The 144,179-nt window shown below is 42.5% G+C and overlaps 1 protein-coding gene across 6 annotated transcripts; it reads left to right on the top strand.

The window, feature by feature from the left end:
* The first annotated feature begins 13,550 nt into the window (after positions 1-13,550).
* LOC146026166 (activating transcription factor 7-interacting protein 1-like) lies at positions 13,551-99,498 on the top strand. 6 transcript variants are annotated; one of them, XM_083156587.1, is made up of 18 exons: positions 13,551-13,822; positions 63,955-64,179; positions 65,452-66,854; positions 70,946-71,035; positions 71,157-71,302; positions 72,885-73,019; positions 73,121-73,186; positions 77,563-77,637; positions 79,191-79,273; positions 82,999-83,084; positions 84,248-84,382; positions 84,821-85,420; positions 85,764-85,831; positions 88,635-88,704; positions 92,948-93,121; positions 94,616-94,807; positions 95,927-96,030; positions 97,631-99,498. In XM_083156587.1, the coding sequence occupies exons 3-18, from the start codon at positions 65,459-65,461 to the stop codon at positions 98,045-98,047; spliced, it is 3,837 nt and encodes a 1,278-aa protein (XP_083012713.1). In that variant the 5' UTR covers positions 13,551-13,822; positions 63,955-64,179; positions 65,452-65,458; the 3' UTR covers positions 98,048-99,498. The 6 variants fall into 6 exon arrangements, with proteins under 6 accessions (XP_083012713.1, XP_083012712.1, XP_083012716.1 ...); XM_083156586.1 differs by lacking the exon at positions 63,955-64,179; XM_083156589.1 differs by lacking the exons at positions 13,551-13,822; positions 63,955-64,179 and adding an exon at positions 42,755-42,938.
* Positions 99,499-144,179: the final 44,681 nt, after the last annotated feature.

A 144,179-nucleotide genomic window follows, 5' to 3' on the forward strand; every position in this document is an offset into this window, starting at 1 on the left:
TGTTTCCACAGGTCCAAGTACTGGTTTATGAGCGGGTGTGCTGATTGAGATATACAGTGCATGCTGCCATTGTCATTGCAGTGGGGCAAGGTCACTTTTAAGCATCCCACTGCTGGCAGCGCAGCACATGTTGCAGGATGGACCTGCTATTAGTGCAACAGCGGGATCTATTTCCCAACATTTCTATCAGTCCTGAGAGAGGCAGCTGCTGATCTACTTTTGTAAGAGAATGCCATAAATAGGTATTCCAAATGCTGCAATCTGCAGTCGACAGGGTGGGAAGGGGGGTGCCGCAGGACATCTAGTCTGAAGCCAGCAGGGGATGGAGAAGGGGACGGGAGTTGAGATGGGATTGAGCGTCACAGGCTGCCTGATCACTGCTGGCCACATTGATCTGGATGCAGATAATAAAGATCAGTCCCTTACTAGGAAGGAGGAGAAAAAGCTGCATCATTAGAAAATGCAGAAGCTAGTAGCATTGCTGGTAGTGAGCAGCTAACTTCCTGGTACAATCAGTGCGTAACCATCAGCCGTGCACCCCAAGAGCCGCTGCTAGCTGCTGGAAATCAATAGAAGAAGAGGCTTCTCCTCCTCCTCCCTCCCAGTAAATATACAGCTGGGGCAGCAGTAATTGGAGTAAAAAAATCAAGAGGGTTAAATGTGTATAGTGTAGCAGCTACAATTAAAGTATAGAAGCTGACTAGTCACAATATAAATAAAGGAGACGTATCAGAGAGTCTGTGTTCCGTCTAGCGTTTCAAAGGTGCTCTGTTCTGAACATGAATTTCCCAGACATGGTACACATTATGTTACACATTACATTGCCACAGTGTAACATAATGTGTACCATGTCTGGGAAATTCATGTTCAGAATAGAGCACCTTTGAAACGCTAGACGGAACACATAGACCATAGTCGGAACACATAGACTCTGTGATACGTCTCCTTTATATTGTGACTAGTCAGCGTCTATACTTTAACTGCGGGGGCCAGACACACAGTGATAACAGTGTTTATTTGAGACTCATTAGAGAACCACCACAGGATAATTCTGCTTAAGGTTCCTGTGAAGTCACATTAGTCACTGTTAACCCTCGTAGTAACATATCTCCAGGATAATTCATACAGTCCTAGCCCGCATTTCCTCTTAACTGACAGTCAGAAACCTATTAGTCCCTGCTGAGACTGAAACATTGCTTATTTACATTTCAAGAAACATATACTTTGTTGCCATATTGTAACAAAAGTGAATTATTCCTCGGGAATCTATATTTATGACAGAGCATCATTTAAACGCTGCAGTCGAAAAAATCATAGAGACCATTTAGTAGACACGGGAGCCCCCCACGTGCTGTTTTTAAAGACGCACTTACCTCACTTTGTTTGTCAATATTTGTATGGTTTTTTTGGTACTTGTTTCCTAGCACGGCCACAACGATCATGATCGTGGGCATCGTGAGGAAAAATCGGGGGCATCGCATGCACTAAAAAATCGGGTGCGATGGTACCGACGCGATTTCCCATAGGGAACAATGTTAAATGACTCAATTTACCCGCGATGCCCCCGATTTCCCATAGGAAACAATGTTAAATGGCTCAATTTACCCAAATCATCATAGGGAACAATGGTAAATGGGCCAGAAACCCCCAAAAACACCCCTGAACAGTGAAATGTCCCCCCAAAAGTAGTTTACGCCACCCCACGATCAATGCGAACCCGAAGCATGGCGAGCGCGTCCTCCGACCTTTTCATACCCCCACTATCCACGTCGGCGTGGAGTTGAGAATAGAATAGTGTGGCGAGCGCAGCGAGCCACCGAGCCCGAAGCGTGGCGAGCGGACGCGGATACCTGTGAAGCCCGCGAAGGGACGCGTTTACCTGTGAAGGTATCCGCGTCCCCTCGCCACGCTTCGGGCTTGGTGGCTCGCTGCGCTCGCCACACTATTCTATTCTCAACTCCACGCCGACGTGGATAGTGGGGGTATGAAAAGGTCGGAGGGCGCGTACCGCCGCCGCTCGCCACGCTTCGGGTTCGCGTTGATCGTGGGGTGGCGGAAACTACTTTTGGGGGGACATTTCACTGTTCAGGGGTGTTTTTGGGGGTTTCTGGCCCATTTACCATTGTTCCCTATGAGGATTTGGTGAAATTGAGGCATTTAACATTGTTTCCTATGGGAAATCGGGGGCATCGCGAGTAAATTGAGGCATTTAACATTGTTTCCTATGGGAAATCGGGGGCACCGCGTCTGGACCATTTAAGCCTTTTTTAGCTGCATACGACGCAACCGACGCGATTTTGACTTCTTTCAATGCATTTCAATGGGAAAATCGGGGGCATCGCGTCGGTCGCGTCGCAGACCACTAAAAATGACACCCGATGCCCGCGATTGTGGCCGTGCTAGGAAACAAGTACCTTTTTTTTATATTTCGCAGTTTTAAGTACATTTAAATAAAGGCTACATTTTATTCTGTATATAGCAGTATTCCCTAGTCACCTGCCGGCTGACTAATTTAGACGCGTACCCCGTCTTTATAGCAGTTTGCTGTATATTTGCTGTCTGGCCCCTGGAAGTGAACGCTTCTTGTTTACATGCTGTGCTGTAGTAGAGATCATGCAGCTAGTCAACGCCCACATGGGTGTTCCAGCTTTGGGAGTATAATCGCAAGAATGGCCATTATATCAATCGAACGTGCTTACACACTGCACTTTTGTTCTGATATGGGCCCGGCTGGTCGGATAAATATTAAACAGCAATGAACCTTCGACCGACCGAGTATGGACGGACAAGTCCGTTTATCGATCGTACAGAGGGAAGTGGGACAGCGTACACACCTATACAATCGAATGGCTGTTCGACCCAGAACAGCCCGACGATTGTATAGATTGTATAGCTGTGTACTCAGCTTAAGAATTGAGCGTGGAGATAAAGGTGCCCCACTTACTATAATGCATTTAGAGACCAATTATTGGTTGCCTGCTCCTTTAGATTTTATTTCATCTAACTTGTCTTCTGAAGTGAAAAAAACCTCTATCTAATCATTTTTTTGGTCAGTAGATGGAGAGGACTGGATTAGACAACATATCAATCGGTGTGTACCCAACTTTAAAGTATTTGTGATAGTTAATTAAGCAATTTAGATGATTCTGGGGGTGAGAAACATTTCAGGTAGAGTCATTTAGATTTGAGTAAACCTATGCTTCTGTAATGCCAGCAAATCATATATTTTCAGTTCTATACTTTGCAAAGAAATGTATGGTGTATTGCTGAAAATGTGATTATGGAGTTAAAATGTAGCACATGCATACACAACTCCAGATGTCAAAGACTGGAAACATGCCAAGTTACAATGGAATTAACACTATCCTATTCAAGAGATCGGCAGATTATAGGAGAGTATACAGCAACAGCTTAACAGTTTACAGTAATGGATCCCTAACTGTATGCTTAGGTACTCTGGGGTGCCTCGGGATGTTTGCAAGGGTGCCTCAGGTTGGGAGTCCATGACTAAAACAAATTATTTATTCTCAAAGTGATAGGGAAAAAAACAGTGCTGGTGGCTGCCAAACATAAAATGTATGGACAAATAGAACCACAGCTATGTTCCCCACCACATAACTGAACCTGAGGGTGACAGTTGAGCACAATTAACTTTATTTTTTTTCATTTATCCATAATAATTTGTTTGACTAGGGGTGCCTTGAACAAATGTTGATATTCTTGGGTGCCTTGGTCAAGAAAGTTTGGGAACCACTGGTTTAGGGTCTAATGAAATAAGGAGGAGAATTCACAGAATAAAATGGTTCCAGTGTCCCCAAGCTTTGCCTGATGTTTTGGATATTCCTATATATTCGCAGTCTTTGTCATGTCAAAAATACTTATTGCATTGCTTAACATTTTACTGCAGAACAGTGTTTCCCAACTATTCTGTTCAAGGCACAATTACAGTTCAGGTATTAAGGATAGCCATACTTGATTGCTTGACTTTTTTTGTGTGTCGGTGTTGTTAGTAGTCAGAAACCATACTTTATTTATATTCATGTATCATGGCATAGGACAGGTTTCACTATTTTGTTTGTTAATTGTCAGATTTTTAAGCTCTCAAGAGGAAGGCCCTTGTCCCGAAATTGCTTTTAATTTTCTTACTTAAACTATCTTGATGGCACCAAATCCTAGGGTTTTCTGCCATGCTGATACTTATTCCAGCTTCCTCTGATGATGCCGCTATTGTTATCTACCCTGTACTGGTGCTCATCTACTTTCCAGTGACATGTTGGAAAGTAAGGGAATTTTCTGGGAGAGCCCACGTCAAAAAAGACAAAATTGACCGAATGTTCAGCTTTATTGTAGAAAGTGTTAAGGATGCAAGCAAATTTCTAATTAAATTAAATAAAAAACCCCTAGTGTGTATGGGGCTTTACTAAATAGAAAAAAAATGCTCAATAGTTCCACACACACAGTGAGATGTGTGCTAAGCGCGATTTCAGCTATACAATATGTGCTATGCAATTTCAACTTTACACACTGTGCGGTACTTTCAGCGTAGCCCAACAGCTGCTTAGCGTAGTGACTCCGCGGCAGCCCAATGGCTGCCTAGCATATTTAGTGTAGTGACAGCCCAATGGCTGCCTAGTGTAATGACTCCGCGGCAGCCCGGCTCTGTCCCCGGAGAGGCGTTCCATCTGTCTGAGACGCAGGTGCGTCTCAGACTCTCCGGCGTCTCAGTAATTATTGCGGCAGGGTACGGCAACCCTGCCCGTGTCCGCTTCAGGGAGATTGGGTTAGGGGCTTTGGTAGCACGTGCGTTTCGTGCACAAAGGGGGTATCCAGGTGCAAGTACGTCTTATGCAGAATAAAGGCATTTGCCAGTGCTCTGTGTTACATACTGGCAAATGCCTTCTTTTCAAACCCCCAATATCTACGCCAGTCCGAAGCGTGGCTAAGGAACTCGTTACACGTCCCCCCAACCTGTTCATACCCCCACTATCCACGTCGGCGTGGAGTTGACTTTATAAAGTATGGCGAGTGTAGCGAGGGGACGAAGAATACATGTAACAATTCAGGCTCAGTGGCTCGCCACACTTTATAAAATCAACTCCACGCCGACGTGGATAGTGGGGGTATGAACAGGTCAGGGGGACACGTAACGCATCCGCTCGCCACGCTTCAGGCTGGCGTGGATAGTGGGGGTGTTTCAGGAACACATTCACACCTACATCTGAGACAGTAATGACGACATGTGTTAACAGGTAACTGGATTTTAATGAATAATAAAGAAAAAAAAACACTTAAAGTACAATAATATGAAATAATATGAAATAATATGAAAATAATAAAACAGTTATTCTTCAGCTTCTGCATTTACTGCGGCCTAAGTTGACGCAGTTGTGTCTGCATCTATGTCGTCTGCTTTGTCAGCCTTTGGGAGCAGAGTAAGGGCATGAAAACACTATGCTACTTCTGACAGGGACCCTGACTACGCTATGCAGCCGCGGGAACACTACGCTACTTCTGACTGACTACGCTAACTATGCTGGCCAAAAGAACACTACACTGATTCTAACTACATAACGGGCGCCATGCTATTACACAAGTACCCACTGTGCTATTTGAACTACATAAGATTTGAACTAGACTACAATGTCATTTAAATATGTAATGTACATATCGCATTCAATTCGAAGTAGACACGATGTGATGTAGTACAAAAATACCTGCCTGTACGTACTATTTCCTTATATGGGAGAGCTCATAGCAAGGCAAAATAAACACAGTGCACTTTGAACTAGACGCAAAGCGATTTGAACTAAAAATTTCAAATTGCATCATGTGTGGGCAACTAAGATGTGTATTAATAGTACTTACATGAAGGCCAGATATTTTAGAGTTATGGGCTGCATTAAATACTATTAAACTTTATGGCCCTCCTACCTTTTGACTGTCTGTAAATACTCTTTTTGCTGTATCACGGTCTCCTTTTGTAAAGTACAACCAAATATGCACTATATTCGAAACTGTTAATAAATAAATAATAAATGTCACAGAAGTCTACGTAAGATGGTCATGATAGTGAGAAGGTAGTAACAATTTTCTGAAAGGCCTCATTGGATTGTCAAGCAATTCATAGGTATGTACACACCTTGAAGCAATTGTTTTCAAATAAAAATGTAGCTTTGCAAATTAAGTTTATAAAAAATCTGGTGGAAAGAAATCTGGATTGTTGTATATTTTTCCACTCTTGTGAATCTAACTATCAAGTAAGTCAGAGTAACCATACACCTAAAGATTTAGGGGGAAATTTACTAAAGGAAATTTGTAAAAAAAATAGGGGTATTTGTATCCAGAAATACACTTATTTTTAACATTTACTATCCCGAAAATACGGCAATTCGTATTCGTATTGATAGCACATCAATACGAATTGCCGTATTTTCGGGATAGTAAATGTCAAAAATAAGTGTATTTCTTAATTCAAATACACCTATTTTTTTTACAAATTTGGTACTCTTTACCTAGAACGGCGCCCATCGGGGTGATCGCGGGATCGCGGGCAGTACATAAACGGCCGCGACGCGATGCCCGCGATTTTCCCATAGGGAACAATGTTAAAAAGCCAGATTGACCGCGATTTTGCATTCAATGCCTCAATGCCCGCGATTTTACCATAGGAATCAATGTTAAATGGGCTACAGAGCCCAAATAGGCTCAATTAACCCTTAAATGTCACCCCAATTTTTTTACGCCACCCCACGATCCACGCCAACCCGAAGCGTGGCGAGCGCAGCGAGCCCGCGAGGGGCGGCGGTACGCGTCCTCCGACCTTTTCATGCCCTACTATCCACGTCGGCGTGGAGTTGAGAATAGAATAGTGTGACGAGCGCAGCGAGCTACCGAGCCCAAAGCGTGGCGAGCGCAGCGAGCCCCGCGAGGGGACGCGGATACCTTCACAGTTATACGCGTCCCCTCGCGGACTTCACAGGTGTCCGTGGCGACGCCGACACCTGTGAAGCCCGCGAAGGGACGCGTTTACCTGTGAAGGTATCCGCGTCCGCTCGCCACGCTTCGGGCTCGGTGGCTCGCTGCGCTCGCCACACTATTCTATTCTCAACTCCACGCCGACGTGGATAGTAGGGCATGAAAAGGTCGGAGGACGCGTACCGCCGCCGCTCGCCACGCTTCGGGTTGGCGTGGATCGTGGGGTGGCGTAAAAAAATTGGGGTGACATTTAAGGGTTAATTGGGTCTATTTGGGCTCTGTAGCCCATTTAACATTGATTCCTATGGGAAAATCGCGGGCATTGAGGCATTTTACATTAAAATCGCGGTCAATTAGGCTTTTTAACATTGTTCCCTATGGGAAAATCGCGGTCATCGCGGGTACACGATTTTGATGTACCCGCGATTTACCCGCGATGCCCGCGATTTTTTACCCCCGACGCCCGCGATTCTGATCGCGGGCGCCGTTCTAGGTAAAGAGTACCACAAATTTCCCTTAGTAAATTTCCCCCTTATTGTCTAATCTGGCTAGTTGGAACTAAAATGAGGTAATTTGTGGCTGCAAATGACAATTGATCATTTACTTTACTTGTATCATGGGGGAAAGCGGTCCATGCCTATTGAAGGAACAATGTTTCTCTTATTATAGAGTGTTCACAGATCTCTACAAGAAGAACACAATCAATTGAATAATATACACACACTTCCCATTCCCTACACACACAAAAAAAAAAAAATTTTTATTAACCAGTTAAGAGGAAAAATCGGTACTTATGTATTATCTGGGCTCCCATGTTAAATGCACCCCATTTTTTCATACCCCTACTATCCAACTACGCATGGGGTTGATTTTATATAGTGTGGCGAGCGCAGCGAGCCACCGTGCCTGAAGCGTGGGGAGCGGACACGGTCTCATAAAAAAAACGGGAGTCCAGATATTACATAAGTACCGAAAAATCTTTTGTCTTCTATTCTTCATGCGAAATCGGTGACCGGGCTCCAAAACAATCCCCCCCCCCCCCCAAAGAAATAACCAACAACAAAAGATCTGTCATAGGAGAAAAATAAAAGAAAATCATGACCAGACAAAAATCTATATAACATAAGCAACCTGTGGAATACCTCAAATGTACAAGCATCTTTATGCTGAGACTTCTAGTTTTACAACAGACACATTGGGTGAGATTTAATAGGATGAGAGATTCAGAAAGTGAGAGATTTGGTGAGAAATATCCAGTTTTTTTAAAGCAGCAATCATTTACACAGCAAAAAAAGTTTGATTAATCACGGTAAATGACCTAAAAGATTTCTGGAGATTTCTTACCAAATCTCTCACTTTCTGAATCTCTCATCCTATTAAATTTCACCCATAATGCCTAAGGTAGTGTGTTTCCAATTTAATTGAACTACAACTAGTATAAATAAAAACAATGTTCAGGTGTTGTGGCAAGTGATAGCAGGAAGAAGTTGTCAGAAAAGAATACTTACATTTCTTGCAGATGCAAATATTAAGGTGTAAATCTACTAAGTTTCAAAGAAGCAGCGCTGGTGTTACAGTGAACAGATTGACCAGTTTTAAGGTGGAAAAATCAGTTTATATTACAGATTGAATTACAGATTGAATTAAAACATTACATACTAAGACTGACGTTCTATTGAAAATGGGATGTTGCTATGGGCAACCGATTAGATTCTGTTATCTTCTAGAAGGCGCTAAATAAGTAAAATCTGATTGGTTGCTATGGGCAACATCCCCTCTAAGTAAATTTACCACTCAATGTCTGTTTGGAGGAGTGACTAAGGATTGCTGCTCTTAAGGTGCCCACACACTAGAACGATTAATCGTCCGATTTCATTGTTTTTGCTCGTTTGGACGATTAATCGTTCTATTTTTTATACTTACCTTCCGATGCGCGTCCCCGTGTGTCTTCTGCGGTGTCGGCTCATCTTCCCTGCTGCAGGGAAGATATGCAAATCTTCTGACCAATTTCTGGTCATGTGTTGGGGGCATGGCTTGGACGCGGCATGTAAAGCCGGAAGCTGTGTTTCCCCGGCAGCTGACAGCCCGACACGTGCCAGAGCCGGCGGGGACCGAGCAGGAGAAGCGCCAGGTGAAGCGGCGTGTGCCCCGGCAAGAGAGGTAGCAGGGAAGGCAGTTGCGGGACCCGGCAGGAGACACAGCGGGGACTGAGCACAGGAGCACAGCAGGGCATAACTGGCGCACTGTGGGGGTCATATGTGTGGCACTGTGGGGGTCATATGTGTGGCACTGTGGGGGTCATATGTGTGGCACTGTGGGGGTCATATGTGTGGCACTGTGGGGGAATATGTGTGGCACTGTGGGGGCATATGTGTGGCACTGTGGAGAGCTCCAGAAATGGACATCATACAAAGCAGGTTCATTGTGACAGAGCAGAATGTGCACTGAGCTGTCAATACCTTCTACATAGCCCAGCCCATTATTATAATTTTTCTGAAATCTTAAGATAAATCATTTGTCAAAATGTACTCTTTTGAACAAAATCTTTTGTGTTGGGCAGATGGGGAGCTCAAGGAAAATCTTAAGATAAATCTTAAGGCCCCCATACACTATACGATTTGGGCACGATTTCACCCGATTCGGATGAATCGGGCCATGAAATCGGCCCAAATCGCATGGTTTGACAGCCCCCCCGATCCGATGCGCGGTCCCGTGCGCATCGGATCGGAGTCGGGCAGTCGGACCGGCTGCACATAAGATTTCCTAAATCTTATGTGCAGCCTCCGGGCGGGGGACGCCAGAGCCAGGCGGGGGGAGAGCGGGCAGCGTCAGCGGTGACAGACGCTGGGGAGGGCGATGCTGGAGAGCCGGGCTGGGGACACAGGCAGCAGCGGGCGGGGGTGGACGCCGGTGAACGGAGCTGGCCGGGCGCAGCATGACCGGGGACGGGGAGAACGCTGCAAGAAAAAAAAAAACCATTACAAATGAATTGGAAGCCAGTGATTGGCTGAGAGAGCTCTCTCAGCCAATCAGCAATTGGCTGAGAGAGCTCTCAGCCAATCACTGGCTTCCAATTCATTTGTAATGTTTTTTTTTTTTCTTGCAGCGTTCTCCCCGTCCCCGGTCATGCTGCGCCCGGCCAGCTCCGTTCACCGGCGTCCACCCCCGCCCGCTGCTGCCTGTGTCCCCAGCCCGGCTCTCCAGCGCCCCCCCACCGCCCGCTGCCTATTTGACAGCTACAATGCCCGGCTCCCCCCCCTGTTGCTCCCCAGTGTCCCTCACCCCGCTCTCCCCCTGCAGCTCCCCGGGAGTTTTATATGATAAATCGCATGGCGATTTATCATATGCACAACTTGGCACATCAAGTGCCTTATCATGATGGAAACCTCCCGGGGAGCTGCCGGGGAAATCGGGTCCGACTTGTCCCTAGGACAAGTCGGGCTAATGTATGGGGGGCCTTAAGATCACAGATCTTTCTAGTGTGTGGGCACCTTTACAGTAGATGGAACAAAAAAATAGATGCTTGGCACCAAGCAAGAAGTTTCAATGTATATAAACGCAACTGAGTTGTACCATTTGTTGTCAGCTTCATATACAGATATACATGAAATTAATGAAATAAAAACTACTTTGTCCCAATTGTTTGTTCTAAAGCTGGGTACACAAAGAGTTATCTGACCAATCTGTCTGGTGGTAATGAAAATCTGGCAATGTATGGGAGCAAAGGACAATCAACCATTTACTCCCAAATGCTGGAAAAATCGGTTATAGTAGTTTGATTTCACAAATGTATCCAAACAATCATTTCTATCTGTTTTCCAATATTTGGGAGCAAATGCTTGTCTGTCATTTGCTCCCACACATGCCAGATTTTTGTTACCACCAGACAGATAAATCTTTAGGTGTGTACACAGCATAAGAAGAAGTTTAATGTATGGGGCAAACTGGTGCAGCATGCACTGCTTCTAAAGAATCAGCAAAATATGATGTTGAACCCCCTTAGTGCTATATAATTCTTATGGTACCATTATCAGACTAAAGTTGACCAATGTTAGGTAAAACTCCCCATTGCTGAACCCTGGGTGTCAATGACAGCCTGTGGCAGGCATCACCTGGAACTGGTCCAGAGTTTCTCCAACTCTGTCATTACAGTCCGCATTGTAAGATTAACCATGCTTTAGCACAGGCGCTTAATTATAACTCAATTTAACTAGCTGGACTCAAGCATGAATATTCTGAAAACCTGGACTGTAACGACAGTTTAGGAAACCCTCAACTGCTTCAAGGTTTTTCACAGGTTGGATACGGGTTGCTGGGTAGTCTGTACGGGAACCTCGCATCGAGGAACCCGGATCACCTTCACCGATATGCCTAACGTAAGCATCCGGCAATATGCCGGGTGCTGACAGGGCATGATTTATTGCAAACGCTGGTTCGCTCCCGGTCCGGAACCAGGTCTAAATCCTTGAGGCAACACAGAATTTGCGAAGGTAAAGAGGTATAGGCTGCCTTTAGGACTGAGTTTGGAAACCTTGGATATAAACCTTTAGCATGAGCAAATCCAGCTTTGCGTTTAGAAAATCACAATAGGAGAGTTTTTAATGACAGCAGGAAAAATAATACAGTTTTTGTCCAATAACTATTTTTACTTCAAATACACTCATTTGGCATCACATGATTTGAATAATTACACAAATCCATTTTAGGGTAATTTACTAGTATTGCTCTAGTCTAAATAGTCAAAGTAAATTTGACAAGAATGTGTCTATTTAGCAAAATAATCAACTTTCTACCCTAAACAATTTACCAAAAGACCTGTATATCTCTAAAAACTTTAATAGAAATGTTCTTAATATTTCCCGTTAAACTAATAAATATAAAAATTATGAAAGGTGACATGGAGTTGTCATTAACCCTTTGAGTGCCAACATCTCTGTGAGAGATGTTCAAAATATCTGCTAAAAATGTCAGCACTGCTCACATTCGTTATATAAATTCAAATAACAAATGTGTAAAAAAAAAAAAAAAGATTTACCATATAAAGTAAACATTACAGGTCATTTTGATAAATAAAAAATGTTTGCTTGGCAACATTTTACACCTTTGACAAATTCACTTGGCACTCAAAGGGTTAATGCAGTAGTTCCCAAACACAGTCCTCAAGGTACCCTAGTGGTCCAGGTTTTTAGGACATCCAAGCTTAAGCACAGGTAACTTCATTACTACAGATGTGTCAACATACATCTATCCACTATGTGCTACACAGAATGAGTGAGCTCTGTGTGACTTAGTAACGCAGAGCCATGGCTATATCTGTATATGAAAGGCTCAAACTGACAATACTGTCAGCGACTCTATGTATGGTGTGGGGGTGGGTGAGGTTACTGACAGATATTGGTCAGTGTGTATGCACAATATATTGCTCTCCCGCAGCACCGCGGGAATCGCTCCAGTGTGTACCATACTTGCCTACCTGACCCTCTCCATGCGGGAGAAAATGCTCTGTTCCTGGACTACCCTGGTAATGTATGATTGCCATCACCTGTGGGGAGCTAGGTAATTGATAAGAAAGGTGTATCCCCACAGGTGATGGCAATCATACATTACCAGGGAAGTCCAGGAACAGAGCATTTTCTCCCGCATGGGGAGGGTCAGGTAGGCAAGTATGGTGTGTACTCAACAAATCCTTTCTGACAAAAGGTTAGATACAACTAATTTTCTTTGGTTGGATTATAAACTCATTCTCCTTAAAGCAACTTTAAATCAAGATAACTATGCAGTTTTGATTTTACCTCTCTCCAGCAGTGTTTGACAACTTGAGTCAGGAAATCTGGTAATGTTACCATTTTTCACCATTGTTGGCTCAAAACAGACTTTACGTCACTTATCAGGTAGGTTTAACCACTTCTGTCCTTCATACAACAGTCAAAACAGTTACCGGCATTTAAGGCTTTCTATAGTTTTGAAGTATATAATCAAATATTGTATTTGAAAATCATGCCAGTTTGTCACTAGCGATCTACAGTACCATCATATCAAATAATTCTATTAATTGGAAAAAAAAAATTGACAGGTTTTTTTTTTTTTTTACTTACCTTGTTTAAATAATCACCATAATTAAGCACTTTGTGTATATTTTGGTGTATTATTTAAATGCAAACCAACAGCAAAGTATACATTAAAAAATATTGCATACATTGTTACAATATATATATTTTATTATGTGAAAAGGTTTGTTACAAAAAAATATATACGAATTCAGTTTTAATGCACTAACAAAACCATAAGTTTAAAGGTGCTCACAACACCACACTAATCCACCAAAAATATATAGAACTAATGTCCTTTCTATCTCAGTTTTTAACACAATAATAAACAAATACTAGAACATAAGCACCAAAAAACAGCTAAATTGTGCATAAACCTCATGGCAACAAAAAACACCTAAATTGCTGTACAAGTAGTGCTGCCATCTCCTGCCAGGACCATGTGACAGGGCGGAGCAACTCACCTTTTTTTTTTACCCTGTTAGTCCATTAAATGTTAGTGTCTAACCATAATAACGAACTGGCAGGATAGAGAAACTGCTGCGTTGTTTACAGCCAATCGGGAGGGGCTTTCATTTTTTTTTCATGCGGTTATTTGCATAACGGCTGAGCACGTGATGTTGAGGATAGAAGTGGGCGGAGCAAGCGGCGGTCCGGTTTGAATGTCGGAGCGAGAGGCGCCAAGGGAGGAGGGCTTGTGGAACGGAGGCTGTGACAAGGTGCAGCGGATAAGCAAAATTACGTTACCGGTGCGCGCCTGCTCAGCTGAACGGAAACCAGCATCTCCCTGCAGTGCACAGGTAAACCTTTGACCGTTGTGATTCCCGGTTAAGTTGCGATATGTCGTGATGTATACGCGCTGCTTTTTTCCTCCCCTCGCTGTAGCTAAGATGGCGCCCGCAGTGTGTGTGAGGAGAAAATTGGTGAGCAGCGCCCCCTCCCTTTCACAGACGGTGGGCGGGGCTGTTGACGTCACGAACTGCCAGCGCTGCTGCTACAACTACTACCACCGCTGCTTTGTGCGGCTCGCTGCTGTGCGTGCGTTTCCTGGCAGCTGCCATTTTCTCGAAAAAAAAATTTGAACATTGTTTTAAGGTTGGGAGAAGTGGGAATTTTTCGATGTCAAGCTAATTGTGGTTTTCATGCCTCAGTTTTACAATAGGCAAATTGAAGCTGAATGTCATTATGAAAACAGTAGTTTATCATTATGGTTCATCTAGTAATCTAGCTATTAATTTCATTACACTATTCAGGTTAAACAATGTATAGCCAAAGTGTTTGACTCTGGGTTGAGGGACAAGGTGGGGGTAAGCTATTAATGCAGTGTGATTAAAGCGATTGTGTCCATACACATTAATAGTTTTGCCTAGTTCCCGTTAATAGTGTGTAGGAAATTTTGTGATGTAACTGTTATCGCTGAGAAAAACCGTGTCACATCACCAGCGATTAAAATTCCCCAGGAGTGTAAGAAATATAATGTCAGAATACATTATAATAAGATACATGGATTTTTTTTTTTTACATTTTTAAAAGATAACTAAAAATTTCTACTTAGTGCAGCTGTTGCTTAAATGGGCTTGAGATTATAATCACTAGTCTTGACACTGCGGCATATTTATTTACAGTTTCTTGTATAGCGCAACATATTACATTGCGCTTTACAATTGGAGACAACCGTGATTAAATAAACTGGGTAGAAACAAACCTACATAGATGTAGGAGGGCCCTGCTCGCAAGGTTACAATCTATTAATATGTCACCAATTCAGCACTCCGTCATTTTGTATTCACACCATTTGCTAATTTTGCAAACCATTGCTTGATATGTTTGGAATATAATTGTTTCTGCCAAAATTATGCTAGGCATACATAAATGTAATTACACTAATAATCATGTAATGCAGTGGTTCCCAAACTGTGTGCCTAAGCACCCTGGGGTGCCTCAGGACATTTGCAGGGGTGCCTTGGGTTGGTGGACCAGGATCAATTCATATTATTTATGGTCAATGTACCAATCAAAACCAGTGCTTGTGGCTGCCAATCATAATATATGTGGACAAACAGAAGCAAATCCTGTCCCTCCGCAGATAACTGACATATAAACACAATGCACTTAATTTAATATATTTTTTTCTGAATTTCTCGATAAGAAGCATTTGGCCTAGGGGTGCCTTGAAAATATTTTGATGCTCTAGGGCGCCGTGATTCAAAAAAGTTTGGGAACCCCTGATGTAATGTATAGCCAATCAGCGAAAACTCACCTCTTCAGGCAAGCTTATCAAATTTGAGAACCAGAAACCTTCATATAGCGCTCCTAGCCAATCACATCCCACACTTTACGTCCTCCTGGCCAAACTACTGCGTCATTGTGTAATAAAGCACACCAGGAACCTTTATTTACAGTTTCTTATATAGCGCACACATATTACGCAGCACTTTACAGTATAGTTGAACATTCACATCAGTCCCTGCCCCAGCGGAGCTTACAATCTATGTTCCCCACAACATGTACATGTGCACATAGACATTCTAGGGTTAATTTTTTTTGGGAAGCCAATTGACCTACCAGTATATTTTTGGATTGTGGGAGGAAACTGGAGTAAACCCACGCAAACACGGGGAGAATATACAAACTCCGCAAAGTTAGGCTCATTTCACACTGTCCGGCTCCTGCCGGGCGGCGGAACCCCGCACGGCTAAAAGCTGTGCCGCACACATTAGTTAATAATGGACACAAATGTGTCCATTCACACGGTACTGCTATGGCCCGGCCGCCCGGTGGCAGCTGGATCCCACCACTGGAAGGGACTGCTGCCGGTCAGTGGCCATCCCCACCATTGAAAACTTCTGTGTGTGGCACGGCTTCCTGGCTGGAGCAGGAGCGTGTAAAACGGCCCTTAGGGCCATGGTGGGTATTGAACCCATGACCTCAGCGCTGTGAGGCAGTAATGCTAACCATTACACCATTCGTGATGCCTTTGCATTCTGGTGGACTTTATGTAATAAAGAATATCTATCCTTTTGTATCAATGCCTATTTCCCTATCGACTGTAAACTTGCGAGCAGGGCCCTCGTACTTTTGACTGTCTGTAAATACCCAGTTTGTTGTATCACTGTCTCCTATTGTAAAGTGCGATTAAATATACTACGCTATATAAGAAACTGTTCATAAATAAATAATATAAGTATTCTAACATGCCCAATGTTTGGCCATCTTCATCTGGCAGTGTGTGCACTGCTATAGCCAGATGTTCCCTCACAAGGGAGGAACTGTAATATCGCCATACAAGGTGACATATTTTAGTGTATTACCATGACATCTGATTTTAGGCTGTCAGATAAAATGTCTGTTGTTTTGACAGACATTTTATCTACATAGAAACAGAATTTGACAGCAGAAAATAACCACTTGGCTCATCTAGTCTGTCCTAAACATGTATGTACATACTTAACTGGATACACACTATAAGATTATCTTTCCAATCTGACTAGCTGGAATGATATGATCATTTGTCCATTTTCCAGCTTTGAGTGTAAATGGTCGATTGCAATTTGTTTCTAGACACATTTCCAGATTCTTGTTCTAACCAGCCAGATTGGAAAGATAATCTTATGGTGTGTATGCAGTTTTACACACTCCGGTTCATTTTTTTTTTTGTTTTTGTTAGGCCCAATTTATGTTTGGTTGTGGGAGGAAACTCACACAAGTACAGGTATAATATACAAATTCCACACAGGGCCATAGGGCCTTATTCTAGTTCACGCTGACAAAATCCTTCTTAGATGGACAAAACCATGTGCACTGCAGGTGGGGCAGATGTTACTTGTGCAGAGAGAATTAGATTTGGGTGGGGTTTTACATCAAAGTGATATCTATATTGCAGTGTAAAAATAAAGCAGTCTGTATATACCCTGCACAGAAACAAAATAACTCTATCAAATCTAATTATCTATGCACATTTTACCTCTGCCCCCTGCAGTGCACATGGTTTTGTCCATCTAAGAAGGTTTTTGTCAGTGAACTAGAATAAGGCCCATCGTGAGAATCAAAACCATGAACTCAGTGTTGTGAGGCAGTAATGCTAACCATTAAATAATCCATGCTCTCATCTGACAGTGTATGCCATCATTGACCTGAGTGTCACTACTATTATTATTTTAGCACCACATGGTGTACACAGCGCTGTACAAGAGGTAAAGATAAAAACAAATGTAGTAAATGACATAAATGCAAACAGCAATTCAAAGCAAACGCTACATGGAAAAACCAGGGAGTGACAAGTATGTGGGAAAGGACGGAGCAACTCACAGTAGCAGGCAGTGGTGAGTCATAGGGAGAAGACACAACAGCCTTCGATGATCCTCATATCGATGAGCAGGCTGTTTCAGAATTGCTGAAGTAGGAAAATGAGACGATGTAGATCAGTGGTAGCCAACCCTAGCCCTCGAGAGCCACCAACAGTTCACATTTTCCAGACAACCTAGCTGCTGCACTCATTAATCCCTGACACATTTTAAAAGATACACAGATGGAGCTAATTAGCTCACTTGTGATTCTGTGAGGAGACCTGCAAAACATGCACTGTTGGTAGCTCTCGAGGACTAGGGTTGGCTACCCCAGATGTAGATCATATGCAGAGTTAGAGCCATGGTGGGGATAGAACCCATGACCTCATCGCTGTGAGGCAGTAATGCTAACCATTACACCATCCATACTATACCATTGTGAAATACCTCCCCTTGTACCATGTTTATTCAATTGGGTAAAGAGGGCGGATGGCGAGTAGATCAATATTTCTGAAGCGCCACCTTTTGTATTTGCATATATTGAAAAAACTGTGTCCTAGGCAGTTCAAAACGAGTCTGCAAATCCCTAAACGATATCAATCTTCCACCTTCACAGATGTCTCCTAACTATTAGGCCCACAGCAATCAATTTAGAGATATTCAAGTTTGGAATGAGAGTTTTTAGCATTCTTAAAGATATATTTAATGTTGGTAGAGTTAGTGAAGGTATTTTTGATTTAATTTTATCCCAAACTTTTAATGTCTCTGAAATAGTAGGTAAAAGCTGCGCCTTACTCGGTCTCATAGATTGTGGAACATATAAGTTCTTTTAAAGGGATCCCTCACAGTTATCATGTTCCATTTTTGCCCATCTGGGTAAGGGTGGAGTTTTAAACCATTCTTGCATTTGCGTTAAGACGCGTGCTTCCCTGTATCTATCTAAATTCGGAAGAGCCACTCCTCCCCTATGTTTTGGTAGTCATGCGTGATTTTGATAGCCTAGTTGGCTAGTTCTTCCAGATATAGCTCATCATCAGAGTCTGACATTTTGCCATGAGTTGGCGTGGTATTTCATATGGAATTGTCCCAAAAAGGTACATCACTTTTGGAAGTACCATCATTTTAAATACAGATAGTCTACCTAACCAAGAAACTTCAAATGCTAGCCATGATTTAGGGTGGAAATGTGTTTAATCATTTTAGGCCAATTTTGTTCAAATACTAGCTTTGAATTAGTAGGAATATTAATTCCCAGGTATTTAATAGCATTAGTCTTCCATTGTTAATGGTATACAGCCTTCAAAGCGGATATCTGTGTCTAATATGTTGATAGGTAAGGCTTCTGTTTTAGTTGTATTCAACTTGTAGTGTGATACCTCTGTACTCATCTAAAATCCCATGTAGCCTGGCTAAGGAATGATGTGGATCTGTCATAGAGTAATATATCGTCGGCAAAAAGACATCTTATTATCACTTTGTCCTATCTGTAGGCCTGGGAAGACTTGATCTGATCTTATTTTGTTGGCTAAGGGTTCAATAGAACAAATATTAAGGGGAGAGAGAGGACCCCCCTGACGAGTTCCATTCGTTATAGAGAATACTTAAAAAAATAAAAAAAAACATTACTGAAAACCCTTGCCGTAGGGGCACAATATAGGGCCATAATGGATGTCAAGATACGTTCTGCTAAACCACATTTTTCCAATACTGCCTGCATATATGACCAATTTAATCTATAAAATGCTTTATCTGCGTACAGAGAAAGCAACAAAAGTTCGGTTCCCAATGTCTCCCTACTGTCCAACACGTTGAATACTCTGGTGTTGTCTGAGGCCTGTCTGCCCAATACAAACCCCACTTTATCTGGATGGATCAGTCCTGGCAGTAGTGGGGATAACTGACGCTATTAATTTAGCGTATATCTTCCTATCTCCATTCAGGAGCGCTATTGGTCTATAATTATTACAAGATGTTGGGTCTTTCCCTTCTTTATGGAGTATCACAATTTGAGATTCCAACATTTCAGTGGGGAATACACCCTGATCCGAGACCGTTCCATAAAGCTCAAGTAGCTTTGCGGTTAGCAAATCCTCAAACACTAAATACAAATCATTACTAAATCAGTCTGGTCCTGGGGCATTCCCTTTTGGGAGAGATTTTACCAATCCCTTTACTTCAGCTAATGTCCAAGGCAAATTTAGCTTTGATAATTGGTCTGCAGGTACGGATGGGAGATTAAAGTTAGCTAAAAAAGACTATTATTTGCGTGGATGGTATTAAAAACTGCTGGATCTAATGCTAAATTATACAATTGTGAATAAAATGTAGCAAACTGTTGGGCTATCTTAGCTGGATCCATTATTTTTATATTTTTGGATGTATTAATATGGTTGATTCTATGTCTGGCTTGTTGTGTCCTAAGTCTGCGGGCTAACATTCGCCCTACTTTATATCCCATTAAATAAAATTTCTGACTTGTCTTATTTACCATGGCCTGCGCTTTTACCAGTAGATGTTTTTGAAGTTGACCTCTAGTCTCTAATAAATCTTTTCTCAATGCCCTAGTTGTGTTTCTCTGATTTTGTATTTCTAGTTCTTTAATTCTATCCTCTTAGTGTTCATTCTAGCACCCGCCATCTTTGAAAACCGATGCAGTTCCTCTTCCCTGCCTGGGGTGTGACTGTCTGCTTTAGTGCTTCTAGCACAGTGTGGTCTGTATATCAGCACTGATATGCAAACCAGACCTGTGCTAGAAACAACCACAGCAGACAGTGACACCCCAGGCAGGGAAGATGAACTGCATGGGTTTTCAAATATCGCGGGTGCTAGAATAAACAATATACTCTAGATCAGGGCTTGACAAATTTTTCTAAAATCTATGAGTCCGGAAAAAGTTTAGGAGCCAGACCAGGTAAATCGCCCACAATATTAAAGTGACTGAAAGCTTGTACAAAGTGTACTTGAACGCAGTATTAAACAGGACATGCATATAACAATTATGCAATAACAAAAATGGCCTTAGATATGCGTGGACCTTCCACATCATTCGATAGTCGGTGACCATCGACTGATGTGGGTGTTCCCCTGCAGCCTGCAAATGGATGTTCATGTTAAATTAATCCATTTGCAGCCTCTGTGACCATACGCAGCGTGCGATGGGGTTGGGCCTACCGGCATTCGGCATCGGTGGACTTGCAAGGCTGCAAATCTGCTGCCTTGTGAATTAACCAGAATATCCCCCCATAGTGCCCCTGATTCACATTGCATCACCACTGGGAACCGATGCTGGGCACAGAGATGGGGTGGTAGATATTGGGCATAAAACATTAGCACAGACGATCATGTCCTTGTGGCCATGCCCCCGTACAATGGCAGTATTTCAGGCATTGCACAGTAGGGGCAAGGCTACAGTGGCACAATTTGGTAGGGTTAGGCTGAGGAAAGCAAGGGAGGATTAGGGTTGGGGGGGGGGGGGCGGGGTGAAGGTAAATATACTTAAGTAACCAGTCAGGATTACCTGTGGGATCTCCTCTCACATATCAAGTGATTTTATTTGATCATTGACCCAATAATTACCTCCCTCACTATAAAACCATTACCTCCCATAGAAACATTAAACCCTTCACACCCCCCCCCCCCCATAATGATACCCCCTTCATAACTCCCCTTCTATTTATGAACTGCCCCTTTAACCCCTTCCCTTCCAACTCACCTGTTGCTGGGTCACAATTTGTCTGTTCTATATACTGGATGGGTCCCTGCCTTGTGGGGTTCATAAGCAGGTTTGGTGGCAGCACCATTGAAGGAGGAGGCCGGGGTCCCAGGGGTGTCCTCGCTATGATGGGGCAGAGGGAGCCTAGGATACCCCAGCAGCATTATTACAGCCACAGGGGGAGAGGGCGCTATACATTATACAAATGGACCTGGGGCCCGCACAACATGGAGCGAATGATGTGATGATATGTGGTCTTTCACCTAACCGCACATCACTCCTCCTGCACACAGTGCACAGTGTTGCCACTCTGTCATCTTTAGGGGATGGAGCTGAGCTGCCCCTGTTCCGATGCCTCTACATGTCCCCCTCTGCTGCTGGCGCTGATGACACTCATATACTGAGACTGACGTATCGGGACTCGGCAGCACCACACATTACTGTGGACATCACCAGAGCCGGAAGAGCGCGCGCGGTGTCACTCAGCAGCTGCCCCCGGACCACAGTCTCCTCCCCGGCTGCAATGATGCTGGAAACCGCAATATCCCGCAGCGATGTTCTGCTCTACCGTGGATCTTTGTTGTATTCTCTATGCTGAGTGGAGAGGAGGTGGCTTAGGCAGGAGCTGGAACACACTGCCGCTGCTTGCTATACTATCTCCTCAGCAGGTGGCAGGCCAGACAGGAAAATCTGGTCGCCGTGGCCTGGCGTTGCAGTCTGTCCACCTTTCCTTCTGAAGCGTCTGGGAGCTGGACTTCCATAAACGTGAGAGTGTAACCGCTCCGACTGATTTTCATGCTGTTATTCCTGCGGTGGCTAAGACCGCCCAGTGTGGTACGTGATTTTATCTATCTGTACGGAGAAAGTCAATTTTTAAGAAATAAATACTTTGATTTATTGCACTATGGAGCGCTCTTGTCTATTCTTCTAGAAATATATATATATATATAGATAGATAGAGAGAGATATATCTATCTATCTTTCATTCATTTATGCCGACACTCCAATTATATTCAATCCAGCTTGGTCTGTGCACTCCAAAATGTAAACCATATCTCTCCAATAACAGAGGCACACGAACTTTCAAATCTTTGCAATATCAAGTGTATTGATCAGGATGATAGCCCCAACAAATAAAGTTTAGTCAAACAAGATAACCCGCCCCCAACCGCACATTAAATAAGCACATTGATTACTCACCTGCCCTGTCGCCCGGCATCGGGAGCCGTCCGTCCGCGCACTGGAAGCGCGTCACTCTACCTCCTGTAGAGCGCCGGGAGCTATGTCTGGAACGCATCCCTTGCTTTCCAACAGGCAGGAAATGTGTCCTCCAGGCCAGATGTTACTGCCTCTACCCGCTGCCGCTGCTTTTGGACAGGGAATACTGAAAAATCAATACACATGGACATTGGTGGAACACAGTGCAATAGTCAATCCCCATATAATAAACTATATACATAGAAACAAATGACATCTATCAAATCATGCAGACATCCAAAACAAGGAAACAAAAAAAACTAAAAAAAATTACCATAAACAATAGTAAAAAATATTACATTTCCTAATCTCTACAGAAAAAGGCAAGTACGTCATATATATCACAGGTGTTGACATAGCGAACCTAGAGAAAGCCCCCCCACAACAGCTGTAAGACAAACTATTCTAGTTGATTTTGTCGTTGAGGCCACCTGGCCTGGTGGTCCCCAACCTCAAAATCCATTGTCTCCTTAATTAATAATTTTTGGCCCTATCTCCACGTGCGCTTAATGGGACCTGTTCAATCATAAAATATTTAAGAGATGACAATGGATGAACCAGCAGTTTGAAATGACGTGGAACCAGTTGGACCACGTCTTTGCCTTTCAAAGTGAGATCTATGGAGGACCGATGGGCTGCCATCCTCTCCTTGAACTTACTTGTGGTTTGTCCCATGTGCCAGAGGCCACAGGGGCAGATAATTGCATAAACCACATATTTTGATGAACACGTAAGGACAGATCTAAACTCATACTTTTTGGCACAATGAGGATGTTGAATTTCTTTACATTTGATCATATATTTACAAGTTGTGCATATACCACAGCTATAGCAACCTGGGGGATAGATATATATGTATGTATGTGTGTATGTATGTATGTATGTATGTATGTGTGTGTGTATATGTATGTATGTGTGTGTGTGTATATATATATATATATATATATATATATATATATATATATATATATATATATATATATATATATATATATATATATATATATATATAATGAGAGATCGAGATATATAGATAGCTAGCGGTACTACCTGTGAGTAGTCAGAAATATCTGCATGGACCAAACGATGACTTAGATTTCTTCCCTGGGTTTAAGCCAATAGTGGTCTATGATCTTTAAGGCCAATCATCTCATTATCTGTTTTGATGATGGGCCATAATGCCTTAGAGGCCCGCTGTACAATCGGGCTAGATAAAGAAAATTCATGGACCCAATGGAATCCTTTTATCTCCTTGTTTCTTTTAGGACACCAAAGAGTCAGGGTCCATATAAATCGCCTGTTTTCTCTGTGATAGAAGCAACTCTCGTTGATACCCCCTAGCCAGGAACCTCTCTACCATTTTATCTAATTCTCCTGGTCTCTCTCTATCACTGGTTAGTCGTGCCACCCTCCACATCTGTGAGAGGGGTAACCTCCGTTTAAGGGAAGGGTGGTGGTGGCTTGATGCCCGGAGGAGGGTTTTTCTATCCGTGCTTTTTGAAAAATTTGTTGAAATAACGCCCTCATGTATCTCAATGGACACATCAAGGAAAATGGCTTTAAATTCACTATATTCAAAAGAAAACTTGATGAAGGGACTCTTGATATATGTCCCGCATCATGTCCAGGAACCTCTTCTCCCCACCAGTCCAGATGAGGAACAAGTCCTCTATGTACTGAAGGTACAACATGACATGTCCACAGATGTCCTGGTTATTGAAGAAAAGGTCCTGTTCCTGAGCAAACATATATACATTTGCGTAGGAGGGGCAACAGAATACCCCATTACACACCCTCTGCGCTGAATGTAGTAGGCCCCATCAAACAAAGAAAAATTTGACACAAGGTCATCTCTAATAGTTAAAAAAAAACGGTTGTGATCAAATGTAGCTGGGTTAAGATGTTTCAACAAAAAATCTTTCATCGATCTTAAACCCCCTTCATGCGGGATTAATGTATACAGACTGCATAAATCAAGGCAGCACAATAAAGCACCAGTAGGGATGGTCCCAATCTCTTTCAATTTAAGAAGAAAGGTGTTGATGTCTTTGAGGAAGGTTTTCTCCAAGGGGAGAAACGGTAATTGAGATACTGGTTGCAGAAGAGAACCCTGGGCCAAAATAATGGGACAGATTAACAGGATTTTTATGAAGTTTTGGTAATGTATACAAAACTGGGACCACAGGATGCTGGACCTTTAGAATCTGCACCACTTTTTCAGGAAATAATTTTGCAGTTTTAGCTGCATCTAATACAGGGTCATGTAATCTTCTATATTCATAACCACCGTCGCCCTGCCCTTATCCGCAGGGCGGATGATTATGGACCTGTCCTTCTCCAGTGTTTGTAACGCACTTATCTCCTCTTTGGACATATTTGGTCTGATCTTGTATGGAGTTGCCAAGAACCAGTTCATGGAGTCCTCTATTAGTTTTGATTGAACTGTTCTGCAAGGCCCTCTTGACTATTTCTCTATCTCTCCCCTCGTTACGGGGATATTTTCCTCCCAATATTTGGAGTGTGGACCGGAATGTCCCATTCAGCCAGTAGTTTGGTACCTGCTGCTAAGTCAGAAATTACGTATGTTGCGCTCTCGTAGGATATGATTAGCTTAACTGGGAATCCCCACTTATAGCGAATCTCCTGGTCTCGTAAGAATGCAGTTACCGGGGCCAGCTGCCTCCTTTTAGCAACCGTAGCTGCCGAAAAATCGGGGAATAATTGTAATCCACCTAAGATGTCTGATGTACCTATATTTCGGACTACTTGAAGTAGTCTCTCTTTTGTAGTAAAGTGAACCTGTGTTATTGTATCCTGAAACACTTTTGGGTTTAGGTAAATGGAGTATTCTGTCCAGGAGAAATTCTTTATCCTCTACTTTAGGTAGGATCTTACGAAAGAGAGACATAACATAGCCCTCATTCTCTGAATTATAGACAGTCTGGAATACCTCTGATCTTTATATTGTTCCTACTAGAACGATCTTCCATATGTCACCTTAGTCGCTAATACTGCTCTTGTCGCTTGTTTTCCTGAGCCCTTTTTTAATTTATCTTGACATTTAATAAGTTCTTCCAACTTTCCCTCCAGTTGATCTTCTTGGCGTTCTAAGTCGTTAACCTCTGTCTTAACTTCACCTATCATGTCGGTAAGGTCATGAGTGAACTCCGTTTTAAACACTGTCAAGGCCTGGCATAGGGTTTTAACCGTAAGAGGGGCCCCAGAGTCCATATCCACCCCGGAGTCTGCCAATAGATTGGAGAGGCCCTGGGATTTATCCGTATTAGTAGGCAGTAACAGACTTATTGGATGAAGATGTATTTAAATTGCTAGATGAGACCCGAGGTGCCTTTTGACTCATAGATATCCCTGGTATGGGTTGATCTACTTTAGCTTTCTTCCCTGGCGCCTTAGTCGCTGGTTTTCCTTTTTCTTTTTCTCCCCTTCTTCCCTTCTCTTTAACCAACTTTCTTAGGGGCTTCTAAATGTCAGGAAAAATATTCAATTTTCTCTATGTAAGTATTATCTGCCTGGGCATGGGTGCTTGTCTACCCTTTTACTTTAGCATGTTATATCCAGTGCACTGAGGTGGAATCCATATAGTTGTTTGTCACGCTTTTAGTTTTCATAGGACAGGGTCACAATATAGGCTGAATTATATTGCAGGCTTTATTTGGGGTATTGACCATGTATCAAAGGCTATCAGTCATCCCCCACATTTTTCTTCTACGATCCCCATGGCAGCCATACACTGGGATATTCCCTTCCCCCACTAGAGCAGACAGGATTGATTTCTCTTGGGACCGCCCACCTTGGGTATAATAGACCCCTCCTTCACCTCTCCTGTATCTTTTTTTCCTGTCTCCGTTTTAGAGTAGACAGAGTAGGACAGTTTTATTTGTTTAAAGCAGGGTTACCTCGGCAGCATGGACAGCTGAATGGGGTGGCTCCCCGGGGAGAGGATGGTGCAGGAGACCAGTCTGACTCGTCTCTCTGCATGTACATACCTTGCCGTTTGCTTGGAACCGGGGTGGTAACTGGCGTCGCCCGACTGACACAGACTCCTACTGACTGGAGTTCATCCCGCAGCGTCAGCCCCGCTGGAAGCCGCGGCTGCACGCTACAGAAGCTAAGGCAGAAGGGGTGGAAGTGCCGGGAACGCGTCACTTCCGCCCACAGACGCCGGAGGTGCGTCTTGGAAATCAGTCCCCTGACAACTCCGGGCTGTATGTTCCGTTCCGCTTGGCCATCCTGAACACAGAGGGCTGTAGTGCAGGAGTTAAAAGGCGGAGAATGGCGTTCTCAGTGCCATTCAAACGTGTTTGCAGCATGGAGTACTACACTTACTGCTGTTTACCTTCCATGGAAGCGCCTTCTCCCCAGAAGCCAGATGATGCCCCAGTGAGGTAAGCCCTTTGATTTTGGGCATCAGTTGTTTATTTTTTAGTTAGATATTGAGTGTAGTTCTCTATCTTTTTAGTGTGCCTGTCTCTCCTGTGCATAAGAAAAGGACTGCAAAGAAGAAGTTCATAGAATCTGTGTGCATGACATGTGATCAAACGTTTGCTTCAGCACAGAAGAAAGCGGTGTGTGAATTATGTGAAATGGCACAATCTAAGGTGCCTAAAAAGTCAGAACATACGGAGGTCATTAAAGAGTTAATGTCCTGGATGAAACAAAACTTTGTCTCTAAATATGAATTTACTCAGAGTCAGTCCGTTAAAAGGTCTAGAGTACAGGCCGAATTTACTCCAGAGGAAGATTCCTCAGATGAATTTGAATGTGAGGATAAAGGCTCATCAGAGGAGTCAGGCGAGCTGGAGGATGTCAGGTCATTTAATTTGGAGCTGGTGGAAAGCATGTTAAAAAACATATACAAGGCTATGAATTATAAGGAGGCGGCATCCACCTCTGAGACTAAGGATCCCCTGTATTAAGACAGGGATAAAAAAGGAAGGACCTTTCCTGTAAACAAGGTTGTAAGAGATATGATAAATAAAGAATGGGCCACTATACCAGTGGAGGATGCTGCGGCAGTTAAAGATGCCATGGACAGAAAAATTGAGAATTCCTTGCGTAAGGTTCATTCAGCGTCCGCAGGCTCCCTGAAAACTAATGTGGCGATGGCGTCAGTAGCCAGGGCTGTTAGACTGTGGACCTCTAATCTTAGAACAGATGTGGAAGAGAAAGTATCGAAGCAGTATCTTCTCAGAAATCTAGACGTTATACAGAAGGCGACTTTCTATGTGAGGCTTCTCTTGATGGTGTTTCCTTTGCGGCTAAAGCAATGGCAGCAGGGGTAACGGGGCGTAGAGCTCTATGGCTAAAACCTTGGAATGCAGATGCTAATTCTAAAAATAAGCTGACCAACTTACCCTTTGAAGGAAAATTCTTATTTGGATCCAGACTTGATACAATGATACAGAGAATTTCAGGGGGAAAATCTGTCCGCTTACCCCAAGAGAAGAGAAATCGATTACATTTTCCTACTTCCACTAAGCAGGCATACAGAGATGCGAAGACGTATCGACCTGGGAAGACATATTACAAAAGAGGAAACCCTAATACCTCTAGACAGTCATTTCGACAGAATTTTCGTGGCAGATACCAACCAGATAAAGATTGGAGCCAGAAAGGAAAATTATGACTATCTACAGGAGAAGATGATTGGCGCCAGACTAATAAGATTTGCGGTAAATTGGGAAGAGATAATAAAGGACACCTGGGTGTTAAACATAATTCGACGGGGGTACTGCATCGAATTAGAGAAAACTCCCCTCCATCACAGATTTGTAAAATCAAGGAAACCAGGGATATCCGAAGAAAGGAAAGCACTGTTTTTGAAGATAGATCAACTCCTACAGACAGAAGCCATAGAAGTGGTGCCAGAGAAGGAACACAGAAAGGGCTTTTATTCGAACCTGTTTCTGGTAAAAAAAAAAAAAAATGGGACATACAGAACTATTCTGGACCTCAGAGAGCTGAATCTATACATAAAACATAAAATTCAAGATGGAGACCCTGAGTTCCATTGTGATGGGTATAAGAAGGGGAGATTACCTTGCGTCAATAGACTTAAAAGATGCGTATTATCACATGATAAGTCAGAAACACAGAAAATTCCTAAGGTTTTCGGTGGCCGACCAACATTTTCAATTTACCTGTCTTCCGTTTGGGCTGAAAACTTCTCCGAGAATCTTTACCAAGGTGTTTAGTTACAGTAATCGCAGCTCTGAGACGCCAAAAAATTCAAGTTTGGCCCTACTTAGACAACCTGTTGATTGCAGGAGAATCGCTAGTAGAAACAGAGGACAACGTGAGGAAGACGATAGATCTGCTACAATTTCTAGGTTGGATAATAAACATAGAAAAAAGCCAGATGATTCCGACACAAAGGATACAGTTCCTAGGTGCTATGATAGACACGAGGCTGTTTTCAATTTCCCTATCATCAGAAAGATGCAGGAAGATTCAAGAACTAATAAATATGCTATTACAAAAGAAGAGGTACCCTCTGATTGTGGCCACCCAGCTTCTAGGTATGATGGCGTCTTGCATCAAGATCATCCCTTGGGCCCAGTGGAGAATGAGGAAACTACAGTGGTTCCGGATTCCGTTACAGAAGAAGGGTTATGGCGATCATCACCTGATCTCGCTAAATCAGGAGGTAAAAAAAGACCTAAAATGGTGGCAACAGGGTCTGGAAGAAAAGAACACCAGTTTAAAGGACCCAGCATTTCAGATACTGACCACGGATGCCAGCCTGTTTGGTTGGGCGCCCATATAGAAGGGAAATCCATCCAGGGCACATGGAGAGAAGAAGCAAAGAACTCGTCAAACATGAGAGAATTGCAGGCGGTTTGGGAGGCCATATGTCATCTTAAAGAAGACATTTGCTATTCACATCTAAGAATAATGTCAGACAATAGCCCTTATTCTGGTCGGTGCGGATATATCCGCGTGCGTTCGGCCCGCCGATGTTTTGTGTCTGCGCATGTGCAGAGCCGTCTCTGCGCATGTGCGAGCGGGGCGTACGGCAAAATCCTGCATGATATGTGAACACTCCGAACAGGGGGTGGAGAGGGGCGTGAAGGGCTATTTGGGCTCATTACCATATGCATACGCCCCGCGTTTCATGGGCGTTCCCATGCAAACGCTGGGCGTACGTATGGTAATGCGGCCGTGGCGCACGTGTAGGGGGCGGACATATGACATCGCCGGATGTCAGCTGCCCGCCCAGATCCCTGCTTTTGCACGGAAAAATGTCCGTGTGGTCTGAGGTTGCGGGAGCTGGTGGAGCACTCGATCCTGCATTCGATGGTCTGTGACCATCGAATGATGGGGGAGGTTCCCTGAGATGGAGGAGGCGTATTCCATGAAAAATACACTTGCGGTCCGTTCGGCCAGCTTCTTACCGCGTATGGACGGAGTTGGCGATCCGTATGGAAGGCGGGGTTTCGCACGCACGGTCCTGGCCGCATAATCGGATCCGGCCGCACCGATCAGAATAAGGGCCAATATGACTGTAGTTTCCCATATAAATCATCAGGGAGGCACAAGAAGTGTGAAGCTGATGCATATGTCAGAGAAGATATTGAGCTGGGCGGAAGACAATCGAAGATCTTTGTCAGCAGTTTACATTCCAGGCAAGAGAAATACACTGGCAGATTTTCTGAGTCGAGAAGTAATATCTCCAGGAGAATGGGAGTTGAACACAGAAGTTTTCTCTCAAATAGAGAAGATATTCGGTACCCCAGAAGTAGACCTGATGGCCAGTTTTGGTAAACAGAAAGGTGAACAACTTTTTCTCAAAGTCAGTTCATCCGCAAGCTCTAGCTATAGACTCCCTTTCAGTGAGATGGAACTTCAGGCTGGGCTACGTATTCCCTCCCTTCCCGATGATAGGGAAAGTTCTAAAAAAACTGAGGGAAGATCAAGTAGAAGTAGTAGCAATACTACCCTACTGGCCGAGGAGGCCCTGGTTCGTCAATGTTCTAAAGATGGCAGTTCAGGAACCTTGGTCTCTGCCCAATAGAGCGGACCTGCTACATCAGGGTCCAGTTTATCATCCAGAGCCAACAAAGTTATCACTAAAGGCATGGAGATTGAACGGAGCATACTAAGGAGACATAATTTGTCATCCCAAGTGATGTATATGATGTTGAAGGCCAGAAAGAACATTTCTTTCCTAGCCTATTACAGGACATGGATCAAGTTTATTGAGTGGGGTCATTTCAGTGGTGACTTTTCTTCCATATAAACTAATAAAGTCATGCAGTTTCTCTATGAAGGCTTTCAAATTGGTCTGGCTCCAGCCACTATTAAATCTCAAATCTCGGCCCTAGGGGTACTATTAGATAGACCTTTGGCAGAGGAAAGACTGATAAAAAGGTTTAACAGAGCCATGAAGAGGATCCGGCCACCAGTCAAAGCTCTAGTGGCACCATGGGATTTGAACCTAATGCTAGCGGTCCTGGCTAAACACCCCTTTGAACCTTTAACAGAATGTCCTTTAAAATACTTAACCTGGAAGACGGTATTCTTGGTCGCGGTTACCTCGGCCAGAAAAGTAAGTGAGCTTCAAGCTCTGTGGATAGAGGAACCTTATCTCGTTGTCTTCCCGGACAGAGTGGTATTAAGGACACCTCCTGAATTTGTGCCAAAGGTGGTATCATCATTTCACCTCAATCAAGAAATTATTCTTCCTAGTTTCTACCCGAAACCTGAAAATGAGGAACAACAAAGCTGGCATACATTGGATCTGGTCCGGGTCATCTCCATATACCTGGAAAGAAGTAAGGACTTTAGATCAACTAAACATTTGTTTGTCATTCCGAATGGAGTCAGAAAAGGAAAGGAACCTGGGAAACCAACTATATCCAGATGGATAAGAGACGATTGTGGCAGCTTACAAGCAGGAAGGCAAGAAAGTACCTCCTATAGTACAGGCACATTCCACACGGGCAGTCTCTACATCATGGGCGAACAAGGCCAAAGCGTTGGTGACCGAAATCTGCAAAGCAGCTACCTGGTCGTCAGTACACACCTTTGTTAACCATTATGCACTTGACGTTTCTCTTGCCCACTTTGGGAAGCATGTTCTTCAGGAGGCGGTATCCGGTTAATACCTCCTAATGATAAATATATTTTCATGCATCATATTACCCTCCCGTTTATTGTCTTGGGTATGTCCCAGTGTATGGCTGCCATGGGGATCGTAGAAGAAAGAGTCGAATTATTATACTCAACGATAATTCCTTTTTCTTCCTAGAGATCCCATGGCAGCCACTGATTACCCTCCCTTGTATTCTGATGTGTTTTCTCTAGGGACCATGGTACGGAGACACTCAAAAGATACAGGAGAGGTGAAGGAGGGGTCTATTATACCCAAGGTGGGCGGTCCCAAGAGAAATCAATCCTGTCTGCTCTAGTGGGGGAAGGGAATATCCCAGTGTATGGCTGCCATGGGATCTCTAGGAAGAAAAAGGAATTATCGGTGAGTATAATTCGACTCTTTTATCCAAATTTACCAAGCCTTCCGTAATGTGCCCTTCCTCTCACCTCTGTTGTCCAGCTAGCCGCTCCTTGCCACACTCCCATCTGCGTGCGTCTCCCTTGCTGTGTGTAGCCCGTACTGGCTTCCCGTTCGTCGGTGGCTCTCTGCACAGATAAGGCAGCTCCCCTATCTATAATTGCTCCTACCAGAGGTCGCCTCCGGCATTTCTATTTCCAGTGTTGCTTCATGGGTGCTGCTTCACAGACCGGAGGGTGACATGCAGGCTTTAGTGGTCGCACGGGCAGTCTGCAGGGACGGACACGTCTGTCCCCTGACTCCGTTGCCTGTGTTCTACCCGGCGTCCCTGTCTCCAATGCTGCCTCGTGGATCCTGCGTCTCACACCGTCGCTGTGAGACTCCACCCAGGCCGCAACCCGCAAGGACAAACATCTGTCCCCCGGCTCCGCTGCCTGTGTACCAGATAAGGGAACGAGTCACCAGACTCTATGGAGCTTTCAGCCCGGCAGCAGGGTAGGGAAAACTGCTCCTTCCTTAGCTTCAGCTGGAGCTCCTTTGCTTGCGTCCTTCTCAGGTGCTGGTGACCGATAGCCTTTCTTAACTCCCAGGTCCTTAGCTTCCAGCTGTGTCCCTCCCCTGTCTGCCTGTTCTGCGTCTTCACTCATTTTCTGTCCGCGGCTCCTGGTTCGTTGGGCGCCCGGATCCGAGGTGACTGCGGCAGATCTATGGCAGAGGATCTCTCTCTCTCTCTCTCTCTCTCTCTCTCTCTCTCTCTCTCTCTCTCTCTCTCTCTCTCTCTCTCTCTCTCTCTCTCTCTCTCTCTCTCTCTCTCTCTCTCTCTCTCTCTCTCTCTCTCTCTCTCTCTCGTAGGCAGTACATGTGTTTAACAATGCGATTAATCGCCGAACAATCATGCATGCATCCCACTAGGCCATTAGGTCGACAGTGAAAAGGTCAACATGTTTTTTTTTCACTGTTTTTTTACCCAAATGTCAACATGGACACAGTTTAAAGTGAACTGCAGCCCCTCGCATCGCTCGCGATGCTTCGGGCACGGTGCCTCGCTGCGCTCGGCACACTATTATAATCTAACTCCACGCCGTAGTGTATGGTAGGGCATGAAATACCACCTGTCTGCACATGTCGGCTCAAAAAACAGTAAAAAAAACATGTCAACCTTTTCACTGTCGACCTAATGGCATGTTGAACTAATGAGTTGTTGAACTAATGGTGTCAACCTAATGGCTGTCTATCTTCTTGTTGTAGACAAATAGTCCGGATACCGATCCATGGATAGGGCCTGCAAAACAAAACGATTGGCCCTAAAAACAGTTTTTACTATGCTTTAGCAAGGTTTTTGCCTTTCTCTGGTTCAACTGGTGTTTGAGAATGAAAAAATCTAAAACTAAGAAAAAAAAAGTTGAAAACCAGAAAATATGAAAGTATTTCCCCCATAAGCATCGGTATCCGGACTATTTGTCTAACTGTTTTTAGGGCCAATCATTTTGTTTTGCAGGTCCTATCCCTGGATCAACATACTATTTTTTTTAAATGTTAATGTTCTACAGTGAGATTAGCTATTCACATCCGTTCTCCCCAAAGGAGAATCAGTCTAATGTTTCTACTGTTTTTACCAAACAGACAACTGCATATATAGAAAAGGACACTGCATTAATGTCTGAGAACAAATCGCTAAATCTTCAGAATACAGCCCTTTCTTGGTTCTCATCCTACCTAGTGTTAGCGGGGAGCTGCACCCTGCCCAATGTTTACAGTGCAAGAGGAGCCCTGCCCCTCTAGAAGCACCCTGCTAAAAGAGCCTGCCTCCGACCCTGCTGGTGTGCACAAGGAAGCCCAGCGCCGCTGTAGATGGTGATGCCAGACGCTTCCCTGGCAGTGCAGAGACTTGTGACTGCGTCCCGGGCACGCCCCTTTTGTGTCGTTGGCGGTCTGGGACTGCCCACAGCAGTGACGTCGAAGGGCCCGGTCTTCCTCTCTTATGCAGGCCCCCATGATGCAGCAGCGCTCCCTGCCCTTTGAGGTTCCTAGAAGGAACACTACTACCTATCTAATCACTCTTTCAGTGTTCTCTTCTCTGATTCTACCTCCTCTTTCCTACCTCTATCAGTTGGAGTACCTCCGAGCTCAGTCTTAGGTCCTCTGCTTTACTTAACCTATACCTCCTCTTGGCAAACTAATCAGCTCCTTTGGTTTTGAGTATCATCTGTACACTGATGATACTCCAATCTATCTTTCCACCCCTAAATTGACACCATTATTATTTATTTATTAACAGTTTCTTATATAGCGCACACAGATTCCGCAGCGCTTGCCCCCCGCGTGCCGCCTGCTCCCTGCTGCTGGGATTTCAGCGAGGACGGAGAGGACTCGCAGCACCCGGAAGCTGTACAGTGCTCCGGGGGGGGGGGGGGGTGCGGGCGCCCGCCGCAGTATCGGCCGCAACCCCCACCCTCCCGCCGTGCTGCAGTAAGTATTGTCCGCACCCTTCCCTCCGGGCGGGGCGGCGCGGGGGGGTGGTTTGCCTGTGGCGGGCGGGGGGCTTGCACCGGCCCTGTCTGCAAGGGTGGATAATATTACACCCACGCGGGGCCAGTCACGCAGGAATGATCCTGGACACCGAGCAGAAAAAGATTTTTCTTCCTCAGGAGAAGATGTGGGCAATTCAGTCTCTTGTCGGAAATTCTGGCCAAACCTCCGGTATCAATACACCAGTGTATCCAACTGCTGGGAAAAATTGTGCCTACCTTCGAGGCGATCCAGTTTGGTCGGTTTCACACCAGAGTATTCCAACTGGAATTGCTGTCCAAGTGGTCAGGGTCGTGTCTTCTGATGCACAAGAACATAGGGGGTTATTCTAGTTCACTCTTTCTGACAAAATCTTTCTTAGATGGACAAAACCATGTGCACTGCAGGGGGGCAGATGTAACATTTGCAGAGCGAATTAGATTTGGTGGTTTTACTTCAAAGTGAGATCTATATTGCAGTGTAGAAATAAAACAGTCAGTATTTACCCTGCACAGAAACAAAATAACTCACCCAAATCTAATTCTCTCTGCACATTTTACATCTGCCCCCTGCAGTGCACATGGTTTTTGTCCATCTAAGAAGGATTTTGTCAGAGTGAACTAGAATAAGGCCCATATTTCGGTCACATCAGACCAGACAATCGCTCCTGTGGTGGACACATGCTCAAAACCTGCTCGCAGGAAGGATATTCGGATTCAGGATTGGATCCTCCTAACAATGGACGCAAGTCTGTTAGGAATGGGGAGTGGAGATTCTTTTTAGGGCCGATTGACATTGTGGGAGTCAAAGCTCCACATCAATGTCCTGGAGTTGAGAGCTGTGTACTACACGATCCTGCAGGCTCAATCTCTCCTTCAAGGTCAACGGTTCAGGTGCAGTCCGACAATGCGACAACAGTGGCATATGTCAACCGCCAGGGCAGCACGAAGAGCAAGTCATGCATGAGAGACGCTTCCAAGATCCTGTCTTGGGCAGAGATGCATGTGATGGCGCGGTCAGCCATCTTTATCCCGGGGGAGGTGGACTTTCTCAGTCGCCATGCCCTCCACCCCGGAGAGTGGAGCCTAATTCCCCAAGTATTTGCGTCCATTGTGGAGTGATGGGGTTGTCCGGTCACTGCTTTAGCATGTACACATGGAAGCAAAGTCCATGGACACCTTATCTAATTTCTGCCAAGCCTTCATTGCACCGCAAGGAGTCCAATTGGAGCAATAACTCTGCATCTGAACTACATTAAAGAGACTGCACTGGATCTTTTAAACTCCTCACTGTTCCACTTGCAAATACTACCTGTGGATCTTCTTTTTCCTCTGCTCATTTGAACTTTGAAGTGTGTGTGGATTAAGCATGTCTGCTAAAGCAGGAAGCGATTTATTTGATCTGCTTGATACTGCTTTATATAATTCAATCTCTGATCAGATTGACCAAACTGCTTGTGTAGTTGTTAGGCTAAAATACAAATGGGATCATAAGAATGTGTCATTCTGAGGAGGTGGTGGTTTGCTGCCTATGTATGAAAATGTACCACACGCATCCAGTTATGAGGATCCCAGTGTCAATTGTGTATTGCTTGCAAAGCAATTCTAGGACCAGATGCTACAGCTATAAAAGTGGCTTGATTCATGTCTAATTGCTATCCCCTCCAGTATCCAATGGTACACACTTCACTCTCCAATGTCCCGGTTTCCACTGTACTGTATATCTGGGTGTTCCCGGGCTTGAAACAGTGTCTCCTATGGTGACATCAGCGTGCCAGAGCAGGAGGGACCAATAGTCAGCTTTTTGGAAATTCCTAGGTCAAAAATCCCAGACAAGAGCTGTAGCCCACCAGAGAACGACCCACCAAAAAACCCTTCTTGGGATCGGGGTAAAATCTCCATGTCCTTTTGCTAAGTTAAAAAAAAAAAAAATCCCAGGTAGTTTCCACTGGTAAAAATCCTGGGTTTGTGTGAAATGTCAGTGGGAAAGGGGTATTCTACAAACATGCAATGATTATTAGTGACACCAGCGAGAGGGATAGGGGAACAACCGAGCTAAAAAGTACATTAGTTGCTGCGGAGAATGAGATGCCACTTTACCCCACACCTCATTTCCGCGAAGTCCTTAGAAAAGGTCCACTTAACATTTTGAGCGCAAACATCTGTGAGAGATGTTCAAAATGCCTACATTAAGTCTAATGCATGCAATGCAGGAACAATTACATCTGACATGTATTTAACACTTGGGCGGTATTAAATGTTTCCCCTAAAGTCTATGATCGAAAACTGAATACATTTCGTCATTTTAAAGTGCACGCAATATCTTCTCACCTATTCAAAGTGTGTTTTATGGACTGTCTATAGGATTTCACTCTATTTGAGTTTTTTTGATTGCTTCACGGTTTTATGCCCCCTTACCTTCGAATCGAAAAACGTTTTACTAGTTTTCGTGTGGCTTAAATTGTCACCTATTCTATGTTTCTTTTTTTTTTTTTTTTTGCTGGTTTTTTTAATCGTAACGCGTAGATTTTCGCATTTTATTTTCGATACTTTTTTCTTGCGCAATCATAGTTCAATTGTAATAACATGAGCTTTTTTAGCATTTTTAATCAATACATTGATCTAATTTTTTTTTTAATAAGTAAATCCTTCTTGCTAGTCTGAAACTCATGGTTATTTTTTTTTTTGGATTATTTTGACGTTTTATTAATATGTACCCATGATGCTGTGTTGCATCATGTGATTTTTTTTTTTTTTTTTTTTTATCCCATGATTCAGTTCATCCCTCAGAGTATTCACTCCTATTCTGAGACTTCAGGGAGATCACAGCATTTGGCGAGTCTCACTTCCAAAATGAAACCGCTACGCACTTGTCTAAAATGACACCAAACCCTGCGCAACATGACCATATATAGCTTTGGGTGATGGCAGGAAAGCGATAAAGAAACTCCCACTCATTGCCTCATTGGTGTTTTTCAGCAAAGAGGCCTTACGCGTCTTCAAAACTTTCAATAGCGGGAAAATTATTCTATGCAATATTGTTTGGCTATGCGAATAATGAAAACTAACACGTATCGCAAATACATGTGCTTACGGGAAACATTGAATACCGCCCTGTATCTGCTCCCATGTATCTTTTATGAGCATGTACTGTAGGTTACTTTTTGAGCTTTAACTGCACATTTAACAGGGAATATTCTTCCATATGCACACACATTATATTCAAGTACTCCTGGTATGTTGGTTAACCCATGAATGCTGCGTGTCCTGTTTTGTGTCAATGATCCAGCCTTCCTTTACTGGGAATGCACATTTAGGGTGTGTGCATACTGATTATCTTTAATTATCTGAGTTTGCACACTGTGATTAAGGTATCTAAATGGTGACCTACTGCAAGTCATAAAAATCAGAGTTGCTATGCACACAGCTGTTGCTATGCACACAGCTGTGCTTTAGCTGCATATTGTATGTACACACTTTTACAGTGTATTCAATTGAACATGTACATTTCTGTTGGTATGGCGGAGTTCCCAGATTTGAGTTGAAGTTCTACTCTGAGAGAGAAGCTGAACCAACTGGAAGCTGCACACAGTAAAGCAATGAACTACAAACCATAAATAGAATGGATTGACTAGAGAACGTCTCTTGATGCCTTGCATGTGCAGTGTTTAATGTTCTGCATTACCTGCTGGGTGTGGTATGGGACTCCGACATTCAGGATCCCGACGTCGGGATCCCGACTGCCCGGAGTCAGACAGCATGGCGAGTGCAAAAAAGCCCCTTGCGGGCTCGCCACGCTGCGGGCACGGTGGCTCGCTACGCCCCCCACGAGGGAAAATAGCGGGTGGCCGTCAGTCACCCGGCTGCCGGCGTTTTGACTGTCGGGATGCCGACATCGGGTAAATGACTGTCGGGATCCCGACTGTCGGGAACCCATCCTGCACCCTACCTGCTGGTATTGCTTTTTTATCAACCAACTTTACAGACCAAAGTGTTTAAATTGCCAGTTAATAAAACAATGCTTTGTGTATTGTATGAAAATCTCTATCCTATAAAATATGCCTTTTTAAAAGTTATCTTTTATATATGAAAATTGGGTGGGTAGGGTGGGGGCTCAGTGCTTTTTGGGCTCCCATCTAAAGTGATGGGAGCTATGAATTTGTGGCTACTAGCTCTATTTGCCACTTACTGCATATTCCTGCCCGCCCCTTCCTGAGGAACAAGCTTCTACAGTAGGGAGTTTTGTAACCTTAACTGCTATTTGTATGAGTTCAGTTTTTCTATGTTTCATAGCTTGCTATGCTTCTGGCATGGTGACTCTCTGTACTTGGCATAGTATTATATTCCCCCTTCATGTCCACTGGGATGGTAAAGTACGAACAAGTTTTTTTTTTTAAATGAATAAAATCAATCAATAAAACTCATGTCTACTTTTTTCGTGTTGATCTTTTCCATTTCAATCTTTTGATTGGGTCGACCTTTTGAACATGTTGACCCAATGCATGTCAAGACCTTTTCATGTGTCAACCTTTTGACTGTGGAACAATAGTGGTCGACCTTTTGACTGTTAACCTAGACACGATCGACCTAGTGACAGCATCCCCTTAGCAGGTTGCATAGAGTGTAGTTTTAAGTGGCTAGACCATTGGCTCAAGAATGTGGCACTAGTGACCCACAAATACTGGGTTCTCAACAAGTGAAAAGCTCCTCACTTAAGGATAAGTCAACTGCATTTCTTAATGGAGTGATTGATTTGAGCTACATGGCAACCAAATGTGCTTTGATGCTGCATTATTAAGTTTTATTTATTAGGTGCCACAAGTGGTTTGACGTGCCATAGATTTGGCACATATTAGAACAATACAGGGGCACAGAACTTAACATAACAGTACTCAAAAACTAAAACTACCCAGGTAGCAATTAGCCCAACACTTCTAAGTACACCTTACAGCGGAGATCTGTGGAAGTAAAGACATTTTCCACTTGCCACTAGGGGCAGGTTGCCATTGGAAGAGCTGAGAAATTGAGTGAGAAGAGATGCGGGTATAGATTGTTGCTTAGCAGCTGTAACTGAAGTGTGAGAGAGGAAGGCTGCGAGAAAAGGCAGGAACAGAGCACTGCTCCAAGGAGCTTACAAAATAGTGGGAGGGAGAGACCGGTGACACAAGGTGTTATGTATGCAACGAGGCCTGAAGGCAGAAAGTAAGCATGGCAGGGGTGGCCAAGACATGTAGCAGTGGGGAGATAGAGCGGGCTTGGTACTAGGTTATACGGAAGGGTACATTATTGCACATATGTAATTGTGATTAAAGGTAATGGCAGTTGACCGCTATCTAGTTTATGGGTAGTAATAAGTGCCCCCCCCCCCCCCTTTTTTTTTTTTCTATTAAGCTGCAGTCATACTGAAAACCTGGTTGTGAGCTGCAGCATCTAAAGCAGTGGTTCCCAAACTGTGCCGTGGCACCCTGGGGTGCTGCGGAGCACATGCAGGGGTTGGTGGTCCAGGACCAATTAAAATTATTTATGGTCTATGTCCTAGTCAAAACCAGTACTTATGACTTCCATTCATAAAATATGTGGACAAGCAGAAGCAACTCCTGTCACCACCTAAATTAACATAAGGATTACATATAGACACAGTTTATTTGATTGAATATTTTTTTTCTATAGTCAGAAACTATTGTCCTAGGGGTGCCACAAATACATTTCTGATACTCTATTTTAGGGCAGCGGTTCTCAAACTGTGGATCCTGACCCCAAAGTGGTTCCCGACCTTCTCCGCGTGGGGATGCGACTCCATATTGCTGACTTGAAAAATCTTGAATGGTCATAATTTTGTGCCAACACAATGCTGCCATGATTGTGCTGTCTGCTGACTACACATGTGATGAGATTGCCTTCTGCAGTCACTTGCTGGGGTCCTGTAACTATTATGTTTATTGTGTGATGGGTTCCCAGAGCAAAATAGTTTGAGGGCCGCTGCTCTAGGGTGCCGTGACTTGAAGAAATGTGGAAACCACTGATACTGTGTATTCCAATCTGTTTATCTATACTGATCCTGCAGTTACTGTATTGTAGGTATTTGTGTCGAGCACTTTTTTTTAAGTGCTTGTGGAATAAGTTTTTTTTTAATTTTTGCTTTTTAATACGGTATTTTTTCATTTAAATCTTGTATGTGCTAAATAATTGAGCATAATAAAATAACATCATACTGGAAAACCTCTTATAAATAGATGTTTTGTGCATGTTCAGACTAAAGTCCACCTAAGAAAAATATTTTTAAATGACAAGATACCCTATTCTGAATCTGACCATTTTTTTTCCTGTGCCACCCCCAATTATTTAAAACCATTGCTTAAATATATTGTGGATAATTCTCAGCTTTATTATATACATAAAGGTGAATGACTTTTCAAACAGGAATTGGCTATCGCGTATAATGGCCTGTCCTTGTTGTGACCTTGAAATAAACCTTGCTAGTTTCATGCTGCAGATATGCATCCTCGTGCATGCAGTTAGAGCTGATGCAGGAACAGCACTGCAAGGGTGTTTTCACATCCTGTTCTCTGCACGCACAGAAAAAAAGCTTGTGCTAATGAAAAACATTGGGGGAAGGGTGGATGGAATGCTGGAGGGTGGAGCTGTATTTTTCCGTGGAGTCACCTCATACACACAAGGGCTGCTGTTAGCAAGCACCAGATCTTCAGTCATAATAAGTAGAGTCCTGCTGCAATAGATTGGCTCAGAATATTTCTTTCTTCCCAGTGGTGCAAATTGCTATGGCTTTTAAGTGCATGCATGTTACTTTGTGCAAAGGTTTGCTTGTTTTTCGTTTTTTTTTTTTTGTATATTTTTCTTTCACGCTTCCGCATGCATTAATTGCAAACCTTACTTTTTTTTTTTTTCAAGTATTTTTAATTTTACATTGAAGCGTGTACTAGAGAAAAAGTATACTTGCAGTAAATCCATAAATCATTTAGGAACTGTTGCAACAGGCCGATTTTTATCTGTTTTTCAACTAGTATCATAGACATGGAAATTGTGTAACAAACTGAACTGCCCAAAAACCTTATTAACGCTGACCTGGACTTAAACGTTAATACCGCATGCCATCAATTATTCATTGAATTCCATGTGCAACAACCTTCTGTCTACTACTTGCATTAAAATACATCTAGGTACTGATTCATTTGGTTTTATGCATAGGTCTGCCCCAGTATGAAGGGGTCATTGTTGCTTCTGTTAAAAACCATCTCTTTTGTTTAATTGTTTACAAAGGCACAGGGCATACCTACTGCCTCCGATTAGGTGGCTCTGGGCCATGATTATCTGCAGTGGGTTTGTTTTGTCTCTTTACCAAACCTAGCATAAAGCTGGCCATACACTATTGTTATGTATCACAGCAGTGCATGGCCATCCGATCCCACTAGCCACCCGGACCTTCCCAGAAGGCAGAATTGCATGCAACCCCTGTTCCCCGCCGCTGAGAGGGAATCAGAGTTGTACCTGATTGGATGTCATAAAAACCCGATTTGAGCTGGTTAGTCGGAAATTGGCCCAAATCGCTGTAGTGTATGGGGGCATTAAAACTAGTTAACGGTTAGCCCAACTGTCTATCCATGTAACTACACCTTCTACTACAGCAGACATGTCATAGTGAATGGAGTAAGGTTCAGAGCAAGCAGGATGCATTCCAGTAAACGGTCACCAATCAAAAGCCGTGTTTGCCCAAGTATCCGAATGGGGTTTTTTGCACCATTGTGCTGATGATTAAATGAAAAAAAAAGTGATTCCTGTTTTTATTTATTATGATCCATTGGTAATCCTAATACAATTTTTTGTTTTTCATTTTATAAAACCTGTTTATTTTGCGAACAGACTTGTTACTATACAGGGGGTAAAAAATTATCTTCCTCACTGTAATACAGTATTTCTGATTTTTTTAAATTATTTTATTCAAGGGTAGAGCTCATATTTAATAGTAAAAGGAAGCAAAAGAAAAGGCTTTTAGCCAGCAATGTTATGCGACTGTTTACTTCTAGAAGTCCTGCCTGCTTTCATGTATTGCTTATCGGTGCTAGATATCTTTTTAACTGCAGCTTTAACTTGGTTGCATGTAACACAGGTCTTGTGCCTGGAACACTGAATGTTCTCTTTTATTAATTGATATTAGCAGCTGAAAGGTTGTTTCTCATCCTTTTTAGTCTGCATTTGGGCCCATAAAGGAGCAATGCTGCCTGCTGTTATTATAGTGGCCTGTTTTTTATCTGTGAATGATTAGTTTTGTCTGTTGCTGCTGCTGTGTGATGGGGGGAGGTGCCTTTACTGAACACACATTTGCTGCAGTACTCTTAGTTGGCAAGCACAGAAAGCAGTACAAAGAGTTTAGACCTTACTAACTACAACTGTGCAGCTTTTATTCTTTTATTTCTGTTCTTTATGACGCTTTTTTTTTACAAAAATGTGTGCTTAAATTGTTTTGAATTACTAGTATTCCCTAAAAGCACATGTTGGCTTTTTTTTTTTTTTTAAAGCAAATTATATAGTAACTTGTATTTAATGTTTTTGGTGTCGCTGTGTGTTCGAAAGGGGAAGATTGCCACGCAGGCATTGTTTTGCGAGGTAAGAGATGTTTGTTTTGCCCTTTTTTATGTATCCATTTATAAGTATGTTCTTTGAGCTGTTACTGCTAAAACTTATGACACAATTCTCACAAGCTGTTTGGTTGGTGTTTGAACACACAGGATAGGTGATATAGATGGGGGAGTGGCAAACTGCATCACAGAGTGCCAAAGGAACCACACACATGGGACTTTTTATAACTGAATTTTTTTAAACTGTATATTTGACATCTAGTACTCATTTAGCACGCACATGCTTTGAAACCACTTTATAGGATTTTAATCTTTTAAAATTGTTGCGCATTTTGTGAGGGTGATTCAGAGGCGGATGCAGTAACAGATGTGTCTTTTTTTAATTTATTTTCTGAATTAGTAATGCCATAGTCTGTGTGAATCTTCAGATTTCCACCTGCTGTGGTGCAATTCCTCCAATGGGCCAACCACAGCTTGGGATATTGCACATGCATATATGGCAGGGGCAAAATGGGCACTGGTATCTGTGCACTTTATGCATTTCAAATCGCTACCTATCACGATAAATGCATAGTTTAGCTCTGCTGCATGCATTAGGCCATTGTGCCCTTTGCTTTTCTCTGTGTCCACCTCTAAATAAATCACCCCTGTGTTAACACTTTTAGTGCGAAGTGAATTTGTCAAAATAGGAGTGAAAATTGGCAAGCGAACATTTTTATTCATCATAATGACCTGTAAGGTTTACCTTATATGGGAAATATCTATTTTTACACACAAAAATGTGTTATTTTGAACAGGGCAGCCGAGAGGAATGCCGGGCCCCGGTAAAATTTGGGGGTGTGGTCTAAGTGTGGGAGGTGTGGCCACACCCCCAAGAAAACGCTAAAAACTCTAAACTCAGCAGCAGCACACACCTACAGCATGTGCTGTGCTGACAGAAGGCTCAGCATGAGCTCTCACGCTGTCAGTGAGACACTCATGCTGAGCCTGCTGTCAGCACAGCTCATGCTGTAGAAGTGTGTGCTGCTGTTGCTGTCCGGGAGTGGTCGGACCAGGGCCCCTGCCGGGCCCCTCCAGCAAGCCGTGGCCCGGGTAATTAGTACCCGCTCCCCCTCCCTCTCGGCTGCCCTGATTTTGAATCAAATTTTAAGCAGTCAATTTGAACATCTTGCACAAGAGATGTTGGTACTCAAAGGGTTAATGCTGTAGGGTGTGTGTGTGTATATGTATGTATGTATGTATGTGTGTATATATATATATGTATGTATGTATGTGTGTGTGTGTGTGTGTATGTATGTGTATATGTATATGTGTGTATATATATATATATATATATATATATATATATATATATATATATATATATATATATATATATATATATATATATATATATATATACACTTACTTACTTACTGCTGGACAAAGGAGGCGGCAGTCACGGATTTAGAAAACGGTAAACTTGTATTAAAAATACATGACAAAAAACGTGTCACAAAGGTGTCTTTGTGACACTTTTTTGTCATGTATTTTTAATACAAGTTTACCGTTTTCTTAATCCATGAGTGCCGCCTCCTTTGTTCAGCAGTTATCCATTTATCTTGTGGAAGGCACCACGGTCCATGTGGACACCAGCCAGAGTACCGACCTGCTATATATATATGTGTGTGTGTGTGTGTCCTTGGGGGTTTGGCACTCCCACAACACAATGCAATTGCTGTGGTGCCCAGAAGAAAACTGCATATAGAAAATCTGTGGTCTGGCACTCAGCGGGCTTCAATAACAGCAGTTACCGCAAACAGCTGATTTCGGGGGTACGCAGCCCCCTTTGTCAAGGTGAAAAAAATTTGGCACCTTGACAAAGGAGGCTGTGTACACCCAAAAAGTAGGTTTCATCTTTTGCACCCAGTAATGAGATTAAACCCATTAAAAAAATATATATATATTTGCACCAGCAACGCAGTCTCCGAGTGCCGCTGTTTTATAGAGTGTGTGTGTGTGTATACAAAAATGAGCCCTAGTAGGTACGTATGTACAGGTGGTATGAAATATAGACCCTAAGCTTTATTAGGGCAGGGACTGATGTGAATGGTCAATTATTCTCTGGAAAGAGCTGTTATTTATGTATGCGCTATATAGTAACTCGAGATGCTAATAAGGATTTTTCTATATGATACTGAATTGTCTAACGATTTAGTGTTCCTTCTAGGAACTAGGGCAGGGCGGGGGGGTCGGACTGGCACGCCGACGTCACTATTTTGGGCGTGCCCGGGCCGCCAACGTCACAAAAGGGGCGAGCCCGGGCCGCGTCGTGACGAAAAGGGGCGTGCCCGGCCGGCGGAATCACGCAGAGGAGTGGGCACAGCCGGCGGCGTCACTCAAAGGGGTGGGCGCGGCCGGCGGCGTCATGCACAGGGGGCGGACCCGGCCACCCGGAAGGCTGTACACTGCCGGGGAAGTGCCGGGCATCGCTATGTACAGCGGCGCCGGGCTTCCCCGGTCAAAACAGCGGGGACAAAGGCAGGCTGGTTTAGCGGGGCACTGCCAGAGGGGCAGGGCGCATTTTTCACTTTAAAAATAGGGCAGGGCGCAGCGCCCCGCTAAAACAGCCTAGCAGGAACACTACGATTTGATTAGGTTTAAAGCGGGATGCATTTAGCATTCCAGTGGTCAGGATGGTGGCCTTCTGGTTACTGTCGGGAGACCTGCACCGTAAATCCAACACCCATTGGAAAGCCGGTGCTGGAATCCCAACTGCCAGGATGCCGAGCTGAAATTAATTAGGGTCTGTTAGCGTTACACCAGGAAGGGGCATTAGGATTCTGACACTAGGTTGGGATTTAGGATTCGTCTGCAGGCATGGGGGAAGGAGACTAGGGCTAATCTGTGTGGGTGGAGAAAAATTAGAGTTAGGGCTAAGCGGTTCTGCAGAGGGTTTGGGTCAGTCTGTGGGTAGGGAGGACATCCGTAGAAAGTAAGTATACTTAACTCCCGCTGGTTATCCGTATGTGTCCTGTTTAAAACACCTCTAAATACATTGAACCTGTATTAAAGGCTATGTATATATTGTTTGTTTTATGTTTTGATTATTAGATTAGTTATGGATAGCTGTTACAGTGCACTCTACTGTTTAAGCTTGTGCATTGTCAAGTCAATTGAAAGGGTATTTTTTTCCCCTGTACCTTTCATGAATTGATTATAGGGGGAATTCAACTGTCTTGTGGTTTCCCAAAATGAATAAGCACCCACCGGATCTTTTAAATTGTACCATCTGTTGTGGCACACATGCCTTTTTAGTATCCGTTTATCCGCTTTGTGCTAACGTTAAGGTGCTCAAACTCCAATTTGATTACCCAATCCGCAGTGTTTGCAAACATTCCAGGTCACACTTTCATTGCTCGGTCAGATATGTCTAATTGTAGATGGGGTTAAAACCATTTTAATCTTCCCCATAGTGTGCTCTAAACTACACTGCTCAAAAAAATAAAGGGAACACTAACAGAACATATCCTAGATCTGAATGAATGAAATATTCGTATTAAATACTATATTTACATAGTTGAATGTGCTGACAACAAAATTATCATTGGAAATCAAATTTATTAACCCATAGAGGTCTGGATATGGAGTCACATTCACAAAATTAAAGTGGAAAAACACTACAGGCTGATCCAACTTTGATATTCTGTCCTTAAAACAAGTCAAAATGAGGCTCAGCAGTGTGTGTGGCCTTCACGTGCCTGTATGACCTCCCTACAATGCCTGGGAATGCTCCTGATGAGGTGGCAGATGGTCTCCTGAGGCATCTACTTCCAGACCTGGACTATAGAATCCGCCAACTCTGTGGTGCAACCTGGCATTGGTGGATAGAGCGAGACATGATGTCCCAGATGTGCTTAATTGGTTTCAGGTCTGGGGAACAGGCGAGCCAGTCCATAGCATCAATGCCTTTGTCTTGCAGGAACTGCTGACACACTCCAGCCACATGAGGTCTAGCATTGTCTTGCATTAGGAGGAACCCAGGGCCAACCGCTCCAGCATATGGTCTCACAAGGGGTCTGAGGATCTCATCTCGGTACCTAATGGCAGTCAGGCTACCTCTGGTGAGCACATGGAGGGCTGTGCGGTCCCCGAAAGAAATGCCACCCCAAACCATTACTGACCCACTGCCAAACCTGTCATGCTGAAGGATGTTGCAGGCAGCAGAACGTTCTCCTTGTCATCTCCAGTCAAGTCTGTCACATGCTCAGTGTGAACCTGCTTTCATCTGTGAAGAGCACAGGGCAACAGTGGCGAGTTTGACAACCATGGTGTTCTCTGGCAAATGCCAAACATCCTGCATGGTGTTGGGTTGTAAGCACAACCTCCACCTGTGGACGTCGGGCCCTCATACCACCCTCATGGAGTCTGTTTCTGACCGTTTGAGTAGACACATGCACATTTGTGGCCTGCTCCTGGTAGCGCCTCCATGCTCTGGACACTACGCTGACAGACACAGCAAACCTCCTTGCCACAGCTTGCATTGATGTGCCATCATGGATGGGCTGCACTACCTGAGCCACGTGTGGGTTGTAGACTTCTCATGCTACCACTAGAGGGAAAGCACCGCCAGCTGTCAAAAGTGACCAAAACATCAGCCAGAAAGCATAGCAGCTGAGAAGTGGTCTGTGGTCACCACCTGCAGAACAACTCATTTATTGGGGGTGTCTCACTAATTGCCTATAATTTCCACCTGTGGTCTATTCCATTTGCACAACAGCATGCAAAATTCATTGTCAGTGTTTCTTCCTAAGTGGACAGTTTGATTTCACAGTGTGTTTAACTAGGATTTACATTGTGTTGTTTAAGTGTTCCCTTTATTTTTTTGAGCAGTGTATTTTGCTAGATTCCATCTTTTGTATTTTGATATTTGTAATCTCCTTTTCAACACTTGGTGTTGGACTGATTATAAAACCCCAAAATACTTTATTTTTAATACTCAAATTTACAGTGTTAAACTGGTAATTTTTGTAAAGTAACTTGCAAATTTAGTTTTTTTAAATGAAATGTTTGATTGAAACTCGAAAATATTCATACAATATAAATGAAGCAAGCAAAGATATGTTGCCATGTATCGACCTATCCATTCATATTTTGTGCATTAAACAGAAACAAAGACCTCAGAATCACAATGTGTTGCAGTCCTACATACAGTTCAATTATGTTTCTGATATATTGATATAATCAATCACATATTATACATTAAACATAAATAGAAAACACAACAAAAAAATAAAATGATACAAGTTGAGTATCCCGTATCCGAATATCCGTTATCCGAATTATTCCGAAAACCATACATTCCAGAAAGTGAACCCAAAAATTTTTTTTTGCTAAAAACTTACTGGGGACATCTCTAACAGCACTACTGAGGGAATGATAAACTGGCACTATATAGGTGCAAGACAATGATTGCTTGGCATTTAAATTCAGTGCCTGAGATTGTACACAAACTTTGTTTCATGTTTTGAAACCTTGTTTTATGCACAAATAAAATATATTTGTGTTTATTTCATGTGTTTGATGTATATGTACAACATAAATGCAAGATACCTCAAGATACATCATTGAAATATTAAAATATTACGGAATAATCCATGATCCAAAATTCTCCTGGTCCCGAGCATTTTGGATAAGGGATACTCAACCTGTATCAATATTACAATGTGTCGCAGTAATACAAGCAGTTCCGTTATTATGTTTCTGAGAGAGAAAGCGTGACCCCAACCTTCTCCAAACATCTTAGATAAATCTATCACTCTTCAACATTAACCATAGGCTTCCCTGCCACTATCTGAAGGACATACCAATGGGTGTCCAATAGAATCATGAATTTTGTGTCTCTGGTCTACATGTAAGAAAAGAATATAGCTCTCCCAGGTGCACAAAAATCTCCACTCTTTTGCCCTTATCCAGGATCATCTCAATAATGTTGAAGACATGGAAGAGCTTTTCTTAAACATGTTAAGTGTCGATGGATCAGTAGCAATCCAACCCTGCAATATGGTTTTGTGAGCCACTGCACTAATAATCAAAAGCAATTTAGAGTAACCTTTTGCCACTCTCTGTCCCTCTGGAACAATGCCAAACCGTGCCCACCTATTATTCAAGGGGACAAAATTCATCAAATATTCCAGTGCACATTTGCATACTAACAGGCAGAACCTTCGTATGAAGGAACCGCTCCAGAAGTAATGATAGGGATCGGCTATTGCAGAGTAAAGGGGTGTACACACAGGGAGATTTTGACTAATGGACAATTTTGAGTAAGCTTTTTTGGGAGATTTTGACTAAGCGATTTTGTCTAAGCAAAGATAGTTTATGAGCTAGTCAAAATTTCCTTGCCTGCAAAGTCAATCTATGCTAAGCAATTTCTGCTAGACAATATTGACTAAGCAGGAGAAAAATAGGGAGATTTTGGCTAACCTTCTAGGAAATTTTGACTATCAATTCTAGTCAAAATCTCCTGTTTAAAAGTTCTCAGTGTGTACATCCGTTAACGGCGAGAGCAGGAAGCTGAGGGTATCATACCTGCTAGGAACTGTGTGTGGGGATAAAAATAAGCTTTGTGAAATATATTGAGGAACATTTCCTGGTATTGAAGTGCCGGGAGTAGTAATCTCGATTAATTTAAGGGTTTAAGATAAATCTTTACATGCTAAATTCAAGACAATACGGGTCCAACCATTCAAATAAGAGTAGTGGATCAAAATTGCTCATTTCGCTAGTGGTTCATATCTTAGGAGTGTGTCTAAAGTGTTGTTCCAGTCCACCTCTGAAAGGTTATTCGAGACAGTGATAATGCAGTTGCCGTGAGGAGAGCTGGTTATTCAGATAATTGAATAGCTCCCATTGGAGCAAAAAACAATTGAATTTCTCCCCTAGGATACTATTTAGCACAAGGTTCAGTTTGCATACAGTAGCAGTCCAGGAGGCATCCTTTTCACAGTTTAGCTCTTTTACCCCTTTCACATGGCAATTGCTGGGTCGCACTAGGGTTTTGGACATGGGAGCAACCCGGCATTTGCTATCCACAGCAACCCCGATTATTGTGTGGGGCGCACAATTTTTCAAAGCACACATTTTGAAAATGGTAAAGTGTACTCACATAGGCTGCTGCAATTTATAATGGTTGTATATAGGGTTACCAACTCATCCCTTTTAATTCGGGACACATTAATTACACAGGTTATGTGGCAGTTTAAAACCAGGTGAAATGGAGTCTTGAAGTGTGGCAGTTTAAAACCAGGTCAAAGCCATCCACAGAATCTGTGTAATTAATGTGTCACGAATTAAAGGGATGAGTTGGTAACCCTAGTTGTATCACAAAGAAAACGCAGCCCTAAATGAACCCTCCTTTCTTTTGCATAAGCAGGCACCACTGGTGTTCTGCTTTACAAGGGCTCTGGTGCATTAAACATGCATCTGAGTCTTCAATTTATACCTGAGAGCTGCCACCAATGCTTAAAAGTGTTTTTTACTAGAATACACCAAATCTCAAAACTGCTCTAGAATTATAATGCTGTATGTTCTGTATGCAGGCAGGGGGGTGCTGCGCTCACCTTCTGAGGTGCTCGCACAGCCGGTGTGGACTGGGAGCACTTCTAAGTATGACCTTAAATACAACCCTAGGTATGATATGAACTGATTGTGAGGACAATGAATATGGGTGATAAAGTTATTTATTAATAAACATATGGATAGAAATGACAAGTGGGGATGGGGTGATGAGCCGTGTAGCTTCCACTCCGTTGGAGTGGTGTCCGCTGACGGCCGGGGAGGGGGGGGGGGTGCAGGTAAGGAATGTCTCTGTCCTGCGGTGGGTGAAAAACGGGGGGAGGAGGAGAAAAAACAGTCCCGATTACTGTCCAGAATGCAATATGGTATGAAGATGTCACCGGAGGCTGGCGTCCCAGGACACTCACAGTGGTGCATACAACATACCTTAAAGCTGCCGCAGTAGAAGGGAGTGTTCAGGTGCTTGTAGCCGCAAATTCCCCAGGCGTCCTGCTGGGTGCAGGTGGGGACGCCGGTCGTATGTTCTGTAAGCCAAGCATGTCCAAACTATGGCCCTCCAGCTGTTGTGAAACTTCAAGTCCCACCATGCCGTGCCACAGTTTTGCTATTAGGGAATGCTAAAACTATGGCAAGGCATGCTGGGATGTGTAGTTTCACAACAGCTAGAGGGTCACAGTTTGGACATGCCTGCTGTAAGCTATCACACTGGATACATTTTAATCGGCAGGGAATCGCAATTGAATTTAACCGGCCTTTTGTTGCAGAGTATTAAGCCATTTCAGGAGTACATTCCTAACAGCATGGTTCTAGCCATGAGATATTGGCTATTTCATACACTCAGGAATGAAGTTGTTTATTAGGAAACTACTTCAATGAATGGACTTAAATATAGCACTAGCTGGTAACATTTTTTAACGGGGGAAAAAGTGGCAGTCATTTTGTGACTATAGAGAAATAAGAAACCTCGGTACTTATGTAGTATCTGGGCTGCCGATTTTGTGATTGTATGCCTTACCTTAAGGCATACAATCAGATGCGATGCGATTCGATGCGATTTTGCATAGGATTCAATGTTAAGAAGGTCCTGTTCATTTCCCCACTATCCAAGTGGGCATAGAGTTGATTTTATATAGTGTGGCGAGCGCAGCGAGCCACCAAGCCCGAAGCGTGGCGAGCGGACGCATATTTCTTAAAAAGTATTCTGTGTCCCCTCGCGGGGCTCGCCACGCTTCGGGCTCGCTACGCTCGCCACAGGTTTATATCCAACTCCATGCCCACTTGGATAGTGGGGAAAGGAATAGGACCCCTTTTTCCCATTGAATTCTATGTTAAAATGGACTCAGACCATTTTAACATTGAATCCTATGGAAAAATCTTGACCATCGCATCGCATACGATTTGGTCGCATGCGATGCGATGCGATCCGATTTCTAAATCGGACGCCCAGATACTACATAAGTACCGAAACCTCTGTACTATACTTTGTGGTGGAAAGTAGGGTGACATCCCGGAATTGGAGTATCCAATCCTTGGATTTCGGGATTAGACTGGTCAGACGCTTCCCGGCTTTTTCCGAATCCTGACCTTGGCGTGTGGCCTGCGAAGCTTTATATAAAGCTGGCCATACACTTTCAAGAATTGGGCCATTATTACCCAATTCAGACTGTAGGTCTAAACAGGACTACTTGTAAATTAAGCTGGGTACACACCTGTACAATACATATATCTGGACCACACATGCAAGTATGTGAGCCGCAGGCTATCCTATTAATTTAACAAATGTATCTGAACAATAGATTTTGTCTATTTTCCAGCATTTTGGGAGCGAATGGTTAGTTGTCAGTGGCTCACGTACATTACATTATACATTAACAGATTTGTGTTCCCACCAGACATTGGACAAATAAATCTGTAGGTGTGTACACAGCTTAAATGTGATTTGTACCTGACCCAATTCCAGTGGATCAGGCTGAGAAATTGGCCCAAATTGCATGTATATGACATCCGATTTGATACTCAGTCCGCGGGACTGCGCATAGGAGTGCGAGGTCAGACAGGCTTCACGTAAGATAAGTCCATAAAATAAGTCTTATGTGCAGCTGTCAGCAGCACATCGTGGGTGTTATTTAGCCCCCGAAATGTATAATTTCTGATACAGTCCGTATGTATGAGTCAGCATGGAATGTTTTGGTTCTTGCCATAGAGAACAGAGACTTCTTTACATCCACATACCAACAGGATACTTACCTCCATATTCCCATTACAGCTCAATATATTCAATTGCTCAGATTTTTTTTTAGCTGCATCATCCAGTTCAGTTCACCTAGAAATAAACTTGTGCTACTTTATTAACAGTTTCTGGTACTTGTGTAGTTTCATGGCGCCGTGCGTCTGAGTCCCCTTGTGGGGCTTTCTTCGCTCGCCCACGTTGTGGGCTTGGTGGCTCGCCACGCTATCTAAAATCAACTCCATGCCAACATGGATAGTGGGGGTATGAACTATCCACGTTGGCATGGAGTTAAGTGACTTTATTTTAGATAGTTTGCAGAGCGTAGAAACCGAAAGTAGCACGGCGCCGTGAAACTACACAAGTGCCCAGTTTCTTATATAGCACACACCTATTACAGAGAATATTTTGAACATTCACACCAGTCCCTGCCCCAGTAGCGCTTCAATCTATATTCCCTACCACATATACACTCAGGCACATTCATTCTAAGATTGATTTTGTTGGAAGCCAATTAACCTACCAGTATATTTTGGATTGTGGAAGGAACCAGTGTACCCGTAGTAAACCCACACAAGTATAGGGAGAGTATAAAAACTCTGCACAGTGCTTCAACTTTATGAAGAATTCCTCAATTCTTACCTTGTCTGGTTTATGCTGGCATGGGGAAATGTTTCTTGAAGAACCTTGATCTTCCGTCCCATCATATCTTTTATCTCTAAGAATTTTTTTTTTATCTACAACCGGAAGTCCTTTCTTTTGAGGGCATGTAACCGTCTCTGATACGGTCACAGATTAGATGTACTTTAATCTAGGAAACCAAATATTTCTGTTTTCAGATGCATTTTGAAGAACTGTGATGCTTCTATTCTGGGGCATACACACAAGGCGATTTTCAGGGAATTTTCAAAGCAAAATAACTAGATCGCTTAAAAAATGCCCCTGCATCGCTCAGTGTGAAGAGGTGATAGTGATGCGAAGCCCCACGCACCACTATCGCCTGGCAATTCAAATCCAGCCTGCTGGATAAATCTACTTAATCACTGATCAGGGCCAGTGTTCTCACTAGAGAACACTGGCCCTGGCAGATCGCTCAGCACATGTTGCTGTGCAGTGCTGAGCGTTCTACATTGCTCAGATTGCTCATCAACATCTCCCCAAGGTGTAGGCCCCTCTCCAAAGATTTTCTTCTGGATTGGTTATATAAGGACCTTTCACTCACCGTCTTGAAACTTGAAGTACTGTTGTTTTGAGGGTTTTCTGCACATCATCAAGTGATTTAGGCCTCCGTAAAATGATTTTTATAGCACCCTAAGATCTTAAAGAAGTTCTAATACCTGTTAATCTCTGCCACTTTTAATAATTTGTAAAAGGTGTCTCTCAAGTAACCCAACCTTAAAGTGATGTGTCTTGTACAAATACAATTGCTGTTCAAGTGGGAAATATGTTTTTAAGGAACTAACAAAATGGTATTGACTATTAACCCTGCTTTACTACATAAAGTAATTTTCGTTATATCGATCAGGAAATTATTCACTTATCTCTCTTCCCACAACTAACTTACAAGAAGGAAGAACGATGACATACTAGGGATCTGGTCCGGTTGATTTCTGTGCTATACGTTTTAGCTGACAAACAATGTCTAGGTCGAGAACATATTGTCGACATACACAATAAGTTAGAGGTCGACACATGAGAAGGTTGACATGAGTTGTTTGGGTGTTTTTGTTTTTTTTGTTAAACTTTTTCATACTTTACTATGGATTCCAGTTGGGAATGGTAAAGTGTTCAGTGAGATTCTTTTGAAGCATGCACAATACCAAAAAATCACTCTGCAAATAGACATTACTCAGAAACCTGGAATTTTCACTTCAGATGATAACCAATTGGTCTACCCTAAACAACTGTGGGAGCGGAAAAACACATTTTTATGATAGGAGCCAATCAATTTACCTTTATATTTTAAAAAGTTACATACTAGTTTAGGTTGAAAAAAGACTTTCGTCCATCAAGTTCAACCTTTTGTTTACCAGTTACAACCCTGAAGGGTGCTATTTCTGTTTCATGCTTTGTTATAGGTCATCAGAAAGCTTATGACTTTCTGATTAACAATAAAAGGACACTTAAAGGCCTATAATGGTCCATTAAAATTAAAAACTTTTGACAAACTGAAATTAATAAGAGACTCATCAGCAGAGCAGTCTGTGAAATACATACAAGAGCTTATTTAATCCAAAATCAGTTACTAGGACATGCACTTCGACTGGAGAGAAGGTTTAGTACACTTAGAAGGAAGGACTTTTTTACGGTCAGGGTAGTAAAATTATGGAACTCTTCCAGATTTGGTGGTGTCATCAGATATAACAACTGCATTTAAAATAAAAGCTTCAACAATAAAATACATTGGATAAAAACATTCAGGGCTCGTTTGATTAAACCCATCTTCGAACTAAGATCGTCCCTTAAGATGATGAGGTAGTGTGTAAACTTTGAAGATAATTGGTTAAAATGTTCGAGAGTTATCATGGAACACACACACCTATATAGGCAACAAATCAAAAACCGTGTATGCAGGTTACAGAAAACAAATCAAACCATTCAATACATATAATAAACAAAATGCCAACTAAATGTCTTTTGATAAAACCTGAGATTAAGGGACCATCAGAACTGAGGTAAGGAACAGCAAAATTAGATGGGAAAAGCTAAGAAAACATTACCAGAGGCCTCTGAGAGCGGACGATTTAAAGAGGTTCCAGTAGGACCATATTTTGTGAAAGGTGGTCAGTGTCAGGACTGCCTCCCTGCTAGTTCATGAGGTTCCCTATCAGCAGCAGTTGGGGCCAGAATGGAGTTATATATATCAGAGAGGTTACCTTTTCAACCTATTGAGAAAGTACAGAGGTGTTCAAGATGTTTACAGGAGTGGAAGTGAGTTAAAAATAATCTGAATCATTTGGTATTGGTACTAGCCATACATTGAGCAATGAGTTTTAAGGTGAACCAATGAAGGTGGAGAAAAGTTACCCTTCCCATGTATAAACCGGTTAATTTTTATTTTTGGAGAAAGAGGATGGTTTTAAAATAGATGACATTGGGGAGGGATGCTGGGCCATATCTTGGTATATACAAAGTCACACTTTGAGAGTGATTGCACAAGCCATGGCTGGCCTTCGTGCCCTCTACAGCAATACAATGCTGCCCGCCCTCCCCTCCTGAAGCATAGAGTTTTCAAGATCCACACATCTCCTACACCATGGTTCATTAAGCTGAGCTGCATGATGACTACTGTAAATCATGAAGGAAGGCTTTGTCTCCTGGTACTTAATCTATGACTTCATCTAAAACATATCTATGAGCTGTAAAGGGAATTAGCCTAGGTTGGATGTTTTTGGTGGTCTAATTTGGCTTTTCTAATCTTGAGGTTTATGAATGCCTCCTTTGATAAACACTCTATTTGCCTGTGAACTGTATGTTCTTTACCATGGAAAGGATTCTGTGATTATCTACCACTGGTGTTTTCCATAGAGGTTCAGCCCAATTTGTTATTGATTTGTCTTCATAACTGAGAGAAAATAGCCATGCAATACAATGTACATATTCTATTAAAGAATAATACATTTTGTGGGAAAATATAACCATGGCAATAATTTATTGCAATGCAAACTCTAAAACCAAAACAAGGCGAGAAATTTCCATGTATAATCCCTAGATCTCCATAAATTAAGTAATACCCCTTTCATACCAGCCTAAATTCCCGGGTTGGCCCCGGGAACAAGCCGGGACTAGCACTGGTGTGAAAGACTACTGGCCCAAAATCTCTGCACCAATGTGCCTGGATTTCAACCCTGCTAGCTAGCTGGGTATAAAAATATATAAAATTTAAAAGCTTGAATAATCACCTTGTGAAAGCAACATAACAGTATCACCCATACTGTCTATTTAAGTGTGACTGAGTATTGCTCTTTCATTTTAATCTTGGGAGAAAAACCTGAACAGGGAAGCAACAACAATTGGCTTTCCACCTGTAAGAGAATTGATGGTTAGTTTGGAAGGAGGTGGTCAAATTTTGGATTTTTTTCATATAATCTGACAATAGTACATTTATGAATGTACTTTAATCCAGATCCTGTTCTGCAAAATCAAAGATATTTGTGACTACTGTGATAATTGTTTAATGATTTAAAGCCTCTATAGGAGGAAGGGCTTGTGCATAAATTACACAAAGGCTAATGTAGCGTTTGAAAATTATTTTCAAGATCAGTTAAGTATGCATACCTTGCTTAAATAGAAGTAGGCTTGATATAGGGCCTACACACTAAGTGATTTCAGGGCATTTTCTGAGTGATCTGATTAGATCGCTTAGAAAATGCCCTTACTTCACTCCGTGTGTAGGGACCATAGCGATGCATGGCCCTGCCCATCGCTATCACCCAGCAATTAATATCCTGCATGCAGGATAAATCTAGTGAGATTACTGGTCAGGGCCAGTGTTCTCACTGGAGAACATTGGCTCTGACAGCTCTCTCGGCACACAGCACTGACAGTGATGTGTGCTAAGTGATCAAGGCAGCATGGCCCCGTCACTCCCTCCCTGCCAGCTGATGCCGGCACCCTGCTGGGTCCCGGCAGCCGCTAATATCAAATCGATAACAGCAGCTGCCAGATTGTAGAGTGTGTACACACCTTAAAGCTGATCATGCTACAATAGTAGCTGTTAGGCATAGTATTGATTCTGAATTGCTCAAAAATGTGCTTTGTGTACATGTTGATTAGATTAGCATCAATTAGGCACATCTGAAAATATCTTCTAACTTCACTACCAACTTCAAGACAAAAATAATGAGGAAACTAGGACCAAACACTGAATGGCTGGGCCCTACTCAGTTTATCTAGCCCATAAGTATGCAGAGGGTGGATTGGGAATCTACATGTAGCAGTTTGAGGAATGCATGAAACACATAGTTGCCCATTTCTGTGGGAATATGGTGGGGCTAAATGGCTGGATCACTTCAGCTCAGCCCCCCTCACAAATCATTGATATTTCCTTTTGGGGGCCATGGCATAATGATGAGTTAATTTAGCCCCGCCCCCTGAAGTGTCCTGCAGTGTTTCCTGTAAGAGTTTCTCCTGGAAAGGTGACCTACAACATATGAAAGCATTATGAAACTTGACTTGCCACCTATGTGGTGCTGTTAGCCAATTTGTGGACTAAAGTAGTATTCGTGAGATTGTACAGTAACTGTACAATTTAATAGTGGCGTACCTTCCGAATATTTTAGTCCTTTGTAGGTTTAGCACACATGGGTGCATGGGAGGGGTAACTGTGCAGATTTTTTTAAAAACCTGTGCCATATGGTTTTACCTATTAAATTCAGTCAGTGCTAAGAAAATGAACCATGGTGTTATGTATATGATTTTTTTTTTTTTTTTTTTAAATCAGCAGACAATCCTATATATAATAAACACCGAACACTGCTCCTCATCTTAATGGCCTGTTGGTGGCCACTAGATAGCGGCTGATGGAGCTCTGAACGGGCGCACACACACACACACGCACCCTTAAACACAGACACACCTCTGAGCCCTGATTCCGTTATTTGGACTGGCTGGCATTTTACTTTCACATCTGTATTGGACTAAGGTTTATGACAACATAAATGGTAACTGAACTGCTTTGTCAAGTTAAATATAGGATTCAATATATATGTATTAAGTTTATTTATTTTTTCCACTCTTTTGCACACCATTATAATATTTACCTTAGGCAGCGTCAAGTTGTGCCTGCAGCCTGCTTCCATTTTCACACCCATGTCAGATCTCCTGACATCACTTCTTTTTTCTCTCTCCCCATTCTATCTGTTGTTGCTAGGCAGTTTTCTCCATCCCCCTCCTTCTCTGTGCAGTCAGCTGTCTGCTGTGCTTCCTGATTGGTTTGCATAATATGAGGCTCAAAAACCAATAGCAGGTTCTATGCAAATTGTACAATCATTCAGTTGACATCAGACAGGGCTGCTATAGTTATTTGCCGGGAGAGCTGATCTTTGACGGCACCATGGCTGCAGGGGGCTCCCTTTCTGGTATGTGGATTGTTTATTTGTTAATTTGATAATATCTATGTACCTATTTTTTAATTTTTTTTTTAACTACATTTTAATCCTTTTTCTCTTTTGCAGGAGTCTTACAGCAACATTAATGTCCTCTAAGTACTCCTTTTAATCTAATCAAATGCTTTGGCCTATTTAGACATTTGCTTAAAGGAACAGTATCATACAAGTGTTTTTATATATATATATATATATATATATATATATATATATAGTACATTTCAGCTTCAAACCAATTTGCTATTTAAAAAAAAATAATATATATATATATATATATATATATATATATATATATATATATATATATATATATATATATATATATATATAGCAACTAATTTACCGCCAATACGTCTAATTGGACCTGTTTTGGTTCAAACAAATAATATCTGTTTGTGTATAATATATATTTGCTCTCCATTGTACAATGGTTTAGTATGACTTCCGAAATGGTGTTCTACAAATATACCCTATGGGTAATGTAATTTAACTGAAACGTAATTTATATGTGTGCCTTGTGGTTTTACAGTTTGTTATAGGACCAAAATGTTCCTCTCAGACACACCTTCACACTCAGGAATTCAAGAGAAAACCATAGAATACCAATATGATTGCGCAAATGGCTGGCAACAGGAGGAAAGGACACACTAGCTATTAAGCAAAAATCTCTGTAGCCAGAAACTGCTGGCAGGAATAAACTCCTCTTTCTTTTTCATATTTGAATCCAAATTATGGGATATAATAGTTTGTGTAAATGTGGCCAACATCAGCAGTGACCACATTTCCACCATACTCTTGGGAATGAATGTTGTGGCTTGAAACATCACACTCGCTTTGTGCCAAATATATATATATATATATATATATATATATATATATATATATATATATATATATATATATATATATATATATATATATATATATATGATTTGCCCACACATTTAGGGGGTATTCAATCTTTGTCGACCTCCCGCAGCCATCTACCGACGGGGGAGATGGCTGCGGGGCCCTATTCAATGCTGTCCTCCCCGACAGCATTGGACAGGGTTTCTCCGCAGAACGAGCCTGACATCACAAGCTGTTGGGCTCGTTCTGTCGAGAAAAGCCGGAAATAGGCGAGCTCCCGGCCGGAGCTCGTCTATTTCCGTCATCAACTCGCGGCCACGCCCCCTTCTCGCCGCTCGGCGGCCAGGACATTGAATCCCGACTGGCGAGCTGACCGAGAACGGGACAGGGGCAGGGGGTTTAAAGATGTAAGTGAAATCCAATGTGACATTAATTTGAAAAGACGTAATAAGACTTTTGTATTGGTATCGGATTTTAATAACTTTTTTTTGCTGAACACAAAAAGGAGGGGCCAAAGAGTAGAAATAGGGCACACCTATCTGGTAGTCTTATGAATACCGCCATTTAAAATAGGGCACACCTATGTAGTATGCTGGAAATTACTGAAGTTAATGAACTAAATGACTAGTAAATAGGCTATTCTGTTGAATGTATGAAAGGTATTTGTCCATATAGAGCCTAAATCAGACCAGAACGAATGGCAAAATTGTCAGGTCATCTGGGTTCAACAGATGAGTGTTGAGAGATTTCACAGAATAAGTTTATATAAACAAAACAAATAAACAAAAACACAGGCAAGATGGAATAGCCTCCCAGTTTGGCGGCTGTGTGGGATGCCGGCTGAGCTGATGAGTTTGTTTTTTAAAGGGGCAATGCTTTACAAGGCATAGTTTTGCCCAGTCAATGATTGTCCCTTTAAAAAAAAAAGTTAGTCTTGCCAGTATCCTGCACAGCCACCGAACTAAGGCTATATTACATCTGGCCACATAAGTTAATTCCAGATCATGTTACTGTATGTGTCCTCTCCTATGCCAACTCAACTGATTTTAGAGCTAGTGAGAGTCAGTTTAGTTGCTTTTATGATCAAGGGGAGTATTCAGGAATACAAAAAATGGTCAGCTGAGGCACTTACTGTATGTGTTAGAACGTATTGCATTAAGAGTACCTTCAAAAATTAAAATAAATTTATTTCCCTAACACAATTACAAATTGGGATATTAAAATACTTGGTTAAATATCTGGCCATTGATTTAACCAATTTGTCTGACCATTTTTTTTCTGTTTTCCATGTTTAAAAGCAAATGGTCAATTGTCACCTGTTCCCAAAAATGTCCAGATTTTCATTCCAACCAGTCAGATTAGAAAGCTAATCTTATAGTGTGTATGGGCCTTAAGTAAAGTCAGTCATATCTCAGATACTTTTTACGGTTATCACATTAAACATTTTATCGATGTCCAATTTATTTTGTTTGCAACATCTGGGCAGTGGCCACTGCTATTAGCTGTTTGTGCATTTGCTTTCAACTATACTATTGGGCCATAGACATGCCAGAAGGGATACATCCTTTTGGGCCACACTACCAGCATCCAACTACCACTGTTTCTGGCCAAGTTTACCTTGATTGTGTTATGTGGCACTTGCTTATGCAGTGGAATCAAATCATGCAGAAAATATTTTTTTTTATTGTATCATAAGCTAAGCATATGTTATGACGAACACTTCAATACATTTCATTTACCAAAAAAAAACTTCGATGGAAAGTTAACTAGGAATTTTACTACTAACTATACCAACTATAATTTTTCATTTTTGGGGTGAATTTAGTAAAGCTTCTTAAAATAAAGAGGTGATGTTACCCATATCAACCAATCAGATTCAGTCTTATAATTTTCAAGAATGCAATAGAGACATTGACCAATTTTGGCTGCTATCGGCAACATCACCTTCCTTGGTCTTGATAGGTTGTGTAATTTACTAAAACACCATCTAGTGGTTATGTTTAAAAGTGGCTAGCTTTTGATCGCTTGTGTCCAAACCTGCTCATCACAAACAAATGTGAAAATTTGGGTGGGTTATTTTATATATCAGTTCTACTTAGTATACAATAACAAAATAATATTTTTACATGCAAAAATATTTTTTTTTATTTACTCATGACTGTTCTACAAGCTTCCTGTGCAAATAAGCATTTCAAACCGGTTTCTCCTCCATGTGGAAAATGTGCCAAAGCATTACATATACAGTAGCACTTATAAAGGAACACATTTTAATGCAAACTGTTCTCCTAATACTCCACAATAATCAGTCAGATGGTAAAGCAACATTTCAACCAATTATGTCAGCTTGCAGTTATACGAAAGGGGCCTAAAATGCACAGTAATATGCCATATGTACAATATATGCCTAGATATTTGGTGCAATTTTTCAAATTAGTGAATACAGTACTTGTATTCTTTTATATGTAAATTACAGTAGTGTGCAAATTGGGGCAAAATAAGTTTTTGTATGCAATGTTTATTTTCTGAAGAGGTTTTGGGCTCACTAATTTGGTGTCCAATCAATTTTTTAAGCTGGTTCTGTCAATCAGTAGTGCAGTAAGTAAGAGTCCGATATTATTTATTTTTTTGTCAAGTTGACAGAATCCAGTTTTCATGGTTTTATGTAAAATTTGTTTATTCAGTTTGAATGTTATACAGGGAAAGACTCTAAAATTGTAGCACTATAAAAGTAATTGTTGGTTGTTTTTTACTAAGCTTGTCTTGAATCAGTATATGTAATGTTACAAGGCTGCTTTATCTTCACAGAAAAACAGATTTGTGTAATTGAAACAGAACAGTGGATTGTAAATGTAAAATTGTCCATAACTGGAGATGAATTGCAAGTAGTTGGTGGTGTACTGATAGATTCACTCAATAAACAATATCATTCTTTTGTAGGGCATATGGTGCATAAGATTCTGTCCAATCTTTTTGATTATTTGCTCCCATACATTTCCAGTTTTCATTAAAACCAAAAACTAGAACCAGAAAGATAGGACAGATCTTATACTATGTATTCAGTAAAGTCTTAAGAAGAAAATTTGCTTAACTGTTTGTGGTATTGGTATTTAAACTGAAATTAACTACCCATGCTCTGTAAAAGAATACATGTAATATCCACCTCATTTTGTTTCTTGAATAAGTTAAGTTATGTCAATTCGTATTATCCCCTTTTGTCCACACTTGAACGATATATTTATTAAGAAATGTATTTTGTAGAAAGTCCTACTACATAATGAAAAGTTAAAATATCTTCGGATGTATTTGAGCTTGTAAAGTTGAACTGCAGTGTTTTTACATGGGGCTGTAAGTAAAAGGGTGCTTTCAGACCTTTCACTTCTCAATCATTGGTGCTGGAAACACTCCCACAGTTGATGGTAATGGTTGTTCTACTCAGCAGCTCATATGAACAGACAGTGTTCAGCTTTGCAGACCTCTATGCCCCTCCCATTTGCTAGAAGAATTGAGGTATAATATCTACGACCGTAGGATACGGTGTGCGAAAAGCCTGACTTTTTGCATATTTCTACTTGCCATCTCAAGATGTGGTGAGCAGGAAAAAAATGTACAAAGTATTCGTGCTCAAATGGAGCAAAAATTGAATTGCTCCACTGGATGCAATGCACCTGAAGAACAACTGAATTCCCCCTTAGATTGTGCTGCCACCTAGCAGCACATACTGGCATTCCCAACCAGCCATGCAATTATTAGAGGATACCAAATCTCTCACTACTTTTTAATTTTATGTGTGTGTATATATATATATATATATATATATATATATATATATATATATATATATATATATATATATATACACACACACACATACACACACACACACACACACACACACACACACACACACACACCCTTGGCCCACTGTCATGCACATTGCACTTTATTTGTTGTGGTGAGATGGAATAAAATAATCTTCACTTCTAAGAAGACCGGTGAGTGTCCTCATCTTCTTTTGAGAGATATATATAATATATATATTTATATTCTATCTCTATATCAGCCTTAATATAAGGGCACGACCGTGATAGAATCTATATCTCTTCCTGAATAAAGTAGACAAGGATCTTACTAACGAGAATGCTATCATGGTTAATAATAATGTACTTTACCACTATAGCAACATAGTATCCTGATATAAGACTATATCAGTAAGAGACTGTCAATGTACTCTGTGTTGTAGTTTTTTTTTTTTTTTTTTTGCTATATTACAGACTAATGACACAAGTGTTCACAATTTTCTTTAGAACAAAGATGAAAAGATGACTGTATCTTGTTGGCTTGCACAGTTATGAACACTCCCTCTTTACAAGGCAGTCTGCTGCCTGCCTTCAGTCGTGTCTCTTTAATGCATCCATATTCAGTTGTTGCTACAGGGAGCTCTCTTGTGGATATGGCTGGAAATATTTCCCGTTTTGTTCAGGCATGGGCCATAGCTGAGCAATATGCCACAGAAATATTTGCATTTCAAGGTTTGTATATACAGATGATGTGGTGGTTTTATCACATTGTTGTTTGTGCTATTTCTGTTTACTATATTTGGATCTTCTTAGGGAAATATGCTTTTGATGCATTGACTGTCTATTCTATGCTTTTTCGGTAAAGAGCAAGTGACACTAGATCAATATGAATTAAATTGAATAATGGATAAGGAACATGAGTTTCTGTATTTTTGTGTGTTGCTTATTTATAAGATTTGCTAAGTCTGTGCTAACATTTATGCCTAAATCCGCTCTATTTGTTCATTAAGTCTGTACTATTGCTAGTATGTACATTTTTCTCATTTGTTTTTAGCCAATACTGAATATATTATTTATATTAATATTGTACCATATACCAAGTGTCCAGTTTCATTTATGCATTTTGTGTTGCTTTTTTATGTTTAAAGCAATGCTTGTTCTTTTTTTCAGTATGAGTATACCATGCTTTTTGTTCAGGCTTGTATAATAAGAAATGTCTTGTCTAAATGGATTGTTTTCATTTCTTGTTGGGAAATGTCCCTTCTACTGTAAATTACTATGAATATTAGAAGTTACATACCTAACTTATATTGAAGCTCCATGTGCCCTTCAAAAGTCAAGGAACACCTTTTAACATTGATAATATCCTTGTAATTTACAGTTGCAAGGTAGCTTATTCAATGCATTCTTGCATGTTTTCCCATTTTCTATTCTCTTTAAATGCTTGGCTTCATTATTTCAAAGCTTTGCTGTTTACTCCTTCATTGCCTTTTGATTCTATTCAAAATTATGTGAATAGTACTGGGAGGGAGCTCCCAGAACTATTTTTATCAGAATGCAACTACCGCCGACTAGTGGTTTTCTGCTTGCACCCATTCTAGCGTTTGAGCAGAAATCTGACAATATGAGGGTGGCGATGTTGTTTTGCACCCTAGCGTGGCGCAAACCGCATCGCCACAGGGCACTTTAGTCGTAAAAAGATGGTACTTGCGACTTAAAACCTGCAAGTACTGGCATTCTCCAACTTACCAGCACGCAGGTAATTAGAATAGACTCGGGAGCACCCTCATGTCACTATTGACACAGTTGAATAGTTTTTACATCATTGTGTTCCTGTGTGTTATATTTCATTTGCGCTACCTAAAAACTGGAAACCTATTTTTCAAATTAAATATATTTTTATTCCATGTATGGGCTGTTTTTTTGTTGTTTTTTTAAGCTCAGGCTTTGGGTGGTTGTTGTTGTTTGCTTGTTTAATTAATTTTATAATTATTTGTTTTAAAGGTTTAAGATGGACACTGCAGAAGAACCTCAAAAAAAAATATTTAAAGCCCGCAAAACAATGAAGGCAAGTGACCGCCAACAGTTGGAAGCTGTGCACAAAGCAAAAGAGGATCTGTTGAAACCTACAGAATTAAAGTTGGTCAATGGAATCCATGAAAATGGTGATTCAGATATGAACTTTGTCCACAATGATTCTGACCCAATGGAGGAGGAGAAAAAGGATTTGAATGGCATCGATATCAACAGTGACTCTCATGATTCTGTGGTGAAACTGTCTGATATTAAGGAAGGTTTAATAAATGATGACAAGACAAATGATTTGGAGTTGCCACTTGATTTTGAACCAACCGATAGTATTACATGTCAAGAAGATGCAAGCAAAATTCTAACTAGTGGGACTGCTGTCCAGGGTTGTTTAACAGACCATGAACAACAACTTGATGAAAAGCCTACTGTTGATGATGAAAGAGAGCAAGAAGACTTGCCTTTACCAGGAAATCTTTCTAGTGATACTGAATTTACAGAGCAACAAACTCTATCCAACATTTTTGAGGAAGACAAAAGTCCTGATGTTCTAGAGCCTATACAAGACATGGAAGATGAGAGTCCTGTGGAAGCTACTGTTGAGGAAGAGTTGGAACATGAACATGAAGATATGGACACGTTTTCCGAGAGTCCTATTGCTAAAGCAGAAAATGAAACAGAAGACCATATCTTTAAAGAGCCTGTTGATACAGAACCTGCAGATTCTGATAATATCGTAGAAAAGGACGAGATTCTGAATGAAGAACATCAGGAAAATGAAACGGATTTTGAAAATTTACAGGACAATGGAATAAAAAATGTTGAGTTTGCTGAAGAAAATAGTTTACCGCAGGATAACCTAGAGGTGAATGGACCAGATGAACCAAATATTTCACCAGATATGGCTGTCACAGAAGCAGAGTACCCTTCTGAGGAAAAAAGGGAAACCTCAGAGACTCGGTCACCACTGCAGGATGTTGGGGAAGAAGCCATATCAAGTAGTATGGAGGTTGACCAAAATGTGAAACCTGAAGAGAACATATCTTCTCCAGGAGAAACGCCTATTGACACTTCTGTTTCAGATCTGCAAACAGTTACTGGGTTAGAAAGTGAGGATACAATGGAAACTGATGAAATTATTCCTATTCTTGAAAAGTTGGCCCCAGTAGAGGATGAGCTTCCTTACTTTGCAAAACCAGATTTGCCCTCTGAAAGTATTGCTGATACAGTGGAAGAGAAAGCTGAACACAATACAACTTCTCCAAGCAAAAATGATATCAGTGAGACTCTACCAAGTGAAGCATTTTTAGTTCTATCTGAGGAGGAAGAACTGTCTGGTGAAAGTACTCCACTGAAAGAAAGCATCTCAAATGAACAAGGTACATTTCTATTGGGGAAGATTTAACTTAAATCTCAGAGTGGGTGTAGTATTTGCCCTATGGTGGTAATGAGCATGAGAGGTTAAAGCTTAATACAGAAGTAAGGGTTTCTTTTTCTAAAAAAAAAAAAAAAAGCCTTTTTAAGCATTTTGGTTTTGAGACCATGCATATTTATAGGTTTATGTCTGACGTTATGTAAAGTCTTGGGCCAGTCATTCTAATGCTGTGAACCAGTGATCACAAAAACCAAACAGAAATTGTGGGTCCCTTGGACCCCTCACTTGAAAAAAAACAAATTCTGGGTCAACAGCATAAAGCCGAATATCCCCTCCTCCCCCCTCCCCCAGAATTGCACATACAGAAGCCTCCTCCTCTCCCCCCACATGGCCTATACCCTGAGCCTATTTTTTTTTTTGTAAGCAAACGTAGATTTGGGCGCCCCTCACTGTGGATCAGTTGGAAGTATCTATTGGCCCACTCACACAAAGCAAGATACGCATATACTAGGAAATACATAATCTGGAAACAGGGAAAGGCCCGCTCCAAATATTTAGGGCATGGCCAAATAATAGTACCAGTTCACATAACACCACACAATAGCACCACTTGGCCACACTGCGCCAGGATTACGCACACAGTTATGCTCATTACACAACATGCCACACCATTATGCCCGTTACACAATATGTCTCACACCACAACGTTATGCCCAGTACATATACCACACGCACCGTAATGCCCCAGTACTCCTGCTTATACATACTGTATGATGCCTTCAGTAATGTCCCTCACACAATGCCCAAAGTAATGCCATTTACGAATAATTCCTCCACATGTGCCACTTAAATTAGCTTCAGTTCACTGCTGCTGCAGCTGATGAAGCCGCCAGACTGGGAATGGAGGAGTGCACAGCACATGCAAGAGAGCTCCAGAAGCAGGCCCTGGGGAGCAGAGCTCCAGCACAGAGCAGCGGGTGGCCCAGGGAGCAATGAGAGCTCCAGTGGCTGGTGGCCCGGGGAGGTGTGCTCCAGCAGCAGGCCGTGGGGAGTGGCCCGGGGATAAGAGCTGTGGCAGCAGCGGTGGGTACCCCGGGGAGCAGAGTTCTGACAGCAGGTTGTGGGGAGCAGCGTTGTTGTGTGGCTCTGCTATGCTCCAGATGAGGGCATAACACAGGACAGCAGCTGCAGCACTCTCCCCACATGGAACCACTGGAGGGAAAACTGTTATCAGTCCCGGGTCTGCAATTAGGGGTAAAATACACACTATAGTGCGTATTTGCGAACCCTGTGTACATACTATGCGATACTCAGCCAACATGGCTATACCTGTCAGACAAGGCCAAAAATTGTGCAGTGCCAGGGTCTTACGGACAGTTCAAACTAGTTGAATATGCTCTTGATATATTGCTATGTCGTTCAGAAAGTGCAGTGTGTACAGATCTTGGTTAAATGTTTTTGTAGTTTGCCGTATACATCTCTCCCTTACGGATGTGTTATATTTAAATCTGCTATGAAATGCCTTCCCTCTGCTTGTCAGCAAAAGGGAACAAATATTTTAGCAACACAGGGGAAAGGAGCGTGTGGCACACAATTTTCCATGGAAGGAACGCCTCAGCATGACTTTCACAGCAACCTGTAACACCAGATGTAGCTATTGAAGTGGCGGTAGTGATAGCAATGTGCCCTCAACTGTTCCAAATATTGGAGTCCCTTTTTTTCACCAGGCACCTGTAGCATCCCACTTCTCTTCACCTGTGACCACTTCTCTTCACCTGCGGTGTGCTTTACCATGTACAAGGAGTGGGCAATCATTTTCTGTATGTGCAGTGCGTGGGTGTAAGACGCAATCTCACTGGTTGTGAACTGTAATCTCTGAATACATTTCTTGTGAAATGGCAAGGCACAGAGCCATATATACGGGATGCGGTCGGAAACCCGACCGCCGCAATGCCGGCACTTTGACCCTCTGTGGGTGTCCACGACACCCAAAGAGGAAGAATAAAATAGTGTGCCGAGTGTAGCGAGCCCGTGGGGGGGGGGCACCCTCTTGTTGGCATTGCGGCGGTCGATATTCCGGTGTCAGTATTTCGACCGCCGGGATTCCGACTGCCGGCATATCATACCGGACCCACATATAAGCAGCACTACACAGACAAAAGAAGTTGTCATGTTCACTTCCTTCATAACGTCGTTACAGAGTTTAACAGAAGCCACTGGAGAACTATGATCTTCTACAAGAGTGATTTGCAACAGCAGAACCGTTTTCTCCAACTGCAAGATGCTCCTGGAAGGCAGCATCATCCCAAACCACTGTGGTTGAGTAGTTTGCTTAATCTTAATGTGGAAGACGGTTCCTGGGAATATGTTAAGGTGGAAGCCTGTGTGACTGTGATCCAGTTAGAGGAGATATGTGTCTAATCCAGATCCTTCAGATGTATATGCCACAAACAGCTTAGATTGGTTATCAATGCCTATTTTCCTATAGATTATAAGCTTGTGAGTAGGGCCTTTACTACCATTTTTACTGTAACTATCCAGTTTGGGGTATCCCTATTTACAATTGTAAAGTGCAATGGAGCTTGTTGCACTATATAAGAAAAAGTTAGTAAATAAATAAATCAATAATTGGGCATGATTTTTGCACACTGGGTGCCTCATCGGCTGACTCGGGAGCAAAAGAAGGCTCAGGGCACTTGGTATAGCAACAGGCTGATGCTGTTTGTTGGTGGCTACTCAAACTGAGGGTACATTTATTAAGCTCGGTGAAGTGATAAAGTGTCTGGTTTTTATCACCGGCCAATCAGCTCCTAACTGTGAAGTTACAGGCTTGGTTTGAAAAATGACAGGTAGGAGCTGATTGGCCAGTGATAAAAACCAGACACACTATCACTTCACCGGGCTTAATAAATTTCTACTCCTATGTCTGGAAATACATTAGAAGCCATAAATCCTGGATCTACAGTGTTAGCCTGCATACCAAATAACAATACTCAGTGGACCCCAATTAGAGGTATGCCACCACAGCTTGCTCTCCCCTGCATGCTGGTACTCAGAGAACCACAGTCGGTTCAGGGCATTAAAACGCCTGCTGACACCTGTAGTTCCACAAGTAAAACAAATATTGCAATAACCACAGAACACGCACACCTACAATCCCATGTTTAAATCCGCATAGAAGTATCTGTGAGAATCTTGTGGTTTGTGGTAAACCACAAGTTCAATTATGTGGTCTGACCTAATTAACCTTCTGGTTTACCACAAACCACATGAGCTCTGTGTGAATGACAGCTCAGCAGAGTTCAGCTAATCAGACAAGGGGGGGGGGGGGTTGTGTGGTCCCCCCCAATCCCCTAGGGATCCCCACCAAAGGCTGACATCTTGGGTGTAATGTCATGGCCGCAGGGACCACTATAAAGGTGCCCCCTGGCTGTGGCATTACCGCTAGGTGGTGGTTGCAAAAATATGGGAGAAACCTACATCTTTTTGTTTTCCATATTCTTTTAACCAAGAGCTCGGTGCTGATTCTTTAAATGCAGGGGAAAACTCTGCATTTTCTTTCCTCTATTTTAAGAACTAGCACCGGCTCAAAGATCCCCCAGGACTGGTTATGCTTACGAGGAGCGACGCAGTCTTCTCTTTTTTTTTTTTTATATTTTGCTCCGTTTAAATTTCCTTAAATTTTACACACATAAGTACTACAGGAATATTACTGATGTATGCTTCTGCAAACTCGGCAGCCAAAAGCATTTCACGGCAGAGTTTGCAAATACGAATAAAGGTAAATTATTGTGTTATAGTGGTGCCTATGGAAAGCCTTTTAAAGTTTATCCAATGGTCTTTTAACTCATACATGTATGTTCTGCTGTGATTTTCATTCAAATTTGAGCAAACGTAATCTTTGAAAAACTGGAATGTCGAATGGACACAAATGATAGTAAATTTTCCCCCTATAACTTGGCTCTTAAACAACAATACATGCTTTTCCGTATCCTAGAAATGTTCTGTGAGGCGCTATGGCCTATAGATGTTCTGTGAGGCACAATCTGTTGTGAAGCCGAGGATAATTTTGTTTTTTATTTTTCCATATTGTAGATACAAATGAAGTTTTTGAAGAACAAACAGTAGAGAAAGACAAAGAACAGAATAAACAGGAAAATGCAGAAGAGCCTCATGTAGAGAAAAGTAAGGTTACTTGTGTTCTCTTCACTTTAATTACTCTACGCCAATCTCGTTGTCTTTCCTATTCACATTAAACAGCCTATTTTACATTGTATTAAGGTTCACTGTATGTTTGCCTCCACAGGTGAGACTTCCCGCCGAAAGCGTTCTAAATCTGAGGATTTAGACAGCCAGAGCTCTAAACGGAGACGGTTTGAGGGTGAAGAATATGAAGCAGAGTTACAGGTTAAGATCACAGCAGGAGATGACTTAAACAAGAAACTGCAGAAAGTAAGTTTTGATAAGCTCTGAAATGTATGATTACAGTTCCCTTAATACATTTTAACACTAAATATTAAAGGTTAATTGGGCCCATACATCTACGGTGTATCTGGGCAATCCCTGACTGCTACACCTAGGGTATCGGGAATTTAAAAAATTCTTAAATTCCAATTTGCCCAATCTCAATGTGGACTTTAAATCATGCTAAATATCCCCTGATGGATTGCTGATCGCTGCCCGCTGATCAGAGGATCAATAGTGCAGGTGTATGGGCCCCTTACAATATCAGTATCAGGGCCATATTCAATTGATATTTGTCATCTCCCATCTAAATCGGTGGGAGATTGCATGGCAATATTCAATTGATGGGGTTTTTTTTGTGCTGATCACACTAATTAAGGTTTGGTTTAGCCATGCACAGCAAAGTGTCCCAATGGGGCCTCCAAAAGGTGACAATTCCGGGCATTTCAGCTCTGTACACCTGGGTGATAAACACAGGGTATCTGCCTCACTCTGCTCATGGCCCCCCATTGCGATCAAGCCTCCTGTACATGATTTCCCGCTCCCCTCTACCCAAACTATCACCTGCGTCCCCAGCTTTTCCTGATGGAAGCGTTCGAAGTCTGAGGATGTAGATGGCCAGATCTCCAAATGGAGGCGGTTTGAGGGTGAAGAATATGAAGCAGAGTTAGAGGTTAAGATCACAGCAGGTGATGACCTAAACAAGAACTTCTAGAAAGTAAGAGTTGATAGGCTCTGGAATAATGCATGATTTATGTATCACAATAAGATGTTTTAATACAAATATGAATATAGTGTATACGCTGGCAAGACATGCATATAGTTGAATCATTCATATGCAGTTGCCATAAAGTATTATTTTTAGACTTTCTCTTTGGGCAATTCACTTGTTTATGTCTCCCGACTAGACAGATGATTAGCCATGCCCAAATGAATGAGTGCCCAGTTCTACTTTGTGGTGGGTACATATCGAAAACTGTGATTATGTGAACGAAGTCACTCAATAGCTATTCAAATGTTTAGATAAAAGAGATGCGAGAATTAAATAATTTACCAGCAGACTTGGGGAAGCATACAGTGCTGCAGCTCAAAGATTGGGAGGACTGAATTGGTATAGTACACCTAAAAAGAGTTGATCACTAGTCTCATTCCTAGCTAGGTGCTGAAGAATACCGTGTATATATTCTGTTTTAACTCCCTACAAGCTTTATTACCATGTAGTTGCTGCCTTGTGAAATTGAGCGTTTTTTTAATAAAATGTTCAACTCCTATTCATGAGCACATTTCTACCAATACTGATGTTCTGACAAGCAGGGGCCTCTTTCTCACTTATAGGCCCCTTTTCATAAACCTTTTATGTAGTCTTATGCTTATACAATTTTGTTTCTACTGCACTTTGTGTCAAAGCATTATGTGTACCTTTCCATCCAGGGAAGGAATAAATGTGTATGTAATCTGGTGGCACTCAGGAACAAACATGGAAACTTCCTAGTCGCTTACAGTATGTGTGTATATATAATATGTGTATATGTAATTATTGTAATACAGAAACGATAATTCTTCTCCTCAGGTGATCCAGAAGCTGTTTGATGAAAAACTTAGTGCCTTGCAGTGTATAGACTTTGACAAAGCAATTGCTGAACTGAAAAGCAGAGTGGAGAAAATAGAGTGTAAAAAACATGAGACTGTTCTCCATTCTATGCAGGTAACATACCGTAGTGTCTGCTATATGTACAACATTCTCTATGTGCATCATGTCCACATTTTTTTTGTATGCAAATTACAGCCTTTATTTCCCATAATCAGGCTAAAATAACCCGGCTGACAAGACGCTTTGGGGCAGCAAAGGAAGACCTGAAAAAGAGACCAGAGGTAATGGTTAGTAGCATGTTACATTTTTGGGTATTTGCCAATTCTTTTTAAGCTCTAACCTGTATTGCACTAAACTTGGGAATACGAATGAAATAGGAGAAAAAAAGGGCAACTTACTGTGTGACTAGATATGTTCAACCTCGCCTAGGCTTAACTGTGGGAGAACCCACGTCCCATTACAAATTTATTGTGTGTAAGCTGCCACAATGATTTGCCGCAGAAAGAATGGGTGGGTGTTGCAGTCGTACCATGCATTCACTCCGTGCGAGTCTGCTATCGCCGGATGTTGCATGGGAGCAGGGTTATCAAGCTGAGTGATATTTTGAGGCTAGATGTATGAAGACAAATCTGTGTGTGTATGTATTATGCATTTGTCTACTAAAGTGCATGTGCTGAAAGTGCAAACACAAGTTCAACTATTGGTTATGGCTGTTAAATCAGTTTACATATACACCATTTTTAAATAGATATATATAGATAGATATTTTATTTATTTTCTCATTTTAATCCGAGGACAAGGGTGGAAACATCCGCTGATCATTTAAGGTGCATACACACTGGGCATGTTGACCCAGATAGAGGTGCAGTGTGAAAGCACCAAACTGAATAATGGGTGACCCGGCTTTAGTGTGAAAGGGTCAGAGCCGGGATCAAAATCCCAGGTTGAACTCAGTTTAGCAATGGGAAAGTGGTTATACAGGTACTGTAATTGGCTATTTAACATTATTCGTCTAAATGTACCTACTGAAACAATTAAACTCTTTTTGGCTTTTTATATGTATTTCTTGCTACATAAGAGTCTAAATTTCAAGCACTTTCCTATAGGTCTCCAATGCTAATATCTCAAGCACAGCTTGGCGCTACACACCATGGTTCTTATTCTTATTGACTTGCAAATGCTGCATCCACGCCCGCAAATGCTGCATCCACTGCAGACATACAAATGGATGTTTTTCATAAACATCCATTCGCAGCCTTGCATGTGGGAACAAAATCATTCGATGTGTCACTGACCATCGAATGATTTTGCAAGCCCTCGTAGATCTGAGGCACCTCGGTGGTGTCTCAGATCTGCAGGAACCCTGGTGCGGGAAGTGGGTGGGAAGCTGACATCCTCGGCCCACTCCTCTGCACCCGCGTCATCGGGGAATCACCATGAGCACTCCTAGCGTGTTCATGGAAATGCCCATGAAACATTGGGTGTTCCCCTTGGCGTATATACCCTGGCCTTCCCCCCACACCCTCCTCCTGAACTGCTGTGTGCAAGCTAGATTATTTGCCATGGCTGCTCACACACAGCGGCTGCACATGCGCATAAATGACTATGAAAAATCAATTCCATGCGAGTACACGCAGAGGAGCGTGGAAATTAGAGTAGCCCCCTATGTCCTTTTTGTAGCTTAATGTGAGGTATGGGTTTAAATGTTGAGGCCCACATACACTTGTCTGACTTGTGGCTCAGACAAGTCGGTCCTGATTTCTCCCGGAGTCCTCCCATCCGATTTGGCACTTGATGTGCCATTTATTTAAAAACTAAAATTTATCGCGTGTAAAAGGACTCCCGGGGGAATTGGAGGGAAATTGGATGCGATACATCACAGTTGCTATTCAGCACCGGCAAAAAGAGGGAAAATGGCCACATGCTAAAAAATTGGGGTAAGCCACTGCTAATATCTGAAAATGTGTGTGTGCTGAGAATTGTTGGTACTTGTTTCCTAGCACGGCGCCCATCGCATACCATTACATAAGGTATGCGATGCTATAATCGGGTAAATGAGCCGGATTGTACAATTAAATATCGCACAGCATCGCAAGCGATGCGATTTTTAATTGTACAACCCTGATGGGTGCTTACAATGTTAAATGCACCCCCATTGTCCATGCCACCCCCACTATCAACGCCAACCCAAAGCGTGGCGAGCGCAGCGGCACGCGTCCTCCAACCTTTTCATACCCCAACTATTCACGTCGGCGTGGTGTTGATTTTAGATAGTGTGGCGAGCGGACACAGAATACATGTTAAGTCATCTGCGTCCCCTCGCGGGGCTCACCACGCTTCGGGCTCGGTGGCACGTCGGCATGGAGTTGATTTTCTAAAGTGTAGCGAGCACAGCGAGGGGACATGGATTATTTTACATGTATTCCGTGTCCCCTCGCGGGGCTCGCCACGCTTCGGGCTCGGTTTATAAACTCAACTCCGACGTGGATAGTGGGGTATGAGAAGGTCGGGGGGAAGCGCTCGCCACTTTTTGGGCTGGTGTGGATAGTGGGGGTTTCAAATGGAGGCATTTGGCAGTATGTAACATGGAGCACTGGCAAATGCCTCCTTTATTGTGCATAAGACGCACTTGTGTCCGCACCCCCTCTTTGTGCAGGAGACGCACGCGTTACCGAACCCCTAACCCTGTCGGCAGGGTTGCTGTAACCTTCCGCAATAGTTACTCAGACATAGAAGCGTATCAGATGCATCTGTGTCTCAGATGCTCCTGCATCTCAGACAGATGGAGCGCGTCTCTGCCAGCGCCCGCATGAGCCGTTGCCCGCTGTGTGAGTGGCGCTCACTAGGCTTGCCAGGGACGCCAGGAACAGAGATGCAGTTCCCGGCAACAATACGGTGAGTAGCTGCCTCACGGGGTCACTACGCTAGGCAGCCGTTGGGCTACGCTGATAACGTAGCTTAGGCTGGCGCCGCGAAACTACGCAAGTAAGGTAGCCATTGGGCTACGCTAATAACGTAGCTTCAAACGTAGCGTAAGCTGCCACCGTGAAACTATACAAGTACCGAAAGGTCAACGTCCATGAAACAGGTAAAGTACCTGGAAGTCTTTCTAGACACTGATCTTTTGGTATTGATATTCACTACGGTAAAAAGAATGAAGTAAATACGGTAGCTTTTTTTTCCGCTGTGATAAAAAAAAAAGTGACTAAATTGTATGAAGGCGATGGGTCTTATGTCGTCAGCACTAAACACTGTACCTTGGTCCAGAGTGGTCTTCAGAGGTGCTTCCTAACCCTGTGGGACATGGACAGCAAAGATTTAACACAAAAAAATTACCTTGTCAGAAAACGCTAAGTTGGTCCTACGATGGTGGTTGAACAATGACAGGATAATGTGAGGAAGAATATTCAGTGTCCCAGAAGATGATAGAGACTACATATGCCAGCTCTTTAGGCTGGGAGGCTACCTGCAGGCAAGAACTGCTGCAAGGTACCTGGCGAAACACTTTTCAGAAGATCCATTCAAACCTAAAGGAAATGAGAGTGGTCTATTTAGCTTGATGAAGGTTTCAGAAGAAACTAAAAAAACAGCTGATCATAATGTCTGAAACAAGGCGGTAGTTTCTTACACAAATCAACAAGGAGCCTCAGTATAATGACGGAGGCAAAATATCTACTGGAAAAGGCAAAACAAAATTTGACCTATTTATGCAGTTTTTATAGCAGGGAATGAAAACAACACGGCAGACTTTCTGAGCAGAGTGGGAACTAAACAATAAGGTTTTCAGAAATATCAAGCAAAAATGAGGAATGGCCACAATACACAACAAGAAGGTACAAACATTTTTTCAAGTTACCGAGACCCCCAAGTGGCATAATTGATGCTCTTTCAGACATATTAGAAACTAGCATGGCATATGTATTTCCTCTGATTCCAAGAGTATTGAGGAAGAGAAGGAAAAAGCTACTGTAATAGCGATACCTCCATACTGGCCAGGAATGGCCTGGTTCCTGGGTCGACAGACCCTGGAAATTGCCAGCAGCTCTGACCTTCTTCTAAAACAAGGAAATTTGTGTGAACCTCAACCAAAGTCATGGAACCTGAGGCCATGGCTGTTATCAGAAATCTAGAAAAAATTCTATTAAGTGCGTAATCGCAACCCTGCTTAAAGCCAGGAAATCTTTGACTTCTGCCACTTTATTATAGAATTTGGAAAAAAATGTCTGCTGGTCCAATGATGGTAAGAGCAACCTAAATGGACTGATTCCCAAGATTCTTGACTTCTTCTTATGGACTTAGATTTATCTTTCAGTTCCCTGAAAGTGCAAATCTCTGCACTAGGTACAATATTGGACACATTGCCAGTAACAAATATGTAATGAAGTTTGTTCAGACATCAAAGAAAGGAAGACAAGTGTTTCTCTTGGCTTTAGCACAATTGAACTTACTTTGGTATTCAGTGTCCTGACCGAACCAATGTTTCAACCCTTGCATGATGTTTGTTTCAAATTTTCTAACTTGGAATGTAGTATTTTTGGTGGCCATCACATCAGCGAGAACAGTGTCAGAACTGTAGGCCCTGTGGGTGGAGCAGCCATTTCTCAACTTTTTTAAGGACAAGGTGGTAATGCGGACAAATCTGCTGTTTCCTCCCAAGGTTGTATCCAGTTTTCATATAAATGAAGAGATTACCTGTCCATCATTCTGTGTGAACTGTAAAAACGAGAAGGAGGTAAAATAAGTTGGATCTTGTAAGAGCTCGTAAGCTTTATGTCAAAAGATCAGCAGCTTTTAGAAAATCTAAGAAGTTATTTGTGCTTATGGAAGGCAAAACCAAAGGTGGTGGTGCATCGAAAGCTACAATCGCAAGGTGGATAAAATCCTGCATTATAGAGACCTAGAAGATTAAAGAAGTAGAACCACCCAAGGGCCTAAAAGCAAACTCTACATGCGCTATGGCAACATCATGGGCAGAGAGAATCTGTCTCCATTGATGAATTATGTAAGGCCGCAGGAATTTAGGTACTTACGTTAGTTACTTTCTTTAAGTATTCTAGAGAAAATGTACACAAGACACAACATTCGACAGAAAAGTCCTTTGTGCTCTTAATTTAAAAAAATATACTTGGTTTAAACTGTGATTAAACTGCTTGGGTATAACCCAGAAGTCTGTGCTGCCATAGGAAAAGGAAAATTACAGATTAGTACAGTTTTTAATATGGTATTCTTTTACTACTCCATGACAGTTTGTTAATTTGGTTATATCTGTACTAATGGAATTTGTTTTATTTGAGCTGGTAAAGTGGAAGACACAGGAGGCAGTGGCAGTGGCCATTATATGCAGTCAGTGTCTTTTCTCTTTCCTGTCTGCTGCCCAATGGGGTGAACATACCCTGAAGTCTGTGCTGCAATATCTGAAAGGCGGGTACTGTGCACAGCTTTACCTAGGTTTACCCTTTCCTATGGGCACTTTTTCACATTCATTGGCAGTGGCCCCAAATTAAAAGTAGAGAATATAATGTTTGTTTCTACCAGAGAAACTAATTTCATATAAATCCGGAGTTCTCTGTATGTATTTTTATGTGTAAAGGTCCATACACACAAGGCGATTATGCCCAGCGTGTATGGACAGTGATGACCGCTGTCCATACACGCTGGGCGGGTTTGAGCAGCTTTCAGCTCAAAATCGCCAGTGTGTATGGGCCTTAAGTTTTTCTTCTGCTTGCTCTTCTTTACTCTTCTTTACTCTACTTTTGTAATTTTGCTCTGTAATTTTATGAACAGGGAATCTGGTTTGCAAGCATGTGAGAATAGTTTCAGAATATTTTGGAAACCCCCCCCCACACACACACACACAAATATGGCAATAAATACTTATTGTTTAAATTTTGGAATCTTTGCCTAAATATTCATACTGTGTGAGAGTGTGAGAGATTTTGATGCCACAGCTTTCTAGTAAATTGCAGATGAAGATGCATGCAGCTAAAAATAAAATCTACAATAATATGAATATTAAGTTTATTTTAAATATGTTTAAGGAAACTGTAAGGAAGTGCATTAGAAAATCTAGCATTTTATACACACCACATGGATGAAGAAACTCATTTTAATATTATTCGGCTGGGATTTAAATGGAATTTTCAGTGTAGTGAAAGTCTGACTGCTTTAAGTCGTAAAAAGTTAGTAAATTAGAATAATTGACAAATTTGTGAAGGTATATTTATACAAGAGCTGATTTATCATCAGTGTTCTAAAATTGTAACTCTGCTTTCTGTATTTGAATAGAATACCACAGTGACCCAGCCAGCATCACCGGGGAAGTCTGCAGCAAGTGATTCTGCTCCAAGTGCAAGCTCTGTGACCTACAGGTGAGCTGGAATGCAGCTTTGCAATCATTTCCTACTCTATAAAATGAAATGTGTTGTACATATACCTTCACAAAGCGCATGTGAAGGTATATTTATAGTACCATTTCTCATGAATCTTTGGGGTACTTGTTTCCTAGCACGGCGCCACCGATTTTAATTGTATGCAATCGGGTTGCAAAAATCGGGCCCATCGCATGCAACCAAATCGCATGCGATGCGATCGACCCGACCGACCCATTTTTTACATTGGAACCAATGTTAAATGGTCCCTGAGACCTGATTTTACATTGGCCCCAATGTTAAATGCCCCCCCCCCCCGACCCCATTTTTCATTGTATGCCCCCCCCCCATTGTTAGCGACCATGATCAACGTGAACCTGAAGCGCAGCGAGCCCGCGAGGGGCGGCGGTACGCGTCCTCCGACCTTTTCATACCCCCACTATCCACATCGGCGTGGAGTTGACTTTATATAATGTGGCAAGCCCAAAGCGTGGCGAGCGGACGCGCATTACTTCACAGGTATTGCGCATCCCCTCGCGGGGCTCGCCACACTATATAAATTCAACTTCACACCGACGTGGATAGTGGGGGTATGAAAAGGTCGGAGGACGCGTACCGCCACCCCTCGTGGGCTCGCTGCGCTCGCCACGCTTCGGGTTGGCGTTCATAGTGGGGTGGCATTAACAATGGGGGGGCATTTGGGCAATTACCCATCAGGGTGGGTATACAATAAAAAATTGGGTATGGGGGGGGCCATTTAACATTAATTCCTATGTAAAATCGGGTCCATTGCATTGGTCGCATTGTATGCCATTATAATGGCATACAAATACAATGGACCCGATTTTACATAGGAAATTAACATTACATACAATGCTTACAATGTAAAATCGCATTGGTCGCATCGCATGCCATTATAATGGCATGCGATGGACCCGGTTTTACATTTGTCGGTAAACCTCAAAAAAAGCCCGAAATCATTGGGTTGGTCGGGTCCCATCACATACCTTAAGTTAAGGTATGCGATGGGACCCGATGGGCGCCGTGCTAGGAAACCAGTACCATCTTTGGTTATATATTTAAAGTGAATAACTTTTCATATATTGGTAGCAAATATCATGATGCCCAACCCTTGTTCCACACCCAACCTTCCCCAAACATTTTTTGAAGTTATTGGTTCATGTTAAGTTTGTGGTACAATTTTTTAAATGGTAAAGGTTATGGCTCAGTGTATGGACGTAAACCAGTGTATAGGCAGAGTGGCTAGGGTGGTCGACCAGGGAATACCACTCTGTGGAGTGGACTTTAACCGGTTATGGACACTTAAAGAGACTCCTGGTTTTCTGACTTGCAATCAGTGAAGCGTTTCAATTGTTTTAACAGCATTTGCTCACTTCTAAAGTGGCCAGGAAACAATTATTTTTGGCAGTTCAAAAATACACAGGGTTTTGCATGTAAAAGCCTTTTCTTATGTGCAAAATGCCAGGTATATTGAAGTTACAGTATGCCTGGCACTTGCACCCAGTCGCAAAACCCTATGTAAATTGGATTTCTGTCCACATCCCAGGAGCGTGAGCAGAAATCAACAAGTGCAGTTGAATGAAAATCGTCTGCATATAGATGTGTCCTACGTACGTCCATCCACAAATCGGGCCAAATAGCCCTGTTAGACATGCCACAGACACACCATTTTGTTCATAATTTTCATTGTATTCACTTCACTAATCCAATTTATAGGTACACCAGTCACTGGCATTTTATACAGTAACTATGTGCAACTGTGATGCTAATTTGCTCCATACAGTATTGAGCTTAATCTGTGAATGTATACCCACCTCCATTTCATTAAAAGTACTAATCCAAAGTGTTTAGCAATCTCTATACAACTACACAAGTATGTTGTTCTCCATTTGCTACCGATGATGGAGCATCTATGCCGAATCACAAGAATGTTGGAGTACTACTATAACAATTGCCGGTACTTGTATGTTGGGTGCCCACTATAGTTAGTACGCTCATACCCCCACTATCCATGTCGGCATGGAGTTGATTTTATATAGTGTGGCGAGTGCAGCGAGCCACCACGATTGAAGCGTGGCGAAATGCACGTTAACCAGACACACTTAGTGTGTGAAATATCCCCATGTCCCCTTCCCCCCTGAAATGTATTTTGATTGATGTATAGGGCGTTATGGTATCCACTCGCAGAGAGCGCATCTGATAGGAGTTGTGGAGTCAGACCCTGACCACGCTCTCCCAAGACTCCGTTGTGATCACATTACGCCAGTGCACATATAAGCACCCGGCCGGTGCGTCCCTCTCTGCAAGCACAGTGTGTGTAACGGAGCGTGACACGGGTCTGCGAGAGTGAGTCACAGCCTTGCTACTGACTGTGATCTCCCCGCAGGCACCGTCGCGCTGTCAGCACAGCTGGGAACGGCGGCACACACACTAGCCACAATCCCTGGAATAAAGGAACTCTCAAACGGCGATATTATCAATAGCCGATTTGTTCCGACAAACAGTTATGACAGGCACACTCTGATGTGGGACATAGCGCATGATTCAAGCGCAACTCACTAAACCTGTCATTTGTCAGATGTAAAAACTGTGCTACACACTACGCAATATTGGTGGGGATATCAGACAGCATTTTCTTTATGTGAATGGACCCATCTGATATATGAACCCTACTGCCTCAAATGATATCTGCCCATCTGTTTGAACGATCTGTGATGCAAACGAATACTGACTGAATAAAAGTTACAAAATTGACAAAGTAAAAATTGTAACAGATCTGTTCATATTGAGTGGATACACACTATAAAGATACACAGTAACACGCACCTAATCAAACACAATTATAGGGAACTGGACATTGGGGTTCATTGTGAGAGGATACATATCCCCTCGTTTTTTTAAATTATTCTGTTTTTCTTTACCTCTATGGTAATTGTTTTTATATGTCGCAGTCTTAAACAACACAAATAAAGGTTACATTTTATGAATTATTCTTGTTCTATTGGTGCACCACGCACATAACAGTCTTTCTTCTTCTCCTTAAATCAAGAACATAAATATACCCTATCATTATTAAAATGGCCATATTCCGGTGGCTGCTTCAGGTTATATTGTACATGTATTCTTGTGCACACCTCAAAACAACTCTTTTTTCTTGTTTGCAATAACTATACTCCAGCATATTCTGCAGATGTAGAGAAGAGAAAGAAATTGGGCAATATTTGGTGGCTCAAAACTGCCCAATAGAGTTGGGGCACACAAACCATTTTTAAATGACAAAATAATTATTTGTAACCTCTAAATTTAAGGACTGCATAAAGGTTTTTTGCAGTTGACTTAAATGGCAAAGGGCTTCTCTGACTGTGTAGTTAGCTCCATACTCATGGATTGCAGGTTTTGGACAAAAATTATAAGTATTTAAGAGCCCTATCTCCTGATGTGAGAAGAAAATATTTCCAACCTGTTCTTTTTAGTTAGCCTGTTTTAATATTACTCCTCCGGGGGGTGTAGAGGTGGCAATTTCAATACAAAGTTAAATTGCCTGCAATAATGTCTGAACCTCTACAGCCCAATCCATTTGGACTCAACATGTTTTATCTGAACTCTAAAAATCACTTTGTCCCCCTTGCTAACGCTATTGAAACTGTTGTTAATGTTTGATATACTAATACTTGCTAACGTAATATCCATACACTCTTCCACAGGGCTGTTGGTACCGTGAGACAGATGTTAGAATCAAAAAGAAATGTAGGAGAAACTACTACCCCAAACGTGCAGCCCTCACCTGCTGGTAAGACACTTCAGATAAGATTTGGTTCATCAATGGCACAACTACAAGTGCGTCTCGGGTCTCCGTGTTATAGGTTTAGACACACTGTTCCCAGACACACAGGGGTATGCAAAAATGTAACCAAAAAATCGGGCGCACTTTAAATCTATCTGCTACAAAATTAAGAGTTTAAAATACACACATTAATAAATGTTCCTCCAATTATCACTTGCTGCTCTCAATTGGGGACTTCTGTGAACCCCAAAAGAACAACCAGATTAATACAAATTATAGAAAGAGATAGGAGAGCGTACTAGTGATACTATGACTAATAATCAATTTATTCATGATACACAATTAGTGGTCACAGTATTAGACAATTAGTAATATAAAAGGTTACATAAAACCAATAGACAGGTCAATAATATCCTTTCTGGGACAATGGTAATTTAGAGATTATTTATATTTGATGTTTCTACCTCAGGTTGTCTCCTCAAAAAAATGTAATCCAAATATGATAATCTCTAATGTAAGGAAAATAGACCTCTCAAGGATCAATAAGGAGCGGCAATGTATGGAGGCTGCCATTCACGTAACTGATTGTATTAATTAGCTGCCTCAATATGTCCACAAACAGTTTATCAATACAGTCAGCAAGTGACACTCCACATAAAGATGAAGCCAGCTATTCAAGTGTACGTTTGTAATAGTTACCGGCTCAATTTGCCCGGAGATTGCACTTAATGCTCCTTATTGATCCTTGAGATGTCTATTTTCCTTACATTAGAGATTATCATTTTTGGATTACAATTTTTTGAGGAGACAACCTGAGGTAGAAACATCAAATATAAATAATCTCTAAATTACCATTGTCCCAGAAAGGATATTATTGACCTGTCTATTGGTTTTATGTAACCTTTTATATGACTAATTGTCTAATACTGTGACCACTAATTGTGTATCTTATGAATACATTGATTATTAGTCATTATAGTATCACTAGTGCGCTCTCTTATTATCTCTTTCATAATTTGTATTAATCTGCTGGTAAGACATTGTTTTTTTTTTATTTAGAAATCTATTTGCGAATTAAAAAGCTGCTTCATTTTTGTATTCGCTTTTGCTGTTTCATGACCATTATGCGAATTTCATTAACATCTGCTCTTCGTATTTTAATATTTTAGCTCCACCTTCTATCCCAAGCTCTTCTAATATAACAATCCGCACATCAAACACCACACAGGTGCCTGTTAACCAATCACCTGTTAATACTCTTCAAACCAGGGCCTTGCCTGACTGGAAACTAATTCAGCAGAAAAGTAAGTTGGGCTTATGGATAAGTAATGTTTTTTTTGTTTTTGTTTTTTTAACAGCTACAACATTCAAAGATAATTGACATTGTAATAGTTTACAAGCTAGACCATACTGTACTTCTTGCTTTTACTTTGATCTGTATTTTACACCATTAGGGGTAAATCCTATATTCTCCGATGCCACTGGTCATCATCGTGGTATCCAATTTGTCCATTTTTTATCGTCTGAAAATGTCCCCGATACCATGTGTTATTGCAAGTCCCAGCAGGTGCTTATCAGGGATTTTGCTTGGCTTGTCCCAGCCAAACCTATTAGTTGTGGTGAATCTCTGCCACTAATGGAATATCCCCCTTAATATTTCAAGTATTAAAACAACTTAAAATACTTTATTTACTATATTCTTTATTTTATAAACCGGTTTTCTTTTTATTTTGTTTATACAGTTAATGCTTCAAGTATTGGGACATCTCAAAATACTTTAACCAGTCAATCCAAACCTATTGCACCGGTTACTTCTGCTTCAATTATGACTCCAGTTCTATCTACACCTAGTACTGCAACAGTTGTTGGAAACAACCAGGTGCCTACAAGCAGCGGCCAGCCAACTCTGTCATCCATGCCTTTTATTCTACAAGTTGCAATGCCCTCCCAGTCACAACTCCTACAAGGCCCAACCGGGACACTGGTGACGAATAAGCAATCTGGCAATGTTGAGTTCATTCCAATGCAAAATCAGTCCATGGTTGGCAGTCTCTCAAAGACTCCAGTGTCAATACCTGTAACCAAAGCAATCAATAGCCCTTTAATGACCAGCCCAGGCATCCAGCGGAATTCCCCTGCCAGTTCCATTGCTTCCACACTGACTGTCCAGGCTATTCCTACACCTCATTCAGTTACTTTATCATCCAGAACCTCACTGCCCACTGTTGGAACATCTGGTACATACAGTCAAGCAAGTAATCGGAACACAGCTCAGTTAAAATCACCAGTATCTGTATTTAACAATTCATCCTCGTCTGAATCTCCTTCTGGAGGTAGATCAGGTAGGTAGTTTTATTTCTCAATATTGATGGTCTTAAAAAAAATTAGTTTTGAATATTCATTGTATGGTGGGAATTATGTATTCTAATTATTTTATATCTATAGCAGTCTCCTAAATCAATTTTTTACCCACTGAATGTGCTAATTAAGATATGAACTAGTTTTAAATTAAAATATAAAACCAGTCATTGTATAAAAGATTAGTAATGGTGCTCACAATAGAGACCAATGTGTGTCTGTTAATCCCACCACAGTCTGTTCTTATTAATTGAACTACACATGCATTTCTCTTACCTGGATTATTTCTTCTGTATTTCAATGTAGCATATTGTTCTTAATTTGCAGAACTACAAATCAACCGGACACAGACAGCAGATATTACTGCAAGCAAGCGCAATGAGAGCAGTACATCGGTATGATTTTTAAATCTATTTTGTCTTCAGAATTGGAGGACACTGCCTGTAAAGTAAAGAAGTGTTTGACCTTATTGTCTGGTTGTCATAAACCAAAGCCATTGCTGTCTGGTCAAAAGATTGATTAGATAGAAATTGCAAAGCTATCTTGAAATATTGTTTTCTCTTTGGCTGGGGCTGCATTTAGATTCACTATAACTTCAGTCTGGGGGGTTTGGGTGTTCCTGATCCTATTCAATTTAGTAGAGCAGCAATGTTCAGATATATTAGACTGGCTATGGGGCAGATCCGTATTTACTAACTTCAATCTGGAGCTCACCACATTACATCCCTATTCGTCTGCTGTGCTCTTGCATACACCCCAACATAGGCTTCCCTTAGAGGTTACAAAACATACATATTTAACCTGGTGTTATTCACATGGAAAAATAAAGAGAAGACCTGAGTAGTCTATGCACAATACATTATTGGGCAACCCGTGCTTTCCCCCAGGCCTTGAAAACACACATTTTCTTGAATGGAGAGACCAGGTTATTGCAGCCATTAGTGATGTCTTTGATCCTGGTGGAAAAAAATATATTGTCATTTTCAGAACTACAGTTGAAAAATGTCATCCCTAATAGAGAATATTTTATGTATTTACAAGTCAGACACTTCATACAATCCCAGACCTCGCCAATGTTGGATGTGTCTGTTACAGATCCTCTTCAGATTCTAATGGCACTCACTAAAAATTGCCCATTCCATCTCAAATATTATCATACTACATTTAGAGTTTCTGAAATAGACAAACAATGGGAAAGGATGACTTCTGTGGAAAAGGAACATACCCTCTTTAGATTCAAGTGATAATTTTCTTAGTAATATTTCGAACATAAATAACATAAGTATCTTCATTCTGCCTCCCTACAAGAAACACATTTTAAATTTCTTCATAGGGCATACATTGCGCCTAATCAGAGAGCACATATGGTTCCAGAAGATTCTGGCTGTTGTCTTAAATGTAATATAAGTAAGGCAGATTTGTTTCATAATTTCTGGACATGCAACAAGGTCTCAAGATTTTGGCATAAAGTGGTAAAAATATATAAATCAAACATTTGGGATTAAAGTCAGAAAATAACCTAACGCATGTTTATTTCTTGACTTTGAGGATTGGCTCCTTGGCCTGGAAAAAAAAAAGAATCACTTCGGTGATTTCCATCATTTTAGTAATAGCCAAAAAGCAAATCCTCATACACTGGATAAAAAAAAAAGATGCTAATCTTGTATTTTGAACGAAGAGCAACCTTGCCAGATGTGGAGCAGGGGGTGCAAAAATTTGCTAAGAAATGGGAGAGATTCATTGACAGTTTGGATAGAGATACACAGACATTCATCAGCCGCCAGACTATTAACTAACCAGCCCCGCTCCAGCCACATAACTCCTATTCTCTACGCCCTTCACTGGCTACCTGTAAAATGGTGAATCGTTATCAAGATTGGCTTACTCACTTTGAAGGCCCTACATGAACAGGGTCCAAGGTACCTGCAGCTGCTGATCCCTTACTATCCTACTCGATTACTACGATCCACTGAAGGACTACTAACAGTACCCATAATCTCCCAGAATTCATCTGGGGGTCAAGCTTTCAACTTTGCTGCTCCAACTCTGTGGAACTCTCTTCCTTGCACAGTGCGAGAAGCCCCCACTGTAGAATCCTTTAAAAATAGACTAAAGACGTACTTATTTACTCAAGCATTTCACTGACATCCACTGTTAAGCTTGTTTTGTATTTCAAGCTGTAAAGACAATGGTTAAGCACTTTGAGTCCTATTGGGAGAAAAGCGCTATATAAATATCATTATTATTATTATTATTATTATTATTATTATCTATAAATAAATATATATATCTATAAACTTTTTGAATAGACTTCATGGTTTTCCTTTAGACAATTATCAAGTGCCCCTTAAGGAGACTAGACTCCTCTTTCCTTTATTTTCTTAAAATGTATATTGGCTTATATAAAAATAAGTATAATAAGTACAGACCCTAAACACCTAAAATCTTTCAAAATGTTGGCTTGTCATTCCCCCAACCTCATATTTCCTTCCCCCTTTTTTCCCTTTGTGTTTGATGTAGTCTAGAAATGATACTTAATATATCTCTCTGTATCTGAAATGAAACTTTAAATATATTTGTATTTTCAATGTCAACTGAATGTACTCTTTCCTAATTTCTAATCTTCGTGAAAAAAACTAATATTTTTCCCAAAAAAAAACTTCCGTCTGGGCTAATAAGGCTGATGTAACTTGGTCAGAACAAAGCTTTCTGAATGCCTGAACTCTGGCAGACATGGGTCACAATTAACAACAATTTACAATTAACAACAATTTATGGTCAAATAGGTGATGCAGCCTCTATGGTCGGTATCCAGATAACTTCATTTTGTGGCCTTATTGAATATTATTTAATTACTGTTAATGCTAATAAATTGAAGGGTCCCAGGCTTTGTTATTTTGTCCTTCAGGAAGACCAAGATAGTATTGTTCTACAGGGCAGGGAATATATACTGTAGCATTGGCATAAAGATTGAGATTGCACATTGTTACAGTTCACATTTTGATGAAAATTAAAGCCAATAAGGCATCCACATTTCTCGGTTTATTAGGCAGATTGTGTTTGTAGAGAGGCATCTAAGGATACATGTGATCCTCTTTGAATACCAGTTTTTTCAGAAATATTTCAATTGATATTTTTGACCTATTGCGTTACACCTACACCCCTTATTTACCGGTTTCCTTTACCTGTTTTATTCAGGGTGGAAAAGCTTCAGCTGGAGTTATTGATCTTACAATGGATGATGAAGTTGTGGTTCTGTCTTCACAAGGTGAGCAATCATTTTCTGGACTTGTTTTATGGATTAAACTTTAGACCACAGGTCTTCAACCTGTGGCCCACCAGATGTTGTGGAACTACATGTCCCAGCATGCCCTGATGTTTTTTGGCATGCTCTTAAAGGAAAAAAATGTGGCAATGCATGTTGGAACATGTAGTTTCACAACATCTGGAGGGCCACAGGTTGAAGACCAATGCTTTAGACTGTACTGTCTTGGAGCTATATGTTATATTACAGTTTAAAAAACATATCATTCTATTTTGAAATCACCCTAATCTATATATATTAAAAGGACAAATAAATCTAACATGGAATGATTATTTTAGTCTCAAGTCTGTGCAAAATGGCACACATTTTTAGTTTGCTTCTCCTCCCTGTGTACATCGAGCTTTCACTGAGACAGATGTACTAAGCTGAAAAAGTGATAGAATGGAGAGCGAGAAACTACCAGACAAGTTATAGGCGGTGTTTGAAAAATGACAGGAACTGATTGGCTGGTGGTTCCTCGCTCTCCATTCTATCACTTTTCAAGCTTCGTACGTCTGCCCCAAATTGTGACAGGTAAATTGGCCCAGTCCTGGATCACAAAATACAAAAGGAGTTAGGGGTCCCCATATTTCGGCAACCAGCATCGGGCTCAAACAGCCAGCGGTGTCATGCCACAGCCAGGGTACACTTTTTTTACAAAACCGCCCCCTGCCAAAACATGATAACCCTGGCTGGCCAGCCCAGACAGGGTCCCTGGAGGAGTGGGGTCCCCCCCCTCCAGGGGAAGCTCGGCATGTCCCTGGAGGAGTGGGGGCCCCCCCTCCAGTGAAAGGATGTCCCAGCCGCCCCTGGGCTTTGGGTGGCGGGCTGATGGGAATCAAAAGTTTAAAAATAAGTCTTGAGGAATGAGGGCTCGGCAAGTGGAGGCAATTGGAGCTCATATAGTTGCTTACATTTTTTCCAGTACAGGAATTTCAAACCCAATATATTCAATTGCTTCCAGATGTTTTCCAAAAATTCTGCAAATTCCAGCCTACTGTAGGTGTTGGACTGTAAGCCTTCTAAGGGGGTAATTCAATTCAGACTTTTCTATTCAATTTCAACCAATTTTGGACGGTTTTTAGTCCTGTTTTGACTATTCATTAGTTATTCTTTTTATTCTTAATAACATGACTAAAACATAGTTGAAAACTACGGTTTTGAACAACAAGTGGATTATTGCGTGATCTGCCGATCCACATGTTTTCAGACCATGCCTTCATTGATGAGCAAAGGGAGCAGTGACCATTTTATTAATCAAATAATGCTAGTGGTACTGCAGTATCTGTGCTGGTACTTGTGAGTTATCCGGACGCCCGATTTCAAAATCGGGTCGGATCGGGCACATCGCATCGCATCGCATGCGACCATCGGATGCGATGCGATGCGATGCGATGACCCGATTTTTCCATAGGAATCAATGTTAAAATGGACTGAGTCCATTTTAACATGGAATTCAATGGGAAAAAGGGGTCCTTTTCATACCCCTACTATCCAAGTGGGCATGGAGTTGGATATAAACCTGTGGCGAGCGTAGCGAGCCACCGAGCCCGAAGCGTGGCGAGCGTAGCGAGCCCCGCGAGGGGACACGGAATACCGTCCCCTCGCTGGGCTCGCTTCGCTCGCCACGCTTCGGGCTCGGTGGCTCGCTACGCTCGCCACAGGTTTATATCCAACTCCATGCCCACTTGGATAGTAGGGGTATGAAAAGGACCCCTTTTTCCATAGGAATCATTTTAACATTGATTCCTATGGAAAAATCGGGTCATCGCATCCGATGGTCGCATGCGATGCGATGCGATGCGATATCGCATCGCATCGTATCTGATTGTATGCCTTAACTTAAGGCATACAATCAAAAAATCGTGCGTCCAGATAACTCACAAGTACCTCTGTGCTCTTATAGGTTCCAGACGTCAGGAAACATCACCTCTTATTCTTCACATCCTGTATGTCCCAGTCCATATCTCACCTTAATGCTCCTCCTTCACCTGTTTCCATGAGTTCCTCAGAACCACTGCACCATGAGTGCCTCTGCTCCTCCCTTAAGCTATGCACCTATGACCTTCTTCCCCATATGTGCCACAAACCCCCCTCTCCATGAGTGCATGTGCACCTATCTGCTCCTCTACCCATATGTGCCTCTGCACCCTGCCTGGCCAAGCGTGCCTCTGCCCCCTGCATCATCATGAGTGTCTGTGTATACTACCTTCCATTGTGCACCTATCATCTTCCCTTCCCTCAGGTGCTTCTGCACCCTGCCCTGCAAGCGTTGCTGCACACTTAGCATGGCTACACCTGTACATACATACACATTGTGCAAAAACCTATACATTACACACCGCACACATTTGTACATAGCACATATACATTGCACATACTGTAATACACTGTAGTGTTCATTCTAGCACCCTGCACCTTTCAAAATCTGTGCAGTTCCTCTTTCATGTCTGGGGTGTCTCTCTGCTGTGGTTCTTCCAGCACATTCTGATCTGTATTACAGAGACTAAACTGCTGGAAGCACTTCAGTAGAAAGCTGCAGGGTGCTAGAATGAACTTACATATGCACACACAAACACCTATATATTTTACACACAGCACACCACACACACACATTGCAGGGACATACATAGTACACCATACACATTGCACACCACCTACACATTGCAGGGGCATACAAAGCACATTACACATACCTAGTTGCCTTTCTGTAACTCTGCTTCAGTGACTATCCCTACTGTGCCTTTGCCCTATCCCCAAACCAAATGGCTCCTGATCAGAGGCATGGATATCTATGATGAAATAGAGCGGAGCCCTTACTATTTTAGTAAAGAAAGAAAAGAAAAAATGGTTCAGTGTGGGAATGATTGAAGGTGCTTGCATGGCCGACCGGTGTGAGAGTATACACACGTCCATAGTAAATTAGTCTGTTGTGTCAACACTTGTCTCCTTTGTTTTTGAGGAGCGCCTTTAATTTTTTTTTTTACATATATCTATATCCAATAAAACATTATATAACTAGTCCAGCGGTTCTCAATCTATTTTACTCTGGGACCCCGTCAGGCAATAAAAATTAACCAGCAAGTTACCACGGAATGATCGCACACATGTATGGTCAGCAGGCCACATACATGGCAATATTGTGGAGGCACAAAATGATGCAAGGGGCAGTATTCAATGAGGCTGATTCACCATGTTCTACGGCGAATGTGTGCTATTTTCGTGCACTAAAGTGAATCTTTTTACTGAAAAACTGATTTGTCCTATTCAACATGCACTATTCGCCGATGGCGAACAGTGACTGATGGACAATTCGCCGTCTGATAGTCGCTGTAATTCGCTTTGGTTTTTCAATGTGATTTGCCATGACTGTATTCAATGATGGCTAATTGCTTTCTATGCGATTTTCGCCATGTGTCACCATGTAGCAATCGCCATCTTTTTATGGTGAACTGAACTGTGATCTTTTAAAATAAAGGTTTTTATTTTATTATTTGGTGTAAAAAAAATCAGTATATTTTTTTTCTGTGAAGGGGCATGCTATTTTTTTCATGTACTTACTGCACATGAATATATATTTATTTACTTTATTATTATTTTTTTTGCCTGTGTCCCCGGGAGCCCTGCTTCTGCCCAACAGTGTCCGGGGCAGGCAGGGAGGCTTCCATCTCCCTGCCTGTCGCCATCACCCGGCTCCCTACGGTGTTCATTGCAGGGGTTAAAATTCGCCGTCAGGTGCAGCGAGCCCCCACGGCATTGAATACAGCGAAAGAGAGGGCTGGCAGCGAATGCTCCAGCCCTCCAGAACACAGCGACTGTGCAGCGAATCCTAAACAGGATTCGCTGCACATCGCCATTAATCACATTGAATACTGCCCAAGGAGTCCAAAGTAACAGACAATTCAATTGATTTTTTTTAAACTCCTTGGATCACTGGCTGAGTGATTAGTCATCAGCCGGATGATAACCAACATGGAGTCACAACCCCATGCAGAGATGATAGCAACCCATTTTGGGGTCAGGACCCACAGTTTGAGAACCACTGAACTAGTCCAATACTGGATGATTTCCATTTGTTGGCACAAAAGGGTCTTTTTTTTTTTTGTTGTTGTTGTTTTTTTTATGTGAAGTTATTTATATACAAATGCAATTTCTGCCTTGCAAGTTAAAATTTTTATATTTTTTTATTACTATGTTTTCATGACAGACGCCAGAAGGACTAACCCTGCCGCTGTATCAGGAATGGTTCAGTCATCACAACTAGTAGCTCGTCCAGCACAGTCTTCTCAGCCTGCACAGTCTTCACAGGCAACTACTCTGCAGACATCTTCTGCACCTGCAGGACTTACCTCTCAGGCCACAATACATGTCTTGCCCACAGGTACAGTAACACAATATTGGCGACATCCAGGCAATATTCTACTCTTCAATGAAAAAAAAATTAAGTTTAAATTTAAAATTTGTTTTGAAATGTAATTTGTATACGTACCTATTTCAGTAAGTTGACACTGTTGTAGATGGGCATTTAGATCCTGTGCATTGACAACCTGAAGCTTATTTTAGGTAGGCTAGCAGCATTATAGATTGATACTTGATTGCATTTAGTATCAAGATGTCAAATGTGTATAGTGTGTTCCTGACTGCTACGCGGTTGCGGTACACTTATACTGTTTCCAACTCATGTTGGCCTTCTGCTTGTGTGGACATTCCATATGTAGACCTAGTGGCTGTTGACGTATAGCGGTTGACCTAATGACGGTCGGCCCTATGACCTATACCCTAATAAGCCGTAAAATTTGGTTTATTGCTAGATGTAAAATCCCGTCAAGGCCTAATAAATTTGAATTGTTAATGTTCGAAACCTTGAACAACCACATTTAATGCTTTCTAATGCATAGCAATGTTTTATATTAATATAATAAGCAGGATGTTTTCATTTAAAAGATATTAATGCAAAAAAAAACTGTGATTTACACCAACACTGATTGGATGCTGTAGGATGGCCACATGGTGCAATGCGCACAGTGCTTTTTGGACTAGATCGCATCTAGTTCAGAACGCATGCAATGTGCTAAAGCAGTGTGCGTTATGAACTTGATGCGATCTAGTCCAAAAAAAGTCTGTGCAGCACATACTTTTTATGCCATGTGATGTGCGCGGGAGCCCAAATTGGACCGTGTGTTGGCATTTTAAGGAATTCTGTGTGAAGCTGGACCAACAATCTGATGAAGTCTGAATGATGAAAGGCATAGGGTAGTGGCCTGGCACATTTTGTGGTCTGACATGCAGAGACCTCCTTGTTCATGCTGTTTGATGTTATGTCTTACCACATCCATTGCTATGCAAGTTATGACCTGTTTTTAAAATACACTGCTTTTAAATCTGTCTCTTAATGTGCTGTGAGGCACACCCTTTGTCTTTTCAATGTTAAGAGATCTTTAAACAAATACAATGCGTTTGCGTACTGACTTTGGTAATTGACTTTCTGTGTTCAGTAGAAGTGATAGAAAGTGATGATGTCCAATAGACATCCTTCACGACAGATGGATGAGTGCATTAATTGCAACATTCTTAAGAAGCCTACATCCATCAGCTTTTGTTTACCATATTGACGGGATTTTGTGGTTCCAAGGGCATATATTTGTTTAGGTGCAACCATTCTTTGAGAGTAATCCTATCTAATTATTACTAAAGTGTACAGAATGGTTTGCTTTTTATTCATTGCATAATATAGTATAGTCACTGCAGTATATGGCCATGTGAGCTTATGTTCTTCGAGAACCCATGCATTTTTAGTTATATCTGTTTTATATACAATGAGTTTAAAAAAAAAGGCAAAACCATTAATGTCTAATGTTTCACTTGATTATTCCAGCTCAAACAACTGTTAATATAACGCAGCGACCAGGAACTCAAGTAACACCAAGGGCTTCAGCTCCTCGAGCCCCAAACAACCCGCACATGGTTTACACATCAACAGCCCTCCCCACTGTACCTGTGCAGACACCTGTACGCAACACTGTCATGCAAAGTCAGAACCTACGGCAGATCAGTCCACAAACTGGAGGTAAGGCTGTATAAACAACCTCACATGCAGTGGGGAATTCGAAGTACTTTCCAATAAAATATAATGTGTGCAAAAATGTGTGGTTTAAAGTGTTCTACATTGTACACACTGCAATCATGTTTTTGTTTGTTTACATTATAGTACATTTATTTGTTTGATTTTTTTTTTTCCCCTTTACTTTTCACCCTTTTAATCCGTTCATTACAGTTTAACCTCAACCACTTTCACACAGAAACATCCCTAAATCCTGACTTTTACCCATCATTTGAATGACAATTATATAATATTTTATAATAGGTCAATCATTTATAAATGGTAATTTGCTGATGTACACTGGTATTTTTTCTGTTTGAAAGGGTCAACCTGGGTCAAAATTGTGAAGACCCAGCAATAATGACCTGGGTTGACCCTGTCCCACAAGAAAAGGAACAGAACGGAAAATTAGCAGGTAGAAATTCTTGACCCGATTGATTTTAGTTTTTTTGTGTAAATAGTTTGCAGCTCAGACCTATTGTAGTAACTGTATCCAGCTGTGCCAGATCTAAAATCTAATAAAGCAGACGTAATGTTAAGTGAAACTAGATGGCAACATAGATGTACCAACCATTGGAGCCAACATTTCGAAATGGTTGATTTGTACATTTAGAAGGTACAGCAATATCTCAGCATGTGCTCCACATTTATAATGTTGACGTTAATGTGACACATCAGCCCATGGCTGCACTATGATAATGTGTCATAACACTATTTGCTACCCACTGATTTAAGCCAACATATTGTGTTTTTTAGGCCCCTTCCCTACTTGCTGTGCCAACATATTGCTTATTTGTTTTTAGGTCCCTTCCCTGCTTGCTGAGCAGGCTACCATTAGGCACAACATTAACATGGGTGTGACTGTAGCACCCAATGCATAATCCCCAATAACTGCATCTTTTTGGGTCTCATTGTAAAGCCCCGGCTGAGTTCATTATAGTCTGTAAATACTGCATCTAATTGGATACTGGTCTTAGTGCACTGAAGCATGAGGTGTAGCTGCTGAATTTGGTGGGGTTGGTGGGAAGTGTCTTCCAGTAACTATATTACATGTTTTAATTTTTCTACTGTCTATGAAATGTTTAGGAGTACCTGTAAGAATGCCACAAGCCACAGCTTATCTTGTAAATAATGGGATGCCTATAAGTACTACGGGACCTCAACTCACAGTTCATCACCGACCACCTCAAGTAAGTGCACATATAAATCTTTAGTCCTTTCTTTTGCAGACCTGTTAGTTAATATAAAAGCAACTGTGCAGTTTTCCACTTTATTTTTATGCCGTCATATTGGGGACACTACCTCCTGGGGGGGGGGGCTTGTGCAGAGGAACCAGGAAAATATTTTTACTAACATTTATTAAGTAATTTAGAGATTAGGCAGAAAGCCATAGAATTTATGTGAAGCTGTTATGGATATGGTTTAATTTTTCAGCTAGATCCATGGCCGTCTGTATAACCTCAAGAATTCTATGATGCAATAATTCATTGACTGACGGAAGTCTGTAAAGTTACACTCAGGATTCCCAAGATTTCTTTACGTACATCTTCCAGACAGTAGTTCAGAGATGTGAAGTGTTACAGACCTGGCACACAGTAGAGGTTCTTTTGGAATATTACGACCGTTCTTTTGCCGTTCATATAGAAAGAATAGAAAACAATGACTGCAGAACTATCCCCATAGTAGGGGTAAACTATTGCTGGAACATGGGCAAGTTTGATTCAAGACAAATGGGTCAATGGTGTAATTCTGCAAGGCTATCATATATAATATCTGCAGTGTCCCAAAGGAAACCGGTTTGTGACATCAACACTAGCAATAGAAGATATACAGATCAAGGCTCTATGGAACAATTAATAGCATCCCAAGCCTATAAAACCATTACCACTAACACAAAGAGAGGATTTTACACTAGCCCAGTGGTTCCCAAACTTTTTCGAATCATGGTACTTTAGAATATCAGAATTTTTTTTTTCTTTGCACCCCTAGGCCAAAAGTGACTCCGTGGCAGCACAACAGCTGCCTAGCGCAATTAGCGGTGTGACTCCGCAGCAGTCCGGCTCTGTCCCTGGTGTCCACGGCAAGCCTAGTGAGCGCCTCACACAGCGCTGGTAACCACCAGATCCCCAGTGCTGGCGGACGCCAGCAGAGAAGGGATCATGCGGGCGCTGGCGGAGAGGCCCTCCAGCTGTCTGAGACGCAGGTGTGTCTCAGACGCTCCTGCATCTTAGTTATTTATGGAGGCAGGGTATGGCAACCCAGCCCCTGTCCGCTTCAGGGAGAGCCTCCCGTTTAAATCTTTGGTATCCACGCCAGCCTGAAGCGTCCCCCCAACCTGTTCATAACCCCACTATCCATGTCTGCGTGGAGTTGATTTTAGAAAGTGTGGCGAGCGCACACGGATCATTTACATGTATTCTGCTGCGCTCAACACACTTTCTAAAAACAACTCCACGCCGACATGGATAGTGGGGGTATGAACAGGTCGGGGGACGCGTAACGCATCCGCTCACCACGCTTCGGGCTGGCGTGGTGAGTGGGGGTATTTCAGGAACTCATATCTCACATGGACGCTGGCCACGGGAACACTACGTACTTCTGACGGGGACGCTGACTACACTTACTACAAACTTCTGACTGACTATGCTAACTACTTTGGCCGCGCGATCACTTCGCTGATTCTGACAGGGCCGCTACGCTAACTACGTAACTGGCGCCGTGCTATTACACAAGTACCAACAATACAAATTGAATTAAAATCTATTTCTTATAATGCTTCTTCTCTCATAGGAACCAGCAAGACCAATCCATCCAGCACCACTTCCTGAGGCTCCTCAACCTCAGCGCCTTCCACCTGAAGCTGCTTCAACTTCTGCTCCTCAGAAACCTCACCTGAAACTGGCCAGAGTGCAAAGCCAGAATGGAATTGTTCTCTCTTGGAGTGTATTAGAAGTAGATCGCAGCTGTGCCGTTGTAGACAGCTATCATCTGTATGCTTATCACGAAGATCCGACTGCAACATCTCCTTCACAGTGGAAAAAGATTGGGGAAGTGAAAGCACTACCTCTTCCCATGGCATGTACTCTAACACAATTTGTCTCGGGCAGTAAATACTACTTTGCTGTTCGAGCGAAAGACATATATGGACGCTTTGGACCTTTCTGTGATCCACAATCAACAGATGTTATTTCTACTCAGAGCAGTTAGGAAATCTGAGAAGAGTATTTATACTACTTTATGTTGTGGTTCTCTAGCCAGGACCTCATGCATGAAATCGAATTTAGAGGAGCTACTGAGTTTTCTTAATGGAGACCATGTACAGCACTTGTCAGGTGGCACAAAATGGGTAACATTTCTCAGAAGTTTTTTTTCTTTTTGTAAATCACTGATTTTCTGCAGAATGTGAATTGAGCGGTTTTTCCCCTTTTACACTAATTTTTGAAAGTTTCCCTTAAATGCAGATAATTGTTTAGGTGATGTAAATATTATGTAAAATTATCTTAAACAGCGGAAACTACTTATATTTGGTTATTGTAGATTTTAGAAAGGACAAGTATTACAGAGGTATTCAGTGTTTCATGGTTTGTTCATTCATGAAGACAAAACATGTATTTTGTCCCCCTGGCTGGAGACTTTGACACCTATCAGTTATTTTTGGTGGTTAGTAATGATTAACCAGCTGTTTTCTTGTGGTTTATTCTGCTCCCTACCATCATCTTTTATACTTATCTGTGAGTTATCTAGTCTTTTTTTTTTTTTTTTTTTTTTTTGTGCCTTAACATGAATAGGAATGATTTTCTATATTTGGTCTGTAGGTTCTTCCCCTTTTTGATGTAGTAAATTTGCCCATACCCAGGCGCCAAAGATAAATTTTAAACTTCAGTGTTTTTAAGTTTTTATTCCTGCTGCTTTGTTTATTTTGCTTTCCCCATCACACTATTGACTTTTTTTTTTTTTTTTTTTACAAATTACACTCTTGAATAAAATTTTAGTTCAGGAACTGTGCAGCCTTTTGTCTAGCACAGCAGTCCTCTACTTACAGTTTACATTGTTATGATCTTTGAACATTTGTTTTAAAAAAAAAATAAATTATTTAGTTGCATTGATTGTATATCTATCAGTTTTTAAAACTTTACTGCCTCCATAAAATGTAAATTATATTTGGATATAAATGCATGATGACATTAGTACAATATTTCTTCACAATTTTTTTTCTTTTCTTTTTGAGGCAGTGTATTTTTGTATTAGTATAGATTTTCCCCAGCTGCAAAATACATTTCGACAAACTTTCAATATAGGAAGACTAGTTTTGTTAGTATAATAACTCAATTTATATATCTGTTTTTGTGTAATGCAAACCCCATTGTATATTTTGGATGTGTGCTGATATAATTTTTATTAATTATTTTTCTAAGCAAATACATTTGTTATTGCAAATGCAGTACATGGGCGGTTATTTAGGATGGCGCTTGGTTACGACTATCCAGAAACTTGACATTTAGGATTTTAGCAGCTGGAATTTATTCTATAATTTCTAAATTTACACTCCACCTCCTAATTTAGTGATCCTCAATTCTGAGCATGTAAGCGCTGGGCATTGAGATGTAACACTGAGAGAAATATTGTTACATTGTAAATAAATATTTTTTACAAACTTGCATTTTTGTTGGATATTTTTGTTTATTACATAATTGCTGCTGAAAAACTAGACCGTTCATCTTGTGTCAAGTGTTAGAATAGTTACACCATCTGAGATTTGTGTACATAATCACTTAGGGGCAGCCCCCACTCCGTCGCTCAGCCAGTCCCGACTCCCCACCCCTGGAACGCCGGGGTTTCTCTTCCGCCTCCCCTGCCCCACCATTCACACCAGTGACCAGGTGGCAGGATCGGGGGGGGGGGGGAGGTAGGTGATCAGGCACCTAACTCCTGAGAAGCCCTAAACTTTTCTGAGCGGGGCCTACCGCCTGCTCACCCCTGGCACACACCTATTAATTAGTGGCATATCCGGAAATTTCTCAGGAAAGGCAGCGCAGCTCAGCCCGAGAAATTTCCTGGCATATGCACTGTTTTACTAGGGAATTCCTATAGTGATCATGGTAACGGACGATCACTAGTGAAACATGTTTGATATGCAAGAAAATAAGGTGATTATGTGGCAGACTGTTTTAGTGATTCACATTATAGTTCTGTTTAAAACCATGAGGCAAGATTTAGTCCTGTAATGTCTAATCACACCTCTGTGTGATGCTAGAGCCCATATATTTCCTTTGTTGCCTAGAAACTACCAGTTTTTGTTTTCATTCCAATGTTATATAGGACAAAACACCCAAGACCATGATATATCATTGTAACATACACGGGAAACTGGTAATAAAAATGCCACGCTTCTGCAGTGTGTTCTATAGGTTTTCACAACTTGTCTTTGGAACTGATTCAGAGTTGTTCTCCATGTCTGTTTTGTACACAGTGGAAATTGTGGGTTTTTTGCCACTGCCTGTATAAGTCGCGCCACACATGTGTCATGAAGGTGGCTGTGGGGAAGATTTAAGGTCCATACACACTGGTCGACTATGCCCAGCGTGTATGGACAGCGATGATGCCAATAATCACTGCGGGGAAAGCCGCTCGGTGCATACACACTGAGCGACTTTCCCCCTGCCCGGCGCTGACTGAGGGGGGGGGGAACGGCGTAGCATAGCGGAGCGCTATGCAAAGCCGTCCTGAAAGCCACTCATCTGCTGGTATAACCAGCAGATGAACGGCTTTCCTGGCAATGATGCGGGAGCACGCAGCAGCGCTCACCGCTCATCGCTGGGTCATACACACTGGGCGGCTTTGAGCTGAAAGTCACTCAAACTGGGTGTTTTGAGCGACTTGAAGCTCAGTCGCCCAGTGTGTATGGGCCTTTAGAGGGGTATTCAATGATTCCCATTATTTCAGATTTTCGGAAATAATGGTACATTTTGGGTTGTTTCTGAAAATCAGAAAAAAATGTAAGATTAAACAGAAGGATTGCGAGATCCATCTATTCTGTGAAAATGCTGCTATTTTGCAGTACCAGAAGATTAAATCCCCCCATATGTGCAAAGTGATTGACAGTATAGAATCTTTACTTCCATGTTACCTCTCACAAACTCGGGTGTTTCTGTGATCTGGCACAGCTTGCGATCTGTACACCGTTACAATGGCTCTGTCTTCTAGCAGCCATGATGCATGACAATAGGGTTGATGCATTCAGGTCATAATATAAAAAACAAACGCAAAACAGTCACATTTTCATTTCTATAGGTTGGTTACCTATTTACAGTCTGTTGCTGCTTATTGTGATTACAGTGCCAGTAGTTGGACCTTTTTTATTTTTCACTCCATAGGAGATACAGGCTGACTTTGTATAGGGTTGGAGTTTGGTCCTGGCACCAAACTGATTAAACCTTTAGCCTCTGGTTAGCCCAGGTTCCTTCTCCCCCTATGCCCTGCCTCCACCCTAGATAGGCAGTGTTTCATTTGGTGCGGCAGGAGCCAGTGCACCTTTTATAACAGGCTGCTTCAGGCAGCCCTATTTTATTTCTTTGATTTATATCTGTTCTTTTCACGGAGTATGCAGTGCTGGGCATCCATAGGATGCCTGCGATGCTGCTTCTACACCCCGGAGCTGGTGGCAGCATTTATCTTTGTTTCATGGTACTGCAAAAAGTCTAGCGCTCCCACTACTGCATGTTATTGTCAAACAAAATAGTGCTACAATCACTATAAAACAATATAGAAATACAGAAAGTGATTACAAAATCCTGCGCAGATTGTTCCAAACTTTCAAATCCTCTTCTGTTAAAGGGATCTTTTCATCCTGTCAGAATCCTCAAGAATTATTCTACGATTTACCATGCAAAAAAGTGGTAAAATATAATCAACTTTTCGTAATTATGTATATAAATATATAATCATCCCGCTATTTCAGTGGTTCTAAAACTGTGTGTCCTGACCTGCTCAGCATGGGGTTGCGACTCCATGTTGCTGACCATCAGGCTGATGACTTTTCTGGAAAATCTGTTGAGTTGTCTGTTACATTAGACTCCTCCAATCATTTTGAGCCTCCACGATGCTGCTGTGATATGTATGTGCCGTCTGCTGACTACACATGTGATGTGATGACCTTCTGCAGTAACTTACTGGGGTCATGTAATTATTTTTATTGTCTGATGGGGTCCCAGAGCAAAATAGTTTGAGGTTCCCTGCTCTATTTGATGCTAACATGTAGCTTACATGGAGACCATGCAGCGAAATCTCATAAAGGTTTCATTCACACGTATCCGATAGATTGGAAGTCTTGAAAATCACCAAATTACACCTCAGTGAAAAATACACATAGCAAGATTATATGTATCTTACATGACAAGAAATAAGACGAATACCAAAAAGGTATCTTTAAACCATTTGAGGTAAAATTAATGCCAATCACGATTATAGATTAACAAATGATGCTCACACACGTACATGAACATTATCTTATGCAGGCACATCAGGGTTTCTTTAGTATCCTTTTCTCCAGGCATGTCCAAACTATGGCCCTCCAGCTGTTGTGAAACTACAAGTCCCATCATGCTTTGCCACAGTTTTGCCATTAGGGAATGCTAAAACTTTGGAAAGGCATGCTGGGATGTGTAGTTTCACAACAGCTGGAGGGCCACAGTTTAGACATGCCTGCTTTACTCCAACCATATAGGAAACCGAAGAAGAAAGGGCTCCAATGGTGCAGTATAACAAACTTATTAAAACTGATACATTATAAAATGAAAAAAGGGGAAAGCCCCGTACCAAAAATCAGGCAGAGTCTTATTTCCAGCAGCCAAGATGTTAGTAGAATGGAACCCGGGTGTTGGGCTGTAGTAATCCTCTGCCTTCAAAGTGGTTATTGGTTTACAAATCTCACTCCTCCAATGTACTATGGCTGGGTGTGTGGCCTCGACCAGGAACCACGCACTCAGGGTGCCACAGCGATGTGCCAGGGATGTGGTTAGTTTAGAGCAGGCATGTCCAACGTTGGCCCTCCAGATGTTTTGAAACTACACATCCCAGCATGCTGTGCCACAGTTTTGCTATTACAGAATGCTAAAACTATTGCAAAGCATGCTGGGATGTGTAGTTTTAAAAACACCTGGAGGGCCAACGTTGGACATGCCTGGTTTACACAGGGAGCCACCAGCAGCTGGCAGCTCCAGTGCAAGGGGACCCCCGGGCTGCGCCGGAAAATGGATGTCCGGGTTGCTTGCACCCCTGTTGGACCACCAGGGATACAATTGCTAGCAGTGGGAACATCATGGTAGGGGTCCCCGACACTGTGCTGGCACTGCGGGCAGCTATATTCCCTTGAGGATCTTTGTCAGCAAGGGAAGGTAGGCTCTACCAGCTAGCTCCTACCCTGTCATGTGGCACACACCCTCACAGAGGCTTCTCACCACAGGTTCTCTCCCTGGCTCAGGACACGGAACATCCATTGTTTCCTGGTACAGACTCCTGCAGCATTTACCAGAGAGCTTGGGCTGCTGTTCCCTGTATGCCTCACCTCCATTAACCCCATCAGTGGTGTTTTTTTTTTTCTTAGGTAGCGCTCCCCACTGAGTTTAAAAAAAACACCACTCTGTCTCCCGGGGCCGGGTAGTGCCGCTGTGCACTATTTCAGCCACTGCCTGGAAGGGAGGCGCAGCCGGAGCCGGGTATCACTGAACCGGAGTTCAGCTATCAGCTCAGTGGCGCTAAGCAGCAGCAATCCTGAGAATTTTCCAGGTTTGCCAGTCTGGGCACTGAAGCATAGCCCGGAAAATTCTCAGGATTACCACTGATGGGGTTAAAAGGTCGGGTCATACCAGATTGCTCCTACCAGTAAAACAACCTGGTTAGTTGGGCCTACTGTTCTTTAACCTTTTCTTACATTGCAATGCGGCCCCTGTTACCACACTTGCTGTTCTTGTGTGAGGAGGTTTCTGCCTAAAGCTGTGTACACACGGGGGCGATAGGGGCTGAAATCGCTGGAAATATGGTCACTGGCGACCATATTGCCAGTGATTGGAGTGCGCAACAGCGATAAATCGCAGGGTGCGCGCTCCCGTTTTTAGCCCCCTTATGATCTCTGGTCGCAGGAGCTTGCTCCTGCGACCAGCTGATTACCTCTGCTGCTCCCCCGGCAGAGGTTCCCTTTCATCAGCGACCATCTCTGGTCGCTGATGAAAAGGAGAAACTGAGCAATATATTGCTCAGCCATATATTGCTAGCAATATATGGCTGAGCACTATATCTCCCCCGTGTGTACAGGGCTTTAGACATAATGGGGCAGATGTATTAAGCCGGGCGAAGAGATAAACTGGAGATAAAGTGGAAGGAGATAATGCACCAGCCAATCAATTCCCAACTGTCAGATTTTGAACACAGCTGATTGGCTGGTGGTTTATCTCCTTCCACTTTATCTCCAGTTTATCTCTTCGCCCGGCTTAATACATCTGCCCCTATGTCCTCTACAGGCAGAGCATAAAAGGAGGCAGGAGCTCCGGTACTGCTTTGCAGTACATAATAGAATAATAGAATAGAATAGAATCTTTATTATCATAAAACGTCCACATACAATGAACATTAGACGAAAATAAGTTGTAAACAATACAAATACAGAAACAATAAAAAAGAGGTACACTTGACTACAGGATTGTGCATAGATCATAAATAACCCTAAACATTTAAAATATTTAAAGTGTTTAAAGTGCGGATTGCTACTGGAAAAAAACTCTCCCTATATCGTTTGGTTTTACATAAAACTGAACGGTATCGTTTATTTGATGGAAGTAAGGAGAAGAGATCACTATTTGGGTGGGTGGGATCCCTCAGGATACTATTAGTCTTAGAGAAAAGTCGCTTTTTAAAAATATCTTGTAAACTTGGTAAGACTACCCCAATCGTTTTACCTGCAGTTGACACCACCCTCTGTAAAGACTTACGGTCAGCTGCCGAACAGGGACCAAACCATGCCACAGAACCGTAAGTGAGGACACTCTTAATCACACATGAGTAAAAGCTCACCAGAGTTCTCTCACTCATGCCAGCCAGGCGCAGTTTCCTAAGAAAAAACATACGCTGGTGGGCCTTTTTGACGGTAATATTGATGTGAGTGCTCCATGAAAGGTCCTTAGATATATTTACACCCAAAAATTTAAAAGAATCAACAGTCTCCACCTGTTGACCATTTAAAACCAGTGGGCAATATGTAGTCTTGTGTAATTTTCTAAAATCCACGATCATTTCTTTTGTCTTGCTCACGTTCAGGATCAAACAATTCTCACTGCTCCATGACTCCAATTTGGACACTTCCATCCTGTACTTTGACTCATCATCATGAGAGATGAGACCTAGAATGGCAATATCGTCCGCAAATTTAATAATTTGAACAGAATCGGAGCTGGTAGTACAATCATAAGTAAATAATGAATACAACAGGGGGCTCAAAACACACCCCTGAGGGACACCTGTATTAACTATCAATTCGCCAGATACCTGGTTCTTCACCCTAACGACCTGAGGCCTGTTAGATAAAAAGTCCAGAATCCAGCCACACATGGGCCCACTTAATCCGATACTGGAAAGTTTGCCCACTAATGTGGATGGAACTACGGTATTAAAGGCCGAACTATAATCTACAAACAAGATCCGGGCAGAGGATCCCTTTGAATCAAGATGAGCAGAAATCTTATGAACTAACATAAGCACTGCATCATCCGTGGATCTATTAGCCTTGTAGGCAAACTGAAAGGAGTCAAAGCCAGGAGGAATGCTTTCCTTAACGTGAGCAAGAACTAATCTCTCAAAAGCCTTCATAATTAAAGAGGTTAAGGCGATCGGCCGGTAGTCATTCAGACTATCAACTTTCCCTTTTTTAGGAACCGGCGTAATAACTGTAGATTTAAAACACTTAGGCACATAACAGGCACTAAGAGACAAGTTAAAAATAAAAGTAAAAATCCCAGCAAGCTGCTCCGCACATTTTTGCAAGACCTTCCCTTGTATCCCATCAGGGCCTGCAGCCTTTCCTACTTTTGTCCTGGAGAGACACTTTCTAACAGACTCTTCATCTAGTTGTAGGAAGGCCCTATCCTCACAATATCTCTCCAGTGGGGGTGAAGACATGATTTGTTTATCAAAATGGGCATAAAAGGTGTTCAGATCATCCACTAAAGCAACATCGACACTAGAGTTTTTGTTTGCCTTATAGTCAGTAATATGCTGAATGCCTTTCCAAAGGCATTTAGCATCATTATTTTGGGAAACCATGCGTTCTAATTTTACGGAAAAAGCCTTTTTTGCTCTGACAATTCCCTTTTTCAAACTTAACCGGGCAGCTCTAAAGGTCGATGAATCACCAGATCTGAAAGCTTTGTCCCTCGCCACTAAAAGGGAACGGACTTCCCCATTTATCCAGGGTTTGTGCTGCGGGTTTGTCCCCTCAGGATCATATGAAGGATTGTGTGCTCATTGCATTGCTGCGCAGCAGGAGCTCCCTGCTTCAGTCTCTTCTCTGGAGCTACCTTCCTTACACAGGTCATGGCTAAGCTAGTAGACTGTCTATCGACTAATCCTCCACAGGAGTCCATAGTACCAGCAGCCCCTCCTGCTCAGATAAATTTAGCACCCCCTATACTGGACCTCACTTGGGTGAGTTCCTTATCTGCATCAGTGCAGGGTCTGCAGCAACTCTTACACCAAAATTCTGTGGGGTTTGTTACAAAGAGGGGGTCCATGTCTCGGTTATCTGTCCCTCAGATTCAGAGCCTGGGTTTTACTTTGAGGAGACAGGGTCTGTATCTTCTGTGGTGGAGGTTTCCCTCCACCACAGATTACATGAACTCCTGATTACATGAACTCCTGCATATATGTGGGGGCTCTGGTTAACGCTGTAAAGGAAGTCTTGACTATGGAGGATACAGAACATGCACCAAAATCTAAGGTGCCTGTGTTAAAGTGGGTTACTGCGGTTGCAGCCAGGAGGACACTGTGGCTCCGATCTTGGAAGGTGGATTTCGAATCTAAGCAAGCCCTAGAGGTGCTGCTATGTGAGGAGTCAGTGCTTTTTAGTCTAGAGTGGGACAAAATTGTGGCAACTAGCAGTTTCAAAAACTGATTTTCTGCCCTCCACATTAACTCCTAGGCCACATAACCCTACCATTAGGCCCCAAGGTAAAGCCCGTGGTCAAAGCTTCTCATGGTCCTAACCACAGGTGGCTAGGCCTAACAAAAGCCGACAAATCCTCAGTATGTACAGGAAGAGTTTAAAACTGCACTAAAGTATCAGACGCGTGGCAGAAGTCACAATGTAAAAAAATTATCTCTTATGCATCTTTTTTAAAGGACCTTTGAAACCGCTGAATAAGCTGCGAAAGCTGTTCCATACAGATTTTGGATTGATCACCCGGTTTCCTAGCACGGCGCCCGTCGTGGTAGATCGCATACCTTAAGGTAACTTAAGGTATGCGATGGATGCGATTTTCTGTCAATTAAGTGTTTTAATTGCTGGCAAGGAGAACATCGCGTCCATCGCGTCCATCGCATGCCATTATAATGGCATGCGATGCGATCAATGCGATTTTACATAGGCTCAATGTTAAATTAGCTTTCAATGATAAAATCGCGTTGATCGCGATCATAGAATGTCATTATAATGGCATGCGATGCGATCAACGCAATCAACACGATTTTACATAGGTAACAATGGGAAATGGGCCCAATTTTTGATTGTATATGCACCAACATGGGTTTTAAGTATGTGAAGTGTCCCCCCATTGTTAATGCCACCCCACTATTGACGCCAACCCGAAGTGTGGCGAGCGCAGAGAGCCTGCGAGGAGCGGCGGTACGCGTCCTCCGACCTTTTCATACCCCCACTATCCACGTCGGCGTGGAGTTGATTTTATAAAGTGTGGCGAGCGCAGCCGTATACCTGTGAAGTTATGCGCGGGGCTCGCTGCGCTCGCCACACTTTATAAAATCAACTCCACGCCGACGTGGATAGTGGGGGTATGAAAAGGTCGGAGGACGCGTACCGCCGCCCCTCGCGGGCTCGCTTCGGGTTGGTGTTCATTGTGGGGTGGCATGAACAATGGGGGGCCTTTTCACCAATGAGGGGGGGTATGCAATTAAAATTGGGGTTTCGGAGGCTTTTTACATTGGGACCAATGTAAAATTGGGTCTCAGGGACCATTTTACATTGATTCCAATGTAAAAATCGCGACCATCACATGCGATGCGATCGATGCAATTTTTTAGGTCCCGATGCTTAAGATAAAAATCGCTGGCGTCGTGCTAGGAAACAAGTACCGATCACCCTCATTACCCATCTAAGGATCCTCTAATATCTATGGGAGTACCATCCGTACCAATTTAACCAGGTGGAATGCCTTCCTCCTAAAACTTGAACACCACCTCCTTAAAGGCCTGATTATTGAATCATTAAAGTGGAAGAGTTCTCCCCCTGGACCACACACCTACCATTGTGGGGAATAAAGCACGGATATACCTTGTTCTGGTGGCTATGGAGGGTGACTATTGATCTCTTACAAATATTTTAATACGAGTACACACCAGCAGCCCAATTATTTTTATTTTCTGTTACATCTCTTCTTCTTCTTTTTTTTTTTACTTCAATAGTTTTTATTGAAAAGTTTTCACATTATGCAACACGGGGGAAACAGAAGGGGAAAAAAGGGGGGGGGGGGGGGGACAGTCACCGTAAACGTAACAGTTTCTATACAGTATAACATGGCATAAGACAACATAATCCCATACATGAATTACAGCTCCAGTAGCTAGGAGAGACAAAGTAATACTGTATATATACTAAGGAGGTTGGTCTGGTGAGGGATCACTCAAAGACTTTTCTTTATAAGATCAGCACCCTCACCAACTGTAGAGAATACTCTCCAGGGGTTCCAATGGGCAGAGGAGGCATGTGAGGAAAGGTGAGTGGGGGAATAGTATGTCTCCATTAAAAAGTGTGAATTAATTTTATGCACAACTTTGAGATAGGGGGCGGCTCTGCTTGTTTCCAACATTGTGCAAGATCGGCCCGGGCTGCAATGCAGATCTGGCCTAAAGCATAGTGTAGGTGGGAGGGAACTGAGTTGGGGAAACCATTTAAGAGCGCTATGAGAGGCGAAGGCAAGAGGGATAGGACTGTGTTAATAAGTTAAAAGATTGCTTTACAAAATGAAGTGATATTAGGACAGTACCAAAAGACGTGGAACTGATGATCGACCTCTCCACATAAGCGCCAACAGAATTTCGAGCAGGAGGGCCAGATCGTATGTAGTCAGTCTGGTGTGAGATATAACCTGTGTAATAATTTGATAGGCATTTCGGAGTGGTTTAAGCACCTGGACATTGAGGAGGTAAAGATTTTCTTCCACAGGGGTTCCTGCAGCGCATGTCCAATATCTGTTTCCCATCGGGTTTGAGCTCTGGATTTAGGGGATGGGATCAGGTCTATGACTATACCTGTTGACTATACATGCCGAATTGGGAGATGGTACTACAGAGGTGATGGAAAGGCTATTCCACCAGTGGCTAATTTGATAGTATTGTAGTCTATCTGTATCTGGTAGAGAGAAGCATTGCCGTAGCTCTGAGCAAGAGCGGGAGACAGGGCCGCTCAACAAGTCACCAAGTGTGTTAATTCCCCTTTTGATCCATTTAGTCAGGTTGAAATTGGGAATAATATAAGCTACAGTGTGTAGGGAAATAAAGAGCAAGTTATGAAATTTGTTAGTGAGGGTGTGGGTCAGCTTGTCCCATACAGCTAGGAAGCACGGGTGGCTGGGAGTACATATACACGAGAGGGAAAAGTATGTCCTGGCGTGGTGCACCTATATGGACTTACACGAGTAAAAGTTAACTTTTATTAACATAGTTTAAGATAGCGAAATATAAAAACACACAAGACAAAACAACATAAATATGGTGTGTTTAAAAAACGGCGGCTCACAATTTTATTGACTGTTTCTAAATAACTGTTATCAGGTAGTTCCCGCTGACACTTGTATGGTTATCAAAAATATTATTTAATATAGTTGTGTCTTAATCGGTTGTCGTCCACAGTGTAGAGGTGCATAGAGCTGTATTAAGTATCTAATGGTTTGCTGGTCCTATTATATTTAAGGTTTCACTGATTAACTGTATTAGAGGCATAAGACCTGCTAATTGTATCCTGGGCTGTATATAGGTAAAATTTGAGCAGTTTTGTAGCAGTGTGTCACTACACGAGATTGCTACTTTTACCATTTGTAATGGATCACTTCTGTAAATAGTCGACACGGGTGTGACACTGATGCGTACTACCCCTTTAAGGTTTTTTGTCAAACCACTGGCCTGAACACGTTATGCAGTGGAGCATCACCATCGGCGCAGATCGGTGATCATCGACCTGCAAGGTATCAGGACTAATGTGTTAATAATTTGGAATTCTCGAGTGTGGTCTGGCAACAGTGTTTCAAGGCTGTATCCAGTATTGTCAATGGTATGATACGGTTGTAAAGGCAGATAGCTCACACTCGAATATCCTCAAATGTCGCACACTAATATTTCCCAATATAATCATGATAGTGATAATCCTGTTGGTGACCCCTGTAAATACTTACCTGCCAGGACATACTTGTCCCTCTCGTGTATATGTACATTCTATTATGTCTAGTGGTAGCACACCCTCTGTGAATTAGATTTGAGGAATATACCTGGAGGAGGGGGGGGGGTAACGAATCGCAGAGAGAGGATTGCCAGTTATAGTGGTATAAGGAGTGTAGAGTGCCAAAAGAGTGGTCTAGATTGATGGAGAGGGTGTCAGTCTTGGTTGTGTTCAATTTATAATATGACACTGAGGAATATGCATTTCAAATGTTATATAGATGGGGAAGGGTCTCTACCGGTTTTGAAACTAGCAAAAGAACATCATCCGCAAACATGCAGAGCTTATGGGGTGATGGTCCTATCGAAAGTCCCGGGAAGAGTGGATCATCAGTCCTCTCGGATCTTAGCCGCTAATGGTTTGATCGCTAACACAAAAATAAGGGGAGAGAGGGGGCAGCCCTGGCGAGTCCCATTGCGGATTGAGAAGGGATTGATAGGAAGCAGGGTTCGCAAATGCGCATATTTTACCCCAAATCAAAGACCAGGGACTCACTTTTTTAAAAGAGGTGTGTCCCCCGGGAACGCGTCCAAATTGGCCACCTGGCTCCGGAGATCAGCAGCAGCAGTGTGACCCGCGGGTGCCGGGAGGGCAGCAGCAGTACTGTAGCCATCCTGTACCAAGTGACAGCAGCATATTGCGACGTTGCTGACATCTGTGTGATGGCGTGGGCCTGTCAGCGCCTCTCACTGCCGCCACGCACCTCCCTTGAGCCCCGTTCTCTTATCAGCACCGGGGCTTGGGTCACCTGCTGCCCGCCGCTGCACACCACCTGCCACATCCCGCTCTGCTGGCATACTACTCATTTCAGATGCTTGCTGGAGGCACCAACTCTTCCAAGTGAGTGAAGAAGAGCCTGGAGCAATGACACAGAGGAGAACCTGCTGGCCAGACTGGATAAGTGAGTCTGCACTCCTGTCTGCTGTAGTATATGCAGCACTTGTGTTTTTATAACTAAGGGTCCCAGGGGAAGGCTGGGTGCCCCCTTACAGAGATGGTGCAATATATATTACAGAATGTATGAGTGCTGGGGCATTCCGATTTGTGGCATGTTTTAGAATGGGTAGAACGGTGTGGCATAATGCGTAATGGGCATAATAGTGTGTGGCATAATGCATAATAGGCATAACGGTGTGTGGTGTAATGGGCATTATAGTATGTGTTATCCTGGCGCAGTGTGTCCAAGTGGCTATAGCTGGCAATAAGTGGCACTAATGTGTGGTGTAATGTGAATTAGTACTATTATGTGGCCACGCCCCTTCCCCTACAAAGCCAAGCAGTGAATTTTTTGACTGTCCCTATTTAGAGATTCAATTTTTTTCTACTATATGTCTATCTTGCTTTATGTTAGTGGGCCAGTTTTTACTCCCCCTCCGACCCACAATAGCCACAGTGAGAGGCGCCCACATCGATGTTTGCTCACCAGAAAAAAATAGACTCTGGCCCACCCTCTGCTCAGGGTATATGCTAGGTGAAGGAGAGGAGGCTTCTGTATGTGCAATGCTGGGGGGGGGGGGGAGAGGAGGCTTTATTCTGTTGGGACCCAGAAAAGGTCAGGTTGGACCCCAATTTTTGCAAGTGAGGGGTCCCAGGGACCCACATTTTTGGGGGGTTTTCACGATCACTGGGAAGCCATTACTGTAAACACGTGCTGATGGGAAGCTATATAGAGCAAGAATGGAGGAGAGTATCTGATCTCGCAGGCCGAATCTCAGTAAAATTAAGACTATCTGCATACATTTAGTGCAGATCTGCCCTATATAGTCTATGCAGCCAAGACTTTCTGCATGAGATCCAGATGAGATTTTGACTATATAGTCAAAATCTCATCTGGATCTCATGCAGATTGTACAAGTATGTGCACACCATAAGACCTCGCGCATATAAGCCCAGTTGAAGGCCTTCTCCACATCTAAAGTTAACAGAAGAAGGCCCTGGTCCTTTGAAAGGGAGTCCACGAGATCAAAAACCCTTTGTGTGTTATCGGAGGCTTGTCTCCCAGGGACAAATCCCACTTGGTCAGGATGAATTAATAAGGGGAGGAAAACATTTAAACGTGAGGCGATGAGTTTAGTATAAATTTTAATGTCGCCATATATTAAGGAGATTGGTCGGTAGTTTTGGGATAGGGAAGGGTATTTTCCAGGTTTGGGTATAGTGACAATTTGGTCTTCCAACATTTCCTTGGGGATAGTGCCACAGGAAGTAATGTCCGTATGGGGGCTAGTAGGTCGTGGAAGGAAGTATAAAAGTTGTTGATGAAGCCATCAGGGCCGGGTGCCTTATTCTTGGGGAGGGATTTAATAGTTGAGTAAATTTCCATCTCTTTTTTTGCAAGTGCATGTGACGGGCGTCATACGCCCTTACTTCCTGGAGATAGGGTGGGAGTGAGGCGTCACTGTGCTCTGCCGAATGCGTCCCGAGTCATGTGACCAGCACATGACGGGTCCGCTGCCGGGCAACAGTGTGATTGCATCCAAGTATGCCAGTGTGGCTCTTAGCGATCACGTTACCGATACCGGCAATCGGTGCATGGCGGCAGGGTCCCCACAGCATCCTAGACCTCTCTGGAGCGCAACCATATGTCGTCGTCCCCTACATCCAACCAGTAAAATACAGGTATTCCTTTTATTATCCTACTTCCGGGTCACCTGACTATTAGGGATTATATATCCCATTTGAAAAAAGTGTTTATCTTTGCTCAAAACAAATATTGTGAATAATATACTACCTCCTATATGAATAAAGTATATAATTAGTATTAGATACAGACGTTTCTCATAGCATTTTAGCTTTTTCATTGTGAAGCACACTCAGGTGTATCTCTTAGACAATTAGCCCCTAGGTATAAATATGAGCCTGGAGCTCACAGTTGCATAACTGCTCCTGAAGAAGCCGGAGTTTGAGATCCGGGGAAACGCGTTGAGCTTTGAAAATTGATAAAGCCAATTCTTGGCGAAACGCATTGGTGGACTAAGAGGGTGTCTACATCCAGTTCTGGACTCTACCACTCACCACTGTTCTGACCCAGACCAGTCTCCTCTCCAAATATTTCACTAATATCAGGGACACCAATTGGGATCCCCAGCAAGGGCCTATCCAGGATCTATCCCGGACGGAGGGTATTAATTTCAAGTAGGAGAGCACTACTCCACAAATAACACCTACCACGGGTACTCTGGACACATTGGTCACCTATAACCCAGTCATCTACCAGGAGACAATATAGGAACGGACTCACCCACCAGTGGTTTCATTAAATACGGTACCGTATGAACTGGACTATTCTTGTCAGTACCCCTCTTTTACATACATTTTTTTTATTATTCTCTATTTTTATTTACATTTTTCATGTAATCATGTCATGTTCTATGTTTTTATAATTAAATATTTGTATTTTCTCACTCCATTGGCACACATTCTATTATTACCATTCAATTGTTAGCGCAGTGTACCCCCTTGTGTTTCTTTTGTACCCATAAGGAGGTTGACTACCTCCTATCCACACTGCTGCTTGGCAAAACACCCCATATCCACGGCGCCCCCTAAACGAGTCGGTAACCAGTTACCCACTCTCCCCCCAGCCAGTTTCAAAACTATACCTGCGTTTATGTGACCCACATTTTTGCATACTGCAATGACCTTTGCACCACTACAACATAATGTTTAATGAACACCCCTTCAATTTATATAACTGTCACAGTTGTGTACCCATTATTTAATCTACATCTAATATTTTTCATAAAAATTACACATAATAAATAAATTAATGTAATTTGTGAGTATTCAAATATTGTGTCATGCAATGCTGTGACTTCCATATACCACATTTCCATACATATGTGGCCCAGTACGTGTCTGTACTTGATCACTTATCTATGATAGCATTGCAAAACACAATTTCTGAATTGGACTCAAATGTGTGCCTATGTGTACATGCGTTTGCCAAACCAGTATCTGCTGTTACCAGTCTTTACATTCATGCATTAATTGTGACGGTCATATTTATGCACATCACACAGTAAGCTAACCCATTATTCTGAAAACACACACACACACACACACACACACACACCACCACACGTTCAGCAACATGTATTCATTACCCGTCACTTTATACCACACAAAAAAATGCAATCACACGTGTATACAGTATGTCCCGATTTCCCTTACACAGTACACAAACGTATTTGAACAAAACAAAGACAACTTCTAACTTATCATAGACTTTTATTTGTACAAAAAAATAATAATTCAACAGGTTGGACAGGTTGTCCACCTCCTGTGCTGCTACCAGCAAGTATTGCCTCAGTCTGCCCAGCGTCCCTTGCACGGCCAGGTGAACTTGGTCAGGTAATCTGTTGGCATGGGAAATGGGGTTTAACATTAGTGTTGTTAAAGTTGTGTGTGTGCAAGATAATGGTTGTTGTGTCATGTTGTGCACATAGGGGCCCATTTATGATGATTGCATTTACAATGCAATCTGGGTGGAATTTTTCCACCCAGGATTGCATTGTAAAATGTAATCATTTCATAGGGATGTATTTATTTTATTTATTTATTAACAGTTTCTTATATAGCGCAGCATATTCCGTTGCGCTTTACAAAGGGGACAGTGATACAACAAAACAGGGTATTTACAGACAGTCAAAATGTAGGAGGGCCCTGCTCGCAAGCTTACAATCTATAGATGTATCATCCCTGACAGTGTAGGGACAGGGCTCCAGAAGGAGCCTGTCCCTGCGTAGCGCAGACCCAGAAGCTGGGGGGGGTGCTCATGTGTGGTTATGAGCTGACCCCACTGCCCCACTGGCAGTTCAATCCCATACCTTACAATGCCCTATTGCCATTTCAGAATGGGCCAGGGATATGAAGCTGGCCTCACCAATGTTGATACATCGGCCTGCTTTGCAAACCCCATAGAAACCTATGGGGGGTGCTGGCGCCGGCGGTGAAGGGGGATTTCAGCAGGGATCATAGATTCGTGCTGTGGAGCCACATTGATACATTATGGGCTCACTTAATATTTGTGGCTAAACCCCAAAAACCGGTGTTTCCTGGGTTTTAGCCACAAATATAGCGTGATAAATGGCCACCATAGTAGCTTACATGTGGCATGTGCACTACATACCAAATACATGACTTCAAGTACATGAGGAATATTGTGTACTTACCACTCTCCCCATCTTGTGATCCCATTCCTGCAGGCTGGGTGGTGGGGGAGGGTAGGTAGGTGCTGGGAGAGGGGATGGGCTGGGTGGTGGAGGGTAGGTAGGTGCTGGGAGAGGGGATTGGCTGGGGGAGGGTAGGTGGGTGGTGAAGGCAGGGAGTGAGTAGGGGATTGGGAGTGGGAAGGGGATTGGAAGTGGGTTTCCTGGTCCAGGCCTGCCGCCGTTCCACTCTGGATCTTTGTAGTGCTGTGTATATTTTGTCCAATTGTAGAATTTGTGTTGTCGGAGGAATCCATGGAGATTGGAAAAATAAAAAACATACATTATAATTTTACTGCTGAAGTTATAAAACAATACACAGAACTCTTTTAAAACAACAATACAGAGGTTAGGTGAAAATGTTGTTGAAAAAAAAAAATCCAACACACTCACTCCTAAGCACTCCTACCCACTCCTAAGCACTCCTACCCACTCCTTCCCACTCCTACCCACTCCTACCCACTCACACTTGTACGAATCTCACACTCATAAAAACAATTGGCCTAACATGGGCAAATAAGAACAAACGCATGCACACATTTGCAACAAACAGAGAATATGTGTTCGATGCAAAAATACTCACAGCAGCTAATTCTGCACCTCAGGTGCTCTAGCAGGTCCGGCTGCCGCCTCCGCAAGTGCTGCTCCAATTGGGCAATGGTCCGACGCACGCCCGTGTGGGTGAAAATATGGTTCCGGGCCGCAAGTTAGGCCCAGCGATTGTCTCGGTTTCAGACATAGGGGCCTGCACGCCCCTGCCTCTGCTCCATTATTCCCAAAGGGACAGGAGCTCCCTCTGGGTAAAGGGTGCAGCCCAGACATATTGGCAATATCGCATTAAATAATGTGCCATAATAATGCAGGGACATACAGTATATTAATAATGGTGTTCTCGGATTGGTTTTAACATTCTTATTTGGTATTAACTTTATTGATAATAGTTCAATTAACAGTATGTATGCAACATTTCTCTCACCGAGGCAATCAGAACGGATCGCAATACTTACTCTATGCATGTATGCATATGCGTCTATTTACATAAATATACCCAAATACACATACAATATGTGCATGTCTCCTGCCTACATGATTTTATTGTTTAGACTGCTGATCATACCTGCCTGACTGTATACCCACTAAACTAGTAGTTTGGACATTTGTACAATCTTAACCACCATATATTCCTTCCTTCAACAAACACACAAAACACATACCAACATGACTGTTACAGTAGAATACACATACAAATCAACTCACCTGACATGGCGTCAATAATCTATATAGAGAAATGACAATATCAACTCACCTGACATGGCGTCAATAATCTATATAGAGAAATGACAAAATAAATATGTTCGAAAATTGTCAAAACATGCAAAACATCATCCAGTTCACACATAACTGGGCCCCAAAACCATTACACCACAATCAGTATGTAGCATACAGGTGCATTGTTCTTCAATGACAAAGAATCTGTGATGTGACCTTTTTAACACATTTTGGAATTGCTTCTGTATTTATAACGTAATCAAGTAGTTTAAGAGATGATATCGTATGTTGTCTATTCACACAGATAGAGTGCCACCACAGAGTCCCGCAGATGGTATCCCCGGATGCTTTCAGGGGTGCGGGATGGGCGCAGGGCAACGTCTTGTGGCTCAGATGTTGTTACTTTCGACTCGGGAAAGGGAACATGATGCCTCACAGCGATGTTGTGCAGGAAGCAACACCCCCCACAATCCTTGCCACCATTTCTGGGGAATATTGCAGGTCACCACCAGTCTGGTGGAGCACACGAAAACGTCCCTTTAACAGGCCAATAGTGAGCTCCACCAATTGCCATGTGGCAACATGCGCCCCATTGTATATCTCCTGTGGTATATGGAAAGAAATGAGATTTGAGACCGCGCTCGCTAAAAGGACATGCAACAGGTGTACTTAAAACATTTATTTTAGAAAAAATACATATATATAAGACTGTTAATAAAATAAATAAAAAGATTGGGGGGTATCACAAGTAAAATAGAGAGCAGGGATATTCACCCACAGTCCAGTCGTGGTATTATCCTGTGTCCGTTTCTATATTACCTCCAGGTAATTGTCCTGTATAGGAATGCCAGTCGTACGGTGGGTACTGGAGGAATATTGGTCTCCAGACCAGGGAGCTCCTGATGTTTGGAGGTGCTCTACCTGGTGGGCTGGATGTTATTGCCGCTTGAATTTCCTTATAGGAGAGATGTTGATCTCCTAAACAGGGAGCTCCTGATGGTATGGGGTGCTCTACCTGGTGGGCTTGATGTTTTTGCCACTTGGTTCAAGGAAGGAGGTAGGTTCTGGAGGTTGGTCCGGTTTCAGGATTTGAGTGTGTGGAACGTCTGTAGATTAGGGGTGTCCCTGCTCCTCTTCACTAACGCGTTTCGCTAAAAGCTTTGTCAAGGTGATACTTGTGATGTTGTGATGTTCACTAGCAGGGTTTATATACCCTCAATGGGAGGGGAAAGACAATTTGCATCTGTTGCACGTTAGTTGAAAACACTATTGTGATCAAACCATTATATGTTACTTTTTAAGTTGTTAGGAATAGGAGACAAAACTAAACCTTCTTGTGCTTACTGATTCTTAAAACGAGTATTATATAGCGTATAAAATAAAAAAGAACATAACTTACTGAAGAGATCCGTTTCCAGATATCCGGTGCCATCACTTCCGGATTGGTGAACCGCATATGCGTTCCACCAATGTTATATGTAGGATGTCAGTATGCGGGCGGTTTATGCCCTTATTAAAAATGGCCGGATCTGTACTTCCGGGTTTGTTGCGGCATAACTGGCTGTTTCTCCGGGTGTTACTAATAGTACAGATCCTCTGTAGCCGGGGAATTAGTGCCTATGCAGCAATGGTTCCTATATTGAATTTGATTGCGCTTTTTAGTAGTTCTTATTCGTGGGGCGCATATGCGGCTTTACAATGGCACATAGACTAATGACAATACATCAAATATATTGATCTGTGTCTATAGGGGTGTTTAGTATAAGCATTTCATCATAATAGATGGGTATAATAATTTATAAACATATGTATACATGAGCGGAGATATACGAGTATTAATTAAGATCAAATAACAAATACATGGAACAAAAGTAAGTTATAAAGTAAAACAATATATATTTAATATCAAATTATAGGCAATATTAAATAATGATAAATAGTACACAATAATTTAACCCCTTCCCGCCGCAGCCTGTTTTTGCCTTCCTGACAGAGCCCTTTTTTTCAAATCTGACATGTATCACTTAAGTGGGGATAACTTTTTTTTGCTTTTACTTATCCCAGTGATTTTGAGATTGTTTTCTCGTGACACATTGTACTTCAAGTTAGTGGTAAATTTGGGTCGATACAGTCTGTGTTTTTTTGTGAAAAATACCAAAATGTCGTAAAAAAATGGAAAATTTAGCAATTTTCAAAATGTTAAATTTTCTGCTTGTGAGACAAATAATCATACCACTCAAAATAGTTAATAACTAACATAGACCATATGTCTACTTTATGTTTCCATCATTATTACAACCTCCTTTTAATTTTTTTGGACACTAGGAGGCTTAAAATATGAATAGCAAATTCTCAAATTTTCAAGAAAATTTCAAACACTGATTTTTTTAGGGACCAGTTCAGTTCTGATGTGACTTTGAGGGACTTGTATGTGAGACACCCCCATAAATGATGCCATTTCAAAAACTGCACCCCTCACAGTATTCAAAACAGCATTTTGGAAGTTTGTTAACCCTTTAGGTGTTTCACAGGAATTAAAACAAAGTGTAGGTGAAATTTCAAAATTTCATTTTTTTAGCAGATTTTCAATTTTAATACATTTTTCTAAGGAACACAGTAGATTTTACTAGAGAAATGTGACTAAAAATTGATTCCCCCAATTCTATTGTTTTCATAAATATCCTATATGTGGCCCTAGTGTGCACGTTGACCAAACCACAGGCTTCATAATAGAAGGAGCACCTACTTGATTTTGGAGCCTCCTTTTTATGAGGCACCATGTAGGTTTCTAGGCACCATAAGATGCTAAAATTTAGGAACCCCCCCCACAAGTGACCCCATTTTGCAAACTACACCCCTCAGGGAATTCATCTAGGGCTATAGTGTACATTTCAAACCCCCAGGGGTTTCACCAATTGTGGTACAACTGGGCAGTGAAAATGAAAAATTAAATTTTTTACACAAAAATGCAGTTCTGGCTCAAAAATTTTCATTTTCACAAGGAATGAATGAGACAAAGCACCCCAAAATCTGTGCCCCAATTTCTCCCGAGTACAGCAATGCCTCACATGTGACCAAAAAATACCATTTGGGTGCATGGCAGGACTCAGAAGGGAAGGAGTGATATTTGGATTTTGCAGCACAGATTCTGGTGGAATGTTGGTGGGTGCTATGTCGCATTAGCAAGACCCCCGAAGCACCAATACAGTGGAACCCCCCACAAGTGACCCCATTTTGCAAACTACACCCCTCAGGGAATTCAACTAGGGGTATAGTGTACATTTCAAACCCCCAGGGGTTTCACCAATTTTGATACAACTGGGCTGTGCAAATGAAAAATTAAATTTTTTACACAAAAATGCAGTTCTGGCTCAAAAATTTTCATTTTCACAAGGAATGAAGGAGACAAAGCACCCCAAAATCTGTGCCCCAATTTCTCCCGAGTACGGCAATGCCTCACATGTGACCAAAAAATACCATTTGGGTGCATGGCAGGACTCAGAAGGGAAGGAGTGATATTTGGATTTTGCAGCACAGATTCTGGTGGAATGTTGGTGGGTGCTATGTCGCATTAGCAAGACCCCCGAAGCACCAATACAGTGGAACCCCCCCACAAGTGACCCCATTTTGCAAACTACACCCCTCAGGGAATTCAACTAGGGGTATAGTGTACATTTCAAACCCCCAGGGGTTTCACCAATTTTGATACAACTGGGCTGTGCAAATGAAAAATTAAATTTTTTACACAAAAATGCAGTTCTGGCTCAAAATTTTTCATTTTCACAAGGAATGAAGGAGACAAAGCACCCCAAAATCTGTGCCCCAATTTCTCCCGAGTACGGCAATGCCTCATGTGTGACCAAAAAATGGCAGGACTCAGAAGGGAAGGAGTGATATTTGGATTTTGCAGCACAGATTCTTGTGGAATGTTGGTGGGTGCTATGTCGCATTAGCAAGACCCCCGAAGCACCAATACAGTGGAACCCCCCCACAAGTGACCCCATTTTGCAAACTACACCCCTCAGGGAATTCAACTAGGGGTATAGTGTACATTTCAAACCCCCAGGGGTTTCACCAATTTTGATACAACTGGGCTGTGCAAATGAAAAATTAAATTTTTTACACAAAAATGCAGTTCTGGCTCAAAATTTTTCATTTTCATAAGGTATGAAGGAGAAAAAGCACCCCAAAATCTGTGCCCCAATTTCTCCCGAGTATGGCAATACCTCATATGTGACCAAAAAATACCAGTTGGGTGCATGGCAGGACTCAGAAGGGAAGGAGTGATTTTTGGATTTTGCAGCTCAGATTCTGGTGGAATGAATGGTGGGTGCTATGTGGCATTAGCAAGACCCCCGAAGCACGGTGAAATGATGAACCTAATAATCCATAGATGTGTGGTATATTTTAAAACACTCCTTTATACATAGGCCGGGTTTGTCGGGGCAAGTTTCACAGTGGAAAATAGTATCCTTTCTTATTCCCTTTTTATAGCAAACTTTGCACCTTTTTTGTGTCCTGCCCTTTTTTGCAGTGGAGGGGATTTCGTTAGGAAAATGCTGCCCTGGTACAATACGGGGGCCAGTACTAGAAGTACTGGGGCCCTCTGCGTGCTGGTTCCCAAATATTAGGCCCTTTATGACTTCCTCTTGAAAGTGCATAAATGTCCCCCTCTGGCTGGTAGAACGGAATAGCACGTAAGCGTTATACAGTGCCATCTGGATGATATACACGGCCAGCTTCTTGTACCAGATTTTTGTTTTCCGCAGGGCACTGTACGGCTTCAGTACCTGATCTGAAAGATCCACTCCGCCCATGTACTTATTGTAATCTAGGATACAATTAGGTTTTGAGGTGTGGGTACTGGTACCTCGTACAGGGACGGAGGTGGTACTGTCTCCAGGAATTGTTGTCAGTATAAGGACATCCCTCTTGTCCTTATATTTGACCAACAACATATTTTCGGTGGATTGTGCCCTGCTTTCACCCCTTCTCAGTACTTGGGCAATGTGCGTTTTTGGGAGGCCTCTTTGGTTCTTGCGCACAGTACCGCAAGCTGCTGTACCTCTTGAACCAAGGGCCTTAAACAGGGGGATGCTAGTGTAAAAGTTATCTGCTCTTCGGGGGCGTCTTTGAGGGGGTCCCTCATCACTAGAGGAGGAAGAGGAGGTTAAGACGAATCCTTCAAATTCCCCGCTTGCATCACTGGCTGTGTCAGAGTCAGAGGCAAGCATGGCATATGCCTCCTCCGCTGAATACATTCTTCTGGATGACTGGGATGACATTTGGGATGCCATTTTTATTTTTGTGTTTCTGTAAGTGTAATGTTTCAACACGTGTATAGTGTAGGGGGGGTACAAACTTTATTTCAACACGGGGGGTATGTAGTGTGTATGTAGTGCAGAAAAAAAAATACTTTATACAGGAATTTGATCCCAATAAAAAAAAAAAAAAATTATATCAACCCTGTGCCAAAAATGCTGTTCAGTGATGTACGTCACTGATCAGCGCTCAGCGGCCACAGGACACCCACAAAAGCAACGTGGGTGTAAAAACAAAACCCCACTGCACTCTCCAAAAAAAAAAAACTGCAGATCAGTGATGCAGTGATGCAACACTGATTAGCAGTGAGGGGCAGCAGGCACACAACTGTGGGTGCAACCTGACAGGGTATATATAAAAAAAAAAACCTGCACCCCCAAAAAGTTGCTGATCAGTTAATTTATACTGATCAGCACAAAAGGGGGGGGCAGCAGGGGGGGCAGCAGTCAGTTGCACAGGCAGCACAACCTTTGGTGCAACTGACAGGTATATATATAAAAAAAAAAAACCTGCACCCCCAAAAAGTTGCTGATCAGCACAGATATACTGATCAGCACAAAAGGGGGGGCAGCAGACACAAAATATAGCACTCTCTGTCACTATCTCTCACTATCTCTCACTATCTGTCACTCTATGACACTGCAGCAGCAGCACACAGGAAGTCACAAGATCCAGGAAGCATCCAGCTGCTGGCAGCACGCTACCAGCGGTGATCAGGTAAGTATCAGGCAAGGATCAGGTCAGTATCACGACAGATTGGCACGGTGACCGCTCTGCACGCAATTCCAGACCGGAATAGCGTCTGCAGCGCAGTCACCATTAGTTTAAATCACGCGCCATGGCTGTGATTGGTCCGTCGGTCCGACGGACCAATCACAGCCTTGGGGGCAGGTGGGGTGAGGTGTGGTCATCACCGGTAACCCCCTCACGCCCCCTCACACCCGGCGGTGATTGATCCCTGTGTTACCGAGCGTCTGATTCGCGTCTGATTCGCCGGTAACACAGGAAAACGCTGCGATTGGCTGTTCACATTGAACAGCCAATCGCAGCGATCGCCGACGGGGGGGAGGCATCGCCGCCCCCCCTGGGCATGCTGGGACATGTCTGCTGTCAGGGACAGCAGACATCGTCCCTCTGTCACCGCGTCCCTAGACGCGGTGACAGTTTAAAGTCATGACGTATATATACGTCATGTGTCGGGAAGTACATCCCGGCCATGACGTATATATACGTCAAATGTCGGGAAGGGGTTAATAGCTGTGGTTTTATAGAAAAAAGATGACACTATGTAGTCCCTGAAGTCGACATATATAGAGAGAGTCTTATTTTTTCAGATTTATATTTCCATTATCTGGTGAGGAGATACATGAATATTTATATATCTATATTCTAATAAGCACAATGTTAAACCCATTTAACGTTCAAAACTGCATAATGAGAACTTTATTATGGTGGTTGTGGAATAGTGTATTTTTGGCAAAGAGTGGAACTCTTCAGATATTTCTCCATTCTAGGGGTTGTCAGACTGGGGCTATGTGGATGGGAACAATAGGGAGAGGGAGGTGGAAGGGTGAGGGAACCTGGAAAGATGACAGGAAAGGTTCGGTGGATATTGAGAGGATTTATAATTAATTTTACAATTTATTAATTAATTTTTATATATATATTCTCCACTAAAGATAATGGAGGGAGACATTTATATAGCAGAGAAGGATAGGTCCACATATTTGTTCTCCATGGCCTATTCATATAATGTTTAAATCACTGTATTTAGTTCCACAGCTTCGTTTAGCCCCCTGGATGTATGGAATCCATTTTGAACATCCAGTCCCAGTCTGACAACCCCTAGAATGGAGAAATATCTGAAGAGTTCCACTCTTTGCCAAAAATACACTATTCCACAACCACCATAATAAAGTTCTCATTATGCAGTTTTGAACGTTAAATGGGTTTAACATTGTGCTTATTAGAATATAGATATATAAATATTCATGTATCTCCTCACCAGATAATGGAAATATAAATCTGAAAAAATAAGACTCTCTCTATATATGTCGACTTCAGGGACTACATAGTGTCATCTTTTTTCTATAAAACCACAGCTATTAAATTATTGTGTACTATTTATCATTATTTAATATTGCCTATAATTTGATATTAAATATATATTGTTTTACTTTATGTCTTACTTTTGTTCCATGTATTTGTTATTTGATCTTAATTAATACTCGTATATCGCCGCTCATGTATACATATGTTTATAAATTATTATACCCATCTATTATGATGAAATGCTTATACTAAACACCCCTATAGACACATTTCAATATATTTGATGTACTGTCATTAGTCTATGTGCCATTGTAAAGCCGCATATGCGCCCCACGAATAAGAACTACTAAAAAGCGCAATCAAATTCAATATAGGAACCATTGCTGCATAGGCACTAATTCCCCGGCTACAGAGGATCTGTACTATTAGTAACACCCGGAGAAACAGCCAGTTATGCCGCAACAAACCCGGAAGTACAGATCCGGCCATTTTTAATAAGGGCATAAACCGCCCGCATACTGACATCCTACATATACTGTAACATTGGTGGAACGAATATGCGGTTCACCAATCCGGAAGTGATGGCACCGGATATCCGGAAACGGATCTCTTCAGTAAGTTATGTTCTTTTTGATTTTATACGCTATATAATACTCGTTTTAAGAATCAGTAAGCACAAGAAGGTTTAGTTTTGTCTCCTATTCCTAACAACTTAAAAAGTAACGTATAATGGTTTGATCACAATAGTGTTTTCAACTAACGTGCAACAGGTGCAAATTGTCTTTCCCCTCCCATTGAGGGTATATAAACCCTGCTAGTGAACATCACAGGTATCACCTTGACAAAGCTTTTATCGAAACGCGTTGGTGAAGAGGAGCAGGGACACCCCTAATCTACAGACGTTCCACACACTCAAATCCTGAAACCGGACCAACCTCCAGAACCTACCTCCTTCCTTGAACCAAGTGGCAAAACCATCAAGCCCACCAGGTAGAGCACCCCATACCATCAGGAGCTTCCTGGTTAGGAGATCAACATCTCTCCTATAAGGAAATTCAAGCGGCAATAACATCCAGCCCACCAGGTAGAGCACCCCCAAACATCAGGAGCTCCCTGGTCTGGAGACCAATATTCCTCCAGTACCCACCGTACGACTGGCATTCCTATACAGGACAATTACCTGGAGGTAATATAGGAACGGACACAGGATAATACCACGACTGGACTGTGGGTGAATATCCCTGCTCTCTATTTTACTTGTGATACCCCCCAATCTTTTTATTTAATTTTATTTACAGTCTTATATATATGTATTTTTCTAAAATAAATGTTTTAAGTACACCTGTTGCATGTCCTTTTAGCGAGCGCGGTCTCAAATCCCATTTCTTTCCATATACCATTTTCCTTGGGTCAGACTTCCCAAGTCCTAAGACCGCAGCTCCAGCAAAACAACTCCACTCAGGCGCCCCTCGGGCCACTGTTAGTGACCCACCTTTCTTCCTATATCTCCTGTGGGCCTGGTGTTGGGGAACTGTAAGTAGTAAGCAGCCAGGGCATGCAGGGGTAACCAAAGTCACCCAGAATCCACCCATCACAGCCTTCCAGCTCTTGCAGTCTTTGCCAGATCCCGATTTGTCAGATAACATGAGAGCCATGGGCACTTCTGGGAAAGTTGGAATTAAAGGCAAGAATTTCCATGGATGGGCCACATACCACCATCACATTGAGTGAATGGAACATCTTCCTGTTCCGGTAGATCTGCTCGCTCTGTGATGTGGCACAAATGGTACATGGGTCCCATCCACAGCCCCTATCACATTAGGAAAGCCAGCAAGTTGTTGAAATGCCAGCTTACTCCTATCAAGGGTATCTTGGTCAAAAGACATGGCCATGAAGTGCCCCTTGCGCCTAAACATGGCAGACATCACACGCCTCATGATTCTGCCGAAAGCAGGCTGGGATATCCCAGCAAGTACTTCTACTACTTGCTGGAATGAGCCTGAGGCAACACCTGGGTGAGTGGCGGTAATGCTGTCTTGAGCCGATGATGAGCTTCCAGATCACTCTCAATTAAAGAGAGAGTCTCTAGAACAGTGTCGGAACTTACGAGTGGTTGGCCCTGGTGCAAAACTACATTTTTGGGCCCTCCTCTTCCACTCCAAACCAAGTTCACAATATGCTACATAGCAGTGGGTGGCAGAAGTGGGCCCCTTAGTCTTCAGGGGCCCCGGTGCAATGCACCTGCTGCACCAATGGTAGTTCCGCCTCTGCTCTAGAATAACATGTGGGGATAACCTGTACCTAGTAAGTATCTCATCATCGGGCATCCCAAAGAAGGTCACCCATGAGCGGTATATTCTAGCCAACCTGGCCAACCTGGCGCTGTTTGGGTGGAGCAGCAAGTTGCCCCTCCTTGTACACCGCATACACTATTGCAGCTTCTGATAACTACATTAACAGGAAATACTCACAATTAAAACAATGTACTTGTAATGTTGAAAAAGCTAACACAATAAGCAACAATTTTATAGAACCATACATACAGGCGAGGGATGGCCCGTATCCTCCATTGTTGGGTATGGATGGCAAATGCTTTCTGAAACACTGGACACAACATTAAAGTTACCACACACCACTATTGAACATATATGTACTAACCATGGACAACATTGCCACCAGTTAGACCAGTGCTTGCTAAAATGTAACAGTAACAGCATATGTGTAAACAAATGTGGCTGAAATACTGTATCCTAGACACCATTCAAGAGGCTAAAGTGTGCCCAGGACCCATGAACTCTTTAGCCATACTATATATGTTACAATGATGTTTGAATTGTCAGAAAACGCCTTTTAAACAAATACAGAAGCATGCAGTAAGAATTAGTAACTTTGGGGGTTATTCTAGTTCACTCTTTCTGACAAAATCCTTCTTAGATGGACAAAACCATGTGCACTGCAGGTGGGGCAGATGTAACTTGTGCAGAGAGAATTAGATTTGGGTGGGGTTTTACTTTAAAGTGAGATCTATATTGCAGTGTAAAAATAAAGCAGCCAGTATTTACCCTGCACAGAAACAAAATAACTCACCCAAATCTAATTTTCTCTGCACATTTTACATCTGCCCCCCTGCAGTGCACATGGTTTTGTCCATCTAAGAAGGATTTTGTCAGAAAGAATGAACTAGAATAACCCCCTTTGAGACAGACATCATATCCAAACTTACCTTGCTAGAGAAAACACTGAAGACACTGGGAAAAACTACTTTGCTGGCATCCCATATATATAGGCCCCTTACATGTGTCAGCCATGCCATCAGCTAATTTGATGGGCTGTGATGTTGGTGGTTTCGAAAAAGAGGATATCCAAGAGAGGATATCAAAAAGTCTCCCGGGTGGGTCACAGCCTTCTAAAGACAAAAATATTACTGTTAAGATTAAACTTTATTATTTCTTAAATTGATCCTTAGTCTGCTTTAAGATTAGGTGTTATAAATTCAAACGTTGGAAAGATTTTTGGACGTAGTCCTCTTGGGACTAATTTTTGTTTTAGGTAATTTTTAGTGGTTGTCAGGTCCCAATTGGTACGTATCTGTTTCTGTAATGTTGAGTTGAGTTTCCGGAAATCTTCCTCCCACGAGGTCTGTTGGGTGTAATCTTCAATTGATGTAGGAAAAATGTTATTGAGGTTGTCTGTTGGTCTTTTTAGAGAAGTTAGTTCATCTTTCAGGTTAAATGCCATGTTTGATTAATCCAAAATGTAGAATGATAATGGACTTTGAAAGATGGGGAAAGGGGGCGGGAAGGAGGTCAAGGGCACTTGACTAATTTGACGATAAGTGAGAAGGCATTCTCCAATCAACAAAATTAATTGTAAATATATTATATAGTTGTGGACAGTGTTCCCTCTAAGCTGTGCGCGCGTGCGCGCGCACACAACTCGCCGAGCGTGCGCACAGACATGACAACAGAGCGCACAAAGCAGCAGTGGTCCTTTTTGCAGTTGTAGACTCAATTAATGTGTGTTTCAGCCATTAACTACATTGTGTGCTGTGTTTTGAATGTTTAAATGTTTAATATCATTTTGAAGTCAAGTTAACACAAATGCTGAACGTCATTTTCCAGTTATATATGTGACGCACAAAAATTGAAATTTCCTTCAAAAGTTGCACAGCCAATATCTTTTGCCGCTGTGGAAGTCGAGTTGCACACACGCCATTTTAGGATAGTATGGCCGCCATTTTGGTTCGCAGAGTTGCGCAAATAAAGTTTCCATACCCGAGTATGTGTGACAAAGTGGACCAGAAGAGTAGCCATACTATCACACATAAATTCATAATAACATACTTACATTAAATAAAATATAGTTAAAGGTTTAGAACGCCACACATAGCTTAGTTAGCATTGCATACATCTGTCTGTATAGTAAGTAAGTAAGTAAGTAAGTAAAATTTATATAGCGCACTTTCTCCAGCAGGACTCAAAACGTATAGTGTTTAGTACCGTTCCGTTCCTTATGCGCAGTATTCCGGTCATTGCGAATATTTCGCAATATACACGGCCCGATAGTTATGGACATATTCCATATTCCCAGGACAGTTTCGGTTGAAAGTATATAACAAAGGAATCTAGATGTAACCGGTTTCTACAGCTATTTACAATCTCTGACGACGATACTAACAAACAAAGGACTCCTAAAGTTCACTCCCCTACACCTATTCAAACCAGGTGCCTCATCTAACCCCCAATCACAGTGGACCTGACATACGATCTCTGACCAATAGAAATGGCCTTTGACCTCCCCTTTCTGACCCTATAAGATAGGTGACCCAGGGCGGCCTTGGTCACTTCGGCACATCTTCCTTTCCCTGACCTACGACCGGGCTATAGTTCAACCCTGAACGATAGCGAGCTCTGACCGGACTGCACTGCGCATATTTGATGAGGAGACGGTAAACGGTTGCATTCACGTATTTATTCTTATTGTATTGTTGGCTGATTGTATCCTGTATCTGTTTTCTTCCCCTAGTAGAGCCTGATTTATTATATTGTATTGTTAGTCTATTGTATTACCTGTTATATCTGTATTTTCTATTCCTGTAACCCCCTGTTGTCCGTTAGGGACTTAAATACATCTTTTTACGGAGTTCCTATCTCCTTTCTTCTATACAGTGGTCGTGTCTGTTTATTCGCATATAGCGATAAGGTATATTACGGACACTGTCCTAAAAGATATATTCGCAGATTAGAGTCAGAGTACTGCGAAAGGATCTCTTATTAAGGTATTGGTTCTTTGGTGTACAATACACTATAAAAGGTACGCTACGCTGCGCTACGCTTTGTTCGCACGTGGCTAGGTATAAAGGGTACGCTGGTTACGGACATAATACGTAACCTGCGCTTTTCACTTATTATTTCTTTGGTCATATTTTATCGCCATTAACAATTGGGGGCATCGTCCGTCCGTTTCACATTCTGGAGCTCAGTACCAGGCGCGCGGCTTGACCTATACCAGCAAAAGGGTGGAAGTATTTATTATCCATTGCTGGATAGGCCAGGTCCGCGGCGGTGCGGGGTTCTAGAAGTGCTAGCGTTGAACCCGAAGTACAATAAGTGAAACATTAAGCCACGTGTTTTAAAGCATATCTAAGTGTTTAGTAAGCTGTACTTCTGCCTGCCACAAGTAGTTTAACGGGGTATAGTGTCTTGAGTTGCTTGTTTATTACAGTATATGTGCCACGTGCGATAGAGTTCGCACACGTGGAGACAAAGGCCTGTGTTTTATTATAGTACATAGAGGATCCCTTCTGTGCAAAACTATAACTTTTATTGTTAGTTACTGCAAGACCAGAGACTCCGCCATGTGGCGATAAGTTCTGGGCCTTTTACAGTAACGTAAAGCGTCTATTGTGTATTACGCAAGGTGCGCGCGCACGTGCCCATATCGGGAAATTTTCGCATCTTTGTACGTGATTTACGGATTAAGTGCGGGATTTATTTCGCATCTTGATACGTAACTTTCGGACAAAGTTAAGGGATTTATTCCACATTTAGGCGCAATTACTGCGTATAGCGAAACTCGAGCGCAACCTTGCAAATACACTATAGAACACGTGGGTGGCCGATTCATCGGCGGCCTGTGAACAGGTTTAACAAAACACACGTACACACGTGGCTGTTCACTGGCACTGCACATGCAGCACACATAGGAACTCAAAGGTGAACAGTATTAAACCACTAGCTTTATTTAAAACAGTATAGTAATATACTGTGGATAAGGCGGTGATTAATAAGAGAAAATAAATTTTTTTCTTTTTGTTCATTTTCTCATAAACAAGCAACACAAGCATTATTTTAATAGATTCCTATAGCTATTTAAAAGGGATTTATACCTGCATAAGTATCTAGTGAGAAGCTACCAGCCTGGGAAGATTTTCTGTACAGAAATATTTCAAGTATAAGCATAAGACCTAGGTGTAACTAGCGCCCAGTGTGAAACAAAACTGAGGCGAACGGGTGTGTGACGGCACGACTCAAGCGCAGTGTAGTCCAGTGTAGGACAGTCCAGTGTAGGACCAGGGTGCACGTGACGACGTGCCCATAGGAACTGCCCCTTCCGTGGAACTACCTATTTTGATCCACTAGGAGGGTACAAGAAGATACATCGGAACCCAGTGATCCGATTAGCTACTTTAGAAAATCCAGTTTTTGGGGGTACAGGAAAACAAGTTGGTTGTACCCTGGAAAAATTAGGCCGCACCTTGTAGGTCAACTAGACGTGCGCGGCTATTTGAGAGCTTGGTGATTGAGTAACATTACCTCGCATAGTGGGCTTCACGCTTGATTGCGGAATAGTGCCATTTTGTGGAGAAGTGAGTGGTTGGGGAGCTCTCAGACAAGTAATAACCCACCGGTATCTACTAGCTGTGAACGTTTATTCCTGTAATTATGGGTAATAACGGGTCACACAGTGATAATGTGCCAGTTAGGGAGGAAGCGAGTCGACCCAAAGGATCGGCGGCTTTCATTATGTGCTGTAAGCACGGTGAACGAGCAGTTGTTTACCAAAAGAAATGGAGAAAAATGACACAAGGCAGCAAGTTAGAATTTCCCAGTGTTGGTAGCTTTGATCCAGAAATCTTATCGGCAGTAAAAGATGAAATATGTCTACTCTCCAGTCGTAAGAAGAGAGTGAAGCACATAGAGATTCTTAAATTGTGGCAGAAGGAAGGACAGGAACAATGGGGAATCAGATGTCTGGCAGTGCCAGATACAATCAGCCACAATAAAAATGCAACCGCTGCCGCAATAGAATCAGCTCCCCCACCCCCATATGTGCCAAAGGGGTTAATGACTAATAAGCGAGACATGAGTAATAATGTAACCGTTGCTAACTTGTACCCTGTCTTATCCCCTTATAAGGAAACCCGAGAGGAAAACGAGCAGCTGTTGGCACTGGCCGTCTCCCATGCAATTAACATGATTGAAGGAAAGGCTGAACCAGCAAAACCTGCTGCTGGGGCCCCTGCACAGGGAGAGGAGACTGCTAATGCCAACAGCATAGTCATGGACTCAGGTAAGATAGCACCACACAGCACAGACACAGACGACTCCCAAGCAGGTCCCAGTAATGCGGATGTGGTACAAACATACCCTGTACGCACACTGGAGGTTCCCTATGGTAAGGCAGACAGAGAGGGTGTGATACCTACCAGGAAAATGACCATGCTAAACCCATGGACACGGTTAGAGCTGCGGTCCATCATTACAGATTTCCCTGATCCTAGGAAGGATCTGGCATTGTGCCGGAAATTTGTAAGGGATCTGGGAAACTCTGATGAGCCCACCAACAAGGATTGGAGAATCATGTTGAGGGCATGTCTCCCCACTTACATAGACATCCCGAAATTCATTCAGGATAGTGGATTGAAAGTGGACAAGGAGATAAATGATGATATCAACCAGGAGAATATACGCCTAATCAACTTGCAGTTGGGAGTGTATTTTCCTGCAGCAGTGGAATATAGCAAGATATTCACTATCAAACAAAAAGATGGTGAATTAGCTAGCGAATATTTCAACCGGGGTTTGCTGGCGGTATCAAGATACACTGGTGTCTCCGAGCCTAAGGACGACACCCACCTGAGGGAGATGATTGTCTCTGTGCTGGTGGAAGGGCTTAGAGAAAACCTGAGAGCCAGAGTCCAAACTTCTTTTCCAAATTGGCGTGGAATGACAGTAGATGCCCTACGGGAATCTGCTGTAGACCACGACCGTAACATCAAGAAGCACAGAGAACTGCAAACTGATAAACTGATGATGGTTAGCATCCAAGCTTTTACAAATGCCCCAAATAAAGCTGCATACCAACGAAACACCAGGGACACAGGTAGAAAGCAAATTATCTGTTACAACTGCAATAAGGAAGGACACTACTCAGCACAATGTAGGTCAGGAAACCCCAGGAGTCACAGAACACATAAGCGAGACTGGGAATCTCACCAGGGTGAGACACGGAGATACCCAACCCCTAGACAATGGGAGGAGACAGACAGGTCACGCAACATGCCTCCTCCCCATTTGATGGCTGACACTGTACTAAGGGCAACCCAGGTAAGACAATAGGAAACAGGTCATACCTGTATCTTACAGCCAGTTAGACTAACACAACACCTTAGAGAGGAACCTCAGGTGAACGTTGATATAGCTGGAGTAAGGCAAACCTTCTTGGTTGATACAGGGGCGGCCAGATCTGTTCTCAACACTCCTCTTCACTTGGGTTTCACCGACCAATCAGTAGCAGCAATTGGGGTAACAGGAAAAATACAACATTACCCACTGACGAAACCAGCAGAGGTTACAATCGGGCCTCTGCATACCAAACACTCTTTTCTGTTGGCTGCAGCGGCCCCGACTAACCTCCTGGGTAGAGATTTACTATGTAAAATGGGATGTGTCATCTATTGCACCCCCGATGGGGTATTTCTGGACACTCCTAGAAATCTTACACAAGAAGTGCAAGATATGCTGGACAGTCCTCAGAGGCTAATGTTGTATTCCACTGTTATAGAGTCAAATCCATCTAGGGTAGCTGAAATTACAGCACAAATACCGAGTTCCCTTTGGACTAAAGATGGACAGGATGCTGGGCTGATGGCAAATGTAGCTCCAGTAGAGATCCGTTTAAAAGAAGGCAGGATAGCCCCAAAAATACCGCAATACCCTTTAAAACCTGAAGTTGAGCTAGGAGTATACCCTGTGATCCAGCGATTGCTCCAACAGGAAATCCTAGTTAGAACTTCTAGCACGGCCAATAGTCCCATCTTTCCTGTGAAAAAGAGCGGGGGGAGGGGCTACAGACTAGTGCAGGATTTAAGAGGGGTAAACAAAGTAGTTGAGAGCCAATTCCCCGTAGTGCCAAACCCAGCTGTCATCCTGATGCAAATCCCACCTCATTGTACTCATTTCACTGTCATTGATTTGTGTTCTGCGTTCTTCTCTGTCCCTTTACACCCTGACAGCCAGTATCTGTTCGCCTTTACCTACAGAGGAGTACAGTATACCTGGACACGACTCCCCCAGGGATTTATAGACAGCCCCAGCATCTTCTCCCAGGCCTTGCATGATTGTTTGCAATCCTTTCAACCCATGAGTGGTTCGATACTTATGCAATATGTCGATGACTTATTGTTGTGTTCTGAGTCACTGGAGTCATCAGTGGATGACACTAGACAGCTGCTGATGCATCTCTCAGAGACAGGACATAAAGTATCAAAGGATAAGCTGCAATTATGCCAGACCAGGGTTAAGTATCTGGGCCACTGCCTTACCCAAGGGCTGAGACACCTCACCGACGACCGAATCCAAGTGATTCGAAACATGGCACTGCCACAGACCCAGCACCAGATCCGTACGTTCCCAGGCATGTGTGGATACTGTCGCAATTGGATCCCAGGATTCTCTATTCTGGCATTACCACTACAAGAGATGGTTTCCTCAACTAAGCCAGACCGGGTCTCTCATACTGAGGAATCTGAGCTGGCTTTCGAGGAACTAAAGGTGAGCCTAACAAAGGCCCCAGCATTGGGAATGCCAGATTATGGGAAACCCTTTGAACTGTACGGAACTGAATCAGCTGGGTGTGCGGCAGGAGTACTTGTACAAAAACATGGTGATGCCAACCGACCAGTAGCGTACTACAGTGGCCAGCTGGACACAGTAGCACGCTCACTCCCAACTTGCTTACGAAGTGTGGCCGCAATAGCACAACTAGTAAACAAGAGTGAGGACGTGGTGTTGGGACACGATTTAACTGTTCATGCTCCCCATGCTGTCTCTGCCCTTCTAAATTCTGCCCAAACACGTCATGTGTCCTCAGCACGGTTCACCAAGTGGGAACTGGCGCTGATGGCCCCAGTAAATATTACCATCAAAAGATGCAACACACTAAACCCAGCCACATTCCTCCCTCATGTGCCCTCCAAGGCACAAAGGGTGGAGGGTGATGGGAATGTTGCTGAAAATGGTAAAGCAGAGTTTAGTGAGAGTGAGGACAAACATGATTGCATGACCTACCTGAATCAGACCTTTACAGCACGTCCTGACATAAGCGACAGCCCATTAAGTGAGGTAGACATAACCTTATTCACTGATGGTAGCTGTCATAGACAGACGGAGACGGGAGAGCTGTGCACAGGCTACGCGGTAGTAGATGGAGAAGGTATTGTGGAAGCTGAACCCTTGGGACCACCTCACTCAGCACAAGTAGCGGAACTGGTGGCATTGACCAGAGCATGTGAACTGGCCAAAGGAAAATCAGTTAACATATATACCGACTCCAGATATGCTTTCGGAGTAGTGCATGATTTTGGAGCCCTATGGCGCCTGCGAAATTTCATGACGGCGGCTGGCACACCAGTGGCGCATGCGACATACATTAGGAGACTTCTGGGAGCTATCCAGCTTCCAGACAGAGTGGCTGTTATCAAGTGCAAAGCTCACACATCAGAGAAGGACCCGGTGTCACTTGGTAACAGCCGCGCTGATGAGGCAGCGAAAAGGGCCGCATGCCCTGTAAATATTTTCACCCATCCTACAAACCTTTGTACACTGAACATGGTATCCACATCCAAACTGATAGACATGCAGAATTTGTGTTCCCCACAGGAAAGAGCAGTATGGAAGTCGAAGGGATGTGGCCAAGAGTCCACCGGACTTTGGAGAGATGGACACGGGAAACCAGTGGCCCCCAGAGCATACCTTCCTAGTCTAGCCGAGGCGGCCCATGGGCTGACACATCTTGGGAAGGAAGGTATGTGCAAGCTGGTAAAGGCCTACTGGTGTGCACCAGGGTTCGCTTCTCAAGCAGGTAGAGTGGCAATGTCATGCCTCACCTGTTTGAGGAAGAACGTTGGAAAAGCCATCCCAACAGAGCCATCCCACATCCCTCCTACAGAAGGCCCTTTCCAGGTAATACAAATCGACTTCATACAGTTACCACCCTGTATAAATTTGAAATATGTATTAGTATGTGTTGAGATGTTTTCCAGCTGGGTGGAGGCTTTCCCCACTGCCTCCAACACTGCTACCTTTACAGCAAAGAAAATATGTCAGGAGTTTGTCTGTAGATATGGTGTCCCAAAGGTCATTGAGAGTGACAGAGGCACTCATTTCACAGGAGAGGTCTTCCAAATCATGTGTAAACTCCTGGGGATTAATAGTAAACTTCATACTCCATATCGTCCCCAGGCGAGCGCCAAAGTTGAGAGAATGAATGGTACTATTAAGAACAAATTGGGTAAAGTTATGGCTGAAACAGGGTTGTTATGGCCAGAGGCATTGCCTATTGTGCTGTATAGCATTAGGACCACTCCCAGGGCTCCGCTCAACTTGTCCCCCTTCGAGATATTGTTTGGTCGGCAGCCACACGTCATGATAGACCCACAGGATGATCTCAAATGTAACAATGAGCTAACTGTACAGTATATCCTAAAGCTAAACAAACAGCTAAGGAAACAACAAAAACAGCTGAATTTACTGAACCCTGATATGCCTACCGAGAATTGTCATAATCTTAAACCAGGAGACTTTGTTATGATCCGAAATTTTTTACGCTCAGGTTGTTTGATAGACCGTTGGGAAGGACCGTACCATGTTTTGTTGACCAGCACTACATCAATTAAAGTCGCAGAGAGAGAGACTTGGATACATTCGTCCCACTGCAAGAAAGCCAGTAACCCAGAGTTCCAGTGTGCAGAGAGCGAAAGAGAAGAAGTGTCGCTAGAAGCATTGTTCCGGGAAGACTGAAAGGCAGCCAAGGTCGAGCAACCTGAGCGAACAAAGGTCCAAGAGCAGAGCAAATAAAAGTCCCCTGGTAGAGATGATGGAAGGACTCCAAGCAACAGGTTCACAGTTGTACATCTATTTCTTTGTTTTCTTCCTGTTTCCTCTTCCTCATTCAAGGATACTCGGTGGCTGCCACATTCTAGAGCGATCGGAGCGGAGTCCTGACAGTGTAATAATGGACCCAGATGTGGGTGGAGTAGAATCCCAAAATCAGCTTGATACTTTACCCATAACAGGAGAAGGTAAAAGGTATGAGGAAAACGTAGTTCAAGGGCTATGTGATGGGTTATTGTCTGGTGAGTACTGTATCTGTAGATATTGTCAACCGAAAATGGAAGAAGAATGCATCCAGCGATGTCAGTCGACAAGTAAAGCAACTACAGGCCGACATCCTTTGAGTGATTACCACTCACTAGTGGGTAAGGTCTTAAACCAAACAGAATGCTGGGTGTGTTCACAAGTACTACATAAAAGGAGTAGTGTAGGCCTAGTCCCATACCCGCTTAATATTTCAGAGATAAGCGTATTAAATAAAGGGAGGCCACTGGATAAGAGATACCTGTATACCAGGTCCCCTAGTCTTAGATTACACCCATACCAAGTGGATAAGTCCCTGGTATGTATGAACTTCTCGAGTTCCAGAACGGTTGGTACTTGGGAAGTGACATGGCACAACCAGACAATAACTTACTCCCAGCGTCCAGATGGAGAGCCTATTGATAAAGAATTACTGTTAAAGATCCGCACCAGTGGGAGACATTATAAATATGTCTACACGGTGAAGAAAAGTAAAATGATGGCCGGCAGAGTATCAGCCGGCTACTGTAATATGACCCTACAACCGGAAACCTGTGAGGAACAAGTCAGGGAGCAGGGGACAGGAATGTTCTTATGGATAATGTGTGATAAAATTATGAAATACTCTGTCCCTTATTTCCTCCCTGACGACGTTTATTATATTTGTGGTAGGAGGGCGTACAAATGGCTCTCCATGAACTACGTTGGAATTTGTTATCTAGGTAGAGTGTTACCTGAAGTGATGACCCTCACACATGATGAGATGGTGAGCATACACAGAGGTATACCTCCTCCTTACACTCATACCCACTATGATCAAATCCACAAAAGGGATTTAACAATTAAGAAAGAACCCCTAGCTTCTGAAATGATACACGAGTCGTTCGGTATCCAACTCCTCATCGCATTAGATATCACCCATACCGCCAGAGGAGTCATAAATTTTAAGTATATCCAAGCATTGGCCAGCTTGGTAGATAACATCACTGAGATTTATGATGACACCTTTAGATACACTGGGAAGGAGTTACAAGCGTATAAAAGAGAGCTAGTCCAACATCGGATGGTGTTGAACTATCTGACTGCTATGACAGGAGGATATTGTGTCACCCTCTCTACACAGTTTGGGGTGAAATGTTGTACATACATCACCAACAATACTGAAGACCCAGAAGAAATCATAGACCATCGGATGGATGAGATTCTTCAGCTTAAATGGGAATTTAGAAGGGAACACAATATCAGCCTGGCAGAAATAGGTAACAAAGTCAGCGAATGGACCTCCTGGTTGAATCCCATGCACTGGTTCTCTGGTTTAGGAGAATGGGCGCAAGGGATCATAGCTAGCATAGGAAAACTCCTTCTCTGTATCGGTGGAGCCATCATAGTCTTTCTGCTATTGTTCAAATGTTTAAAGGTGGTGACCCGGGGAAAGACAAAACGTACAGAAATCATGAGTGTAAGAACGAGAGATGCAGAGGAAGACCAGGGTTTGGTATATGACCCTAGAATCGAAACCACCTCCCTTTAAAGAAACCATATTTGTGAACGTGTATATGTTATAACCACCCCTGTTTTTATTTTTATCCCAAAAATTGTATATTATCCTTCGTGACCCTGAGTAGATTGTTCGATAAATGCGGCCCATCGTTTATCCATGATCCCGGATCGGCCAAGAGCAGATGGTTTACTCCCCTTATATGTTCATTTCATAGATCCAAATTTCTCTGTTAGGATTATGAATTTCTGTATAGTTATGTAAAATGTTTGTATTGTAACAGTTTTATATTTACTGTTAAAGGGTGGACTGTGGAAGTCGAGTTGCACACACGCCATTTTACTATAGTATGGCCGCCATTTTGGTTCGCAGAGTTGCGCAAATAAAGTTTCCATACCCGAGTATGTGTGACAAAGTGGACCAGAAGAGTAGCCATACTATCACACATAAATTCATAAAAACAGGACAGTTTCGGTTGAAAGTATATAACAAAGGAATCTAGATGTAACCGGTTTCTACAGCTATTTACAATCTCTGACGACGATACTAACAAACAAAGGACTCCTAAAGTTCACTCCCCTGCACCTATTCAAACCAGGTGCCTCATCTAACCCCCAATCACAGTGGACCTGACATACGATCTCTGACCAATAGAAATGGCCTTTGACCTCCCCTTTCTGACCCTATAAGATAGGTGACCCAGGGCGGCCTTGGTCACTTCGGCACATCTTCCTTTCCCTGACCTACGACCGGGCTATAGTTCAACCCTGAACGATAGCGAGCTCTGACCGGACTGCGCTGCGCATATTTGCACTTATTGTTTCTTTGGTCATATTTTATCGCCATTAACACCGCACACAGCCTTCGGAAAATTAGAGGGAACATTGGTTGTGGAGATGCTCCCAGGGAGTAGGGTAAGTATATGCGAAAAAGAGGATATCCAAATGAGGATATCAAAAAGTCTCCCGGGTGGGGCACAGCCTTCTAAAGACAAAAATATTACTGTTAAGATTAAACTTTATTATTTTTAAAATTGATCCTTAGAGATTGGATCAAAAAAAGACGTAGAACAGAGACAGACAAACAACATATACAAATACATATGTTAGAGAAAGTAGTGAAATATGACTTTCTAGAGTGTCTGTAGGTCTGTAGAGGAAATAATAATAATGTGCCTCAAAAGGATCAGTGATCAGTCTTTAAATTATATTAAAGATATTTCAGACACAAAAAGCCTCCACTAGCCGTCAGACAATTTCTAACAATTAGTAAAATATCAATTCACATAGTGTTGTGGCATAAATTGCCCCCTATAAGTAGCAACACAGTTACTATCACCTGCTAAGTATTTATTGCCTAATTAAGCATGAGAGTGTACAGTCTCGCTGCTAGATAGTTCCACTGAAGCTTAAGATATTAAGACAGTCAGAATTAGTAATAGAATGAAATAATTGAGTTTATAAACAACAGCAAAATGACCCTCTGATCCTTGTTAATGATGAATAAGCATGTATTGTGGCATAAATTAGTACATTTCTAAATATGAAGCTACAGTGGCTAATTTAGCAATAATGTTGCAATAAACTTTTTCTTGTTCAGGCATGCAGTAAATGTAGCAGTGATAAACAATCTCAATTAGAGTTAAGGTCCCCACAGACGCATCGATCCCGGCTTGCGTTATGTGCTTAACTAGCACACATAGCATCGCATCGTATGCCTTGTGCATACGATGTGCATGCGATGCGATGCTATGCGATAAAAAGCTAGTACAAAAAGTATGTGCAGCACATACTTTTTGTACTGTGAGATGAGGTGCCGCAGGAGCGCGCACCCCATCGCATAGCATCGCACCGCCGGGATCGGTGCGTGTGTGGGCACCATTACTAAAAAGACCCTGCAGGAGAAAAAGGCTTTTTTTTTTTTTTTTTGCAGTATACTAAATATTCCACATACAGTATATGCCAGTGTTTGGTCTATATTGCTGGACAAGTGTTATCTGTCGGTTTTGAAGCTTCTATTTCAGCAATTCAAAAGAGCAGTGTTATAGATCACAATAACATATTTTGACAGTGTGGTTATAGTAGATAAAGCATGGGCTAGCTAAATAGCAATAGATATTCAGACAGTGCCACAGTGGACTGATAGACTCACAAACTTGGACCTCAGGCAGTGTATCATGTAAGACTGTAAAGTCTGCGGGTCGGCACCAGCAGGGTCAGAGCGCCGGGATGAAGGGAGTGGCTGATTGTACGGAAAAAGATATTAGTAGCTGAAGTTCATGTTCTGTGGTAGCCGGGCGTCAGATCCTCCCGATATGGGAGTGGAGTTCAGCGGGAGCCGGCTGCGTGAACGCCGAAGGCGGTCAGCTAGAGCGCCGGGGGCGGGAGTTCATGACCGATGTGTCCTGAGATTGATGTGGTCTGGGTCGGCGGTAGATGCCGGCTGTGTGGACGCTGGAAGCGGTCAGCTGGTGCGCCTGTGGTCTGTGGTCGTTGCGGTCTGGATACTAACAGGATAGTAGTGTGGCGAGTTGCAGGGAGCCTAACTGACAGGCAAGTGAGGCTAATAGGGTCCCGCTTGTGCAAAGCGGGGACCTCAAATCCGAGACGTACGTTTCACAAAGAGCTTTCTCAATCGGAGTACAGGTGTGCCTGGCCGCTCATTATTTAAATGGTCTCTGGCCAATCCTGAATAGGGGCATGTTTTCAATGGGAGGAGATTTCCAGCAGTGAGTAGCACTGATTAAGTGTTTTAATATGTTATAGGAAACTGGTATGGTGCTGATTAGTGGGAAAGGAATATTAATATTTTGTGAGGTATAAAACAGATAACAATGAGACCGCATAAATATAATAGTGCATGAGAAAATTAAGAATGAGAATAAGAAAACAGAGTAATGAAATTAATAAAAAATGAATAGTAATAAATGATAATAATTATTAATACATATAAGATAATTAAGCAGTTCGTGGGAATGATAATTATGTTATGGAGTAGCAGAGGCAGATAAGAAGGATAAACGGATAATATAGTGTAGTTGGTGGTTTCATAATGTGGCATGGATTTCTTTATGGTACTGCAATATAGCACCAACACGCACAAATACATATACAGAAGCACAAAGTTAGATCTGTCACTTCAACAAATAACTCCATTTACTACATAGAAACTTGGTCTGTGTTCAATTATTCCATTTCAAGAGTGTGAAATTTTCACCGGGATTAACACCGGAATGTCGCCGGAATCTCCGCCGGGTTTTACGACATGTTTTCCACGGCGTGAACGCTGAATGTTCTCCGCGTGAGTACAGAACGCTGCGTGGGAGGATGGGCGGAGGATTGCTTCAGGAGTATTTATAGAGGTCCAAACATAAGGTCCCTTTGCTGCTAACATATCTGGTTCTGAGTCAGATTCAGCAATATCAGACCCAGAGCTGAACGGAGCAAAAATGGCCTCCATCACCTCCAATGTGCGCCAGTGGGCCCAATCAAGAGGGGAGGAATGAGGACCTCACAGGCAGAACAACCTACGGCATCAGCAGATTCATTACGAACACAGCTGGTGCCTTCCCAAGAGAAAAGCCAGGCCAGCACTGCCAGTGCATCAGATACTAATCCTGGCAGTCAGAGCTCAACAGTAACAAAGACAAAAAAAATAAAGCATTTCAAGCGGAGGAACTTGCGATATAGGTACCCCGAACACGGGAGTGGATAGAGATCACAAACAAGAGGTTGATGCCCACGATGAAGGACAAAATATGGGAACACATAACGGAGATCAATAAGGTGGCACCACAACATCGTGATGTGGATCGTGTGAAGCGAAGGCAAGTGTGTGTTGGTAGTTATGTATTTGTTTGTGTAAAAATTCAAACCAGCTGTATATGTCAGGTGTACCTGACAAATGTGTATCTGGTGGTATAGAGTAGGTAAATTCAGGGCCGGTGCAACGCACCGGAGCGCCCCAGGCGAGTCGGGGTGGGGGCGCCCCGGTGCTGGGGGGAGGGAGGGGGGGGGGTGGTACCTGTGTAAAAAAATTGCTGCCCCGGCGTCCCTGCAGTGCTGGGGCGGTCAGGGGTGTCCGTGCCATAGGGGTACCTGCGGCGCCGTCATGTGTATAAAGCTGGCTGCGGCCGGCGGGGTCCCTGTAGTGAATATCAAATAACTAGCGCTATGCGCGCGGCGGCGCGGGAAGCGCTAGTTATTTGCTATTCACTACAGGGACCCCGCCGGCCGCAGCCAGCTTTATACACATGACGGCGCCGCAGGTACCCCTAGGGCACAGACACCCCTGACCGCCCCAGCACTGCAGGGATGCCGGGGCAGCAATTTTTTTACACAGTTCGCTGGGGGTGAGGGGCGAACTGCCGCCCTCCAGGTGCCGGCGCCCTAGGCAAATGCCTAGAGCTGCCTAGTGGTGGCGCCGGCCCTGGGTAAATGTTGAGTTGTGTGCAGCACAGAAAATAGGGGTGTGATGGTGCACATGCACACTGCTACAGTAGTGAGCATTGCAGTGTCCATGGCAACATTCTGGATAAGGGATGTTTAGTAAGCTATACAGGATAATTAAAGCATACCTTATTTTTAGTAAACACCCACAAATAGGTTGGTCAATGATGGTTATATGTGTCTGAAGTATGGTTGGAAATAGACTTAGATTTAAAATACTCTTCACATGTCATGTTGGTATAGTAGGCAAGATGTGATTGGTTGCCCATACCAACATGACCTGTTAAGTGTATTTTACATCGTACCAAATAAGACACCAGGTCCTCTATGACACCTTAATGTCCTATGATTGTAAGTATGGGAGGAAACATATCAATTTTTTTTTTACCTTAAACACTTCTACAATTATGTGTATTTGTATTGGATGTGATAAGTAGGCGCCATGAACACACCATATAAAATAGACACATTGCTGTAAGTGCTATGTGAATGATTCAAATTGTTATCAAAATAATAACAATTGGTACATTGTGTAGTCAGTGGTCATTCCTATTTTTAAGGTGGCATGATTTCAAAAGCACCCTAAAGTAGAAGCTGGCAGGATGGTGGAGGCACATATTGCAAACCATTGAAGTGAAACAACATCCACATGTTTAATGGCCACAGTTTTGGACATGTTACAGTAAGGTGAGTTAGACCACACATTTTTTCCCCCTCTTTTTCGGACACACAATTATAGCTGTATCATCACATACAGCACAGAAAACCAAACGCGGTCCTCAAGGCACCCCAACGGTCCAGGTTATAGGTATATTCATGGCTCAGCACAGATGGTTAAATCAGACTGACATAGATGCTAATTTCGTGACCTGTGGCCAAGCATGGATATACTTAATCCTGGAACGTTGGGCTGCCTTGAGGACCGCGTTTGGGAACCAATGACATCTATCATTATTGTCCATGGTGCAAGGTGTCATAATCACACCACCTGGACAGCACTCCCCTCTTTAAGGGCCAGATGTATCAAGCTTCAAAAGTGATAACATGGAGAGTGATAATCAGCTCCTACATGCCATGTCACAGACTGGGTTTGAAAAATAACAGGTAGGAGCTGATTGGCTGGCTGTTTCTGTATTTCTAGGACTTTCTCAGTGTCCCACCCGCAGGCTACAATGTCCCGCAATAAGGGGGAG

This window comes from Crinia signifera, chromosome 8 (assembly GCF_055691185.1).
Source record: "Crinia signifera chromosome 8, ASM5569118v1, whole genome shotgun sequence".
NCBI classification, from domain to species: Eukaryota; Metazoa; Chordata; class Amphibia; order Anura; family Myobatrachidae; genus Crinia; species Crinia signifera.

Bases quoted from the DNA above. Each gene is read 5' to 3' on its own strand.
- LOC146026166 (XM_083156587.1), top strand. From the start codon at position 65,459: ATGGACACTGCAGAAGAACCTCAAAAAAAAATATTTAAAGCCCGCAAA. The intron at 73,020-73,120 runs GTAACATACCGT...TCCCATAATCAG, and splicing joins CTGTTCTCCATTCTATGCAG to GCTAAAATAACCCGGCTGAC. The intron at 93,122-94,615 runs GTACAGTAACAC...TGATTATTCCAG, and splicing joins AATACATGTCTTGCCCACAG to CTCAAACAACTGTTAATATA.